This window comes from Necator americanus, chromosome III, assembly GCF_031761385.1.
Source record: "Necator americanus strain Aroian chromosome III, whole genome shotgun sequence".
NCBI classification, from domain to species: Eukaryota; Metazoa; Nematoda; class Chromadorea; order Rhabditida; family Ancylostomatidae; genus Necator; species Necator americanus.
Window position 1 is genome coordinate 27,528,374 of NC_087373.1, and position 120,736 is coordinate 27,649,109.

Below are 120,736 nucleotides of genomic sequence, written 5' to 3' on the forward strand. Positions count from 1 at the left end.
GCGTTTTATTGCAATTCCTAATCGTTGCGGTTTTGGAACGCGTGTTGGCCTACACAATGACTTGCGGGGGTCAGCCGATGATCAAGTCAGTGCAGAAATAGGGTGGCAACGCTTTTGGAATGCGTTCTGCATCGGTATTAGTTACATCTTCCATTCTGTAAAATTGAAAAGATCCTGGCGAGATTCGAACATCCGATTGTTCGTTTTCATTATGAATGAGTAAAATTGTGCGTAGATAGTGGGAAATGAAGTGGAAATGGAATCAAAAATCAAATCCTCAATCGCTTGTTATCACCGTCGAAAGAACTGTTGTGTCGTCGGATACACGTTGAGGACTTCTTCATCTTTTCAACTTATATGTGCACATATGTGCTTACAGTGAACTTGCAGCAAAATATCTGTGGCAGTTATATCACATTATGTTCTTGTTTCACTTGCAGCACTATCTATTAATACCCATTATAGTACAGTTTATTATTATTTACCATATTATACGATATTATTTTATGTTAATTTATTACTGTGTGCAGTTTTGTTTTTTCACTCTATTTATTTTAATATAATTTTTATTGCTACATGAGCAGCTATACTAGAAAAAATAAGATGAGGGCTCCGTTTTCAGGATGGCTTTCAATGGAAAAGAGATCTTTCTCAGTTTTTCCTAACGTGTTTAGCTCAAAACAACAAGACGTCGCACATTGAGCCGCTTATTTTCTGCTTGATCCACGATCGACATTGCTTAGGTGGAGTGAGGGAATTAGCACTGGGCAGGCGATTCGTCTGGAGTTCGCAGACCAACCGAAAGAGATCACAACTGAGTACAAATATAAAGAACAAAGTAATAAGGAATTTATTGAAGGAAACTACGCACAAGAGAACTTCAAAAACTACCAAAGATGGTGAAGCTTAAGTATGCAGTCGCTAGCGATAGCGAAAGGAAAAGCAACATTTGTTCTTGGGAACTGATACAGAAAATTGTTATAAGTATTCAACAGCAACTTAATTCAAATTTGCGACACACTTGATATTTCTAGGCTAATGAGCAAAAAATGCAATGTATTGTAAAAATAATACAAGGAGGTAAATAGTTAAGGTTTGGAGTAGAGAAGATACATATTCTGTGAGGTGGCACTCATGAGCAGCAAAGCGCTGTTTTTTCGTTTCCCTTCACAGAGGAAAAACTTTGTGCGAGGTGAGACTTAATTGTAGAAGTGGTTCATTTAAACCATGCATTCGGGCTCTCCCTCATCCCCTTTCAGTGCTGCGTATCGTGGAGTTATAAACCATGTTCTCGTTATCTAAGCATCTTTATTTCTTTTGTGCTTTTATGAATGAATCACTGTTACGCTATTTTCCCAAATATTCGTCGATTGCAGTTACTATTGGATTCACATACTTGTTAAATAGATATCCAGCGCCCATGGTCTGCGGCAGATGTAAATAAATGAAAAAAACTGCCTGTAATGACAAAACATCATTTGGACTTGGAAGTTGGAAACAATCAATCTGTCATCTTTGCTCACCTTCAGCAACCAGTAAAGTGGGAAATATTGCATAATTGAGCCTGCGAAGAAGTCAAAGACGCAGAAGACCGCGAAAACGCACCAATAGATCAGCCACTGCGTATCGTCTTTTGTGTCTTTAGTTCGTACTGCCTGAATAGTCGACACTTTAGTCCTTCTTCCGCAACACACATTACTGGGGCAAGCCCAAATTACCTTAACACTAACATAAGCAGGATAAGCAAATCCAATGAAATTGCATACTAGCTGAGCTCCCGTACCAACAATAAGATACAATGCTACAGCACCTATTAATATGTAAGCAATCTGGAAACTCGGATTGTTAAGCTGTGTCGTAGCTGAAAATCTTAGGTCATGAAAATTTTGAATTATATACGCTTATTTTTCTTTGAAATCATATTCTTCACGTTGCCCATCTTTGAACTAATGTGTTCTCGTGTTTACCAACCCATTCATGTGTGGTTGTGAGGAAGCAATTCTTTGCTCATTGGAAACTACAAACTTCCATTTAGAATTTTTTAACAGCTGATACTTCGGAGAAGGTTAAAACGAGTTGTGTTGCTGGCAACTGTTACATAACATAACCATTCCTAGCAAAAAAGAGTACCGGTGGCTTTGTTGCCCGCAGACGTGGTTCATGAGAACACTTTACTCCTAAGAAGTCGAATAAAAATTACCAACTCCTCAAAGAACGAAGCGATGAGGTAACGATGCGTTAATTACGTAATCCTACCTCCTGTCAAACGGAAATACATATTTACTATATATTGTTAACCTAAATGGCTCTTATGGGACATCATTTCACTATCCGTGGGGATTATCCTCACAAAAACAGTAGAGAAAGTATCCACCTCATTGAGGAGAAGAATCTTACACATTAGTATAAGCAAAAAAGAAAATATTGTGCTTATGCAGACTGTCAGGAGGGAAGGAACTATGATGACGACATGTGCATACAGTATAATGGTATCAGAGGTTTCTTTTGGAAACCTAGTGATGTTTAATACCTCAAGAACATTGGCTTGGTCGTTTTCGCTTGAATCTTTTGGGAAGATATCGCTACTAACGCTAAGGTATCGATGAAGAATGAAGACACTTACTTCATTCTTCACCGATACCTTAGCGGACATTTTCACGATTCTACGAGAAGAGAGGAGAGTTTGTTGTTGCGTTGGTGCAGTGTGTTAAAGTTTCGTTGTAGCCACCCGGTCGAGGGTTCGAAACCGTCCTGGTGCAAACCAAGCCCTACATCACTCCGAACTGACGTAATCATTGGGTGGCCCCCCGTAAATCATTGTATAGGCCAACACGCGTTCCAAAACCCCAACGATTACCAAATGCACTAGAACGCGTTGGCGCATCCCAAGTGGATTGATACCCCAGTGATATTATCCTTTTATCCTTAATACTTTCTCGAGAAGGGTTTGGAGCAACCGTTGTAGCAGCCGTTTGGAGCTAAAAATATTAGTTGAGTTTTACCTAAGTTTAATCTAATTTAATTTAATAACTTAATTTTATCTAAGTTAATCTCCTAGTGTACTAATTTAACAAGGAGTTTCCATGCAAAAAAATTTTAAAGTGGTTCATTCATATTTCTCCAAACTCCATTTTGACAACTATTTTGGCACTAATACATACGACCATTCATGATTTCAGTCGAGGCCAACTAAGTCACTTCAAAAAAGGAAATTCTTTCAGAAATAAGCAGTACCAATTCTCTTGACAAGGCGACAATAGACTCTGCCTTGCCCACACATTCGTCGTAAGATTTCCCATGGCTAGCGTATAAAAATGAGATAAAATCGGCCTTAAAAAAGCTACTAATTTTGACATCCTCAGCGTACTCTCTTTAAAAGAAACAGTGACTCATTAAGACTATTACAGCTTACGTGAGCTCTTTTTATGCCGCTTGCAGCATCCCCATCCGCATTGGGAGCATTTCCTCTCGTTGAGCTCGAACTGCGTGATCTGCGTCCGGACATGTGTACAAATGAATCCTACTGCTTAGTTGGGCTTATCCCAGCTTATCCGGCCATCAAAATCAATTCCCAAAAAGCTGAGGAGATTCCTTTGATCACTAATAACAGGATTAAATAGCACATGTGAGAAAAGTTTGATTTTGTCTGAAATGCGTCCGTTTGTTTCCATTTCAAGATGCTGTTGACATATTGCATTGAGCATCACTTAGTTGCCACCAGTTCTTCAGCAACACAACAAAGGAATTCAGTTTGTCTTATTATTATCCATTTTTTGGATCCAGTTCATTATTTCACCTGTAGAAGGGTTTCTGAATCTGGATTCTGAATGCTCATCTGATATATTTAATATAACTTTTATCACCGTTAGGGTTCTTCTTAATCTGAAAGCTGCTAATGGGACCGTTTCCTTTGTCTGAACGGGCGGGAACTGGTTCCGGCTTTTCTTGGTTGCGGAATTAATCTACTTCGTAATTCACTGGTTTTCCGTTGCTGCAGAAGAGCTACAGAGGAGTAAGACAAGTTTCACAGCACGGCACTGGTGCAACGAAATTTTTGGGATTAGGTGGTTATTGGTGCACCAGTACTGCGCGCAATAATTCCAAACTTTTTTTGTTAAAAATGTATGAGACGTATGACCCGTTCTTTGACCGCAAATTGCATCCGTAGTGCTTCGCAATAATAATTGTTAGCGTAAGTCTACACCCATGTACATTACTATCATTGTAATTTCCAGATCTTTTGTTCAGAAATTACAAATACGCATGCGGAGAGCTGCTTAAAGGCAGCATACCACGAATCTGGGGTGGTACGGATTTCAGGTGGAGCATCCGCGTACGGGGTCGTAGATTATGGAGACCGGGATGGTCCCGCTCATCTCTCCCTGAATCACTGAAAGCAGCCGGCCCCTGAATGCTGTTTTGAGAAGGAAAAAAGAAGGAAGGACTTTGTCTGACGGTATTTTGTTATGTTTATAAATTGTAGCTGTGTTAAGGGAATATAAATATGAAATCACGTTCGAATATTTTTCAAGTGTAATAGTTAGACTTTTGTCCAAATGCTACACTTAAAAAATAGATGGTAAAGATTTTAAAAAATAAAAATAATATAAAAATAGATAGTGATGGCTGATAGGTGCAACATCTTCCATAATCTTTTGTACCTCTAGAAAAAGAAAAAAAGCTATAATTTGCAACAAATACAGCTTGTGACAGAAATTTAGAGCAAGTGGTGAAGGAATGACCAGTTAACGAATACAGCACTAATATCACATTTGAAATTACCTGTTCTATTAACTTCTCAACTGTTCCTCTTTGAGGACGCTTTATTTTCCGTAGTAGCTAGATCCAGCTAATCCTTGCTCTGACGTCCCCTAATTTTTACTGCAAGGCTCATTTACACCGTGTTGAAAGTGATGAACATTGCCTAAGATCTATGTTCAGTAACGGTCGATCGATAGATATATTACACCTTAAATTATAGCCGGGACCGCGTGCACAAGTCTGATTGCTACCAATTCGTGGTGGCTTTCTTTTTACTAGACGCAATCAGTCACCTGACTACATGCCTTGAGACCGTATGAGCTAAATAACTCGCACTGTTGTATGACGAAAGTTTCCCAAACATTGCAAGAAGGTTTTGTCCGTCAACACACTAGCAGAGCTCATAGGTCAAATGCTTGAAGTGGAATCATTCACAATAAACATCCGTTTCGGAATGTTGAACTGCCGGACACTGTCAAGTGATCTCCAACAAGTTACCCTCTCCAGACTACTGTGATATCTGCGTGTGTAGTTTGCTGCATAGCAGGAAACAAGCATCGAGAGCTCCACCGCATGCTGCGGTGTCGCGGATGAGAACAAAGCGGGAGGCTGTGAAGTAGTTGTGAGAAACCACTACAGTAATGTTGTGGAGGATTTTGGCTCTATGCAGTCAAGGAGCGCCCTGATACGATTCCAGGATCGCCGAGGATTCAAACCTTGTATCGTTAGCGCTCACGCACCGATCGGAACCACTAAAGACTGTCACGAGGACGCTTTTTATGAGGAATTCGACATGTTACCGTCCTAGGTACCTGGCCAGCAAGAGGTTGTCGGAATTGACGCGAACGCAACGGATCATGAACAAGAATCCGATGTGCTTGGAAATTTGTATTATATTGCGAAGCATATGTCCAACAAAGAAATCCTCTGGTGGATTTCTGTGAGCAAGCGAATCATTGGTTCCGCATTTGAGAGGAATCATCGATGCCATGAGCCTACGTGTCAAATGATAACCCGTTTAGAGTCAGAAGAGCGGCGCTACGAAGATGATAACCTTTAAACTACAGCTCGACTGCGTCATGACAAAGATCTTCCGTTGACAGATATATGAAAATGTAGAGCCGAGCCGAACGCCGCATGTGATCCCGACCACGACTAAATTATTCTCAGCTTGATGTCATGGTCCCCGAAAAGAAGTGGAGGAGCTCAACCTCAGTCGAAGATCGGCATCGCAGGTATAAACGATGAGGTACGTGTGAGCAAATTCTGCCAACGGGTGTTGATAAATGTTAACAAACAAGAAGAAGCCTAATAACTTCATCTCTCTTATTTATTGTATTCAGAACACCTCAAACATTCCGGTTTTGATCCCGAGTTCGTTGTTCAAGAAAAAAGTTCGCCTTCGAGTCTGTAGAGACAACATCTGCGTACACTTCTACATGTTTCGCCTGTACCACTGGACACAAGAGCGAAGGACCTTATTGGAGGACATAGACACGAGAAAAGCCTGCTTTCTACTGATAGTGCAAAAGCAAAAGGAAGAAGTGCTCGCCTGCCCTCGACGCTGCCAATAAAGTTGTTGTTGGGAGGCAACCCTATCCATCTGAAAGGGCCATTTCAACACTTTGCTGAACCGGCAAGCCATCTGCCCTGAACTCGAACATATATCCGAGGATCGATGTCCACCGTTGTCCATGAGGATCCACTGTCCAGGAGGTTTGTATTCAAAAAAAAATGAAGGATGGGAAGTCTTGCGGATGGAACTAGCGCAGAAATGCACAAATCTCTTCTCCTTTTAAGATTCGGACATGACTGAGATCATCTGTTCAATATGGATTGACAAAAGAATATCTTATTGATGGAGAAACGCCATCATAATTCTCTTCCACGAGAAGTAATCCGTCGCGGAACTCAAGAACTACTGAATAAAACCTCTTCCGCGTGTAATGTATGAGGATCTAGAACCTCGGGGCCGGTCCTGAATCAGCTATCAAACATCGCGAAGAAACCACACTTGATAAACAAGTTGGCTTTCCCTGATGTAAAGTTCCTCATGCGTTCTTCTGAGGGCCAGTCTTGGTGTTGAAATTACCAACAATGACTTTGTATAATAGAAGGTATGTTCTTCTCTGTTGAACTTCTCCGGATCCACCTAGAAAGCTTCGATATGTTCTTTTTCTTAGCTTGATTTTAGAGAGTAAACGACGGAGATAGTCAAAGCTGGTGTTGGATCACATCTCCTCATCCGGAGACGTCCGATTCGGGTCATAAGTTGTTCGAAAGAGTCGGTGTTCTTTGCCATACTCGTGTTGACGAGGACGCCAACTCCACCAACACCTCTACTGTCGCATGTTTCTAAGAACAGTTCTTCTCCAGTGTCATACACCGCGTTCCAAGGGTGTCTCTTCTCGGTCAGTCCGATGACGTCGTGCTTAATCTTCCTTGCCTGCATCGTCAGATCTTCGATGACCGTTTCCGTTGCAAGCGTAGGTGTGTTTTAAGTACAGATCGTCATCCTAGTCTTTTTCCGTTTCGATAGCCTATATGACCTCGTCATTCGGGGCGCTACCTTACCAGGCTTTCCTCCAGAATCAAGAGACTCTTTTCTATTATTGTAACATGTTGCTTCTAGTGCCACGGGTTTGTGGAGAATGTTTGTCCTCCCAGATTGGACGAATGGAGCTCAAACCATCGTCTTGCACCTCCTATTCACTTGATTGCAGGATCCACGCGGGGGATACAAGGATGTCGTGAGTCAGCCCTGGCACAGCAGAAACAGGGATATCCCTGAATCCCATTCGCGTTTCAGAGATGTCGCTTCTGGTCAGCGATTAGCCCCTATCCGCGCCACGTAGAATCGCGACTAACAGGCTGTGATCTCTCTAGTGAGGGAGATCTGAGGACACTAAATCATAATTATTATAAATATACGAGAAATAAAACCAAATTTATGCATGAGTCAACCTACAATGAGCAACAATTTAGTTCGAAAAGAAAGTAGCGCTATCTGCAATGCTATGGGGGCGGAATTTCACAGTTTCGCAAACGATGTGTTAGAACTTTTCGCAGGTCCAGCTGCTGATAGCAATCAGACTTATGCGGTCCCTTAATCCTTCGATAAAGGTTCGATATAGGTATGACTTTATTTCTTTGCAAAATGATGTATTTTGCGTTTGTGATCACTTTTTGATGTCAGAATCTAAGAATATCTTCTCCCGCTGTGTGAGTAACAATGCTAGATTTTTGAGACTTGGGAAAACGAATGTCTCGGTAGAAGTTTCCCTTCTTGTATTATAATGAATCAGAGGTGTTATCAAAGTTAACTTCAAAATAACGACGTATCGCATATTGAGCCGTTTATTTTCTGTTTAATCCTAGGGTTGACATTGCCTGGGTGGATTAAGCTAATTAGCACTGGGCAAGCGACCTTTCTGGACTTTTCAGGCCCATCGAAGCAGACCACACGTGAGTACAAATATAAGGGAAAGTAATGTAGAATGTGCTGAAGGAAATTGCGCGCAAAGAAGCCTCAAAAAATGTGTATAAATTCTTAATTTTCTGCTTCCAGCCGTCGACTTGTTACAATTCCATCTCAGATCTAATGCTCAATGCAAGTTGAATGTGAGAGTATTCAAATGAGTAGATATTTCTTTTCGTGCGCATCAGCCCACGTCTCGCACAAAAACGCATTTCTCCATCCTGTTCGGTTCCTTCTGTAAGCTGGCACTCATGCAAAGCGCTGTTTTGTTTCCCTTCACAGAGAAAAAACTTTGTGCGACGTGAGACTTAATTGTAGTTCTTTTAAATCATGCATTGTTCTTTTAAACCATGCATGCGTGCTCATCCTCATCCCTTTTCAGAGCTGAGGATCGTGGAGTTATAGACCAAGTTCTCGTTATCTAAGCATCTTTATTTCTTTTGTGCTTTTATGACTGAATCACTAATACACTCTTTCGTCCACGTATTTGTCGATTGCAGTTACCATTGGACTGACATATTTATGGAATAGAAATTCAGCGCCCATCGTCTGGGGCAGATACAAGTATACGAGGAACGCTGCCTGGAACGATCATTGACGTCATTTGGAGTTAGGAAACATTCAATGTGTAATATTTGTTTACCTTCAGCAACCAGTAAAATGGGAAATATTGCATGATCGAGGCTGCGAAGTAGTCAGTTAGACAGAAGACCGCAAAAACGCACCAATAGATCAGCCACTGCGTATCGTCTTTTGTGTCTTTAGTTCGTACCGCCTAAGAAGTCAGCACTTCAGTCCTCCAATAATACAATAATGCAATACTAATTACCAGTACGAGCCCAGATTACCTTAACACTTGCATAAGCAGGATAAGCAAATCCGATGAGATTGCATACTAGCTGAGCTGCCGCTCCAACAATAAGATACAACGCCACAGCAATTATTAGTACGTAAGCAATCTGGAAACTCGGATTGTTAAGCTGTGCTGTAGTTGACAATCTTAGGTAATAGAAATTTTGAATTATATACGCTCATTTCTTTTTTTTGGAAGTCATATCATATTCCTCACGTTGCCCATTTTTGAACTAATGTGTTCCCGTGTTTACTAACCCATTTATGTGTGGTTGTAAGGAAGCAATTCTCTGCTCACTGGATTCCATTACAAACTTCCTTTTGGAATTTTTAAACAGCTGATACTTCGGAGAAGGTTAAAACGAGTTGTGTTGCTGGCTACTGTTACATAACAACCATTCCTAGCAAAAAAGATACCGGTGGCTTTGTTGCCCGCGGACGTGGTTCATGAGAACACTTAAGTCCTAAGAAGTCGAGTGAGAACTACCAACTCCTCAAAGAAGGAATCGATGGGGTAACGATGCGTTGATCACGTAATCCTACCTCTTGTCAAATGGATATATTTGAAATATATTATTAACCTAAGTGGCCATCATCGTACATTATTTCACTGTCTGTGGATATTATCCTCACAAATTAATAATGAAATTATTTATCTGGTTAGGGAGAGGCATCTCACCGAAACGAGGGTGTTGGGCCTATACAGACCGTCGTGTTTCGAAGATGAACAACGTGTTGACAGTGTGAGAGTGGGACCACGAAGGTTCGACACCCCGAGAGCCAAGTTTGCAGAAAAGGTGAAAACATAAAGTACTACTAAAGTTCCTCAACTATGTAGATTTTACATTTTATGGCTTTCAGCACTTTAAGCACAGATTTAGTAGAATAGAGTGGCTAAAAAAGCTCAGATTCTGTGCAGATTGCTAGCTCTGGAAGATCGCAAATAACATTGTGTTAAGAGCACCTGAACAGGGCAGGAAATACTTTGGTAGTGTTCCATAAAAGAAAATTTGTCTTGCAAAATAGTCATATCACTATTTTGGGACCTCCTAGTTCTTTTGGAAATTATATGGAGGAAATTTAAAGTTCTTAGACGTTTTTTGGATTTTTCCTCTCTAAACTTTGTGAGAACCAGACTTCCAAAAAGGAGTAATTCTGCATGTGGGGGTTTCCTTAAACACTCTATACAAATGTATAGGTATTTTTCTAAAACGCCGTTCCTTTTTTAGAGTGGGAAAACATTTTAAATTCACGATTTTTGCTCCTCTGGCGAAAAATGTATGATCTCGATGAAGCCTGGTAACTAAGAAAGTAAGGAAGTAAGATTGTTCTCATGTTGAGCAAATCGCTTTGCAGAATGACGTAGCTGCTGTATCCTACGATTTCCATGGTTTCGCCGTTTTTCCAAGTTTTAGATGGGACAAAGACAGGAAGAATCCCGTCCCATTTACCGTCTAAATTCCAAAAAAAAAACGAAGAGGTTGCAAAAAACGGCGATATGACTACTTGGTAGAAATACTTTGGGTGAAATTCCATAGAAGAAGCTTTGTAACGCAAACATTGAGAAATACGTTAGGTAGCATTTTAAGGAATGCTACCCAAAGTATATCTTGTGGTGCTCTTATGAAGAAGTTCTCCTGCGATCTTCCGATACCTAACAAATGCAAAGAATCGGAGTTTTTTGACAATTAAATTCTACTAAATCCACGTCTAAACTGCTGAAAACTATGTAACATCAGAATTTTCGTGTTTGGGAATAGTTTCAGGCTCCTATCTTTTTTGCAAAAATTTGCCTTGGCGGTGTGTTGAACCTTGACGGTCCCATTAATACATTGTGAGAACAAAATGTTGATTTCTTTCAATTTTCTTTGTCGTTCCTCTGTAAGTTGACCTATGCACCTCATTCTTCCCTTCGTTGTCAGTATTTAAATATATTTCATAGCTTTTAGAATGTGAAAATACTCGAACACCAATATTACATCAATGTTCCGGCAAATTTGCTTTTTTTATTGCTTGATGTCTCTTCCCTTCGGACTGAATTTCACATTTGCAACTCGTTTCTCAGCTATTTTTCGATGTTATGCTTTCGAAATACAGGAAATTTCCAATTCAAATTAACCGTGACGGGGAACTGTCGCAGCAACGTTGGAGAGGGTTGTTTACATTGGAATAATGTCCCATCACCACGGTTAACCCAGAACGGGACCAATGCAATGCTGTTGAAAGTGGTGGATAGTTCTGGACGTAGGAGAAAGAAGATGACAACACCTCTCGGTACAACAACTGGAATTCCGTTAATGAGCTTGAGCAGTTGAGAAGATCTACTCGTACTAAGCCATGCCGGGAAGTTATTAGAGATCTTGTTTTTGCTCACATCCCAGTAGAAGGCAAGCAGGTTGTTATGTTCGCTTCGGCTGCTTCAGTGGTTCCAACCTACTGTCATCGTTGTAATCTATTGAAGCTGCTAAACCAATTGTGAGTCGTGAAAAACCAACTCCTTGAAGTCTGCGGACTGTTCAAAGAGCTGCTCTCCAAAAGTGATTTTAGAAGTTCTGCTAGAATTCATTTGATTCAGTTTTTCTATAAAATGCAAAGAAGAGTATCCAGACAATTAGGAGAAACACTTTTTTCTTAAGAGATAGAAAAACCTGAGAATAGTAGCAGCCTTACAAGAAACAGCAGATGAAGCAGAAATTTCAGGAGTAGGACGTCTAGACAGGTAAGTCGGCGGCGAGGCTAGAAAAATGAAAAAACTTAGGAGAGCGAAACACGCAGTGTCAAGCTGAAACAGCCGTAAAAATAAGGAACTCTTCCTATGCACCAACCTCAAACACTGAACAGAATTAGTTTACACGGCCGCGTATTCGATTTTTTTTGTGCGCCCCTATAGGTTTTTTTTGTAATTAGAAGAGGTGTATTCTGTGTCAACCAGAAATCGCTTTTTTCGCGCTGTTTTCAAACTCACTGTTTTCATCCCACAAAGAATAGCTAGGCACAAAGTTGTTTTAATAGATATATGACTTTCATGTGTGAAAAGTTTGATCAGGACAGTGAAAAAACAATTGCATATTCTGGATCGTCGCTCAAAACAGATTCCTTGAGCCGGAAAAGAAGGCATCATTAAAGGCAGCATACCACGAATTGTGATTCCGTCCATTTCTTCCTAATTGCCGTAAAAAATGGCCCGGAAGATGCGCGCGTGCACAAGGCTGGCGCGCTACAATCGAACTCTTTGTGGAAAATAGTGCGCCGGAACGCTCGAAGCCGTATCTTCCGGGCCGTTTTCTACGGCAATTAGGAAGAAATGGACAGAATCACCCTTCTCTCAATAATCTATGATCCCGTGTACGAATACTCCATCGGAAATCCGTACCATTCCAGATTCGTGGGGTGATGCCTTTAAGGAACAATTCGCAGACACATCCATTCTTCTATGAGCGCAGACTCATCGCCAACCATACCAATAAAATGCTGAGGCCCTTTTCATAAATTCGTTCAAAATTTTCCGCAGATGATAAAAAATAAAACGGCGCCAAGCTGATGTCCAGCGGCCTGTTGGTGCTTGCACACTTTTTCCCGACAACGAATACCCAGCATCATTCGTTACCAACCACGTCAAATCGGATAACTGTGGGTTATAACTGCTCTGTGGGCTTTGGCGGTGTGCTGGACTACAGCACCTTTTTGCAATGTATGGGAAGCTTTCGCCTGAAAGGTCAACTGCCTGAAAGGAGCATGGAATCTTTGGCAACAACCATTCGTTTCGTCACGCTGAACTGCCGAACATTATCGAGTGAACTCCAACAAGCCGCTCTATCCGGATTTCTGCGATATCTCTGTGTGCCTTTTGCTGCACTGCAGGAAACATCAGCATCGAAAATTGCACCATATATTGCGGCGATGCTGATGAGAACAAAGTAGGTGGCTGCGCGATAACTGTGAGGAACGATTACAAGAACCTGGTGAAGGAATTTGGCCCAACGTCGTCTAGATGCGCCTTTCTACGACAGCGGGATCGCAGAGGATGTAAAGTCTGGATCGTAAGTGCTCACGCATAGTGCTAAAATATGATGAGACCCATCTGTTTGCACGCATCAAAACAACAGGTGGTCAATGTCGGAATCGACGCAAATGCGAAGATGGGACTCGAACAGCAATCCAATGTGCTAGAAAAATGGTATTATCCAGCGGAGTGCACGTCGGACAACGGTGACCGTCTGGTCGACTTGTGCGAACAGACGGGCCTCACCATCGCTTACACGTTTAAGAGGAATCATCGACGCTATCAGCTCACGTGGCAGGGGTCAACCCTTTTAACGCCTGAAGAGCAGCGCAAGCGGAAGATGAGGACTCTTAAGCTTCAGCTCGACTACGTTCTAGCGAGGAACATTCCTCAGTCAGATATCCGAAAATCTATAGCTGTTTGGGACGTCGCGTTCGACTCTGACCACCGTCCAGTTATCCTCAGCTTCAAGATACGGTTTCACAAGAGAAACTAAGGAGTTGCTCTTCAACCGAAAATCGACATGGCAGGTCTGAAAGACGATGAATGCAGAACAAAATTCCGCCAATGTGTCTATTCATGTTGGAGTACGGACCAGGAAGAAGCTTAGCGATGCAGATTCCTTCACAAAGTGCATCCAGGACGCTGCAAGGGAAACGCTCAAGGTTCTATTGCTGCGGAAGAAGTTTGCCTTTGCATCTGCGGAAACAAAATCCACATACAATTCTGTATGTGTCGCGCGCAGCGCTGGTGACTTCAACCAGGAGAAGCGTCTTAGAAGGAAACTGCGTCGTCAACTGCAACAAGATCGCGATAACGAGTGGACGTCAAGAGCGATGAAGCTTGAGAAGGCGTGGGAGGACAGGAACCCGCGGAAAGCCCATGCTCTGCTAAAACAGTATAGCGGCAAAATGAAAAGATGTTCTCCTGTCCTCAACACTGCCAATGGAGTAGCTGTCGGTGAAGCAACCCTTCCAATTTGGAGAGAACACTTCAAGACCTTGCTGAACCGGCTAGCACCGTCAGCTCCTGAACTCGAACACGTTCATAGCCCGACGTATGCGGTTAACGAGGAGCCACCGACAGAGTCGGAGGTTCTAGTCTGTATTCAAAAAATGAAGAATGGAAAATCTGGTGAAGACGACGGGATTAGCGCAGAAATGCTAAAATATCTTCCTCCGTCTGGGATTCGTGAGATGACAAAGATCATCCGTTCAATATTGATAGACGAAAGGATGCCTGATTCGTTGAGGCACGCCATCATAACTCCCCTCCACGAGCAGTTATCCGTCACGGACCTCAGGAATTATCAAGGAATCTCTTCCCTATGTGTTATGTACAAAGTATTGAAGCGCATTATCCTGGACCGACCCATTAAACATCGCGAAGAAACAACGCGCGACGAGCAAGCTGGCTTTCGTCCTGGCCGATCTATGATTGACCAGGTGTTCATCGTCAGGAGAGTGATCGAGATCTGGTAGCGGTATTCGAGGCCAATGCAACTAGCGTTTCTGGACTTTGAAGCTGCGTTCGACTCTCCCCACCGAGGCCGTCTTCTCAACACGCTCCGCGCCGATGGAGTACCAAGAAAGTTTGTTCGCTTGCTTGATGACATGAATCAACGAACAACTGCTGCAGTTCAAACACCAGCCGGATTTGCAACACCGTTTGAAGTGGTAACTGGAGTAAGACAAGGGGCAGTGGCAGGACCTTTCCTGTTCAATTTTGCCATCGACGACATTATGCGAAAAACAGTCGGCCAGGGTCCTGCCGACATTGTCTTAGCACCATCAGGGTGCCCCTTGACTGACCTCGAGTACGCCGACGATGTTGTTATATCCGCGGAAAGCAGTACGAAACTTCAACATGTTGTCAACCTTGTATCGAAGCTGGCTGCAGCCTATAGACTACGTCTACGCCCTGATAAATGCAAGCAGATGTGGATCTCTTCGAGACCTCGAGCGGGAATCAAGGTGGACATACAACCGATAGAACTCGTCGATGAGTTATGTTACCCAGGCTGTACGCTGAAGAAGAATGGCAGCTACGAGAGAGATGTTCAGCAAAGATGCGCTAAGGCCACTTCTGCATTTAACTCCTCAACGAAATGCCTGTGGTCGACCCCCATCACCAACGAAGTCAAGCTGCGAGTCTACCTATCCGCGATTCGCCCCATCATGATGTACGTATCGGAGACTTGGGCAGCACCATCAACGGTTTTTGGAGAGGCTTGACTGCACGGAACGAAAGCTGCTTGGACGGCTACTTGGCTACTTTTGGCCTAGGGTATGCCACAATGAAGATCTTTACGCAGAAATTGATGTGGTATACCGGCGGATGACACGTGGAAGACATCAACATCTTGCACCAGCACCGAAAGTGGCTAAAGTAAATCGTCTTCGCTTCTTTGGCCATATATTAAAGAGACCGGCAGATCGGCTTGTTCAACGAGTTCTGAGGAATTTGTCGGGTTCGAGCTGGAAGAAGCCACCTGGCCGAAAACGGAAGTTCTGGATTGAGGTGGTGAAAGAGAACCTGAGGACACTCGGCGTGGATAGGCAGTTCATTCGAGACGTAAGGTTTCGCAGAATACTGAATAGCGACGAGTGGACTGATTCTGTGCAAGCTCTCGCAGAAGATCGAGAAGGTTGGGCAGAGCTGTGTTCAAGGACGGCACACCTCGGCGAAGATGCGGGTAATCGCGTCAGGCGATGACATCAGCCCGCCGATTAAGTCAAGTAAGTCAACTGTTCTGTGAAGGGGTTTTACACTTTCACTTTAGTGGCGATGATATCATTCCCGTGCATCTCCAAAGATTATAACACGCTGCAACCAATTGATATACATAGTTCGAGGAAATCGCAAAGTATTGTTACGAGCACCTCCATCTATGTCAAATATAAAAACTGGTTTCTCCTTTTTTTCCTATAACAACTGTTCCATTGAACGTATGATTCACAAAAAAAAATGGTTCGAAAAATATAAATAAACGACTTTGACATTTTTTTTGAAGTCATTAATCACAGCAAAGATAATTTATGAGTCATCTGTATCGAAGACCTGCTGCTAACAAGCAGCATGCCTCCGCGGTAGAATCCGGGGACTTTAGACCAAAGAAAAGTTAAACCGCAATTTTGTGGTTGACCTCGTCAATAAAGTGATAAACCAGTGAGCGCAATGAATCGGAAGGAACGAGGTCGGTTTTATTTTGTCCGTTTGAGACCTTTGAGGGGATAGTTGGAAAGGAGCGTGCAGACCAGATCACCAGTTAAAAGGTAGTCGGGCCAGTTTCTGCTGTGGTGTGGGTGAGAAAATGTAGTAGATGTACGAACTTTTCTGTAAGTTGCGAATGAAGCATTCAGACTGCACAATACTAGAAGTGTCGAAGACAAGGCTTCTGTGGAGTACGTGAAAATATTCTCATCAGGAGCAGATTGTATGGACGGGTGCATTTCATCTCTTGGCGGCAACACATATTGGTTGAGTTCAGATGACCTAAGTTAATCGCCTAGGGCACTAATCAAACTAGAAGTTTTTATGCAAAAAAAAATTACAAAATTGGTTCATTCATATTCTTACTATTTAGATATTAATTCATACGGCTATTCATGACTTCAATTTACATCAAATGTAACCTTTTCATATCATATCAAATACATATCCTTTTTTTGCCTTTTCTAAATAAAAACTCTCTTATAAAGATAAATAAGCACCTTTTCTCTTGGCAGGGTGACAGTAGACTCTGCCGTCCCCACATATTCGTCGTACGATTCTCCATGGCTAGCGTACAAAAATGAGATGAAATCGGCCTTTAAAAAAACGTTTCTCGTTTTGGCGATCTATTCTTCATCTTGTAAAAACAGTGTCTCAATATCATTATTAAAGCTTACGTGCGCTTTTTGTATGCCGCTTAGGGTTTCCCTATCCGAAGACAGACTTGGAGTTTTTCTTGCAATTAGACTCGAACCGCGTGATTTGCGTTTAAACATTACTAAAAATGAGTCGTACTGCTTAGCTGTGCTCATCTGAGCTTATCCTGCTATCAAAATCAATTCCCAAAAAGCTGAAGAGATTCGTTTGATCACTGATAACAGTTGTAGTAGATCAAATACCGAAACACAGGACGTGTGAGAAAAGTTCGAGTTTGTCTGAAATGCGTTCGCTTATTTCCGCTCCAAGGTGAAGTTGACATAATGCGCTGAGCATCGCTTAGCTGTCACCAATTCTCCAGCAACACAACAATTGAATTCATTTCGTTTTATTATTATCCATTTTTTGGGTCCAGTTCATTATTTCACCTGTAGAAGAGTTTCTGGGTTTGGATTCTGAATGCTCATTTGATATATTTAATATTACTTTTAACACCGTTAGGTTTCGGCTTGACTTGAGAGCTACTAATGAAACCGTTTCCTTTGTCTAAACGGCTGGGAATCCGGCGAACTCTTTTTTTTTGGTTCCGGAATTAGTTTATTTCGTGAAGAGCGACACTGCTGGACTCGAAAAAATGAAGGGAACGGATATCCGACAGCTTTAAATTGCTGCACCAGCACTAGGGAGGAGTAAGGCAAGTTTCACAGCACGGCTTTCACAGCTGGTGCGACGGAATTTTGGGATTAGCGTGGTTATTGGTGCGCTAGTACTGCGCAATAATTCTAAACTTTTATTTTGTTAAAAAATAATGTATAAGACTTATGACCCATTCCATGGCCCCAGATTGCATCAGTAGCCTTTCGCAATAGTAAACGTTAGCGTAAGTTGTGCGCAATCCCACGCGCGACCCTTATCTTTATCAGCGTGACGATCGTCATTTCAGGTTAGCTCATCATTTATGTTAATCGAGAAAAAGGAAGAAAGGACTTTGTCGGACGGTATTTTTCAATGTTTATAAATTGCAGCTACGTCGATGGAATATAAATGTGATATCACGTTTGAATATTTTTCAACTGTAGTAGTTGAACTTTTGGCGAGATGGGTGCAACATCTTCGATAATCTGTTGTACCTCACTTTTAAACCATCAACCGTGCATTCACAGCGGACCTCTTGCTGACTGCGCTACACCGGCCCCCATATCGAAACTGGTTGGTAATTTTAAAGGGAGTGTATCAGGAAATTGACTATGCTGGGATCTTTCCACATATAGATAGTGATAGGTGCGTAGTCCACGAGTATGATCTTGGGCACGCTCACTTTTTTTCTGCTAGTAATCCAGAAAAGGAAGTTTGAAAGAGCATAGTGTAGTCCGTCTCCTCAGCGATGAACTTACTTCTGGTAACAGGAGTGGAATCCGCAATGCATCCACGATCACGTTCGTGTAGGGCAGCTTCTGCTGTCAATTTCAGTTAACTCAGTTGGACTGCGAAAGTTTGGCGATGAAAGATTCCTAGAAGGAGCTGTCAATTTCTTGATACGCTCCCTTTAGATCGACAACCTGTGGAGTAAACAAGTGTTTTTTTTTATGATTTGCACGATATCGAAAGCAACACAGTCCCACAAGAAGCATGTGCCGCTGGCACGATTCGTTCCCCACCTACGCTTATACGACAATTTTGGTTTTCAAGAAGAAAAAAGGTTTTAAGAATTCCAAGAAGTTCATTTCAAGAAAAAAGATATCGCACCACTTCGATACCTAGAGATTAGAACCCAGAAGGAATAACTATCAGCCCAGATAACCAGCTTCATGCGGTGTGATAGTGTAGTTCGTCTCCCCAGCGATTCAATTTACTGCGGCTAACAGGAGGGGGCAAAAAACAGAAGGAGTGGTGAAAATTCTCTTTTTTTTGAATTAGGAAAACAGTTTACCTCGACTGCTCCACTGTCAACGCAACAGATGCGTATTAATTGATAAACAACACAGCATAAGCAACACAAAATTTATTTGCATCCACAATAGAAATTGATAAGATCCACTTGAACATCAAATGTCTCATCATCATAAAGAAAGAAGTTTCTTCGAGAAAACATCCGGCAAAAACACAAATGTAAAGCCCGTTGAGGTTAAACAATAAGTTAAGATGAATTTGACCTACACAGTGAACAAATGACCAGTCGATGAACACAATGACCGTACCTTACTCGAAATTACCTGCTCTATTATTTCCGTCTACAGCAAAACATCATTATCGATCGTGAATTCCAATCGTGCGTCTTTCACGAGTATAAGCGGATTCGCATGCGTGGGCTCATTTTCTGGAAACACTTCGCCGGTTCCAATATTTCTAACCGTACTTTTCTCATCATTGGATGGGCAAAATATTCGGAGCACATGTGCACGGTATTCATTATGGAAAACACAGTTCACAATGGTTGTCCCGATCGATATCATCCTGAACAGATCCAGTTAGCAGCACATCTTTTAGCATTGATTGTTAATTAGGTGTATTCTTACCCCGGAGGCACTATTGATATTCCAAGGACAATATCGCTGCTTTCGACAAAGTTCCATCGGATTAGAATACTTGTCAATGCCGGGATGGACATAAACACCACACACATCAATGACGTCATCATGAGCACTCGAAGATTCGATTCCTTTTTGAACACTTGCCAACGTCGAAGTGATGATGAATTCACCCTGTTGTAACCCTGAAATAAATTAATTAATGAAAGAATTTATTAAAGTTTTGTTATAGTCAGGTCAGAACGACATGAAGCTAGGTGCAGTTGTGTAACGGTTGCGCTCGAAGTGGTGCGGTGGAGCTAGCGGCTACGCTCCTCCGTACTTCAGATTTTTTCCACCTTTAGCTATTGCTTGAGTTCTCAGCATTTTTCGCATTCTTACTTGCGTATCATAGTATCAAAGAGCGCTAATTTCTCTAAAATGTGCATTTATAACAGGTTTCATGATTGTTCACCTATAATAGGGTCAGAACGACATGAAGCACGTACGCAATTGCAAACGCGGCTTCTCTCGAGGCGCTTCGGTGGAACGTGGTGAAATCCTTGCTGGCACCACCCATCGCTGCAGTGTGCGACGGTCCCAACTCGGTTCCAACTGCTGCCTCCACCGCGACGTTTCGAGCGCGTACGCAAATGCACCGCAACTACACTCGTGATTTATGTCGTTTTGACCCGACTATAACTTTTTTATGATCGAGTCAAAACGACCTGAAGCTTGATGCAATTGCGTTAGTGCCGTAAAATCGTAGTGTGACGATCGCTAGCTGTGCAGTCCGAGTAGATCCTGCTGGTACTTGACCGAGAGTGCAATTGCTAGCTCCACTACACTCGTGATTTATGTCGTTTTAACCCGACTATAAAAGAGGCATTCTTCACTAGAATGGGTTCACATTCGTAGCAAAGTTGTGGCTGGGGGCCTGAGACATAAAAGCTCGATTAAATGCAGTTCTTACGCTTCTTTTTTAAGTAACTGGAAGGTTGTATTTACTGTTTTTACTCATGAACCCTCACCGAAATCTCTTCGCTTAGACCTCATTATGAAGCTTTAGCCCTCGAACCCAATGTGGCGGTTAATACTGTTAAAAGGTCATTCAGATTGATGGAAATTGCAGGCTAATGAATGCGATCCTTTCCATATCTAATTTTAGCAGAAAACGAACCTTTTTGCTCCGAAAGATTGACAGCAACGTCACGAAGCTGATCGCGTATGCAAGTACCACGAACAAGAAATGAGTAGTACAGTAGGCGATGTGAGTAGACATGATAATTGTGCAATGCTGCGAGGGATTCACCGAGTGCAGCCCAAACGACGAGCTGGCGGCGACAAAAATTGACACCTTAAAAACCGTTTCTAAGCTCAAACTTGTCCAACGAAACCCCGGAAATATGAACTCTTACCATCTGAACGACGATGACCAAAAAGAGTCGCTTCAGCTTGTATCGATAGTTCCAGGTTCGATAGTAGCGACTAGGTTGATGTACGGCGATCGTGCGTTCAATTGAGGCGAAGATGACAATCAGTGCTGGGAGTTGCGTGCCCACGAGCAAAATAACTGGCCATGGTTTCTAAAATATTTGAACTTTAAGCGAATAAACACAGGCAAGAAAAAATAACAATGGGTATGACCAAAGCCTCCTTTCGGATATATTCGGGTATAGTTAGTAATGGATTGGCCCATATAAGCAGGCGTTGTTTGAGTGAAACGTTCGCGTGAAAAATAATATATTCTGACAATGCTCCAATGTTCCAGTTTATTCGAATAAGAATTATGTGTTCTACAAAAGAGTGTGTTCAGGTCTTCTTACCCTGACGTACTTTCTGTTCTTTTCAACTCAGCTTAGGACGGAGTGTCAAGTCGACAAAAACCAGCATTTTCGACTCCTTCTGCTTTTTGCTTTTAATCGAGGTGCCAGAGCTGAGGAACCTGCTCGAGAGGTTTTTGAAGTGTCCGGTGAAGAAACGATGGCTCTTAGTTTCTTAGTTTGACTCGAAATTCGTTTAAAGGCATCACTCCACGAATCTGAGGCGGTACGGATTTCAGGTGGAGTATTCGTATACGGGATCGTAGATTATGGAGAAAAGTTTGATTCTGCCGTGTGCAGCCAGCCGTGTGCAAACGCCGCATCTTCCGGGCCGTTTTTTACGGCAATTAGCAAGAAATGGACGGAACCACCCACCTCTCCATAATCTACTATGCCGTACACGAATACTCAACCTGAAATCCTTACCACATCAGATTCGTGCGGTGATCCCTTTAAGCGACCAGGTTCTTCGAGTAAACACCTTGAACATTGGGAAGAAATTGTGAACAGCAACGGAACCAAGGATGCATTACTGATGAATCGCAAGGAGGAATGCCTCTGCATTACGCGGGAACTCGCGCCCTATTTAAGCCTGATATTTGATTGCGCTAGTCACGACACAATAGGTATCTAGCAGTGGCAGGATAGTCAGCTGATCCTAAGGTACGATTTTATCTTCTACTGGTAGCTATGAGGCCCAACGGTTAGCGTAGAACTTTCTTTGTTGGGTGGACAGACCGTTTGACCAATAAAGGATTAATCACATTCGATTTCACCCTTTCAGGCTCTAAAGAAGGCGATATTGCCGAAACGTTAGCCAGGAATGAAGGATTATAACAACCTTGTGTCCGGCTCTATTAAAGAAAACAATTATTGAAGCATTACTGATTGTTTTGTTGTTCACTTCTTGTTTGTTTTTGTGGAAACCGAAACATTGAAGAAAACGGCAGGATTTATGGGACAAACCAATGAGAGACCATAAAAAGATAAAAGGTTCAGGAGACCATAAGAAAGGAAGGCAGGAACGCTGGATGAATATCAGTTTTCAGCACTATTCCAGGGTTATTGCCATTACTATGCAATGGATTCAAGCGATTGAGTGCAATACGCCTTCAACTGAGCTGGGGAACAAAAGGAAAGAGGATTGAGTGTCCGTCGCAAAACAAGTGCTATACGCAACGTTTGACCGGTGGGACACATCCCACACCTCTTTATACCCTCAGAGAAAGTGATCATGCAACAACAATGTGACTACTGAACTGTTCCTCTTAGACGCCCCCCACGGCTAACACCCGAGTACATCAGAAACCCGAACACATCCTGCTAACTTTCTATGTCTTCGTATAAATCTTTCACATGTTTTCTATAAGGCACTCGGAATAGTTCAGGATTTATCAAGAATGCAGGTGGAAAGCAAAAATCGTTGTACCTACCGTGAAAAAGCACTCTTCAACGGTGATTTGGCTTCGCAAGTGACCGTTTGCTGTTGAAACAAGTCGTCCAGCACCTGGAAATTTGCTTCGACTAAAATTCATTCATTTTTGATAAAAACAAATTTTGCAGAATGCTTTAAGAAAAAGTATATGTCCTCTTTTAAAGGGTACAAAATTGGTTTAGGTTTACTTTGGAATTAAAATGTTTTTCAATTCATTAAGTAGGACATAGGTTGTTAAAAAATGTGAGAGAACTGGTGAAATATTCCCTTCCCATTGTGTTCTCCTCATTTCTTCTGGCTCAGGCCTAATTTAGCCTAGGAAGACCTAAGAAAAACTTCTGTCGTGGGAAGGTTACTCTGACTGCAAGATAATCTTTCTGGCAATAAAGCTAATGGGATCTCCAAGCGTGTTCTGGAAAAGAGAGTGCTGGCGTATTCTTTTCGAAGAGCAACGCATTAATGATATTTTATTCTCTCATTCAAATGGAGTTTCCATAATCGAATGCGTGAAAAAACCTTACCGGTAACGATGTACGCAAAGCCGTTAACAATCTCTGCAGCTTCTAGAAATAAGAACACGACGTGTTTCCTTCGAAGTGATTTCTTCCGACCAAAGACATAGATATTGAAAATATTGGAGAGTATTGACGTTGTGCCTGAAAATTCTCCAGGAATATTCGCGAAGCAAAGCCCGGCCGGGAATGCACGAAGTCAAAGCCACCAACCTATTAGTAGATATACTACACAAATTACGACTGTGTAATTCTCGCGGACACCGACAAAAGATGTGCTCTGACGTTCGACGTCGATATCAGAGGGCATTGCCTGAAAATTAGCAGTAAAGGAAGAAGGAAATGTGTCCAATATACAATTTTTTTACCACGCAGCCTGCAAAGTGCGAAATTATGGACGGAAAACTCGTGTAGGCCTGTGCAGAGCAAAATTGACGTGATCACTTCTATTTTTAAAATGTACATGGCATTATGTTATTTCTTATTTTGACTTTGGTATTGGATATAGAGGATTTTGTAGCAATAACAAATACAAATTGTGCACTGCAGAGACGATGACGAATGCAATAAATCGACGCTATTCCGAGTAAAATAAGCCTAGAAATATTACGCTAATCAAAAACTGTTTCCATACCTCATAAAAAGATTAGATTAGTTTGTATTCTACACAAACACAATTAATCAACATGACAATCAGCATTGTCGTCAGCAACACTGAGCCACTTATTGGGGAAAACTACTGCTCTGGAAAGAAAGAGAATGGTCATCAGAAAACCTTTACAAAGTACTTTTGAGATGAATAATAATAATAAATAATAATAAATAAATAAATAAAGTATAAATAAATAAATAAATAATAATTTAAAGCGAAGACATCCAGACTATAAGAATTTCGACCTCGTCATATGCGGCTTTTGTAGAATTTTTTGAGGAGTTTTACGATCACTTCTCATGGCTAATAATTCTTTCTTGGCGCCGTCAGGCTGGGGCTCCTTCAGGACACTAAGCCAGCAAAAATGGAAAAATAACTTCCTCATCTATTTACTGGGAGAAAATTTGATATTTATTTCCACCTTAAGATGATAGAAAAATTCGAAAACATCGATACGAGCACCTCAAAAGTGATTTCTAAAAGGTTTTTGATGAGCGCCCTCGGTATTTCATGAATTTTGAGCTGACAAAAAGGCTCCTTTCCAGGTTTTTCCAGTTCTTTTATTATTATATTATTTTCCATAGAAAAAATCATTTGAATATTATACAGTCGTGTATGTGAACTCATAACTGGAAGAGACGGAAAAGGAGTTGATAAACTTTTTATGAGTGCCATCAAGAATTGAAACAGGGCACAGCACGGGAGTACTGTAGTGATAGGGAAAAAGAGAAAATGTGAGGGGGAAACAGAGAATAGGTGAGCGATTTGGTAGATCCACCATCTGTTCACTGGCAGAATGTTTGATATTTATTTTCATCCTTAGATAATAGGAAAAGACGAGAGAATTTATGAAGTGCCTCCGATATTTGGCGCATGTACCGGAAATACAGCAGTGTAGGTCAAATATCAGGCTCATGAATTTCATGTTTCTAAAAAAAGCCACATGTTGGAAGCCGCCTACGTCTAATTAACGACGTCAGCGTACGATTTTGATGTATGTTGTATGCTTTCAAAAAGAAAGCGTATATTTTTCAATCTGCGGACTTAGCTGGGACTAATCTCCGCTATGCAGATATAAACACTCCGTAATTACGTGTCCGGAAAATTTCGGGCAAAATAGTTTCTTTCCTATGGGAGTTCGTGGTAAAACCAGTAATGGAGAAGGAAGAGAGCGAACCGATAGTCCTAAGAGACTCCCGGTATTGCTTCGATGAGCTCAGCCGGCTTACTCATAGTAGCTTATAATAGACCTGGGAAGGAACTTCTATCGGATCTGTACACGCACGTGCTGAACAACTGCTAAAACCTTCAGATCCGAATTAATTCACTGGTAAGCTTCCTTGACGACTGTGTCGTCACAGACACAATCAAATCTTATCAATGGGTTAAAGGGAAACGGCTAAGAATTCTCTGTTACGTCTCCGAATGCAGAAATAGTCTGAATGAATCCTGCTGCTGAGATTTTAAAGATATCGGGCAAATTTTTGCTGATTCCTGAACGAGAAATATCTGATTTTAATTAGGAATAGGCTCTTAACTTTTTAGAATGAAATTATAAGTAGTGACAAGGTAAACAGTCTAACCTTCCACCTCCACTGGCATCTTTAATGTTTCAATTTTGTTTTGGTTAATGTAAAGAGTTTGTAGTTGTATACTATAAGTTACCGTTTCTTTTCTCACATAAAATCTCAATTTTGGTCCTTCTTTAGGAAAAAACAAGTGCCATACAGACATTAACTCATTTTTGTGTATGAAAATGGTCGTTTAAACTGATTAAAAGATTTTAACTGTTTGGAAATGGAAATTGAAAGGGTAAAGAAAAAGAGAAGTGCCATTAAAGAAAATGTATTGTTGCTAAATAATAGATGATGGAATCCCTGAAAAAGTTATCTAAATTACTGTCATAGACATAAATTTAAGAAAGCATGATTTCCGCCCTTATCTCACCTCTTTCTTCTCTCTTTTCTCAAGAATTTAGCGATTACACCCGAAAAACGCATAAATATATTGTGTGCATACCTTTCCAATTTCGTGCATGTAAGGGGAACACAGATCAGAACGGGAAATCACCCAAACTCTTTCCAACAGTGGGGGAAGGTAACTTTATGAAGCAATCTTCTGTATCAAGGGAATCTTTGAGCATAATCACAGAGGAAACCGCTCTTGTGAGATCTTGCTTATAAATTTTCCTTCAAAATCAACTTCTAAATGCAAAATCCATTTTTAATCATAGTGTTGAATTTATGCTATGTGAATAAAAGTGAGTCAGTCGAGATTATGTAAGCTTCAGCTTGTTTTCCGTAATGTTAACAGTGAAATCCATGAAAGCGCCAACATTAGCAGCGCGTTTCATAGACACAACTTTCCTAACAAAACATGTGCAGCAGAAGTCGAACGCACCATGTGGGACCGGACACGGTTTCGTCTTCGGCGGAGGTGGGTGGCCAGGTTATCTGTTTTCCAATCGATGGTAATTTACCCTAACAGCTTCATTTCCTCGTCTTTCAATAGTCCTTCGTTCTCTTTTTGGCGTAATTGTGCATGATTTTCATTGAATCATGGTTTTAATAGTAACAGAAACCTTTTTTAGCGCCATCGCCCTCGCAGTTTATACCTTCACCGTCTACAGGAGCTCATCAAGGCAAAATTCAAGCACATTCGCGTAAAGGGCACTTTTTATGAGACGTGACTCTTGAAATATTGTTGAAAATCAACTTTCGAATACAAAATACCAAAGTTGCTCTTAAATTGTAAAGGATAAGAACGACAAAGTGGCAGGCGTTAATCAATCCGCTTAGGATGCGCCAACGCCTTCCACTTCAATTCGTATCGTCAATTACCAATTTATCGTCCCCGGTGGGATGGAAGGCTTGGTTGGCTTTAGGGTGGTTTCGAACCTCTTAGCAACTGCGCTACATCCTCACATCTCCTAAATTGTAGTGCTGAATTGTTGTTCTGTGGATGAAATTGGGTGTGATTTACAGTACATTCGACAGTACTGTAGCGTCCGTTGTTATGAATGAACGGGTCTGAAACGGTGTTGTAGAAGCTTTCATGGACAACAACTGGTTCAGCTTCGGCTGCAACGTCTTCTTCATCACCATTCCATTGAGATGTGAAATGAATAAAGGCGTACTGAGATCCTGACTACAGTATTCATAAATGCTTCGAACGAGAGCCACCAACACGCGTTTTCTTCAAACAGCCACGGCATTTGACAGGTTTCTGCACTCAAGTCAAAGGAATCACCGTTTTTGTGCCGTTAATTTAGGCGACTTAGGTGACTAGACTTCTTCGATTCAAATGAAAGGGAATTTAATGAGAAATGCAACGAATAGAGCATAGGAACGAATGTAAGAAACATTCGAATATGATGAATGAAGGAAAATGAAGAAAAACTTTGCTTTTTCTTTTTATTCTGACCTTCTGACGCAAAATGATGTTAGTGGCAAAATAGCTGAGTTATACAAAGATTCTATGAAACACTCTTCAACTCGCTGCTAACTAATTTCAAGCATCAAAAAAGATGAAACGATTCGGTTAGGGGCCGACTGTAGGATGTACATTCGCTTTTTATTAAAGATGGGCGGAGCGATGGGAACGTCTGAAATAGAACGCACCTATACTTAGCTAACATTATATTTATTGAACCACAAATTTCATCAGACGAAAAAAAATCGCCTAGACATCAACAAACAAATGTTCGATTATTTCGTTTTCTTTTTAACTGTGAAGTAAAAAAGTAAAAAAGTAATAAAACAAATGATCGAAGAAGCTGATAAAACTGCCTTCTTAATGAATATGCTACGGAATTATCGTTTAAAAAATCCAATAATTTTTTCTTTGGCTCAAAAAAAAACATCAACTTCAGAACACTGAACATTTCCCAATTACAAAGAGAAAATCAGTTTCTATTGCTTAAAAATTGAAAGCAGAAATCTTCTCTGAGTTTGCGAACATACAACACACATCTTTTTTGATGTACATGAATAAACAAATACATAAATAAGGTTTTGCTGTCAGAGTTATCGAAAGCTATCCATGTGGGACACAATAAAAGCAGTGTACTAAAGGGATTCGAATTCGCTGCGGAAAAGGGGGTAGGGGGCGTTCTCGTTAGGTTATTTAACCGCAAATCTCCAGTGGCCAATAATCTGTGAAAACTATTTTATTCTAATCTTTTCCCAGGCCTCAACACATCTTTCGCTACACTGACAAAGCCAATTTCTCATTCTCTCAGAGCAGACGTGTTACTTAGAATTTGAAGTTCTTCGAGGATGTTTCGGACGCTTCTTTCTTCTCATTCCAGGACTGGCTTGGAACATTACCCTCCGGGAAGAGGCAGCGAAAACTTGAAACAACCCCTATAAATCAAGTCAGCTCATAGAGTAATTCTTTACAACCGCTTTGAGTAACGAAATCCTCTCTGCACATTTTAATTCCTTCGATCCTCGTTTTGTTCGTGAAGCACACCTTGAAGTGTGATTTATTGTGGCGATGTGTGCATCAAAAAGAAAAACGCCTCGGGACTATTCATATCGCACATGGTTTCCCTTATACTGTCTTCACATGAAGGGAAGAAGTACTAATAATGAATTTTATAAATTGTATACAAAATGACTGCAGTTCCGACGAACTTATGGATGTAAAGTGTTCAGACGTTGGGTAAACTGTGGCCTTTGGTTCTGGAGCTTCCTCGCGAGTTGTAAGCTGCACCACGGACTACTTTTATCACAGTAAGGAACTCGTCACGTCAAAATTGCTCCAAATACTTCAACTACAACCACCAGTCCGATTTTCACAGCACTCACAGAAATGCGGTAACACTCAGGCTTCTGGATGCTGCAGGAAATCCAGAATTTGATGACAAAGACCGCTCGAAGAGCATCAGAATAGAACTGGTGACGAAAGTCTAGTGATTTGTTGAGACTTTCAAAAACGTGATAAATTTGGTTCCAGGTTAAAATTATCTAATGGAATGTAAATAGCCGCAAATTACCGAAGAATGAAGTAAATTAGCGGTAATTAGGTGCCTTCGATATGAATGCATTCAACTAGAGCATTTGTCTCAACGAGTGCTTGGGGATCTGTATATTTTGATCAAGGATGCCCCACTTTTCCCAAGATGTACGGCTACTCACATTTCGTCGTTAAGTCCTTACTGCTGCAAGTCAGCCAAGAGGTCAATTGTCCATTGAAAGTCAAACTACTTACAACTATAACTTGATCTAAATGATTGTAATCGAATGTCCCTCAGATCTTCCTATTTCCAGCGTAGCTGCACGAGTGTACTCTTGTACGTATCAATAGAAGACTATATTCAGCTATTTTCGGAAGTAAAAAAGCGACGGGAAGTGATTTCAACGAGATGACAGCCATCCGCAGTTACAACTGGGAGAAAGTTGGTCGTTGATCTGGAGCAGTTGAACCAGGCTACAGTTGCAAAGGGGATATAAGGAACCATCGGCGAAATGTAGTGCACGGAGCAGATAAGCTTGGGTCCCCTCCATACGACAGGATCCTACTAGAGCCTTTGTGTCAGCCTTTTTGGGATGTCACGCAACATTTTGTAGCATCACAAAATCTTCTTTTCTTTTTCTTTTTTCTGTGTATACGCTTGATGATCTTAGGATGAAAAATCCCCGTGTTTCCTTGATATAAGCCTGTTTACGTGTCATCAACGCGTCGCCAATAATCTCTTGACGTAGCACGTTCTACGACAAAATGCTAAATCAGCTTATATGGTCAAAAATATCCGTATCCGTCACAATTTACCTTTCAAGATGTGGCTTACAGTACATCCTATTACAGTTTAGTCATGTTCGGAACTGTATCCGAGTACCAGACAACCAGACATTCTGAACAGGCATGTCCTTCTTTCTTCAAGATGTGGGGGGATTCTTGATCACTGCGCAGCTTATCTGCTCCGTGCACTACATTTCGACGTTGATTCCTCATTGTGGCAGAACAGCCAAGAACTCAACTGCCCCTCCGCAACTGCAGCCCGGTTCAACTGCCCCAGATCAACGGTGACCGACCAACTTGCTCCCAGTTGTAACTGTGGGATGGCTTTCATCTTGTTGAAATCGCTTTCCATCGCTTTTTTACTTCGGAAAATTGCTGAATATAATCTTCTATTGATAAGTACAGGAGAACATTCGTGAAGCTACGCTGGATGTAGGAACTAAGGAAGGGGCATTCGATTACAATCATTTAGATCGGGTTATAGTTGCAAGGAGCGTGACTTTCATTGGGCAATTGACGTCTTTGTTACCTTGGTGGTGGCAGATAGTTTAGAACATAATTTGAATAAAAATAGAAGGTGCGCCAAATCAAACACACCCGCAAAATTTGAAGGATACGGATATTTTTATTGTAAGAAAAGTCCAAGTGTCATTCATGTCTGCTGCCGCTTGTCTTCATTCAGGAATTCTGGAATTACTGTCTCCACATGTGCAAACACCAAGGGAATATTACTATGATGGAAATAGTCAAATATTAGTGAGAGTGACAAATTTACTGAACGTATTCGTATCGAGTGGTATCGATTTACCAAACGAATGATCGAATAACACGGGACCTTCTTCAATCGAGTGATCGAACTGCTCGAAAACGCACACGTTCAATAGTTTGAACGTAAATCGAAAATTTGAACGATTTGCATAAAATTTTGAGTAAATGGAATGGAAAATACAAACATATAAGTGATATATTTAGATTATTTTTATAATAGCGTTTAAACACAAAATCAGCTCCAATAGCGAAAGAAAGATCATATGAGCTGGGGCAAGTGACGGCATATACTGCGTTCCCTGCTCAGCACGAGAACTACGGCCCACGGATTTTCCCGCCCTCAACGTCACCTTCCAGCAGAAACGGTGGTTATCCTGCAAAATTTTTAGAAAACGAAGGCATGCCTCGTTTGACTCGCGCTAATGCAATTCCTGCATCGGTACAAATGCGAACATTTTCCTGAGAATTAACGCTATGATCACATCAGCCTACAGGTGAATCTCTGACCAAATGGTTATTTACGTGTTACAAATATTAGTTTATTTACAATTCGGTTCGCGAAGGTGTTTGTTTCTCGTTGCATATCCCGGTCTAGGATCCTTCCTCATTGAAGGATTTGAGGAGTCAAAAAAATTGTGGTTCGTGTTAAGGCAACGGTTAAAGAATTGCGGAGATTGTAATTCCTCCACAAGTTGTGAGCTGGCGGTGAATGCGGGCGACCTCGCCCACAAATACAGAAATAGAACATTCAGAGACATCACTCTAGAAGACGTGTGCCAAAATATCTCCGACGAAACGACTTAGGCGGTGTTCACGTTGAGGACGGCGGGGAACTCGCGCAAGGCAAAATTTGGTGGACGGTAATGAGACTCTCGTAGATTTTTCCGTGAATACCTCCGAGACATTACGTATCCAGTGGATACGTTCGATGAGACGCAATCGTGCGTCGACGAAGCCACGTTCCAGGTTTGGTTCATGGAGGCAGAGACAACCATAAATAGGTCCTATCACGGCTATAGAAACGCGGAGGGGAAAATGTAGTTGAGGGACACTCAGTGGCGCCCTTATTTCTGAAAACTCTATCTTACTTCTTTCTCCCAATAACTTTAGCTCACATGCCATAGATCCTCTAAGACTAATACTTATAGGCATCACCCCACGAATCTGAGGTGGTGCGGATTTCAGGTGAAGTATTCGTATACGGGATCGTAGATTATGGAGAGGAGAGTGATTTCGTCCATTTCTTCCTAATTGTCGTAAAAAAACGGCCCGGATAATGCGGCGCGTGCACAAAGCTGGCGCGCTCCAATCGAACTCGGTGTAGAAAATAGCGCACCGGAACGCTCGAAGCCGCATCTTCCGAGCCGTTTTTTACGGCAATTAGGAATAAATGGACGGAATCACCCCCTCTCCTTAACCTACGATCCGGTATACGAATACTCCACCAGAAATCCGTACCACCTCAGATTCGTGGGGTGATGCCTTTAAGTCTTAGCGCCCGATTCATTTAGTTATTTACTTCCAGAAATAAGGGCGCAACTCAGTGCCTCACAGCCCCTCGAACTGCATTTTACCCGAACCGGAGAACGGTTATGAGGAAATATGAAAAGGAGAAATCAGCGACAGCAACAGCTACAGCTAGCGACAGATGTCGAAATTATGCACTGAATCAAACAGATAAGTAAGAAAAATAACTACGAATTGCGAGTATATTACAATGGGCTCGTAATATGTACAGAAACCTGCGCACGACATTTAAAAACAATTGTCTAATACTACACGTCATATTAGGTAGTGCGGCGGTCCACTAGGAGAGAGGAGCGGATTTTGTCCACATTCCATTATATTATCCTCAGAGAGTTAGAAATTGGTTTAAATGAACTCTTACATGCATCTTTTCCTCATATTTCACGCGAGAATTTCCCTTACTTCTGGTGCGATTACAAATCTGAGGTCACCTTACATCATAATATTTCTCTTCAAGTTTCCCTGATCCCTGGTGCGATTTTCCAAAACATTATTTACTTCGTGATGAACTATATCTTGGTGCATCTAAAAAAGTTCCAGAATTATTGCTGGACAACAAGATCCTTTTCAACGCGTCGTCAAGTGGCAAACCCTACAAGGCAGCAACAACGGTGTATCTCCCTTAGGATACGGTAAACCGCTATTTGCTCAGGCGATACATGAGCGGAGGCGTGTTCGAGCGTATAACGGAGCTTTTTTACCCGTTTCCCAAAATGTGGGCGAGGACCTTTTCGCGTCGTTCACCTCGAAGAACTCGCACCGCAGTTCCGCGTTTCTACTTCCTTCTCTATATCTTTTTATTTCTTATGATATAGAATTGCGCAGAAGAACTATGAGAACGCCTTCACGCGAGCCCACACTATAATTCCTCTAGGATTTCATCCATAATTCCTATGCTCACAGTCAAGTCAAAACAACTTGACCACAGTGCAATATTGCAGGGCGACAGCGATCGGACGACGCGATTTTCAATCGCCCGCCGATGACGTCTAGACTGTCGTCGCAACGATCGCGAGCTTTTGACCAGGTTGTAGTTTCTTGTTGCATTACATGTGTATCTATCGGAAGTATCGAAACATACGGAACATTGCTCTTTGGTTCTTCCAAAGGGCAAAAGGGATTAAAATCTCGCGAAATTATACAAATTGCATAAGAGCTCGCTCTCGAAGTCCGATGCTCAGTTAAAGGCATCACCCCACGAATCTGAGGTGGTACGGATTTGAGGTGGAGTATTCGTATACGGAATCGTAGGTTAAGGAGAGGGGTGAATCCGTCCATTTCTTCCTAATTGCCGTAAAAAAACGGCCCGGAAGATACGGCTTCGAGCGTTCCGGCTCGCTATTTTCCACAACGAGCTCGATTGGAGCGCGCCAGCTGTGTGCACACGCCGCATCTTCCGGGCCGTTTCTTACGGCAATTAGGAAGAAATGGACGGAGTCACCCTTCTCTCCATAAACTACGATCCCGTGTACGAATACTCCACCTGAAATCCATACCACCTCAGATTCGTGGGGAATACGAAATAAATACGAAAATAGAAACTGCAGCATAGAAAGCGCGCTCCTTCGATTGATACTGTATCTAAATCTTACTTTCATGAAATTTGCCTTTGAATGGTACTGTAGATGCTGCTTTAACTATACTCACATGGTTTGACAATTTACGGTATCCGAGGTGCCGTAAGCTTTTTTAGTGGATCATATGAAGAAGTCACTAACAAAATTAATTCGAACTCCTGAATATTTACCTGTAGGGAAGTGTAGGGAAAACCAAACGCTTACGGCCACTCCACGTTAAAAACAAGCCGTCCCGTCCGATCTGACCAGTTAGACGCGCTAAGTTGGGATCTCACCTAGCCTCAATCGGGCTGGAGAGGCGTATGAGGGTCCCACAGCGCAATTTCGCGCGTTACAGCCTACGCAAGTGCATCGAGCTTCACATCATTTTGACACGACCATGTTATGTCAGTAAGATGGAAAGCCTAGTAGAACTATCACATTTATCTGGGATGAGCGAGCACTTATCGGCTTTTGGTTAGCTTTTGCTTCATGACTTAGTATCCACTGAGCTACTTTGACTCGCTCTCGTGCTAATAACCTTACACTGACGACCTAATCTCACGACGAAAAATCCTCATCCGAGCGTAAGTAGATTGATAATTACAAAACACCGAACAAATGTTGTTAACTAACCCTACTTTTTATAGAAACACAAAGAGCAAGGATTTTCCGCAAATTTGCTTTGTTTTCTTCCAAATCGTCTGCAATCGTAAGACAGAACAGACAGTCTCCACGTTGTCAGTGCCGCACATCGTCTGAATTCCGTGCTCCAATGTCGTCGTGTAGTCTGTTTCAGAAGAAAGCGCGCGAGTTCGAATTTTTCAAAATGAAGAATTCATGAAATTGGAGCCAAGTTTGTATAGAATATTCCTAATTTTTTGGTGTTTATTCCTCATACAGAATTGTGTGAAGTACCGCTCTTGCCCCGATAATCTTGTCGATCATTCATCTACATCTTCCCTTTTTTCTTGTCCCCTATTGTGTTTTATTTGAATTAGTTAAGGATATGTTTGCTTCAAATTTCATTGTTTTTCTACTTGCAGTTATTTGTATGAAATATGGAGGCCATAATCCAAGGGACCATCAGTGCCCTGGGTTACTTGGAAGATGGTGTTTACTATCAAGAGCCAGACTGTTACGGTACGTTAGCCCTCAGAATCTTGAAACACTACTGTTTCATCCACAACAACACGACATATGAATTCAAAAAGACGATGAAGTGCGCGAGGACTTCTTGCGCTGTTCGGTGAATAGTGAGTGACTGTCGGTGGCGGAAGGCTTCCAGCCATCAGTGGATGCCTATGCTACACCAATTGCGTTCCGTAGATATGCTATAACTTCCAACCAGAAAATTCTCTACAGCGTCAGTAGAATTCCGAGCTTTTTTTTACGATTTTCCTCTTTCTGTAACTGTCACGGACACGGAAGTTATGGTAGTTTTTAGAATCTTCTATGAGGAAACTGAGAAATGAGGAACACTCGAATAGTGTTTGTCCCTTTTAGTTGTCCTTCTGATTGAGTATGGGTTGGAAGCCTATTTGAGCATGATAAGAAGTTGGAATTTAGGTGGGGGTTAAAGGGTTAGAGGGTGAAGCTTAAAACAACATTTTCCTTTCAAAAATAGCTCCGGAGGTTCAACATAGGCATGCATCTATGTTAGAGAATTAATGAGGTTTCTAGAGTTCTTTCGGAAATATTCAAGTCTCTTCGAAGAAGCGTTGGAGCGGAAAATAGATTCAATAACATGGACCTTTAGCTCATTGGCAAAAATAATGCAAATTCTCCCTGAAACAGTTACCCGAAATTCTATATTCACCTACCTAAGATGGTAGACAGCCGCGGAGCTTATTCAGCCATACTTTGAAGAGTAGATAGGTTCGGTTTCTGCGCCTTAAGAACAGTGGTGGAAGTACGACCGTGCGAGAAGTGGTAGAAGGAATCACGTTCGGTATAGTACAATGCGAAAGAAGATAATAGTATCTGTTTTTCAACTAGGACTATTTCTTGACCGGGTTCGATATGAAGCGCATACATCGTGAAAGTAGTTCACGAAGAGAAAACTGGGCAGTTCAAACTACACTACTACTAGATTTGGTTTTGCTAATTTCATCGCTCTACATAGAACTCTTATTTCAAAGTAAGTTCCTTCAACACTCCCACTTCGTCAAATAGTGTCTTCGAGACCTTCAGAGAAAACTTCACTGACTGAACCAGAGATGAGCTACATTGCCTCAGGATCTCACAAAACGGCGTGCAGCAATGAACTTTGACAGCCCTTTCGTAGTCGATTTTGCGTATTTGGTTATAGGAAAGTGTTGAGATTTCTTTGAGAAAATTGGCAATATGCGAGTTCCGAGTTACCTGATAGGTAGTGATTCATGTTGATTTTTCAATACACGACAACTTTGTTGCTTGGTCACTTTTTTTTCTCGACTGCAACCATTAAGACCCCATTACAGAAACTATTCGTGATCTGATTCGGTTCCTTCGCAATGACAGCAATACTCTGCTTGCTCGCAAGATATGTGGAGAGCGAAATATCATCGCCAACGATCTGATTCCAATCATCAAGTCGGAAAATCTTAAAGAAAAGATGTTCGATATAACTCTGAGGTTCGGGTTATCTTTTATGAATTTTTGCTTTTTGCTTCTGCTTTTGCTTTCTGTTAATCCTGCATGACTAATAAATGTTTAGGCTATTGGCGAACCTTATCCAACCTGCTATTGTAAGTTTACAAGGGAAGCAACCAGAAGACCGCGAAGAATGGCAAACTTATTGGTTACTGGAGGGGAATCTCAGAAGAGCGAAACTAGCATTTGCTGATGTTAAATTCTTTCAAGTCCTAAAAGGGAAACTGGAGAAGTATTTCCTTGAAACGGTAAGTTTCAAGGATCACGAAAGTCAGTGGAATTATTACCACTTTGCCGATTTACCTCTTCAATGAATATCGGGCTTTACAATAATTTTATTTCTTTTGTCTTTACTTTCGTTTTGGAGGATTGGGAAGACCGCCTTGAAGAAGATCGACTCGTTATGGAGCGAATAATAGTACTCCTGCGATATATTTTCGCTATTCCTCCTACTGATAGAGATGGGAAGGTTAGTTGCATTTTGATTCCCAGACCTTTTCATATGTGCTTATTAAGAGGTGTACAGTGGATTCAAGCAGTCACGACAGAGTTATTTCAGCATTTCTGGAATCCGGCGTAGAACAAGTATGTCGTTCCCTTTTTGAAATTTCTGAATCTATAGTATCTCTTGAGTTTCATCTTCAGGTACTAATTCATATAGCATCACAGTCAGTGGAGCGCGATTTCCATCTTTCAGTTCTGGTCATCTTTGCACTCATTGTGAAGGAACATGTAAGTTTTGTTAACTGTAGACGTATCCGCGTCAGTCCTTCCACAATTATTTCCAGAATGCTGAAGATATAGTTGCTGCTGGTCGAGATAAAACAGCAGCTGAAAGAGAAAAAGCTGAGGAAGAGTTGCGTCGAGTTGTTGAGGTCGAGCAGATGAGGTTAAATGCGCAGAGGAGGAAGGTCTTAGCCAGTAGACATTCTCGGTAGGAATTCTTGACTGCCGCTCACTTCTATCACATATACTCGAAAAATCTTTCCATACATTAGGTATAATGTATTAGTATGTGGATATATATTATTGCTGAGCACCGTTAGAAATGTCGTAAGCAAGTTTTCGAAAGGATTTCTTGCTTTGATTTGGGGCTGTGAATTTAGTGCGGTAAGGTACAATCAGCACCGAATATGTCCACCTAGCTGTGCGCGATGGCCCTTCGATCAGGGCATCGCAGATGGATAAGAGAGTGCGTATCGATAGGAGAAAAAGCGTATGTTGCGGAAGATGCTTTGTGCTCACGTGGTTGAACATTTGAACGTGTTGGTTGAACACACGCCATACGCCATACTTCACCGAAGTCGGAAACAGTAGTCTTGTATGATTATTGTGGTATTGATCTTTCCCCTATTTAAAAAGCCGTGAAAAGTGCAGGCATCGTACAAAAGAGGTCAACGTATTTGTATTTCACACCATTGGAAATAAGTGGGCTTATCTTTCGTATCGCATAAGCGAACAAAATAACTAATGTAATTTCTTTCTTCCTAGGTTTTCCGGGTCGTATATCGTAAAAGGCGTCTCTGCAGTGAACAAAGAAAAAGATCTAGTTGTAGTCAAGTAAGTTTTGTTTTGTTTCTTTTCTTCGTTTTGCTCTTTTCTGCTTTAGTTCTAAAAACTATCATGTTTCTTCTTCTAGATAATATTCTAAATGTTTAAAGAGCTAGAATTCCCATCTCTCAATCATTAGCACTCCATAGGAATAATAGTTTGGTCAATTGTGCTGTTTCTTTTCGAACCCTGTTGGTTTGCACCCTGGCTTGCAAGTTTCTCCTTTCATAAATCCATTTTTCTGTACCCTGTATATGGGAACTCTTCTGAAAGGCTCTTGGATGACAGACAGTAAGTAGCTATAGTGCATTTGTCATAAACTACTATTCATATTGAAACATCAGTTTTTTTTTCTAAAATCGACTCCAGTTATTGTACTTGTCCTCTTTTTTTCTCATTTTTGTTTTTAAAATAAAAACTTAGGTAACGGAGTAGGTACTTGTTGAATTCGCCAGTTTCAAAAAACCACCTCATTTCCTTCATTTTTCGGGATCTTAGAGTTCCGAGTTCAATTGTTACTGTAAACACAAATCAAATTGCAGAGTTATTGCTAGTTTTTTTTTTTTCAAGGCAACACTCATATCTATTTATTACTTTAATTCTTCAGACCCATTAAGGATGTAAACGATCTTAATTTCTTGGATGAAAGGAAGGTTAAGAAGAGAGTAGCGAAAAATCGGAGGTAAAAAGATATATCTCTGTAATCTTCAAGGTCTGAATTTTGTTGCGCTGGAGGTTTCTAGGCCCTTTGATGCACAGGAAAGGACGCATTTATCTTCGATGGAACTTCGAGTGAAACTAAAAAAATTTGTCGAGGAAGTCTTATCGAGATGTTTTAATCGCTTGATAAAGAGCACGAAGGAAGTGGTAGGAACTGGTCTTATGCTCCGAGTTTTGCCTTCAATTTTTTTGGCAGTTGCAGGCGTTCGACACAAGGCTTTCTGCCGGCCAACGAAATGCCGACATTCATTTTTTTCTTTTCATGGCTTTCATGTTGAAATATGCTCGTATGGCCAAGAGTGCTGTCTCTGATGTAAGCACAAGCTCGCTGGCTGTTCGTTTTTGTGAAGTTTCCGTATATCTTAAGGTCTCTGGTTGTTTGAATGTCGAGGCTTTTCATCATATTCAAGTTCATCTTGACAGCTATCTGGAAAGCGCAGCAACTATGCGAAAAGAGGCAAAGCATTATGGGATTAGGGCTCAGCATGCCTTGACTGCTTACAAAGAGCTAATTTTGTTGTAGGTTATTATGGAAGTTTTCTTTTTTTTAAAGTATAATCAGGTATCTGATGATTCGTGAAGTTAACCTAATTTACTGTTCAGCCACCAACATCTTCTTAGCAACGGTTCGACTGAGGAAAAAGAGCTTTCTCAAAGAATATGTGATCATATTTTAGTTGTTGAAGAATATCGCGAGATGGGACTAATGTTGATGCGGAAATTCATGGTGAGTTGGTTCTTGCTGTTAGCTGTAATTGATGTGAACTTAGGGGGAAATTGTGCTCTGCATCTAGGTACTTTCCTCGACTGCACATAAGTCATTTGAGCATTTAATATTTGTTTTCGTCTTTTACCATAATCAAAGGATTGCATTCTGCACTCATGGAGCACTCTTTGCACTCATGGAGTGATGATCTGCTTCAGTGATCTGGTAGAAGAGCCGTACCATTAGAGTACGACTTTTAAGATAAACGTTGTATTATCTCTTCCGGACACTTACAATTATAATGACTTTATTCTCAAATTTCGTTGTTTGCAACCTTCCCCTTTGTCGCTATCGAAATTACCTTTTAGCCTGGAGTATTTTCAAAAAGTTTTCTCCGCGATCTGGTATTATCAATGCACTACTACTTCCGTTTGCTTGAGAAGAGAGTTAAGTCTGGAGAACTCACTACTGTGAAGAAACGGAGTAAAGTCAGGCGAAGACCAACGAAGAACAGTAAGCATGCAGGTAGGTTTTTGTATTTTGTCGTCAACTTAGAATATCACATTTTATTATTACCATTCCAAGTCCCTCAAAAGTAAATATGATGCATGATTACACGCAATTGTGTTCATAAACGAATATTTGCGTGAATCATTGTAATCCCTGTTATCATCGAAAAAATCTTTGAAACAACAATGCAGTTACGTTTATTTGCAGAATTGTTTGGACCCGAGCCACTCCCTGCTGTTGTGGATAGTTTAAATGGGGAAGAACTTGAGAAGAAGTGGTCGCACATCAGCGAGGAGTTGAACGAAATTGTTTTTGGCCATAAAGAAGCATCATCTGATCAAATTCCTATAAATTCGTTGTTGGACGTAGATGAGGAACTGCACCAGTAAGCTTGTACGAAACCCTAGTTCTCAACAAGTCAGGAAATTAGCAACTTCCAGAAAATTTGCTATGCTTAAAGTTCAACGCGCCATGCGTGAAGGACGCCCGAGTGACGCCGTAGGACTCTACAAAGCATCGAGAGCCATGTGGTTATCTGATGGCAAGCGTTTGGAAAAACTACTTGTTCCCAGTTTTCTTCCTTACATCAATTTTGTTTTCTTGCAGGAATTTTCGGCGATGTGGATATGGATGGGGAGAAAATGGTAGCAGAGTTCCGTGAAATATTCTTTACTGATCTCAAACAGGTACTTGCAGTAGTCTGAGTGTAACTCTGTTAATAATATTACATCAAGTCTTAGGTTGCTGACCAGCTACTCACTGCGGAATTAGAAGCACAAAAAAGGTTTACGGCGAACTCATTGATCGATGGAGGAGATGTAGAGGATATGTACAGTGACGAAGATGAGGAGGACGAGCCCAAATACGAAACAAAAGAGGTTTCTGTGTACTCGATTAACTGATGCGCTTGAAATTGTTTATATTTCTTATTTGTTCCAAAGTGCTATTTAAAAAAGTCACAAGAATTTGTATGAACGATGGTGAGGAAATTTTTAATTGAGTTTAAGCTCTACGTTACCTCTGGTAGCGACTTGTCTCTAAATTTCCATCCATAATATGTGATATTTGTTCGGAAAGTACTCAAAAAAACATTTTCATATTTACTATACATCGTTGATAGTTTACTTTGGAGTTGCTTGGCAATATGAAGAAAGTTAACTATGACAATTTACGCGTTATCTGCAACGTTTGTTAACTTCAGTCGCAATGTTTAGGTAAATTTCGACTTTGAAGAGTATGTTGGGAAATACACAAAAATGGAAGTTTTGCGATGGTAAGTTGCACTTTTCTAGGTTTCAAAAGTTTATCTGAAATACTTCTTAACCTAGTAAGCTTACTTTTTCTTAACTACACAAAAGGATACCAACTTATTCAACCAGGAGAGGAGCGCTGCCGATCTTTTATCTTAGGTTTGTAGTACTAATCAGGGAGAGAATTTCATCAGAAAGGTATAGAAAAAACATTTGAAATAAGACGCATTAACTATCGATGGTCGTTTCTCTCAAAAACATCGCCATGTTTAGTGCTTCTGTAATAATGTTCCTGAGTACCCAGAGTAGCTTTTGCCAGCGCTTCATCTTTGTTTGTTTTCATCACTACTCGATTAGAATTAGTTGAAATCAGTGTTGTACTTAATTGTTACTTTTTAAGGTATGTCTTTCTTCTCAAAGACTTTGCTACAAATTCAGATGAACTAAATAAAGCTTTAGTAAAGCTTCTTCATCGAGTTGCGTTTGATCTGAAAATGCCGAGCAAGCTGTTCCAGGTAAGTATTATTCTAATAGGTTCATGGTTGAAGCATGTGGATTCTAGAACCATGGACCCCTTAGGCATAATTATTTGGAAAACTACATATGTTTATCATGGATGGGGTTTGCATTTTGAATTTTTTCTAAAGGCATGTTTTACAGTTGTCGTTGTTCCGAATTTTTGCTGAAGTACGGGTACATTTTGAAGGCATGACGAAGGAGAATATGAAGAAAAGTCGATTTTTTGAATTGTACACTTTTGGCTACCATTTATTGAAAAAGTCAGTGGTAGGCGTTGCCATAGTTTTGTTTTTTTTAACGGTTCGAGGTCAATGAAGTGAAATCTTTTAAGATTCTTCTCTTGCTTCGAAACTCTTGGGGATAAAATGGCACCTGAAATTCTCTTCTGGAAAGGCGCCAAGGAATGTTTCGAAATCGAAAATGGTTATGGCTCTTATGAGTAAGCCCTCTTCATTCTTACGATTTCATTCTATTCTTCTAATTATCGTTAAAGCGATAGAAAGAACACAAAACAAGACAACGCTTGGACTTGGTCTGATGACTTAGAAGATGAGTTGCGTTCGCTCTACAATGAGTATCGGGATATGGATGAGAGGCCAGAAGGTATGCATGTTAAGGAGTACCATTACTTGATCCAACGAAAATATGTTGAAACTTAACCGTTGCTCATTTGCTTGATAACCCTAGATCTGTTAAGGAATGGATGTTCTCGATTTCATTGAGCCCAATCTCAGTCGACCGCGAACACGCAAACAAATTCTGCAAAAGCTCAAGGAGTTCAATTTGGATCCTCTTGGAGCAAGAGCAAACAAAGGGTAAACATCTTATAATGGTTATGTCAAGGAAAAGCTGAGAGAAGGTGTTTAGTCTATAGTTCCGATAGAGGATAAAGTGTCTGGCGGTAATAAATCCGCTTGGGATGCGTCACCACGCACACCTCAATTCAGAATCGTTTGACATTCACGAACGTGTAACTGGCCTCTACAATGACTTGCGGTGGCTAGCCGATGTGTCAAGTCAGTGTTTTTATCCTCCCAGGCAGGTCTGGTACCAATTTGTCGACCTCGGAGGGAAGAAAGGCTTGGTGAGCACTAGGGCGGATTCGAATCTCCATTTGATCGTGCAGACACAGCGGAATCTCTTACCGACTGAGTTACACCCGACCTTATAGTTTCCTTTACCTCAAACGATAGTTTAGGTAGAATTAAGAAAAAAAACATTATATTGAGTGTTTAGGTTTAATGTAAAATCATGAGATTGACGATATTTGCATCTCACCACAAATAGAGAAGGATAGCCATCCCAGAAAAAAGGAATGTGATTGTGCAGGTGGGATGTGCATACTGGTTATTTGAGCTATAGTACTTGGATCTAAAATGGGTGTTGTCTGTATTCCATCGCGTAATGAGTTAAACTCAGACTGGAAAGGGTCACATAAAATTGATAAATACTACTTTTTCTGGAATACCAGAGGAATATGAGTGTGACGACGCTCATATCCGCAAGCTACACTCGTATCCTCCCTATATATCTTCATGGGAAGATTCCAATATTGTCGGCTCCGTGATGCATTGTGTAAAAATCCGTGAGGTGCTCATCTTACATTTCCCGAAGCCATGCACCAAACCCAAGGTGATTGCTATGAAAGAAGCATGGTATCTCGGAATTGAATAATCGAGAAAGTTTTTGAAATTTGCAAGCTTTTGCGCATACAATGATTCGAAATTTGAAGATCAATCATGGATCGCAACTTCCCAATTGTTCCAATGAAGCAAATCATAGAGGAATATAACGCCAAGGAACAGAACGAAGGTTCGGAATTAACTTGCGATGCCACATGCTTGCCTACCGATTAAAAAGTTTTTCAGAAGATCTTGTGAACTTCATCCGCACTCGCTTATCTGAGACTCATGGCGAGTTTTCAAGACAGAAAATAATTAAGCAAATGAATTATCTTGGAATCGGCTATGAAAAGAAGACAATGTAGGTTCCATATAGCAATCGTTGTTGATAAGTACTTATTCTGTAGATAGCTTGTAGTTCAAAAAAGCATAAGGAGTGGTCTGAAGGGTTACGAACAGAGCTTGCGGCCCTAAAGCAACAATACGATGAAATGGATGCGGAGGATCACGAACTAAGTGAGTGAAAACGACTAAATAACTTCCTTGATTAACAGTTAATGACCGAAATAGAAAAAAGGAAACAGAAAAAATCAGATAACACTTTTAGACCTCCTACCTATTTGACTGACTTTTCTTTTGTCAACATTTCATTTTATGTTGTTGTAATTGAAATACTATGCTAGGTCAAACCCCTCAGCAACGTATATCTTCAGTGAACACAACTTTACACTATTAGCATATCTCGGATTTGTTTTTACGGTAGCAGGCAGGAGCGCTACGACGTGAGATTAGCGAAAAAGAAAATTGGAGCTCTTGTATCTTTGTAATATTGAGAAAATATTGAGATGATATAGGTGAAATTAAAACTTTTTATCTGAAATTGCGAAATATGTGCTGATTAACATTGTCAATCACCAGGAGCCTCTTGGGGTTGAAGAAGGCAGAATCTGAAAAGATAATTCTCTTCGGTGTTCAGTAGGTGTGGTTGATTACGTAATGCGGCGTCTAAGTGAGAAGAAACGAAGACGAGAAGTAGAACGAGAGCTCGAGGCACTCGGAGTCATCATTAAACCGCGCGACAAACCAAAAATTACCAAGTAGGTTACATTCTGGTCCTCTGTTTGGAGTTGTGTACTTAGTATGCTAAGTTATGTTTATATACTACAGGAAAAAACAAAAAGAAATCACCGACGTTAGTGACGATGATGGCGATCATCCTGGCAGTAGCCATCGCAGCGACGACAGCGATGCTGAACTAGATCTTGAAAGTGTTTCGGTATTACGATGCTTATTTACTTCATTTGTGATTTCACGAAACCTTTGCTGTCGTTGATGATGATATTTTCTCTCACGTTGATTTTCATCTGTAACGACAGTGGGGTACTGGAAAAAACTACGATGTTAACAGACAGTTTTAGAATGACCATCGCAGCGAAGATTTGAGAAGGTTGGAGGAATTGGACGTTGAGAATATCGATCCAACCGCCGGCACTGATGGGGTGCTACACATAGAAGATAAGCAGGGAAGCAGTATAACACCTACGTTGGAAATCGAGAAAGTCAAGAGTGTTCCTGAAGATTCACCTGTTAAAGTTAGTTCATATTTACAAGAATTCTCGTCTAAAAAATTATTTTCCCCTACAATATTGTGCAAATGTGGTTGACTTATTCCCTTACAGCCATTGGCCAAAAGGAAACGAGTTCTGGAGAGCTCAGATGAAGAGGACAATGCAACAGTGAGGAAACGAGTGCTAGAGAGTTCAGATGAGGAGGACAATGCAAACGTGGATTTCAGTAAAGAGAAAACCCCAGAAAATGACTTCCCAGTTGCTGCTAGAGCGAAGAAACATCGAGTAGTTCTTAGCGACTCGGATGAAGACTGACTGTGATTTTAGCTTTGTTTTCAACGGAAATTTGCTTATGTATAAATGCTTACTTTACTTTATCTGTCTTATTGTCTTGTGATCTCAGCAGTGACTGAAAGATATGTGTATTTTTAAATGCAAATTTTCGGCTGTGAGAGTCCTATCATGAATCGGGTTGATTGCCATTTTTAGTCGATCATACAAACTTCCTACAGAAGTGTAGTGTAGTGTGGTGGGTTATTAAAGCAGATGCATTATTCCATGGCATCAGTTCATAACTTCCAGTGTTATTCGCGTTCACAAGAGATTTCTCATTACCGAAGGCAATATGAATGGAAAGGTGGGCTCGGGTCCAATTTCTTTCTGATTAGCGACTTTTATCTCGTTTTTCAACGTACGTTCTCTATTTTCGTAACTGACTTGTAGGAGACTTTGCTACTGTTCAAGTAGAACCTGAGCCGCGATCTTTATTGAATATTGCATATGTCGTTCCTCAGAACTCTGTGATGGTGCAATTTCTATACCTAAAATTCCAAAATTTTCCTAAAACTAAAGTAATACTAGGTGTTTTAACGTTTTCAAAGCCTGATGAAAGTCATCAATCAGAAGGAAGATCAGGAATCGGCGGGAACGAGAAACGAAGCATAAGGAGAGGGTCGGATGCTTTATCGTTGTTCTTCTTCTTTAAAGGCAGCGTACCACGAATCTGACGTGGTGTGGGTTCCTCGGGCGAAAGTTAGAGATGGGTTTGCTGATTGGAGGGTCCGGAGTGGTTTCGCTCATCTCTCCCTAATCGTCGCAGAAACAGGCGTAGGAGTCACTTTAGTTCCTACAAGCTACAACAGAGCGCTTTTCTATGTGCACATTACGGTCCCTCCCAGAAGCCTATTCATTGGTTTTACTTGAATAAACTAGTGAGTGGACCTCATTGATCTTCGATCGCTGTGCAGTTGGATGCGGTGCGCGCACAACGATGGTGAGTTACAACTGAAATCGTAAAAAAATGCCGATAGGGGAAAGATGAGCAGAACCACCCTGGGTCCCGCAATCTACGACTCCACCTCCAGCTTTTCCCGCGTGTTTCCTCACAATGTCAGTTTCATGGTGTGGCGCCTTTAAAGGGTTGGAACTTCTGTGCTAGCTCGCAAACATGCACTCAACCCATATGAGTGGTTACCTGACCGTTAGGAAAACTCAATCGATTGTGATTCATTCGCCAACCCGTGCAGTTAGAAATTACTCTCATTATGTTCAAGAAGGCCTATCTCTAGAGGGATTCGTCCATTCCTATGCACTTACCAACAGATTACATCACACGTGTAATGAATTCCAAACTATCTTTGATAGCATGACAGTTTCCGACCCTCCACCCATTCCTACGTGAAACAATGCGGATCGGGAAATAGTTATGCAGTGCAATCACGGGACTTGCAATGCACTCACCGTACCTCAGTGTATTTTATCGAACACATCGTTTTGTGCTTTCCTTATTTGCGAAATATAATTCTAATGATCATGATCCCGTCGTCTGATATAGCAGGAATTGCAGTCTTATCGTTTAAATGAATGTTTATTACATGCACACTTTCTTCCATATTTCTGTGGTTGGGGAAAAATTCTCTTTGTTCAAGCAGCGTTATAAACAACTTTCTTCTTGCAAAATATCTGGTGTTGCCTCCAGACTGAAGTGCATAACTGGTTCATGTTTCAGAATGGAGGAATTGTTCGATTGTCCTCCATCTTGCTTCTCTACAGGTGATAACAACAGTGTTGTCATAGGCTTTATGGATGGATTAGTTCAAATGGTCAAATATGATATGGCTAAAAAGAAGCTACAGGTTCATCTTTCTTTTGTGATTGTAGAAAGTTCGGCTAATTTCGACCTGCATCCATATTCCTATCTTCTCTCACGAATACAGTAGTTCAATCAGAACTCTAGGAAATATGTAATATGGCAGCGAAAAAGATCGAAATTACCGTAATTGTTCCGATTATAAAGTTGTACATCGCGTGGGCTTAATAGGAGAACATGTTGGGTAAGGTGTCTTTGAGAGGGGAAGGGAGGGGGGGGGGGGGGGGGGGGCAATGGCTCAATGGCGCCCTTATTTCTCGAGGTAAATAATCAAATCAATCGGGGCCTTAAGGCCTATTCGTATTAGTCTGGCAGTCTAGTATTAGTCTAGTATGACATGTAAACTTAAGTTACTAAGAGAAAGCAATTTAGAACTTCGGGAAATAAGGGCGCCACTGAGTGCCCCGCCCCCTCTTTACCCACATGTTGACCCTTTGATGCATGTTCTTGACAGAGCTTCTTAGTAAAAAAAAAATCAAAGATGAATTCTGTAGCCGATGAAATAGCCCCTCAGGTTCACATAGAAAGTTTCAAAACATGCAGGAACTGGGCGGAGTTATATTAGAGGCATTAGACATATTCATGGCTATCGACCTTTTTCGACTTCATCGCAAGAGACCTGCTTGAATACTAGATCATACTCGTACTGCTTACTATAAGGTAGACGAAAGCTAATTTTGTGATTATCTAGACCCAATGGAAATTCAAAACGAAAGCAGCTGTGCGTGGAATGGTGTACAGCGGAGATCATTCGGAAATTTTCGCCATCACCAGTAACAAAGGAATATCCTGCTTCGATGTCGAAACAGGAAAGAGGTAGGAACGTTCTGCAAAATCTTCAATTCGGATTTGACGAGGGGCTGTTCACCACAGGAAACGATGCATAATGCGTGGACATGATGATAAGCCGACTTCAATTTGCCTTTTACAGCCTGTCAGCAAACAACAGCAGTTTGCCACCGGAGATGAATCTGGCGAGGTTCGTTTTTTTTTTTTCTCAAAGATCTGTATTTTGAAGGTTTTCACTTCGCTTGGGAGTGGATCCACAAAGGATGGGTGAAACTGTATATATGTCCACATGAATATACATGATTACATTACCTTTTCCTGACATTTGATTACGATTTTCCTTTTTTTTTCTTTTTTTTTTTTTAACTAATTTATAAATCTCAAAAACAAATTAAAGACATTGACTAAAATTTAATTTTCTATTTTTCCCAATTTATATCTTGGATTTAAACTCAATGATTTCACCTCTTGCCTCTGTCAAAATTTCATTCTCATTTTATTGTTTTCATTTTATTGTTGGGGAATAAGTGAAGAGCAATTATAGAGATTAAGTGAGAATATGATGCAGAAATGTGATTGCTGTGCTGTGTAAGATTTATAGGTGCGCACATGGGATTTTCGTGCTGTTAATCCGAAGATATGCTCGTGGAAAGAGCAGGATGGAGTGGGTTTTTTCTTTTCCCCGTTTCTTTTTCTTCTCTTTCTTTTTTTCGTCCACATATTGTAGACACGATTAGGAATTACGCTTCATCACAGTTATACCAAAGAACGTAGAATGTCAAATCCGCATGGATATGAATGACAGATCTGTTAGTATGAATCCATTGAGTTTGTTTTTATTCCAAAGAAGTAAGTCATTGCCAAATTGGGTGTTCTTCTCCTATGAATCGACCGTCATGTTGAAGTGGCAATCTTCATTGGTCTTGTCTAAGCACGAGGCGTTCATCTTATCACGGAACTAATACGACGTAAAAGGCAATATCTTTGTATATAATTGTTACTTGGTAATCAATAAATTGTGCTGGAACAATTGTTGCATGTTTTATCAAAGAAGAACAGAAATATTGCCTTCGTCTCTATCATCTTACGAAAATAGTGAAATACATAGAAACGTACCGATGTAGAATAGTATATTGTAACGACGCTTTTTTGGTGATGGAACTTTACATAAGTCATTATTTTTGTTTAGGATGTTAATGCGCTTGAGGTGGATAGTCGTCACAATTTGCTTTCCGCATCGTCGGATGGTACACTTGCTGCGTACGAGGTGCGGAAGCGAAAACTTCGAATGAAGAGTGAGACCATGCATTCAGAGCTGGTCTGTTTATGTGTCACTGAAAAGTACGTTCCAATGTCGTTGTTCTTTCTTGGTAATTGAAATTCTTAGTTGTGTATTGGACCGTAACGGTAGAAGGATACAGATCTGTTGTTTACTTGCTTCCCATTCACTGACCCAAGTGGATGTGGTGAACAGGTATCTGAATTCCAATTTTTGGAGAAGGGAAATGCTAATAACCCAATTTGGACGTTTTTCTTACCCTAAACATTATCCTTCTCTTGTAAAATAAAGGTTCCTAAATTAATTCGCTGTCATATAGCTAGCCGCTCAACTCTTCTAGGTACGTGTACGCTGGCGGTCGTGACGGTCATCTAGAAGTTTTCGTTCATGGTGACTATGGCAACATTTTGGAACGAATAGAAACAGGCTTCGAAATGGTTGGTATGCCGCCTTTGCTCCTTATGCAATGTGTGCCTTTCTCCGAAGTGTTCCTCGTAAGCATGCACGTAGATAATATCACTTTAGGGTGTAGATGACGTAGTTGAACTGAGAAAGGGGCTTCTTCTCACTTGTAGTGGCTGTTCGGATAAATTAAAGTATGTTATTGTTGTACACTGACCTGTCTTTCTTATAATACGTTTGTCTTCCAGACTGATCAATGTTATGCCTACAAAAAAACTTGGTTCAGCTGGTACCCACGGAGATGAAGACGGAATAGATCAGTTAATGGTGAGAAAAACGAGTGATTTCGGTTTCTTATTGATATTAATGTTTGCCTTATGCAGGTTACCCCGGATAGATCGACCCTCGTTTCGATGTCCACATTTGCCAATTCGATTAAATTCTGGCCACTTGATGGGATACTGAAACAGATACCTGTGCTCCGTGTAGTGGATATAAAGAAACGAAAATCTATTGTAAAAGAAGGGTATTTTTTGTATTCCTATTTTTCCTTTTTTGCTGTTTCTTTTTTCTTGTGCTCTTCATTCATTCTGTGAACACTGTTGAAGAGACTCGGCAAATGAAGTTAATAGGTTGCGGATAGCATTTGCAACATTTCTGCGGTGCCCCTAAAGTGATTCTTTAATGGCTCAGTCCCCAATCATAGTGAATTTGAGATATTTAGAGAAAGAGTTTGTGCTATAGGCAGTTGTCATGGCAAAACACTGATTTCTTTTAGTTACTCAGTATTTCGTTCCCTTTCGCTAAAGATTTGGGTTGCTATCTATAGAGGTTCTCGCAAGGTTTACTGTAAGTTGGGTGGATTTTTATTACGTAATACAGTTTGCTACCACGAAATTCTTATCAAAACTGTATGCAGATGGCAAAATACGTTGTTTAGAAATTGCATTTTGTCAATGATTAATTCCCGTCCAAAGATTTTTCGTCTTAAATGAATGATCACACAAAGTTTCTAGTTGAATTTGGATGTGTTTACTCCATAGGTGGAGTGTATTTTGTGAAGAACGTCAAGAACTATTAAAAGACTATTAATTATCCAAACAGTAAAACTTCTGATAAACCCAAAACAAAAAAGAAACAACAATAGCAGAAAAAAAAAGAATCTTGTGAAATTTTTGAGAAAATTTTTGTAGATGTTCATTTGTTATTCGCACTATTTGTACGCGAGCCATTTTGTTCTATTGGGTTTCATAACTGTTCTTGGAGTTCTCACACCATGATACATACGACAAATAACGTCGAAATTTATCGACTAGTGTCATGAAATAACGCATCTCCTTTGTAACACACCTTCTAAGCACGTAATTTTTATCAGTGCGGTAATTTTTCTTTGTACAAGTATTTGGTTGCCCTTTCAATTCTGTTCCTCTTCAATTTCGTCTGTTGTTTTGGAAATTTTATCCAGAAAAAAAACTGTTTAAAAAATTGATATTAGACAGGTGAGCATTCAGGTTCTTCGATGATATTATGGACAAAAAGAAGAAGAGAAGAGCCGATGACACTAGCGGGATGAATGGCTTTAAGGAAGACGATGATGAGGACGACGAGGAAGAAGATAATGAGGATGAGGAGGACGATGACGAGGATGAAGAAGAGGATGATGAGGAAGAAGAAGATGATGATGATGATTAGTTGATTTCCATTTCTTGTTCTTTTTTTTCATTCTTGGTTTTCTTACTTTGTGATGTTACTGTGTTTGTTCCCCTGAAGTTTTCCTTTTCTTGATTTTTTGGATTAAAACTTTTCATACTATCATCTTCGTGTTAACGAAATCTGGTATTCCTGGAAACGTATTTGTTTACTTTGCACTTCCATGAGTCTTCTAATTTTGTATGCTTTTTTATCTTGTTTCTTTGATGCTGTGTTATAGTTAGGCGACAGTGAATCCAGTCTTCTTCGTAATCTGCCTTGTTTTTTTTTTCGCGACAAATTTCAGTTTGACAGGTTAAATGATCAGATGCGACTTCTGTTCAACCGAAAAGCGAGAACAATACAAATGCCCGCGATGTAACGCTAACTACTGTTCACTGAGGTAAATTCTTCACTTCTTTATCAGATGACTCTGCTACTCTCCAACGAAATAGTTTTTAGATGTTACCGGAATGAGAAACATTCTAGTTGCTCTGAATCTTTTTACAAGGAATGCGTGAAAGAACATCTACAAGGGCAGCAGTTTGAAGGAACCAATGAGAGCCGGAAGCAGGATACATTTGAAGAACGAATGCATAAATATTTGAACGGAGAAATTGATGAAATGCCAGGTATGTATTCTTCTGTTTTCCACACTTTTTTTAAGGCTTTAACATTATTTATGTACTTCTGTGCTTGCCCGAAAAAAAAAGACCTATTGCGGTAGCTTTGTTGACTACATTAGTTTCGTTTCTTCGTGTTCTATATTCTTATTTTTCAAATTTTGAGTACAACGTATATGTGCAACGGAGGGTTAGATGTTTATTACATCTTGTAATTAGACTCAAGTATGAACAAATTGAAATCCTCAGGACTTTCCTTGACTTTGTTTTTTGGTCAGTAGAACAGTGCATTGTCGTGAACCATTGAAGTTTAAGTTAGATGGCAATTCTCTTAAGAATAAGGAGCGTGGGAATGCTCAAATCTTAGAGAACGTACTCTGACTTCATGGTGATTGGTCCAGTACTCGTTGGCAACTTGAACGATAGAGGAGCGGTCGGTAGTGGTAGTGCTACTCAATGTGAACGAAAAAAAAAACATTGGCCAACAGTACAGTGAAACAAAGTGCAAAGTATAGGTGGGAATGAACAAACTCAATTTGTCTGCATTTTATCGTGTTTGTGGCCTCAACGAAATATCTATTCTACTAGGCATACTATATAGGCATGCAGTAAGTAAGAAATATTCTAATATCTCTTTATGTTTCGCAATGTCACCATTCGAATGTTGTAACTTTCGACTCTGTTGAGATTTTCAACTTTGCCGGGTTTCGCTTGTTTTTTGTTCATTTTGGGAATTTAATGTAGCTTCTAGTATTTACAAAACCGGTTAGAAGATACACTTCTTACCTGCTACTGCTGGAGGTGGATATGAACCCTTTTTGTTGTTTTCTGACCAAAATACGAATCACAAGTTGGTCTTTGGTTGCAGGGAGCATTTTTATTCTAGTAGTCGGTCTCTCTGAAACTGTAACCGACCAAGTGTTTTCTACCTACGGTCCAGTCCAGTGAACAACTATTTTACTAATTACTTTTCATATACTCATTAAAGGAGCAGGTGCGAGTGGAGCTTCTGCCGAAGAAGGGGACCCTCTGGATTCCGATGACGACGAAGTAGGAGTGAGCAATCCTTTTCAAAGTAAGGAGGACCAGTATCTACAAGAGGTTGTGAAGGATACGATTGATGACTACCTTCTGGACGAAGAGGAGATAAATAGGAAACTTTTGGTAAATGGAGACTCTCAGCTTTTACTATGTGTGCTAACCGGGTTTACTTCCAACGTTGGTAAAATTGCAGGTGCTAGGTATTGGTGGAGAAGTGGATCAGTTACTGGGAGCATTAAGCGAAGAAGAACGCGTTACTTTTGCCCGTCTAGCTGAACAGATTCATCTTGACACGAGTGGGGTAGCAGAAAGTTGCTTCAAAAAAGCTTGACTTGTCCGAGTGCATGTTGTGTCTTCCCCAATAAAATTACTTTACTCTGAATTGTTCTATATAAAATACATGGTTGCGTCCTTTGCCTATCTATATATTTGTATCTATACCCGCCACCTTATTCTCTTCAGGACAGCAGATTTATTTTCTCCAGAAATGTTTCGGATACCTCTAACTCGGATTCTCGCACGTCGGCTGGCTACGCGCGCGGAGATTCTTGATGAAAGCGCACAAAAGCAGGTGGGTATTTGAAAGCATGTTCTGGTTACTTCTCTTTAGCATTCGGGGTTTCTTGTTCTTTTTTCATGGATCGCGCATATTTCGTGTTCTACCTTCAAAGCTAGTTCTGAATTGAACGTGGAATTTCTTGAGTATAGTGATCTCGTAATTTCACTGCGCCTCCTTCAAGGGTTCGAGCTTTTATTTGTACGAGCACTCTTCTCACTGCTGACCAAGAATTACAGAGAAGTCATTCCATGCTTTGCAATAAAGTGGTTGAAGACGATCAGCTTGCTTTACTCTGGATTCATGAGTTCCTTTTTAAAGGTTTGTTCGACTATAGCTTCTGAGGTTGCCGATCCAGCAAATCGACTATTTGCCGTGGTGTATGTAAATGGTCGCCAGTGGAAAGTTGGTCAAAATGATCTTATTGCATTGAGAGGAAGTCTACCACTAGTTCTTGGAGAGAGAATCAAACTGGAAAAGGTGGACACTTTCAGAATCATTATGCATCTATTTCTGACTTAAGACACAAATATCTTTGTAACGCTGGATTCATATACTCGTCTTGAAAATGATTGGTTGTGTATCATGTGGAAGAAAGAAAGCTGCTGATGTGCTTCTGGGCAGGCTGCAGAGAAGTATATGCTGACTCAGTCCAGGCAGTGGCTTTTGCTCCTGTGTAGAAGATGCAATATTGAAAGTATATTTTCAAGCGGAGGGGCCATTATTTTGTAGTTGAATACTAAGTCATACATTCCAATGGTTTCGAAAGGTTAACAGGCGGGCGGTTTGTTTTGGAAAAAATATCTCAAAGGCATCATCCCACAAATCTGAAGTGGTACGGATTTCAGGTGGAGTATTCTTATGCGGGATAGTAGATTATGGAGAGGGGAGTGATTCTGTCCATTTCTTCCTAATTGCCCTAAAAAAAGGCCCGGAAGATGCGGCGTGTGCACACGGCTGGCGGGCTCCAATCAAACTCCTTGTAGAAAATAGCGCGCCGGAACGCCCCAAGCCGTATCGCACGGGCCGTTTTTTTACTGCAATTAGGAAGAAATGGACGGGATCACCCCTCTCTCCATAATTTGCGATCCTGTATACGAATACTCCACCTCAAATCCGGACCACCTCAGATTCGTGAGGTGATGGCTTTAAGTTTTTAAGAGTAAGCAGATCTCCTGTTTGTACATCTCAATAGCAACCTAACATTGACGAAAGTGAGATAATTCAGTGAAATAATTTCAAGATGAACCCATTTCTTTCTTTGCATCCATATTTTTCCAGGTTTACAGAAAGTAACTAGTTGGATTTTAAGGTGCTGATGGTTGGAGGCAGCAAGTTTTCCGTTTTCGGACGACCGCTGTTAGACTCAGTCACAGTGGAGGCGACAGTAGTGGAGAAGACAACCACTTATCCGGAATTAAAATATGACCGAAACAACCACAAACACATCAAGGCGATAAACTGTAAGTTTAGGCATGTTGGGAATCTAGATCTGACGGTTCTCCAATCTGTTATCCATTTCAGGGCTAACTGAGGAAATGACTGTGTTGAGGATAAACGAAATCACTGCTACAGATTTAGTAAAGAACCAATCAAGTTAAAAATTTGAGTAGGCTTATTTGGATTTATGTTTTGTTAGGAGAAATAAACTTGTATAGATCTCAACATTTGTTCTGTTTTATTACTACACGACAGTTTTTTTTTCATGCTTACTTTTCCGGAGTGGTCAATTCTAAAGTTTTCTAATTGTCTCCAGTGTTATGTGGAAAGAATCTGTGCAGAAATTCATTGATATGAAGTGTTTTTCATCAAAATACGGATGAAATAGTTATTTAGAAAGCATTAAGATGAGCGTCATTGCTTCGTCGGAAACGAGCGGCAAGTTGCAGGAGACGTTCCTTTGAGACTGAAAAAAAGTTAATTCTATGGTTTTCTACTTATCTGCAGTGTAACGTTTGTTCTGCATTTTGTGAGCCGTGGATATGGATGAGGACCGATTTTTTTTTGGGAAAGAAGGGATACCTATTTGTGAAAAATCGTAATTGATTAATTCACCTTTGCTCACGTTCTTCAGCCTGTCCTTTAGATCTGGCTCGGCATTGATAATGAGCTCATCAACCACTGGACCTTCCGGGACTCGAGGTCCTGAAATGACTGCCGCTAATGTGGTGTGGGAGTTCAGTAGTTGTAGCCCACGGACACAACCTCACCATGATCTTTTCCATGTGAGCTCCGCTTCCTTTGTGGTTTTGTTGTGTGCGAAGAAGACGACATGTAAGCTGTAAATGCCACGTTAGGTCATTGTTAACCGAAAGATTAAGAATTAGAAGAAGAGGCTTCCTGGAAAAATTGGACTTTCGGAGGTACCTACACTTTCGCGATCAAGTGTTCATGTAGGGACTAAGCCCCGTATTTGAGATGCATTTTTAAAAATCAACCATGAAAACTCTGCGGCACAAAATTACACAGAGGAATGACGCATCGATATTTACTGCTGGGTTTGATATTAAGCAATGCTAAATGAGGCCAATATTTTTGTTTTTTTAAACTCCGACACTGTAGGTTTCAAGTACAGTTTACTCTGGCTCTTGGCAAGAATATTCGTCAACCATTCTCTACCAATCATGCGAATCAGCTCAGTAACGCAGCAAACTGCACAACAATCAGATAGTATAACGATCACTGAATTCTGGCTGATCAGGGATGAACCCGAAACGGGTCCGAAGAACAACTCAAATGTCTTCATTGTTGGATTTGTTGGACTATAAATCCCCGATGGGGGCCGAAGGTTTCCGCAAGTCGGTGGTGTGATAATCAATAATGCAGTATGCCATTAGGTTCTCCGAGGTCCTTTTTTTTCTCGTTTTCTTAAAAGTAGGTTTCCATCCTTTTACTGTGCATGACCAGGATTAAATCGTAATTGTAGTCGCACTAAAATAACTCAAGCTGTCTACAGAGGTCCACCAACGCTGGTGAAAACACGCACCCAACTGATCGATATCGAACGGGTGAGGGGTGGGGGAAAGATGAGTGGTGTTAGTAAAGGTCCCCTCTCGATCCTAACCGCTACGCTCCGCTCGCAACGCCTCAAGCCCAGCCGCTTACGCAGCTGAAGCGAGCTTAATGTTGTTTTGACCAGAATAGACTAGATGCACCGCGACGGTAAGCTTACAATCACCTGCGAGAACCTTTCAGAACAGCGACGCTTCGAACACAACTGTTTATGTCACAGGTCAGGTTTTTTTCTGCAGAAACTCCATTTCAGGAGATATTTGGAAGAAAAAGGGCCATTAATAGCGCATTTAAAACAAAATTTGCTACAAAAATTCACATTTTAGATTGAAATTACACTTACGAAACTGTTCCCTTCGTAGCCAACGAATAAATTCCTTGTTTTGCATCAGCAACGCGAGTTGTTCATCCTCGAGCAGTCTGGAATCTGAGAACATCAGGTGAGAACAAAAATTTCCGAGGTCATAGTCTGTCGCTAGGGAGCTAACACTTTGCGGAATCGATTACTGACAAATTTGCATACTGAAACTTGAAAGTTGAGGTAACAAAAGAATTAGGATCGACTTCAAAAAAGTTTGTCATATGGATACTAGACTTTTAACAGCACCTGAAATGGTGATACCTGAGCCGCTGCGTTCCCAACCAATGTTGCTGATCCATCAGAACGGTATGGTAGACCCGTAATGTTAGATGATGACTTTTTCTAGTCTTCTGACGACAGCGCGGCTCACCGTTGAGCCGTACACTTTTCAGCGATTATTTTTCTTTTTTTCTCTAGTTTTTTGAGACGTTTTTTTTGTCAATGGCTTGAAACGTTGTTCCATGCGAAAACCGAACCTAGCTTCCTTCTCATCGCATACGACGTCCAGTCGTCGTTCGTTCTCTCTTTTCATTTTCTCGATACGAGCACGTTCCCTCACCACATCATCTGCGCTGAGTCGAGAAACCCTGAAAAACCCTGGAAGTACTTAAGATGGCGCGAATAAGGGAATCAGTTGTTAAAATCATAGAATGAAGCATGTTAACATACTGATGAGCATACATTTTATTCCCAAGCAATATATCACTCGAATTTCGAAACCCTATAACTTCAAAAATCCTTTTATTCTCATTTTTCCACGTTTTTAATACGGGAATACGGTTGTATTCACACGTGAAAACTGAAGGATGACGGATAAAGCACACGGAGTTCATCAATCTCTCTGGATGCGTCAGCCGTATGATGATCGTTCTGAGAATTGTGTACTATTTCTTGAGCGGAACCAAGATTGTAATTGATCTTTATTCTGGGTAACGTTTCGGAGTCGTCGCTTTCTTCAGAGCCTTGGTAGCCGCAAAATCCTAATGTTAGCGGACCACCAGTTGTTAGAGTTCCGCCGCTAATAGTAGCCCTGAGAATCGTTTGAGGTTTATGTGCGTCTAACCTATACGATTAATTGCCGGAGCGACTCGCCGAGACAAGTCTGCCTACCAATCTATCAACCCGGAGGGAGCACTACGGCGGATTCGAACCATTGACCATGTAGTCACGGCCTAACCTATTACCGACTACGCCACGCCCTCAATCTGTACCAATATGGTTTGATCAATTTTAAAGCATGTCCGCGGTTACTAAACGCTCATCGCTCACCGGATGAGGTACCGGATCTCTTGCCGGAGTCAGAGAGGTACAGGTTTGGTTGCAAGTTTCAAGTTCAAGTAGTTAATAATTAATAATACAAGCCTAAACAAATCAAAATATACAATAACAATAATAAATACAATAATCTAATAATAACAAATCTATCTAAATATTGATGTATTACTTTTAATTTCTATTAATTAATAAAGTTATAAATAAATTGGGCACCAGATTTATGCGTTGGCGCATCCCACGTGGACTGATACGTCAGTGACTTTATGACTTTTACTTTTAGAATTACTCTGACTTAATGAAGAGCTTTACATCTGTAAGTTGTCTTCTTCAAAATAATCAATAATCGATTAATAACCGCCACGAATGTGAACCGACGCGAAATGCACTGATTTTTCCCATGGAAATTGATGAACGTGGAACGTCTTATCCATTATCTCCCACCGCTGGGCGAGCGTAGAGCACCTCTTAAGGCAGCATACCACGAATCTGATGTGGTGCGGGAATCCGCAGCAAAAGTTAGAGATGGGAGTGTAGATTGTAGGATTCGGGGTGGTTCCGCTCATCTCTCCCTGCTCGTCATAAAAAAAAACGGCGTGGGAACCACTTTAGTTCCTAAGAGGTATGCTAGGACGCACATCTACGTGCATGTTCCGGTCCCTTCATTCTCGTCAAAAAAACACGTCGTCTTCCACCACCGTCTTTTACGAAGACTTAAAATGCTGGAGAGCGGAACCACCTCGGACGCCGCAATCGACAACCTCAACAAAACAACCTCATCTCCAGTTTTTCCAGCGGATTCCCTGACCTCGTCCGATTCGCGTTATGCTGCCTTTAATGAATTCGTTCTCCTTCACTAAGACCCTACATTTCCTAACATTTGTTTGTCGCTGACCGCATCTTTGCATATGTCTAGTCACGGGATTCCTAATCCTAGTCGTTCATCATGTTGTGCGATGGCTATGATCATAAAACGAGAAGCCGACATCGCTTTTCACAGAGAAAAAAGTTCTGGCAAGTACATTCGCGCTATGGGACAAACAAAAACATGCTGGTGATGTTCATCCCATCGCCATTTCGAAACTTTGACAACCAACACAAAAAAATCACATACAAATAAAATGTATAAGAAAGTGAGGAGAAAGTTAAATATTGAGCACGTGGAATCAGATCATAACTGAAGGTACTGCGTATAGAGACGGGGCGCAGGTTTCTGAGATCGATTTCTTGGGATCGTAAAACGAGGATGGCCTACCTCAATATTTTCCCAGCCCTCATCGAAGGTGAAGCGTCATCAGCTGATCGTCGAGCAGAAGATGCGAAATGCACTGCCTGAATGAAATAATGAGGTCATCAACAATTGTATTTCTGAATGTTCCATCGATTTTTCGAGGGTGCGAATGTGGATTGCCCTTATCTCTCTCCATTCCCTCTGGCTTCCTCTCCCCTCACAGTAAACTTCCATGTTTTTATATGACTGTGACCTGAACACGAATTTACGCTTGCCACCGAATCTGTTCAACCGGGCTGTCGCCCGCGTAGATGCGGCAAAGAAGATGGGCGTCCCGTGCTTCTCCGACGCCCACGCCAATCCAAAGCGCCATTCTAGACGCTTATAGGATTCGAGGAGAAGTAGCGTTCGCCCTCTTCACCTACGCGTCGCGTCAACTCGGTTGAACATCTCCGGCGTCGAGTGCATGTGTCAGATAGGTTTCTACAAAGACTTTTTGAAATGTTATTTTAACAGCGAAATATATAAATGTAGACATAGAGGTAGTTTATGTTAGATTTTCTTTCCCAGAAAACTTTTTTCCTCCCTTGTAAAAATTTCTAGGTCCTAAGATGCGTATCTCCTCGCCGTATTTAGAAGGATTCAAAAGGAAAGTACAGAGAACATTAAAAGGATCACAAACAGGAGTCACGAATGGGTGACTCATCATGGGACGCATAGAAATTTGCCGGCGAAGCCATATACCAACTCACTTTTGCAGCAGCAGATGGTGCACTTTGGCTTCGGAACGATGTAGAGGCTGTCGTTGAAATCTGCGTCGTCTGAAAAGAGGGATACAGTCTCTGGCGTATCAATCCACCTGGGATGCGCCAGCGCGTTTTTCTGCAATTCATAATTGTTGAGGTTTTTGGAACGCGTTTTGCCCTAAACAATGAATTGCAGGGGTCAACCGATGGTCAGTTTAGTGCTTTTACCCCCCTCCCCCTCCAGACGACTCTGGTACCAGTTATCCGCCCCGTTTCAAATATTGTGGTCAAAAATTAATTCTGAACTGGTTCTCGAGAAAAACGCTTAATGCTGCATGTTATTCTCTTAAGTAGAAATCGATCGAATCGCAACTTCCATCGCGATGAAATCATCCGGAATTCGGAATCAAGAGAGATATCCATCCATTGAAGGAAGTACTTCCGCCTCTTCCCTCACCATCCAATAAAAACAGCATTCGGTGCAATATCGATGTCATGTTTTCTCCACTAGGAGGTTGCACTCGGGACGTGGTCGTCAAGAAAAATAGCGGAAACACAAAATGTCTCCTACAAATCTAGGAATCTGAGGCCTCAGTTCATCCAACGATGCAACTCCTTACACCCATTGGGAAACGGAACGTGGTAACGTGGGTGATGGAATTATTTATCAAAACAGCATATTACATCTGTGTGAGTGATAAAATTAAAAAAAAAATATCATTAAGCAGAATGGAAATGGAATGTATGGTGGAAAGTAGGCAAAACAAAACAATTAGTGATACCTCCAAGGAGATCAGCAATAGATCATCGACCGTTCTGGCCACATCGCCGTCGTTCGACCTCAGCACACGTTCAATTTCGGCATGCGAAATGGACGGGAACATCGTCGAGAAATCCCGCATAGCCTGAAAATTTGAGTTGAATAGAAAAGAAGGCAGAAGAGCAAAATTCCAGAATACCGTCCTCCGATGTTTTTAAAAGTAAATTGTGATATGTGTTTTTAAAAGTAAATTGTGTAAATCAAATTTAGAATTTCATTTACACATTCTACTTTAGAATTAAAAAAAGCTGCAATCCTGCAGTTTTACATCATATAATGTAAAAATTATGCAAGCATAATTATAATTGCAATTTATAGTTTATGATATTGTCCTTTTTCGTACCCATCATTGTCTACTATTATTATTGTTATTTATTTTTGCTATTTCACAGATTTACAATTACAATTATTCAGGCAGAACTCGATGGGTACTTAGTAATTAGAGAAAATAACTCAGGATAATAACTAATTCTAAGGAAAACCTTGTAGAGGAAAATAATTTAGCTTGGTTTTTTGTTACTGTTAAAGAGTTAATTCAATTAGTTAATTTAAATAATTAAAAAGAATCTATTCCAAAAAAAAAGATCCACTTAATAAGACCGCTGCTTCTGCTGATCACTATTTTCTTTCCAAGCCTCAAGTTTCCCACGATCTAGTGTGGAACCGTGGTACGGTTTGTTCGCTTGGGAATTCTTCCGACTTTTTCAAAAAAGCAATTGGTGCATTAAACGGACTGATTTAGAGTCAGCACCAATTGTGTTCAACCAGCGGAGCGCGACGCGTCTGCTGCGAAGCACACACATGTTCTCTCTCTGTTCGATACATGCTCTCTCTTCTCTGAGCACTGTCTGCCTGTCTTTCTAACCCTATTCCAAAAAGTTGCATCCGTTCGACCACATTCAGCCCCACATGTACGTCTATTTCCATTGTTAATAGTTCCCTTGCGAAGCAAATTTCAAGCATGAAGTGAACAAGTCCCACGACAATTTATTGATGAAAAAAGATGTACTTTGATGCGACATGTTTATTTATTGAAATATGTTCGTTCTAGGGATTCTAAGACTTAAATAAAAAGGATTCTTACATTTTGGAACAATCCGAAGATAGGCATTGAACTAAATACATACATAGGATGCGTAAAAACTCCTATCACAAATGTTCTCTATCTTGAGGGAAAAATTTTAGCTGGTTCTTACGTTAATTCAGTAATTTTTTAAACATTTCCTTATTGAACTCTGCGCGTAGTATGCAGTGCCTTTTTTTTTGCAAAACCTAAAAGTTAATTTCTGGGTTCATCACGTAAGAACGTAAAAAATGTGTTGTAGTCATTGAGGTGCGAGAGAGAAGTAAAAACCTTCAAGTTCATTCGATTTCAACCCAATGGAATTCCAGGAATGGTTCATTTTAGAACAAGAGTTCACAAAAACCGATAAAAAATGTTGAAATATTAAAAGAGTCAGAGAAGTGCGCTTGGAGCGCTGAAAGAGGGTACTAACATTATCGGGAACAGCAGAAAAAGGCCTTCGAGCATCCAATAAGGCCATGGAGGGAACCTTTTTTTGAAATTCTTTTATTCCTCATAAAATTTAGTGTCGTTAAAAGGTTAAAATTAGTTGAAATCTTAATTTATTATGGTGAAAATTTTTATTTCTTGAACATCTTTTTTATTTCCTACATCCTCGTGGAGAACTCTTTTTTTATGTTAATTGCATATCTACTGAATACTACTTTTGGGCCATCCTGTCTGTGCTGAATCGTTACAAAATAATGCGATATTCTATACTTCCGTTATTTTCAGAATAAAGTTAATAAAATAAAACATTAAAATTAAAATATTAATAAAATATAAAGTAAGATATTCATAGCCTAAAATGCACTTTCTCCAGTTTTCTTATTTTCAGTTCCATTGTTCTGGTAGCCTTTCAGTTCCCCTTCTTCAAAATCAGCATGTCTGTGGCGAAAAGTATGTACTATTCCGGTGCCCTTTAAAAACATTATTATTCGTGGAATGTCCTTAGAAATTTTTCATCACCTCCCGCAGTATTACTGCAGGAGCCCGGTATAGGTATAGATTAAAATGCTGGCATAGGTTACAACATATTTCAGTGAAGCGCAGCTCAATTCAAGGCCATCCGACCAACCAATGTGACAATTCTGTCGTGATCCGGTCTTTTGCGGGCGTCGAATGACCACCACTAGCGGTTTTTCGACTTTTATTTTACTGCTATTAGGTTGTAGCAGCCGTAAAGTAACGTTTGCCAAAATCCATAGTTAATTACCAAAACCAGTAAATGTGTAGTCAGTGATATTGCATATTTTAATGAGTTTATAAAGAAAATAACCGTTGAAAGTTAGCTACACTCTTGAAGAATTCTGAAGTCTCCTAGAGAATTTGTTTGGCAGGAATAGTTGACTAAAAGGGACCAAATCCAAATTGGGGACCAAAGAATATGTAGATATCTCATGTCTTTGGAATATTTCCAAAACTACAAATATCCAAATATCTCTCTTGGAATCAGTTTGCCTATTCTGGAATTTTGATAATCGAGTCCTGCAAAATTAACATTTCCCTGTAACAAACTGAAACAAGAATCTGGGTTGTATTTTTTTTCCATAACGAAGGAATAGACTGGTCGGTATCCAGCATTGTGCATCATAAACTTGTTTTCTTGGATAAGCCCGGCACAAAAAAAGAGTGAAGAAAAGTCCTTTCTCTATTTGTCGGTTCTCAATAATTTCGCTTCATATTTAACTTCGAACATTAGTTTTCGAAAAGTTATCGTCTGCCGTTTCGTTCCATTCATATTCTATCCCATCTCCGCCACATCTCTTTTGGACTTCCCAAATATTATATTTTTGGATATTGTTAGATGAAATCAGCAATCAACGAGCTGAGTAAAATTAACCACTTAATTATAATTAAATTAAGCAAAAGTAACTTTAACTGTTGAGTAAAATCAGAATACTCGAATAACTCAAACAAAAATAAAATAATAATTAAAAATAAATATCTGAAAATAAAGAAGATTAAAAAATAGGGAACCAAAGACGAATCTAATGCAAAACTTCAATCGAAAATTCTTAAGAATGTCCTTCTCTCATTCCTTTCATTGATCTTTTATTGAGAATATGATAACTCACCATGTTATTTGAAATTTGAAAAAAAAAACTTTTCGTTGGATTTTTAACAGCAAGCAGGTGTTTATGCTTGCTTGCAAACTATAATTAAATTTACAAATCGCTAGTAAGTTCTCTGCAACAGAATCCACTTGAGCACGAGTTGACTACAATCAGTCAGTTTTGTTATTATCAAACTCCTTTGCTGCAATCCATTGAGATACGTTGTTTACAAAGCGGTACGGAAACAATGTTCTAATTGTTTCCCTGGGAAATATCGCAAAAACGACTTGAAAAATATGGAAAGGAGAAAGTGAAAGAAAAGAGAAGGCGACGCAGCATGCACAATCCAAAATCCATATCAATTATATGTGACAATTATATGTTTCGACCACGGAAGCCGCATCGTATGGAAGTTTTTTTTTCCATCATGTATTGCTTCTGATTTAAGTAGATTTTCAGCCGTAAGTTAATTGCGAACTTTGAAGTGTGTTCAGTGCACGAAAATAGTCAGATGAATACTTTTTCCTGACTTTTCACAATTCCCAAATAATTATCGCCATTGAATGAAGTAAACAAATAAATGAAAAAAAGCATGCGATATGTAATTTTTACAAAGATATTGAATTAATAAAAGAATGAATGAGCCATAGAGTGGAAGGAAAAACAAATATCGAGAAATTTGTGAAGGCAGAAACAACCAGAGAATACTGAAGATTTTATTCGACTTCCTTTTTAGTTTGTTTTCGTCTAGATTATTTTGTCATGCATAATTGAAGCGAACCGTATGGTTTTTAGTTGAATCTATAAAAGTGTTCGTACAATCATGGCATTTGAAAAGTGTAGACATGACTGCTCTAGACTTTTCAGAACTGAGAATTCGGGTAAAATCGACACTAAATACATGCGTAAGATTGGAAAATGTCTATTTTTTCTCAGAATTTGAGGAAGTTAAGAAATATCCAAAAAGTATCATGCAGACAAAACCAATAAACCTAAGTTCCCTGCTAATATATCCATCTAATTTTATCCAACTAAAATTCTAATTGCACCACATAATGAATAAAACGAGCAATTGTTGAAATAGCCACACTATTATTTTAAAAAAAAGTAAGATAATTCAATAATAATATTTCTATGATGTTCGTGCTATGTAATGACTGAATATAATGCTAATAATGACCGTATATCACTTTAAACAAACCGTTTCGAACTCGAGGAACTCTTCTTTCGCCTCCTCGGCCATTCGTGGGCACTCTACAATGAATTCTGCTCTGACCTAAAAACGAAGACACGTAATGGACAGTGTTCCCAGCATAAAAATGGCATTATCGACGGAGATAATTGCTGATGCTGTGGAGTTGGCGAAGCGTGAAATGAGGCGAACAAAAATGCGATGGAAGAGGGCGTGGTGCCGGAGAGAAACCGGTACGTTTTCGTGTTAGAATCTTCACTTTCAGGATGATACGGATGTACGGAGCAAAGGACAACAGAGCATTTAATTGAAAGAAAATGAGCGAACTCCTCAGCGTCCTACCATTTTTATTGCGGAGCGAAGATTTGTCGAAAACGCACTTACTCGAGATGAGGGCAAGAGAGGAAATTAACAATGGCGAAGCGCGAGGCAACGAGCACCCGCCGGGCGGCGGTGACCTTCATCCGAACGTCTCTCAAGCGGATGAAGCTGGCCGCCACGGCCATGCCGTGCAGCTGAACAAACTCATTCCGAATCCTTTCGCTGCACTGTGACGCGCCTTAGGCGGATGTTTTTCGGTGCGCAAGGAAACTCGATGGAAAATATTGCGGAGCGAAGATTTGTTCACAGCAGAACTTTGGCTACTCTTTTCATTTAATTTTTGGCACAAATTGTTTGAAACTGCAAAGTTTCGACATTTTTACTTTTTCCCAAAGGGGGTACATTAATACAGTTATATTATATTACATTATCACACATATTATGTTATATATTATAAATATGCTATAAGTATACACTACATATTATAGTATATTATTAGACAATCGATTATATTATTTTCTTACGTCATGTCCGATCATTTTTACTAAATATAATCACAAGGAAAAAATACATACATAGGGGAAAAGTTGAGAAAAAGAACAAAGAATAAGGGAGAAGGAGAAAAAGGATAAAATCGCTTAACTTTTTTATATGAGAAAAGTTGGGAAAATTCTGTCCTCTACCGTAGGTCAAAAAATGACTAAGCTTTTCTCTAGTCACCCGAATTTTAGTCGTTCGGGTTTCTACTAACTTCTCAAAAAAAACTCCACCACCAGCCACTAATCTTCCGCAACATTTTTCATCTCATCGAATTTTGTCGTCCTCGAAAAATATCCTATTTTAAAGAGAATGAGCGCTCGATGAAAATTTATGAAAAATGTACTTTTCTTCAATTAGGCAAGGAACAACGAAATCAGTTCCAAATTCTTAATGGGTCTTTTGCTGAGAAGTAATAAACCGAAGAGAGGATAGCGTTATCCACTAGCTGATCTTCTAATTTTTAGGTGCAGTTCACTGAAAGTTACAAGATGCTCCTATGTTGTAAAAGACGATGGATCGACGAGAGTTGCAATAGAGTGCCAACGAGAACCTCCTCACCACGCATTTTATGGCCATGATCTCAAAAATCAATTATAACAAATCAGTCTTGATTTTTCGTGAGTTCTTTCGAGTGGATCCACACATGGACCACCAAGGAAACAACTCTGAAGTGAAATACTGGCGAGTATACCACTTTTTAAGCAGAACCAAGATTGTTTGTCGATGCCAAGATTCAAAGAAGGTCGAATTGAATTTAAGGCAAGAATTTCTCGGATCCCAATCAGATCCACCTCAAAACCGGTGAAAGCCTCTAACAAAAAATCAAAACCTCTTTGAAACTGTGAAAAATTGAATGAATACTCTTTTCCGTTGCTTCTCCCATATGCCTAGGCCAGAACTAATTTATGTCGAGGTTGGATGCAATGGAGGTGCCAGAAGAAGCAAAGCCGAACATAGGTTCCAAGTAATCTATACGCTAAATAGGTTTTTTCTTCTCAGGGGAAACAACAGGATGACATCCAGGAAAAGGGATCAGATTTCGCGTCAACTTGCGATTAGAACCGTCAAAACAATGTGCGTGTGTGACGTTCAGCGAAAACCTTTACAACTAGCTATTTGGGCCGGCGCGGCCAGTGCCGCCGCCGCTGACATGTGACGCTCTCTTATTGTTTCGATCGTTTTGAGTGGATTCGATGGATGAACTTCCAGGCGATTTGCTCAAAGATCCGTTGTAAGCAAGGAAGCAGCTGACTTGAACATGAACTGCTCAGAGCTCTTTCCTCTATTTATTTATTTATTTATTTATTCATTTATTTATTCATTTCCTGTGGGCTTGGACGGGATAAACAATGAAATGTATGCATATAGAAATGAGCGCGTATAGTGCGGGAATATAGTGAAGTCAAAACGATCTGAAGGTTGCGGCACTTGTATAAACTCGGCGCAGTTGCGTAAGCAGCTGCGCTCGAAGCGGCGGAGCGGAGCAGCTAGGATTGAGTGAGCACCCTTCCTAGCATCACTCGTCACTGCAGTTCGCAAAGGTCCCACCTCGATCGCAACCGTTAACTTCACTGCGTTAGTTCGAGCAGAGCCAATTACGCATTCCCAGCCCGTCCTGAACGGAGTGTAGGAGATGTGAGGTTATGTCGACTAGCCGTCGGTTTTAGAAAATTTCGTGAATCCCAAATCTGGTCTGAATAAGGGAAAACCTCAGACACTGAACTAGCAGTCCGTCAGCTTTCAGTAATATCAGTATCCACTAATTTATCTCTGGGTTTTTAGGTAGTGCTTTCATCCAGTTCCGCACTTGATGATCCCCGAATCGCCACCGAGGTCGACTAAATTATTAGGTGAATTAGCAAGTGGTAGAAATTTTTAACCACATTCAGTTATTTCGGAGATAGAGGAACAACCAATGTTTTTTAAATTCACGTTTTGTAATAACAGAGCGAGCTGACGAGCAATTGAAAGCCTCGGAAACATTGTTACAGCGGTGGAAATCCTGGATTTTAGCGAAGAAGGTTGACTTCGAACGAATTTATGGAGCAATGTAGTTTTTGACTAGGTGGGTAGGTAGGTGTTAGTGGTGTGGGTGTTCTATATTTATAGGTGTTCTATGTTTTCTAATTATCCGTAAAGTTGAATCTTATGAAACAATTATAACCACTATCCAAGCAAAACCAGTGATGCTGGCAATTGCAAATTTTATGAATTGTCAACAAGGCTTCTATTTGAGATGTGGTGACCATTAAAGGAATTACCCTACGAATCTGAGGTGGTACGGATTTCAGGTGAAGTATTCTTATAGGGGATAGTAGATTATGGAGATGAGGGTGATTCCGTCCATTTCTTCCTAATTGCCGTAAAAAACGGCCCGGAAGATGCGGCGCGTGCACAAGGCTGGCGCGGTCCAATCGAACTCCTTGTGGAAAATAGCGCGACGGAACTCCCGAAGCCGTATCTTCCGGGCCGTATTTTACGGCAATTAGGAAGAAATGGACGGGATCACCCCCCTCTCCATGATCTACTATGCCGTATACGAATACTCCACCTGAAATCCGTACCACCTCAGATTCGTGGGATGATGCCTTCAAGCATTCAATCCATCGATTTGATTTTTTTCCTGGGTTAGTCGACGGATAGGGAAGTTCTCGATGATTTGCTTTAGTTTCTTTTTCATTACATGTATTTCCACTGTTCTTATTTGGCTTCGTGGAAGGAACGGGAGAACGAACGAAGCAATCGGGTGAATGAGTGAATGAGCGAATGAACGAAAAAATGAATGAATAAATAGGTAAGCAGATGAACAGATGAATAAAAGGGTGAATGAAGTTGCCCAGAGCGGGAATCCAGACGTATGACGGGAATGAAAAGATAATCATTTTCCCTTTTTCAAGATTTTTCTTTTCTCCGATAATCTATCAAAGAAGCTTAGAAAAAAAACAGAAAAGAGATAAAAGAGATTATCTACACAAACACTAATAGAGAAAGAAGAGAATTTTACCACCTACAATATGTTTCCTTGTAGCATTGGCGGGCAGAAAGAGAGAAGGACAACTCCTATTTTCAAGGGGTGTTTCCGCTTTACGTCTGGATGTGGTTCATCTCGCTGTTGGATTGGCAGTGCGCATTTTGGCAATTTGCTGCAGCATTTATAGGTCCGCATGGAACACAAGTAATTACAACAAAACCAGCGGTAGCAACAAGATGGATTAGTTGAAAAAAGCGCGTAAATAGTTTCTCGACAGCTGAGGAAAAAGTGAAAAGTGAAGCCAAAAAAGCTTTATTGAACCTAAAAATAGGGAGAGGGTTAAATTCAGAATAGGCAGCAAAAACATAAGATTAAAATGAGGACTTTTTTTCAATATATGGATATTCTAGTAGTACCATAGCACTATGTTATTATTATTTTCGAATTTTACTTCTACTGACTATTTTATTTAATTTACTATTAGTTATTGTTTAATTTTATTTTGTTCGCACAGGTCAATACTTCTTCATTTGGCTGAACACACGAATATAGCATATATAAATTAAAGGTGGAAAGGAGTGGTAAAGTAATAAACTAAAGTTAAAGCAAGCTAAAGAAGTAAACCTATAGAAGTAACGCAAAGCTCTTTGTTAGTTCTTTGTTTGACTATTTTGTTGATATTTCATTTTTAAAATTTTTTTCAAGTGTCGCTCTCTTAGTGACTTGATGGAGTTATTATTTTTCTACAACGAAAAAGTAATGAGAACTGTATACCAACGTCAGTATACTTATATGTTACAGTACACCTACATATAATACTGGAACTCCCCGCATAATTTTAACGACCAATTTCGAACAAATAAAGCGGGCACTGCCAACGGAAGTCTCGAGAAAACCACTGCGGGAATCATCTGAGGTGCGGCCCATCGCGCTATAAATAACGCGGCAAACCGACTTACATAAAGTGCACATGAACTCAGTGCTGTTTTGAAGTTATAAGCGAAAAAATAGAGTCATTGAATCATTAGAAATGAGTATACACGCACTTTTGTTGCCTCAAGTGAATAATAGGGAGGAATCAGGTCAGTGTAAAAGAAGTAGTGCTGCTCGAGAAAAAAAGAGCCGGTGATTTCTCCGATGGTCGCCAATTTGCTGGGCGCACCTTCGAAGGACAAGTGAACGGCGCGCACAACGTGAGGGCAGTGCAGCCGAAATGTCATCTGAGGGATGATTCACTCAGTGGCTTTTGTGAAACGAGGAGGTCGGAGCGAGAAGAGAATAGAAGTCGCATTGCAGCGTCTGCTAAGGTGTAGTTTGTGGCCGGGCGAACCGTTTCTCGGGCAATGAGTCAAAGTGAGGCGGCTGAGGGCGCAGTTCTCTTCTCACACTTCTGATTTTCTTTTCAACTTTCATTTCTCTCATTTCCTCTTCTTCGCTTTTTCTTAGTCGCCATAACCACCATCACATTGGACTTAGCACTACCACCAATCCATCTGTGATTAAATTTAATTTATGCAAGGCTTGAAACTGGGATGATTAGAAGAATTTTTCTCTAGTAGGGAATTGCTCTGTGTACAGAAGAATTCCGTCGGCAATAAAGGTCCCTAAAATATTTTTCGAAACTAGATCATTGAAAAATCCAGTAAATGAAGTTACAGAACAGTCCAGAGAGCTTTTCTGAGGAATTCGACGGTGAAAATCGAGGTACACTCCACTCTTGTTATATCTACACGTTCTATTGCGTCTCTTTGAAAAGGTTTCCAGAAAAACTCCTGCAGACGATATTTTTAAGAATTTAAATGGTAGTTGAAACTATAATTCGATACGACTGAAATTTTAAAACGGTTAATTTACTTATGGTAACTTATAATAATGGAGTTCGTGTATAGCTAGAAAAGAAGCAAAGAAGGTAAATACAGAGTAGGTAATTATATACTATGCAATTAAACAGAATACCTAAACTTTCATGTTTCAGAGACTAGAATATTTTTCACAAAGACAAACACAGGGTTGATCCTTTAGTTTTCCCCGTTTTTATTCTTTTTTTTAGCAACTACCCAGAATTCCTATTTATTTATTCACTATTTTAAAATTTCTATAACTCCTTATATCCGGTTAACTGTCCTTTATTCTTTCCTAGTAATGGTGAGGTGCTCAAGGTTACTAAAACTTGCTAAGCTCTCCCCATGAGATCCCCATAGCCCCGAGTGCTGACAGACGCGTTCGTTCTGCTTTACGTTGGTCGCTCAAACCTTGTTCAAGCCCTGGTAACCGTTGTTGAACTATAGCGTTCTAGGATTGTTGGAAAGAATCCGCCTGGGGATTTGTAAGCTTTTGTAGCAGGAGAATGACCAAACTAAACACCACATGAATGTGCAAAAAAGGTCAACTTTCCCCATAAATCTGCAAAATTCTAGCGAAATTCTATTGAGCACTGTTCTTCCTTGTTCTTGTGTCTGGCACTACTGTGAGTGCTCTCGAATAAGTAAATAAAAAATAGAAACAAATCAACTAGAACATCCAGCGGAATGCCCTTGATTTTTTCTTTCAAAAGTTCCACGAAATCACTGAAAACAGTTGAAATGGTTTCGGATTGCAGGAATCCTAAGCGGACATCTTTCCAAGAAACATTTTGAGGCAATTTTTCCTTTTTCAGAAAATTGAAGTTTTGAATTTCTTCCCTCACAAGTAATTAACCGAACAGGAAACTTTTGGCGTGTGCATGGAATTCTTACGGAGAATACAGCAAAGGTGAAAAAAAACACAAGCTGCCTACAACCGATCCATGTCAGGCTACACGCGTTTCTGTTCAGGACTCTAGTTACTTCACGGAACCGTTCACTTCGTTCCTTCCTGAAACAAAAACAGAACACGGGGGAGATTTGTGATCGGTTAATAAAAAGAAGTGTTGTTACTTCTATCTCTTGGGATTTGCTGTCATGAAACTAGTGTGAGATGGTGGGTAGAGGGATGTGAAGTGCATGTGACACCGGAAGAAATTTCTTAGAATACTTAAAGCGTCAGCGTAATTTTGTTGAAGGATGTGCTAGCTGACCGTGATAATAGTGTTTGTACTATGTAATTTTCGATTCTGGCCATACTTCCACCATAAGATAGGATTCGAGCCGCAGACCGCTTGTAAGAATGGCAGCATGGGGCAGATCCCTTACAAAAATCGAGCAATCAGTGGTCTCAGCAACACCAGATATCTCAATGTTTGTTTCATCTGACAGTCAACTCTTCACACCCGTCGAAATGATAAAACGAAAGCAGAAAGTGTATTTCATGACTTTTAACGGTGTAAAGAGTCACCTCGTCGGGTGAAATGTGGCATCAAATCCTTTGACTGCAGTTTTTCGCGTTTTTACTGCAATTTATGACAATTACAACACTACTGATTATTTGTTAGCTGCTATTACTAAATACCAATATTATGATGTATTAATATTAAACGTGCTACCACTAAAAAGAATCCAGTATTAAAAATTTTCTGCCTTCCCTTTCCTCCCCTCTCAGGGATAGAGGAGAGCTCCAACTTGATGCTTAGCCAGCGGTGCCAGCCGTCCCATGCATCAGCCAGCTATTTTCACCTCCGCTCACGACCTGCCACTTATTTGGTGATTCCGTGGGGATTTATTCGCCAGATTAAGAGATCTTTGGACTATAAAGTAAAGTGTCGATCCATATCGAGGGAAAGGGCAAGGATTTTAGGAGTGGAAATAGTGGGGATGAAACTTAGGCTATTTAGTGCTGCCAGCCACATGTGCTGCCACAATATTATCTCAACAAAATGTGGAAACGCGGGGAAAATCCGTTTTACGAAATTTTGAATGTAGTCGAGCGGAAACAGTATAAAGAAAGCTGAAAATGGAGAAACTGTAAAGCATAGCTTTTGGGACCTACGGGGACCTTTGCTAGCACCATTCATCGCTGCAATTCACGATAGTCCCACTTCGATCTCACCTTCAGGACGTTTCGCCTGGCCATCCCTAGTTTTGTATTGTACGTAATTCTTCGCATAGTTCATATCATACAAAAGAAGAGGAACTGGCTGCAGGACTGCTAAATTTGCGGAGTTTCACACATCTCTTTCACAAAGTAAACAAATAAAACAGATCTAACGAATGGCCAACGGAGAGAGCCTGTAGAGATCACCTAGAAATCAGAACACACAGATATCCTCGCGAATCAACGACTTCATTGTGTCGTTGATGTGTGCTATACGGATAGTGCAATTTCGCCGACGTTACAGTCTTTTGACCGATGTTTACTTGCAGAAATCAATAGTGGGATTGAAATCAAAGATTTGCCATGTTCATCTTTTTTCATGCTCATTTTTATTTCTGACACTTTGCTTTTGGAAGTGTTCAAATACTTGGGATATCTCTAGTGTTAAAGGTGGGTATAGCACAGTCGGTAAGAAGTTCCGCTGTGTCTACACCTTCGGTCGGTCGATGGTTCGAGTCTGCTCTAGTGCCAACCAAGCCCTCCATCTCTCAGGAGTCGGTAATTGGTACGAGGTCTGGGAGGATAAAACACTGACTTGACACATCGGCTACCCACCGGAAGTCATTGTATAGGCCAGTTACACGTTCGTAAACCTCAAACGATTCTGAATTGACGTGAACGTGGGGGCGCGTCCCAAGTGGATTGATTAACGCCAGACACTTTTTCCTTATCCTTTAACTTTAGTATTTGTGCACTACTAAAAATGTTCCAAGACTTCATCTTGGATTTTCTAAAAAGGTACGTGTCAGATTCCTGAACGGATGTGAACATGAGAATAAGGATATTGTATCACGAGGGTAGGAATGCTTGAAGGCTGATTTTGGGAGTAGTTTCATGGCCATCCCGAATGCTCCAGCTTCCTACACCACTCGATCGGTCCCGATAGGAAATCCTTACTAGCCAGTGTGGAGTTTGTTATGCGAACAAGATGTACAGTAGGGTGAAAACGACTACAAGCACGGAGTAGTTGCGTAAGCGGTTGCGTGGCGGTTGAGATCGAGGAAGGACCGCTGCCAGCACCAGCCATCGCTGTAGTTCGCGATAGCCCGACGTTGATTCCAACCGCTGTCTCCAAAGCGCTGCTTCGAGCGCAACCGCTTACGCAGCTGCACCGTGCTTCACGTCTTTTTGACCTTTCCGTATACTTTTCAGGAACTTATTTTGGAGGGTGCTAAGTCATTTCGAAGTACACAAAATGAAAAACTGTAAAAACTTACTGTTCAGTGATAGAGACTGACTGGATTGATGAAAAAAGAAGACTCTTATGGTGTACAAAAGAGTTCGTCACTGTGCAACACGCATCACGCAAATGAATTAAGGAGAAACAGTTCTCGGGTTCACCGAGCATTCTGAACGCTGGTTTTGATGGTGTTGTTGAAGCTACTTGTGTTTTCCCTGATAACCTCGTTAAAACTCCCCTACGAAATCAATGGGTTGAACCTAATTGCGAGCTGGACTATCATGGAATCCCTTCATTACTGCTTTTCCTAGAGAGGGTCAGTTTGAATATCACCATCATATCCGCCTCATCAATTCAGTTGTCTTCCACCATCGTTCACTTGTTCGTGTCTATTTTCTACGCTCTCAATAAACAAGTAAATATCCATCTAAGGGCACCGAATGTGAGCCAATTTATCATCAATTTGCAGAAAACGACGACGACAATGATGACAACCAGTTATAGGCATTCCACGTGAGAACAGATGAGAATAAAAGACCGACGACGGACGATAATTATCATCCGAGGAAATGCCAAGAACAACAGACATCAATGCCATGAAAAAGTGCGCTCCATGACATCTTCAATGCGAAATTATGTGAATTATCCTCCGATGCGGAGGCTGAAAAAGCGAATAATTGCAGAGCACATCGCAGAAAAAAAGCCGCTATCCGAATGGTCAGTGTAATTGAATCAGATGAGGAACGAAAGAAGCGCTTAGCAGTCCGCAATTACGGATGCACAACAACATTCATTGCTAGAATGCATATGGAAACAAAGTACTGGAATACTGCTTCTATTTTATAGAAGAAACATTTGATGAACGACTACGACTACTCTGGAAAGGTTGCTAAAATTGAAGCATCAGTGATTCCGCGTCTATCTTTCTTTTTTCTCTTAGTAGCTTTAGATTACCTGTGATGGATCCTCTAGGATTAATCCTTAGATTTTAGGGTCCCTACTGACTTAGTAATTTACTTCCAGTAAGCTTGGTTGGAGAGATTGCTAAGGAAAGTATTATCCATCTATCTATCCCTTTCTTTTTTCTTAGGAGTAAAAAAAGAAACAAAAACAAGAACAAAAAACAAAAAAAAACAAAAAAAGCGAATATAAACGTGTGAGCGAGAAGAAAGTTGCGAGTATTTGTGTGGAGTCGAAATTCATTGGGAAGCATCTCCACAATATCAGAGCGTTCGACAGGAGAAGAGTCTTATTATCCGAAATCTGGACGATCCATTTGACAGTTAGGATCAACTTTTGTGCTCTAAGAACGATATCCGCGCTCTAAGTGCAGTTCGATTTGAGGTGTCTTGTAATCCCGTCCACTCGACGTTTTTCGCCGACATGGAATAAAGTTCCGCAGTCCAAAAAGCTACAACAAAGTTCAGTTAGAATTCAAATGTCCTCCGTGTAGCGCTCCCTAATGATTCTAGCGGATTTATAGAAAGAGTCGTCGCGGCGACACCGTTGTCTAACTCCGCCTTCGGGATGGAAGCTAACCACCTGGTGCGCTACAATAATGCGGTCCTCTGAAAATGATTGAAACCGCGCTGGTCTCGTATCAAGCATAGTCGGGTCAAAGCGGCGCGAAGCACGGCGCAGTTGCGTAGGCGGTTGCGCTCGTAGCGACGCGGTGGAGACAGTGGTTGGGACCCAGATGGGACCGTGGCGAACACCAGAGATGGGTGACGGTAGTGGGGATCCTCACACGATCCCAGTAGCTCCGCTTCCCCACTTCGAGAGCAGCCGCTTACGCAACTGTCCGTGCCTCATGTCATTTTGACTCTACTTTAAGTCTCGAATCTTACGGAAGATTGCACCATTAATGAGGATATGTAAGTTAGAAATGCGAGCGCCAGTGACGAAACACTCGGACCGATGGAAGGAACGTGAAACGCAGGGCTAATGGAGCCAGGCTCTACTGCAAATCCTATTTCCTTTCTCGTCAGAGGCCTTTTTATGTCCATTAAATCTGGAAGAACAAAGAATGGGTAAGATCCCGGTAATTTGCACTTACAGACATATTCATGCTAAAAGTGTGACAGTTTTGTTTATGATCACAATAAAATCAAACAAGAGCTGAGGTGAGCGGAATTCATTCTCGATTCTCGATTCCAAGACTCCGGAAGTTTCGGTGTTTTGAGCTTCCGAACATCTGACTTCAAAGATTTCTAAGACAACTTATCATAGACCGAGAAAAATCCTCCATATTAGAACAGCTTCTTCTCGCCTATGGGAACAATTTGAAGTTTGAGTTGAAGCAAGCATACTGCGGAATCGACCTATGTCTGGACCTCTACAGGATAAGATGGGGTTAAGGATATAGAACATGGTCGGTAGAGTGATCACGCTCAGTTCCCCTTAATCTCCCTAGAAAACAGAGTGAAATACGGCCTTGATGCGCAAATTTTCCTTCAAAGCACCTTACAACATCACCTTTGCATGCGCGGGTTCGCACTCTCTCAGCAGTTTTTCCATTTGTTTCACTTGGACAGGCAACTGAAAAAAGCTCATCGATTACTGTCGTTCCCCGACGTGGTGCGTGCATCGGGGTGGCGTTGTAAGTTGCGTCGTCAGAAAATTCGTACGAGAAGGTCGTTTCCCACGACATTTTTCAGGTCCATTAGGGGAAACAGAGCGTGAACACGATCATAATCATAACATACTCCCCTAAACCTATCTTTTTCTGTAGAGATTCCAACATAGTCATTTTCGTGATATGCTTCCTTTAAGCAAATACACGTTACGTTTGGTATTTTTGGTATTATCTGAAGCAAATATCAAAGCGTAGTGTCGTAACGATAAAAAACAGTTTGTACATATTTCTCTTTTAAAAAAGAGTTTTCTTCATTTCTGTACGTTTACAGTGAATAGTAAAGTTGCTTCAAGCAGACTTGTTGCTTGTTTGGGGATATTCAATAGCGGATATTTTGTACGGATACATTTTATGCCGATCGTGTTCAACCGGTCTACCGCGACGCGCTTTCGATCCATACGTGACAAAAGAGAGTGTGTGTTTAAAGCAGAAAAGGAGGTCCGCTGTCGCGACAGACGCGCTGCGCTCATTCGGCTGAATATAGTTGGCGGCGACTATCCATATAGTTCTAGTATATTCTAGATTGTTACGTCGATGAAATCGGTAACGGAACACACCGACTAAGGAACTGTACAGTACACGCAATTCACTATTACCATAAACGATTCACTATTACCATAAACGCCTGACCACGAACAAATCTTATGAGATCGGAGCTCTCCTTTAAAAGATTTTCATAACAAATTTCAAATTTTGAGAACATTTCTAACAACTTATATTTCACTCATTTTACTCACATCAGAGGAGTGGCCAACGCTACCGCAACTGAAACGCTTTCCGTAACATAAGGAGGCAAAGAACAGCCAGAAAACGCACTGTTACATGAACGAATTCTTCGGTAAGTTGCTGAGAAATTTCCGATTTATTTCCAACTTAAACTTTGTTCAACCACCATTCTGATAATAAAATAGTGGTATTTAAATGAGCAAACCAAAAAATAGGAAAGGTAGAATTAGGAAAACGAACCAAACTAGAGGATAGGAAAAATAAGATTAATCCAATTCGTTTACTGTCTTATCTGATCTCTGTTCACGGAAAACCATTATTCTTGTAGCTCAGTAAAAATGTAAGATAATAAGAACTTTTTCTTTTCGTATGTTTAGAGGGAGATTAAAAGACAAAGTGTCTTCTGTTGCAAAAAATTCCTTTGTGATTCTTTTGTGAAAAAGTGAGTTTTAAGCGCAGGCGACGTCAGAAGCAGAAAAAAAGAGGGAAACTAAGAAATTTTCCCTTTACTTCATATAGATTTATTTTAAAAAATATATGACTAAGAAGAATTTCAAAAATTAATGCTAAGTATTCTATGATGTCAAAAGTGAATGAGGACAAAAGAGAAACTATAAGAAAATTGTTGGAAAATGAAAAGAATTTTATTTAGGACCTGAAATCTACCTTTTACAAAATAACAGGCGGAGAAAAGAGCATAATTATGATTTTATCAGTTTCAGAAGAAAAGTCTGATATTCTATAAACAACTTTCTATATTCACAAGAACAACTTGGTATATAATAATAAACAAACAAGGATATCAATAGAAAGAAGAAAACTACCCCGATGTCTTCGTGTAAATTTGAACGATATTCCGGAAATTAGCGAAGGCGATCAGGTTTCTAGCAGGGAAATTGGCTCATAAGAACAATGAAATATTTCCTCCAGGACGCAGGGGAAATTTCTCCTATTCGTCTTCATTATTCATCTAATTAAGCGCTGATTGTAAACACAAAAGTAGGAAGTGTCGATCGAGCGATGATAAAGTGAAGGCCGTCTGGCGAACCATACATTGGTGAATGTGGCAGTGTAAACAGTGAAAGTGACGTGCTAAAGGATCAACAAACAACGCACAGATGAAAACATCGCCGAGTGCAGGCCCTCAGGTCTGCAGGTTTTGTGTCATGGACAGCGAATCCAGGAAAATATTGAATTCCAACCGTCCGGGCTGCAGCTGGTAATGGATTCCCGGAAAGGAGTGGTTGTTCTTTATCGGCGCCCAGGATGCAATGAATCAGCTGACCAACGACAAGTCGCAAAAGAGTGCAAGAGCACAGCGGCGGCACGTGAACGACGCACAACTGGTTCCGGCAACTATTTACACCCGAAAAATGACATCTAGCAAAAGTTGGAAGTCACAGGAGCAAATAATGAAGGTCGGTGCGTACGGATAGAGTCCCATTTCCCCTAGAAACAGGCGCAATCAGCCCTAAATGCTATACTGGAGCGAGAGAAACGTTTAATGGCTCCAGCAGCTGCTTCCAAGACAAGAAAAAGAAAGCATTTTAGGATCCATAGCACTAATGAGTTGCTGAGAAGCAGTGCCTGGAAGCCCGGAAGCGGATCCATTCGCTGATTGCAACCACAGAAAGTTTTCTTTTCCCATTGCTATTCCAGTGAATAAACGTTCATCGCAAACTCTGACTAAGACCTCTTGTTTTATGGTGCAAAACTGTGTGAACGTTTGCTTTCGAAGCGATCTTCAAACCGTTCGCAGGTGACTGTTTTTCAGGACAGAGGGCAGAGTTGGACGAGGGTCCCACAGTGCATACGTGTGATGTAAACCCTTCGGAAGGACAAACAGACCTAGCACGGTGGAACTTTGAATGGATTTTTGACGCACATCTGGACTTTACTGAGGTATGCAATTGCAGAAAAACGAAAGTAACAAAAAACAGATGAAGTAACCGATGATCACAAGGATTTCGACAATTTGACAAGAGTAGTAGTATCTCCAAAAGTTTCCAAAAGGATTTCCTGGATTATGTAACTGTATGGATCTCCTTTTGGATGGCGGATCTCCTATAGTCGGCGGCAACTGTGCTCAACCGGTTGACCGCGCTGCGCCTGCGAATAGGTCAGTGCATGATGAAGACGGCGCGTGCGTTGCGGTTGAGACGCGTCGCTCACACCTGGTTGAATCTAGTCGACCATTTATTTATTTATTTATTCGAAAATACTCATAGATGCGTCATATTTCAGCAGTGACAAATCCTAGACCTTTAGATGCAGGAGAGTAACAGTCCCTTTCCGAATCACGCAGGAATTTTCGCATCACTAAATTTTGTTCCATACGTCTAGAAAGGATTATGGACATATTCGCCGCTTCCGAAAACATCAATCCGTAGAAGGAAGCTTTTAACGACTGCGCACTTTTGAAGTGCAACCTTCTGTTCTTTTACAGCTGACGTAATCCGCCAAAATGCAACGACAACGCGGAAATCCGTGATTATATCCATACAATTCCAAGTGAGCAGCAATTTCTGAAAGAAAAGTGCTCTTCCAGGAAGCTTCTGGCAGGCGATCAATGACAATTAAAGGACGGAATCACCCCACGAATCTGAGGTGGTGCAGATTTCAGGTGGAGTATTCGTATACGAGTTGGGAGACTACGGAGAGGGGGGTGATTCCGTCCATCTCTTCTTAATTGCCGTAAAAAACGGCCCGGAAGATACGGCTTCATTCGTTTTGGCGCACCATTTTGTACAAGAGGTTCGATTGGAGCGCGCCAGTCTTGTGCGGCGCCGCATCTTCCGGGCCGTTTTTTTACGGTAATTAGCAAGAAATGGACGGAATCACCTCCTCTCCGTAGTCTCCCATCTCGTATACGAATACTCCACCTGAAATCTGCACCACCTCAGATTCGTGGGGTGATGCCTTTAAGTGAAAAGGGAATTTGCCTCCGGAACTAAGAGCTAGAAAGATCAAAAGGTGAGGGAATGGTGGATTTTTCTGAACATTTGGGATGACAATGCAATAAAGTGTAGTGGATTTGTCGATTTTAACAGAGAATTCGAAGGATAAGAAAAAAGGAAAAAATTGAAGAAAATCGAGTCGGAATTAGAGGAAAAGAAGATCTAAGAACACGAAACAAAGGAATTCTCACCTTTCACAAATATTTTGCCCAATCACCGTTGATTGGAGCAAATAAACATTAAATTGTCACCTTACTACGAGGAATATGTTAAAATCACCTGCCATATATATTGTCGTCGTAGGTAGAGACGGTGATTTTAATATTTTCCACATAGTATAGAAGAGATAAAAGGCACGAAGCGCGGTGCGGTTGCGTAAGCAGTTGCGACCGAAGCGGTGCAGTGGAGCGCAGCGGTTCGTGTTATGGGGGACCCTTGCTAACACCACTCATCGCTGCAGTTCGCCATGGTCCCACCACGACTCCAACCGCTTTCTCCACCGTGCCGCTTCGAACGCAACCGCTTCCGCAACAGAACCGTGCTGCATGTCGTTTCGACCCGTCTACACATAGTTCACGCGTCAATAGAGATACGGTAGTTTCAGTTACGTGTGAAAAGTGCATTTATGTTAAGCCTAAGCCTCATTGGAGATTTAATTTATTATCTAAGTAAGACAATCCACACTACCAATTATTGATTGAAAAAATGCCCCCGATGACGTTGTCCACAATACACTCAATTTCGGAAAATCCGAACCATTTCTACCTCGATCAAGATCAAAGTTTATGTTTAAGTTCGGAATTTGTTTCGCCATCGAAGATGGGGACCAAAATTTCTGGAATTTAACTAAGCTATCGTGTCATCATTTGGGACTTTGTATTATTATTTTACCAGTCTGAAGGTCCGGCTAAAGCCGGACTTCAGACTTTTTCTAGTGTTCACTTCGCTCGCCTTCACCGATCAGTAGGAAATAACAGTAGCGACTTTCTTTTGCGAAATTACTACTGTTTTTTTTTATCAACCCTTTCTTCAATTTTTTCTTCAAAAATTTAGGCATAGATGGGAGATTTCATGATTTTCTTCCTAATCGCGGTAGTACTATATTTGGAGAACAATCGAACTTGATTTTACATCTATGTTTCTGTGAAATCTCCAGAAATTGGAAACATTAGTCGAAGTATGAGTTACCTCCGCTCTCAAAAATTAGCACAGAATGATGTGCTAACATGAAATGCGGTGAATATCATCATCATAGTGATGAAGATAAAACTCTACGTCAGACCACGTGAACGTGTGTTGGCTTGTATTGTATCTAAGCAGCCGTTTGAAAAAGTGTTTCCACTTTGGGAAGAAAAGATGTCAGCAGCATCAGGGAAATATGCTTGGAAATAAATACGCGAATGAGTCATAGAAACCCATTCTGCCGTTGGGGCTCCCGCGCACCAATCCGAGGCAGCGGGAGCCGTCTCACCCCACCCCAGGTTTTCTGGGTCAGGGGCACGAATTCGACGTCGTAGGACCCGTCCCACCCAATTTTACCTCGCTGGGGCTCCAGCTCACCAAACCGACGCCATGATAACCCTCTCCCTCTCTTTTTGGAATTTCGTGACTGAGACACACGCATACACAGACGCACGCACGTGACAAAATAAGTCAGTTATCATATAGCATGATGGTTTGCAAATTCAGTATATTCACATAAAAGTTTTTTTACCCTCACTAACGTATGACGGAAACTAACTTGGCCTATCAAACCAAAGAAACCAAAATACACCTCTGTATAGTGGTGGAAAGGTAGAGTTGTCCCCTATCAGGTGTACGGACATGGTTCGGCACCCCATCGGTGCTAAGTTTTGCATCATTATGGAGTATTTTCGTGACACACACACACAAAAAAACACACACACACAAAAAAAAAAAAAAAAAAACACACACACACACACACACACACACACACACACACACACTTAGATTTGAGACTTATATTACTGAAGTATTGGAGGAATAGAATTCGTCTTCAATTTTCAGGATTTATTCATGAAAAATCGAAGAGTGGGACGTTCTTTGTGTCGGAAACGTACCAGAAATTCGGTATTCTTTCATGGTTTGGGAACTTCAATGAGAAAAACGCTCTAGTGAAGGCCTACGCTGTTGCTCATTTTTATGATAATACCTTTTTTTTCTATGTGAGGAAAATGGATAAATTTTTTACACGGTAAAGCTTTTTGAAATTTCGTCTCGGAGAGAGTTCAGGATCTAGAAGGTTCACTAGTATTTCGTACATTTTCTCTTATGAAATGTATTTAGCGACTGTAAAAGGAAAATCAAATAAGGCTTAATATCTTCTCAACAAATAAAGTGTTTTAGTAATTAAATAAATTAACAGGCGAGTACTACCCCAACTCTAACAGTTGATATGAGAAACAATCATATAAAGATGCACCACAGACGTTTTTAAATCTAACTTTCCTAAAACTTTATTCCAGACGCATAGAAATTCGGGAGCAAAAGGAGAGGACTAAGAAAGACTGCACAGCTAAGAGAAATCGAAGCAAACTGCGTTCCACGAGACTCAGGAAGAGCTATGTCAGCGCTTTGAGAAATGCGGATAGTCACGTACGAGTAGTCCTGGAAACCGTTGAAAAATACTCGATTGACTTCAAAAAAAGTAGAACATATTCTTTTCAGTTCCAACTCTCTTTGAATCTTGGCAGGTGTAAGGTTGAATCGCGTACCACTTTTTTTTCACACAACCGAAATTTTTATCGATTTAAAATTCTGGCTAACGTTTCGACGTCGTTACCTTCTTCAGAGCTCGGAAAACCTTCTGAAGAGTATTTTTTTAGATCCAAAAGCTGCTCTAGCAATGTGAAAATAAGAATTCTGTATGTTTCATGATGAAAATACCTTAAGATCGAAATTGTATTAGACGCAAAACGGATGACTACAGAAAATATAGGAACATGTGCAAATAAACGATAGGAAGAAGTGAAAAATTCGACTTTCAGTAAACTTCAGCAAAGTAAGACATCGTATTCAATTTTCAATGGGAATTTTTCAGAAAATTTCAAGTTGAGGATTTTCAATGAGAATTTAAAAAAAAACTGTAGAAGTAAAAAGAAAGACTGTAGAATTAGTTCTAAATAGGAATGCAGCGCATACTGATGAAGAGATAAATTTTACAACTCGGCATTCGGCCGTTACTGCCACTGGAACTTAAAAAAATGCACACAGCGGATGTATTGCGATCGAAGAATTCGTCACGTCCGATCGTTTAGTAACGAAAACATCGCGACGCAGCTGCTATCAGCCATTGTTTTTATGATATCACTTTATAATTCAAGCTGAATTCAGACGACTGGCATAAATACATCGATACTTTCAATTTATATGTTTTTGAAGTCATCGCGGATTCTTTTTCGCTTGGTTCCTTTCTTTGACTGGAAGAGAATTTCCCTGAAAACTCCTGGAAAGTTTGATTCTGTACCCGACACAGACACACGTAACCTATGTATAAGAAGGTAGGTGTGGGAATTTTTCTTCTGAGAAGATGTTTGAGTGTGGAGGTAGCAAACATCTATTTTGAATAACGGATCCGAATAATGAATAATGGAATGAATTTTTTTGAACTTTGTGTTCTCCAGAGATGGTAGCAGTTTTGAGAATCAACTTAGGGAATACTGAGAAATTATTTTTTTTCTCAATTTTTTTTCTAAATGAAGGATGAATTATCTGTAAAAAGTAATGCTCGGGAAAATGAAAAGATTCCCATGTCCGAAACGAACGATACTAAACCAGTCTTAATCTGGAATTCCACGATTAAGTATTCCGTGGCCTCAATTTTCGCTATAGAAAGAATGTTGACGTGTGGAGGAATAATACAGATTCATGGGAGTATTGGAGTTTTGGAAAACATAAAGCCCGACGCCAAGGTCCCACGATTCGTTGGTTTTCTTCAGAGGGAAAAAGTTACACAACTCATTCATGCGACATCAGGATTTGTTCACAAAGTCATTGAGGGATTACTGCTCTGAAATGCATGGCAGTAGCAGGACAATCACGTAAACACGAAATATGTATGGATAATTTTAGTTTGATTTGAATCGAAATGAACGTACCCATACATATTTCGTGGTGCTCGATCCGAATTTGAAGCACCTTACTGGATATAATTTTAGCATAACATCTGACCTATGTAAATATTATAAACTATTTTTTCTCAGAAATTCCGCAGAGAAAGGGCTAAGCGCTTCAGGTCAAATAGACATGGACTCCGCCTTCAAAAGGTTAAAGATTGTATGCAGAGTGCATTCCGGACAATCCCTAAAAGAAAACTCAAACCTGCGGGCAAGAGATCCCGCGCGTTAGTCGGGCGCATGTCGCGACAGGCAGACCGAAAGATTCGCCAGTCTTGTTGTTGTGGTTGTCATCTATACATATACAAAGATTGGTAGCGTTCCAGCAGTCTGCGCACGATGACTGGTGTGTCCCGGTCCACTTGCAAAGCGTGCAACTATTCCACGAAGCTTTTCCTGGCAAATCCATGCGACTACAAGCTCTGAGTCATTAAAAATTATTTATGAGCTTTTCTGGATCAGTTCTTCTTGGTGCAAAGAAAAACGCGGTTGAAATGGGCAATTTCGTGGCCTCAACGACCTTATCCGATTGTACATTTCATGGACGTTCATAAATCCCCCTAATTCACCAAAAATGTCCAACTTCGGTGAAATCTACCAATCGATGCGGATGCGTGAAGGATTCCGGGGCTGTTATAACCAACATATAGCCATATGTATATGTAACAGTGAACATTCAAAAACTCCTGTGGCGAAAACAGCTTTGTAAAGTAACAAACGAGTCGGTCCCACCATTACTTACGTTATCATTATCCGTTTGACGTCCATTGAAAACATTTGAAAACCTTTGAAGAAGGGCTAGTGTGCAAAAAAGTATTTCTGATGAAGTAAGTTTATCAAACGTTGTTTCTGATAAACCACCCGTTATGGTTAATAGACTAATGTGTAAATTTCTCCATACTGGTACGATACAATTATCCTGATAATTTTCCTAATCAGCGCTTGAAAATTCTGATGTTTACTGTTAGTCCTATTTTAACCATTTGTTGATTATCTTGATTTTTTTATTGTTTTATTCCATTCGTTGATTTGAAGTTTCAAAAAATCCGTGGAAGAGTCAAGGGATTATTCATCGCACTTGAAAGATGTTCTCAGAATAAAATACTGTTTGACATTAGAACGACATTGACATAGAAAGTAGTTCTTCGTAAATTACTAGTTGAAACTTTCAATCTCTGTAAGACTATTTTCTGGAGATTTAGTTATAAATAAGAAAGCCTCTCAAAGCTGCCGCAGAAGTTATTATCAGTACGGCCAGAATAAATAGCGCACAATTGTCGTCACTGTCCTGACTCGGAATGGAGATTAGAATTTCAGAGCACCTATTTCGTTAACCACGTGAAGACAGAATCACAGGGTGTCTTACTTGACCCAGTCGGCCGGCAGTTGTTACGGCCTAACGCAACTATACGCATCTTCACTGGACTGTGTCGCCCTTAAACATATCCGAGTCCATCCTGTTCGATCCTCAGCTAGACTTCACACAGAATCCATCCATTCGTAGCTATTCGAATAATCGGCGAGACTTTACGTCTCGACTGAACTGCCTGTCAGCGCCAATTGTTCCTCTTCCTTCGCCACCTTCGTCAAAAACTTCCTCTTACACCCAGTAGACCTCTTCCAGCCTCGCTCTGTGAGGATTTCAGGAAAACCTGAATAGGATAATCAGGCAATCTCCTCATAATCTCATATCAAAGAACTATCTAAGAACGCCGAGCAAGATATTGATGTTTCTCACATGTCATCCCTAGGTACACTATATCCAGTCCCGGGAAAAGCTCTTCGTTATGGAGCACAGTCAATCGGTCAAAAGAAGCCTAACAGTCATCCACACAGCTTTCTCTTCATGTGGTTAAGCTTCTCCGCCAACGTCGACGACGCTGCCCAAGTTTCCGATCTGTACATTATGATAGGGCGAACTACGGATAGATAGACTCTCAAGAATTACGGATAGACCTTGACTTCGTTGGCGATGGGGGTCGATCATAGGCACCTGGTCAATTAGTTGAATGCCGGATTGGCTTTAGCGCACCATTCATTTTGAATTTTGAATCGCATTTTGAATATCTCTCTTAGCTGCCATCCTTTTTCAGCATAGCTCAAAATAACAGAACCCATCCACTAGTTCAGTAAATTGTCTGTCCACAACGATTCCAGCTGAGAGTCTCGACAAGACCTACATCTGCTTGCGGTTGTTAGGGCAGTGAGTTGCAGTGCGTAGGTTGCAGCTAATTTCGATACAAGGTTAACAACATGTTGTAACTTCGCTCTTCTAGAAGCGAATATTACTACATCGTCGCCATAGTCGAGATCCACCAAGGGATACACACGGCGCCAAAACCACATCGCCGAGGCACTGCTCAACTGTTCTTCGCATGATGTCATCGACGGCAACGTTGAACATAAAAGATCCCGGGACGGCCCCTTGTCTCACTCCATTTTGCACTTTGAACGGAGTAATACATTAATGCAGCTATAATTCTGGGTGCATAATATCTATCGGATCGCCCATTACTGGAAATAGATCTTAGGCAATGTTCACCGCCTTCAACACGTCGTTAATTAGCCTTGCAGTAAAAATCAGGGAATCTAAGGGCAAAGATTAGCTGAATCTAGCCACTTCGGGAAGTAAGAGCACCCTCAAAGAGGAACAGTCGAGAAGAAAACAACGACAAGAATAGGTTCAAGGACGACTTTTCGCAGAAATAAATATGAGTAAATAAGGAAGAAGAGATCCAGCTCGTTAGTTGTGCGGATATTTGAGGACTGTGGTCAAGTCGAAGAAGCCCCATAAGATGTTTTCGGAGATTCGTGAGCACAAATAATCCTAAGCTCAGATGTAAAAAAAAATTAAATTCAATCTCCATTGTAAAAACGGTTCAAGGTGAAAGACTTTGTGAACTTAGATTTTAATATTACTTTTTAGTCTCGAAATGGAGTGCTTTCAAAACGATACGATTCCTTGCGGACATTCAGGTGTTAAAGAAGATCTATTTATTCATTCTGGGCAGAAGTGAATAGGTCTTCTTTAACGCTTGAATCTGTTCCTCTGCGCTTGGTTTGCAGAAAACCAACTGTTCGAAAGTATCGATCGAAATCATCGAAAGTATAACTATAATACTAACACATTATGGGAATCAATGTGTTGTAGTCCCGCTCGGAACTAAGAACTTCCTCCTGAAAATCTCGGGAAAAAATGTGCTTTGCCGCTGCATTAGTGTCCCTCATAAATTTTTCAGAGCTGTCGACGACAAGTGCTTCAGTTTAAAATATGCTCATTGCATACCTGCTGCGGGTATCGGTTTCATACGTTTATCTATGAGATCCATTCTATGAAACAACACGAAATGATACACACTAGCGAAGAGTCCAGGGATTTAATCTTATTTAAATAATAAATGATAAACAACTTCAGCTGAATTCTGCTTGACTGCTCAGATTGTAATTATTTTGACTTTTTTTCTTTTTTTCGGGAATTTGCTGCTGAGTCCATCTTAAACTAATTAAATCTTGAACTTTTTGATGTGAATGTCTTCAAACGTTCGGGAAATAAAAGCTACGCTAAAAATTTGAGAAAAACACAAATTCGTGTTCACGTACGTATGCTTAACATTTACGTGTTAAACTAAATAAAGTACAGAAATTACATGAATTTTAAGTCTATTTATTAACTTGAAATTAAAATTTATTCATCACTCAACTATTAAAATTCTACGAAGATATGAGAAGATCTATTAATTTTTGTTTCGTGCAAAGACCTAACAAAAAACTAAGAAGCAATTTTTCAGGAGGGTAGAGGAATCTCCTTGAAAGTGTCAAAATGTGGAATAATTAGAACGATGATAAGTTTATAGTCAATCAATATGCATCTTATGTAGACAATACATAGCACAACGACTGCGGGATAAGATACATTTGTTGTAACTTAATAGTATACTGAAGAATACGCACCGGCGATGTGAAATGAACGAGAAGTAAGAGATGAAGGATGTGAGCGGTTGTAAACAATAAGTGAGTATAATCAAATGTGAGTAGAAGCAGCTGTTTATGATGAGAAGGCAAAAAATGATCATGATGAAGGAAACGATCAGGCAGTTTCGAGGGCAAAGCATGATTTTCTGAATTTCTCCGGGGCAGCTCCTCTCCTCTGCTGCTAAAGGGACTATTTATGTACAGCGACACAGCTGCGCTGCCGTGGTCCTCGCACGCACGTGCAGCAGCAAAAAGACCGACATGGAGCACCCAGACGACCGTAGTCATCAACTGCGAAAAAGCGAAACTAAATCCGAGGAGCGGCAGCTGGATTACAAAGCAGAGGAATTGTGTGGAAGAAGGCGAAATTGTCCGGAGCGGAGCAACGAGCGAAAAGAGGTGAGAACGTCGAAGTCATCTCGTCGGCTCCTGCGCACGCCCACAGGAACGTCCCCTACCTCACGTGACTCAGTTCATGTTCAAACATTGAAACCAGCCTATAAACATCTCCGAGAGCTTATGGACTGAGGAGTGCCCTTTCCACTCTCTCCGAAAAAAATGACGGACAGAAAAGTGCAAGGCGCGATTGCCTGAGGTTCTTTATGAGGTTGGCACGTTACAGAGGAAGATGAGGTAAAATTAAGGGGATCAGTTGGGGTTCTGCCGATTAAAGAGTGTTTATGTATCTAACCTTTAGGACAAAGGATTGGCTAAGGATTTCTGGATGATTATCCAGAAGACTACGAGGACCAGCACGTGCTAAAGTTGAGCTACTGGGTTAATCACCAACTAGGTGCAGAAGATTGTTTGCTGACCATCGTATGTTTGCATATAACCCACAGCACACACCTTAAGTATCCATAAGTGAACTCATCATAACAAGATAAGAAATTTTGTGGGGAAGAGGCGGGGGAGGGGGGGGGGGTATTAATTCTAGGATTTCAAGGAAAAAACGATTACTTCCTTGAGATTTCACCTATTTTCTAGAGTTCGCCACTATCAGTTCATTTCCTGTTCATGTCTCAGTTAAAAGTCTACTATCGAAGTTATAAAGTCATTCAGAGCATTTTGCGGCAAAATTTGACCTGAAAAAAAAACAAGCGATGGTATGCCCTACATAAAATGTCTTTCTATTGTTTCGAGTTATTATAATTAGTTTTTTTTATTGTACAGATACGTGACGCAGGATCTTTAAAAATCAGTCCATTCAAATATTTTACAAAACAGAGTTTAGTAATTTTTCTCCAACATTTCAAAAGGAGTCCCTGAAATCCAGAGGCTACCTTGGTGCACGGCAAAGTCATCGCAGATTGTCGTTCCATAACCTCAGCTGGTTTTTTCTATCGAACAGCTGAGATTATGGAAAAACACGGGACCTGCAATCTAAAACCATCGCGAAATCTCACGTATACATTCATGGATATTCGTTACCAGTGAACTGTTCCAGTGAATGGAAGGCGAACTCATCCTGACAGCACTTTCTTCAGAATTTTTTTTTGTTACCTGAATAAAAAGAAGACCAGCGCACCGATCAAACTCAAACTGAAATCTGGGTCCGGTTCCGAATAAAGTGATTTTTCTCACAACTCGAGGACAGCCAAATAAGTCGCAGGCTGACATGAAGAGCTGTGGAAAACTGATTGATGTGGTTATGAATGGTGATTATGGAAGTTAGCTGATTTCAAAATAGAACGCCTTGAAAGTTTTTCTAACGAATTCTCCTAGAACAACATATAAACATATCTTCCGACTTCCTAAAAGATACTATAACCTTCCACGTTTTTATTTTTGCTCCCATTTCTGACGATAGAAAGCAGGTCACACGCCATTCACGTTTCCGTTTTTACTCTTTCCAAAAGTACCTTTTTTTAAACTTATAACGGTATTTCAAAAATCTGCAGTATCTTTTGATATGGATATTTTCTAAGTGACTGCCTCTTTATAGATTCGCCTAAATATAGGCTAATCCTTAATCTCTTGCGATCACATCGTAAACAATAACAATTCTAATCGTAGAAGAGTAATATCGTACAATTCAGCAAATTCTTCACGCAGCTGCAGGTTTCAGTTGAAGTGGCAAATGCATGTTTACTTCATAGAAAAATTTCAGCAACTTTACAAGAGCAGAGAAAGGACAAAAGCATCACTAAATCTTTTTTCTGGATTACTGAAGCGGAAACGGTCCCACTCAAACCAGAAGTATCGGAAAATAACGTCTTTTTTCAGTTTTCCAAACTTCAATATCTTTCTTAAAAATTAAAATCATCCTTATTTCACAGATTGAATATGAGTTTGCCCGTAACATTTAATTTATAATTAAATAATTTCCTTGGCCGATGGCAGAACGTCTTCGATGATGAGGACGATTACACTGAAAAAGTTGAAAACGTTGCCATCCAAAAAAGTTAATATTAAACAAGAATATGTAAAAATCATCTTTTTCCGATAAGTAAGACATAACTTTGAGCTGCTGCAAACATTTCTTTTTCGGTCAATAATTCGAGTTGCATTGGGTTGCTGGATTCCTTGAGTGACATTGTACGCAAACAATCATTGTTGAGAAACGAACTGCACAAATCCTAGCACAACACGTGTATTCCATTCACGTGACGACACTTTTCTTGTAAACATTTAACTACTCCATCGCTCCTTCCCACACGTCAGTACAAATTTTACATAAAAAGATATTTTCGAGCTATTGCGCGGAAACGATTTTCTGTAGAAAGAAGACCTTGTTTTTTTTTTTTGTTCAAAAGCTTTTGTGGCTTATAGCTGTAGCTATATGCTTGTAGCTGGGTAATAGTTACCTCGACGATTGTTCTGGTTTCCAGTTCCCTGTGCACATTATGTCCCAAGAAAAAAAGAACAACGAAAGGGAACTTACCCTGGGAGAATGTCTGCGCATACTACCTATGCTCATCGCTTAGCATCTCCCAAGAAAGACAGAAAAAACAGGACGCATAGTTCCGCAATTTCCAGGAGAAAGGTGGAAGTGGGGAATCGTTCGAAACCCTTATTGGTGTAGCTTGAATTGAACTTGTCAAGCCAATGGGAAAACGATAGCTTGAGATGTTCACTAATCAAAACAAAAATATATTCGATTCACTACTATGAAATTATTCAGTAAACATTGAAATAAGAGGTTTAGTTGGTCACGATTGATACCTTCTGCTAGTCGGTATTAAAACTTTGGGTGGTTCTGAAGATGAAGCGCTACCTCATGTTCTCTGAGGTTTAAAAGAACGGAAATCAGGAAGTGAACGGATTTGGAGCAGATTCCGAGCAACAAATTACAATGGATGAAGCCTACTTCGTCGCTGCAACTAAGATTACGGTAAATATCTTGTGAATATACGTATATATCAGTATATAATACTTAGTCACGTAAAGTTATATACATACATAAATATAAATATACGAAATGTGCACCCCCAATGTCACTGATAAGCGACGAGTGAGCTGAGGTTTCTGGTTTGCGGTCTGCGCTTCCAGAAAGTAGTGCACTTCTCACGATGCTCATATTGTCTGCACTCCAGTCGATCTCCTGGATGGTAACACTGTCAGAAGCGAGTCCTTAGCGATAGCTCGGGTCCTAACACGGGAACATTAGAAAAAGGACCAAAATATTTTCTCTAACTGTATAGTTGGCCAGATTATTTGCTATCCACCCGCTACGATGATTATTCTCATAATAACATTGAAGCCAGTAATAGAAGGGTGATGGCAAAAGATTTGCATCTGTAAACAATTATGACGTTGTCAATACGTTACAAAAACAACAATACTGCACTAATTGACGGTTGTATTCGATAGAGGTAGGGAAAAAACCCGCTACAGGTTAAAAAAAACTGATCTGGAAACGTACCGTAAGAGCTACATAATTTCAATGTGAGGTAGAAACCCCTCCTACAGTAATCCTCTTAACAAACGCTGCTTCTAGTAATTAAAAGAGATCAAAAACCAGGGCTGTAGATTTGAAAAAATGCAAACCTTCTAAGGTAACATGATTTTGATCACACTTGGATGCTTCATTGATTTCGTCCTGGATGAGGAAGGAAACTTTTTTTTGTTTGTTTTGAAATGACTAGTCACTACCCGCACACCCACAGCTAACCTGACAAAAAAGACCATCTGGAAGCATTCAGACCCTACTCAGGATAAATAAAAGTTTTCTTGTGTAAAGGTGAAAATTTTAGAGGTTTCATACGTGCTGCTTAATTTCGAGGAGGCACTGAACGAAATTCTTGAGGTAGACCTTCTCCCAACTATTCATTCATACCGGGACGTGCTTAATGATGAAAATAGTAAAAACGAAAATTTCCTGTACAAATTCCGGAGTTTAAGCAATCATTTTCTTCAGAACTCCTCTCACAAGCTCAGAAGTATGTAATAAGATGGGCAAAGGGGAACAACATTTGTAATCAACGTCTGGGACCCCAGGTGTATCAGTTGTCGAGGTATATCAGGTGTTCATCAGTGCAAAGTCAGGAAAAACTTGCAACATTTTTGATTGCCACACCCGTGGCAAAAGCGGGTGTAGCGCAGTGGGAGGAGGTTCCGCTGCGACTGCACGATTGTCGATGGTTCGAAAGCGTTCTAGTGCCAACCAAGCCTTTCATGAACCTGTGTCCATAAATCGGTGCCAGACTTGTCTGGGAAGATAAGAACACTGATTTAATACATATGGTAGTCCTGGCAAATCGTTGTGTAGGCTAGACACGCGTTCGTAAATCTCAAACGGTTTTGAATTAAAGTGAACGTGGTGGTCACCCCAAACGGATTCATTAATTGGATTCACTAATGCTTGAAACCTTATCTTTCATCCTTTGCACACTGGTTGCACATTGCTGATATCACAGGAGAAATAGCTGCACCTAACTGAAACCTCTGACTACAGGATTTGTAGAGCATGGCCTTCCATTTCTCCTTTCTTGGCAGTTCTTGGCATAAAATTCATGCAAACCTCCTTCTGCTTCAACTGCTGCCTTCAAGAGATTTTCTTTTTTGAAAATTTCTTTTTTTTTTCTTTAGGAACGAAATTACGCATGCAGAACTCAGGAATGCGTTTATAATTCCAACAGTAGAGAAACTTCAAGAAAAGGTCGGGTTCTCGTAATATGTACGAAAGGTGTGGAAATGAGGGCGTTCGTGGTGAAGACACGCTTGGAGTAGACAAAAGCAACGCAGATAACGAAATTCTGCCGAAAAATGTTCAAGGATGACGAAGGAAAAACATCATTTCACAGGGAAATCCACTTTGAATTCGTAAGTGACTGCGATTTTGGTCGTTGGAGCCGAAGAATTCCTCACGTTCTCGCCTTTTCCTCTAACGCCGTCACACTATGACTTAGCTGTAAGAGTGAGGTGACGGAGTGAGGTGGTTCCTACGATTGTGGTGCACAGATGGGCCCTTATAATGTACTATGGAAACACTATAGAAAAGAAATAAAAAATGAAAGCTAGTAGTGCAAAGATAATTCCACAATGCATTGGTGGAATTGATGTTAAAAATAGAATAAAATAGAAAAATAGGAACGAAATGTGTATGTGGAGGTAAAGAGGAGCATTCGATTTTTTTGTGAGGTTATTCTTCATTTGTATCCTATGCCATTTTGAACTGTACCGGAAGAAACTGTGAGACTACCGAACTGAGTGAAAGTTCTCGACGCAATCCCTCTGAACTGGCGATTTTGACGAGAACGTCTAGGAACCCTTCGATTTCACTTCTTATTCTTCCGTCCTTATTTTCGCCCTCTGATTTGCGCCATCGGCAATTAGGACACTCCTGGCTTCTTCATTTCTTTTTTTTTCATAGTGATTTTTCGTCTCGTTCTCATTTCCCCACACTTACACAGACAGCATCCCCTCCCTGTTGACCATTTATTCGCGCAACTGGTGGAAGCCGTCCGAAGTAGTCAAAAGGTGATTGAAAAATGATGATTTCCTACCTCCTCAACACTCAAAGGTCCCAGCATGATTTAGAAATGCCAAGCCACCAACATTAGAAGAATTCGTTCCACATCATTATGTACTGAGAAAAAAAGAAGAAGAAAAGAAGAAAAGGGTTAGGAAACACCTTTCTTTTCGGCCTCCTTTTAAATATTTAGGTATTTAATAACATAACATTTAATGAAATATTTAGTTTAATATTTATTATTCAACAGGGGATGTAGCGTCGTTCTGAGTACACGATCGATGAACAGTTCGAATCCGTCCTAGTGCAAACTAAGCCTTTTATCTCGATCATCCCATCTCTGTAGATTACAAAAACACTGGCTTGACACATCGACGAGCCCCCAGAAGTCATTGTACAGGCTAGCCACCGTAAACCTCGTTCGTCAACCTCAAACGATTCCTGATTGAAGTGAACGTTGTGGCGCATCCTACACGGACTGATTAACGCAAAACACCTTTCTTTTCCTCTAACCACTTGGTTATCTAAGCTTCCTTTCTAAGTCTGGGTAGGTTTGAGCACTAAATTACCTAGGGCGGAATCGTATGCAGAACTCTTGCTCGTTGGATTCTTATTATTACTTTTATTGTTATTTTATTATTACTATACGATTAAGTAAACTTGGTTTGCACTAGGACGGTTTCGAACCCTTGGCCGTGTGGCTACAACGGACTTGTAGCCGACTGCGCCACACCCGCCCCGCAAGTCATTGTATAAGCCAACACGCGTTCCAAAACCTCATCGATTACGAATTCCAGTAAAACGCGTTGGCGCATCCCAAGTGGATTGATACGCCACTGACTTTATCCTTTATCCTTTTTTATACGATTAAGGGCGGGTGTAGTGTAGCGGCTAGAGGTTCCGCTTCCTGCACGATGGATAAGATGTTCGAATCCGCCCTAGTGCTCACCAAGCCTTTCTTCCCGTAGGGGTCGATAAATTGGCACCAAACTTATCTGGGAGGACAAAAACACTGACTTGACACATCGGCTAGCCACCGCAAGTCATTGTAGAGGCCAGTTACACGTTCGTGAACCTCAAACGATTCTGAATTGAAAAGAACGTGGGGGCGCATCCCAAGCGGATTGATTAACGCCAGAAACTTTAAACTTTAACTTATTACTGTACGATTATTTACTGCATTTTTTTTGTGTCTGTTCATTTCTTCTTAGCAATTTTGCAAAAGGCAAAAAGCAAAAAATAAATGAATAGATTACAACACCTGAAATTTGAGCAACTACTCTGACCATCTTCCCTATCCCTTTATTGGAATTCAGGTTGTACGAGCAGAAATGGTAGCTCTACAACGATTCTTATCATTATCAAAGAATAACTGACAGGTCTGCTCATAAACTGTGAGTTTACAGCCGAGCTTTTGTTAGAAATGGAATTCCGAGTATTTGAAAATACAGTTGATAAGCCAAATACATGCGAATGGGGGGAGGGGGACTTTTACGGTATTTTCTTTTCTGACAACATATGCCGAAATGCTCGAAGCACTTACATTTAGGAAGGGGAATACAACGTAAAATTTCACGGCTTTCATTACAACGTTGCACAATATGGCAGAACGAGGCCGCGTATACAAGTCTGATTGCTACCTGCACGTGGTGGCCCTGCTTTAACTAAACGCAATCAGGCGTTCGAGTGTACGCATTGGGAACGTACGAGCTGTATAACCTGCACTGTTATATGGCGAAAGCTTCCCATACATTGCAAAAAGGCGCTGTCGTCCAGCACATCGCCAAAGCCCATAACCTGAAAGGACAACTGCCCGAAGGGAGCACGGAATCTTTGGCAACAGCCATGGCAGAACGGACACCTGCTACTTTGGAGCCAGGACAAAGAAAAAATTGAAAGAAACCACTGAGAAAAACAAACGAACTGTTCCAACCAATCAAATAACACTTTCCATGTAAATTATTGTTGACTCAAAATCTGTTAACTGATGTCTAACACTTTTTTTTTTACTCTTCGGGCTGGTATTACTTTCTGACGAGGAGTGTCGTTATGGAATATAGTTCTGCCCGTTTCTCAATCCTCGACTCTATGCACTGTCGTCAGTGTCCTGTATCTTGCTAGACTTACTGTCTTGCGTGAACTGTTTTTCGACATCGAGTTAACCGAGTATCTCAGGTCGACCGCGCGTCCAGCAGTTCAACGAAACGAACAGTTCTTATCGAGGAGCAGATGCTTCTTTTAAGTACTTGACTTGTTTCGTTTGGGTTTCGGAAGTGTGCTGTACCTCTTGCGGTATCTGGCGGACGTCTGCCGTATAACTGTGCGAGTTGTATAGCTCTTGTTTCCCCGGAGCGTGTTCTTTTAGTATAAGAAAGGCCACCGCGAGAAAGTGGCAATTAGAGTAGCACACGTACCACCTCGGTACCTATTATAGAATATTGACCAAAAGTGGTATTTATCGGTTTAGGGGTTAAAACACACCCTAGAAACATAGATTTACAGGATATATTTGGACGGAATAATTTTGATACTAGAAATTATCTCCCAGCTACAGGTGATAACGTTCATATCTTTGATCAATCTTTTTTGAGAAGCACCCACGTCGAGAGAGACAAAGTATAAATCATAAATATAAATAAGACGCGCGTGTGTTGAAAAAGGAAAATCGGTCTTCTAGAAGGGCACCTAGGTAAGGAATATTGGACTTGAAATCGGAACCCGCTGAGTTTTGTGAACGTATGTGCAGCCTAAATAATGACCTGCGGGATCACCCCATGTGTCAAGTGAATGTTTTAATCCTTCCGGATATTTACTTGGTATCAACTTATGGATCCTAAAGGGGTGAAGGACTTCACTGTCGTGGGCGGTTTTGAACCGTCAACAGTGCAGTCGCAGCTGATTCTCTTACCAACTGCGCTACAACCGTTCCGTTCCTCAGATGTAGAAAGTAGAGCATATATAAAAAGCAGAGGTGAGCGTGATTGCGACGTATGCTCTCTAAACAGATTTTGAGTAAAATTGTGAAGAAGAAGGTGCAAGTGTAAATAATCTACATGTCACACTTTCCTACTAATACTATCCTATGCTCGTATGTACTTATTTCCGGGTTTCCATGTCTTATTATACCCAAGAACGAGGTATGAAAATACAAAAAAGAGATAAAGAAAAAGAGTAGGGATGAATAAATTGTTTCTGTGTTAAAGAACCTGTAGTGTCTCCTAGGGACCACACCCATTGAGGATTGTCAATCAACTGTTCTTGTTAACATTCTTATGATAAGGAATAAAAAAACTATTTGCAGTCACGTTAGTACGTACGTCACGTATAGCGTGCTCTTCTTACCCTCCTTCGAGGATTAGTGATCAGATAAAACCTCTAGAAAAAAAGAGTGACATACTAAGAACGATATGAAAAAAACCCCCGCCCAACCCCCCCCGACCCCCCAGCCGTGACCCCCAATACCTCATCAAACCTCAAAAAAAGGATTGGGTTTTTTTTTTTTTTTCCCCATAACAAGTTCTTAAAATTTCAATTACAGTAACTTTTTTTTTATTACTCGGTGTCGGTTACATCTTCACCAATCCCCACCAGATCGGCCCGTGCACATACCAAGTAACCGTAATCCATCTAGTTACCACGATCCGCCCGGACATCTGTTCACCCACGGCGTCCAAACATGTTTTAACCACAGATTTCTTAGTTTCCAGGGGTGCAAAACAATACACAAAGATCATAACAAGTTTGGCAAGATGCATTTCGGTGTCGGCTAATCCTCAGCAAGATTACGGTATGGGAAGGTGTTGTGTCGAGATTCTCAGTTTTCCTTACGCACAATTGCAAAAGAACCACGTAGGATATTCATTTAAGTGTTACGTACCTCACTACCATAGAGATGAACATCTTGAAGGCATTACGCACGAATTTGACGTGGTATGGATTTCCGATGAATCAACCGAAATACGGGATCGCGGATTGCGAGATCAGAGGTGGTTCCTCTCCTCTCTCCCTAATCGTAGTAAGAAAAAACAGCCTGAAAGGCTCCGTTCTTGAGACGATTTCAGTTGCAACGCTCCACATTTTTACACGTGCCGCATCCAGTTGCGCAGCGGTCGAAAAGCAGTAAGTTCTCCTTGACTGAAGTGAAACTAATGAATAGGTTGCTGAGGGGACGAGAACGTATACACAGAGAAGCGTTCAAACGTTCCTCGCAGGAACTCTCCATGCCGTTTTTTAAGATGATTAGGGAGAGGTGAGAGGAACCGCCTCTGATACCACAATCCACAACTCGATCTCTAGCAGTTCCCGTGGATTCCCTCTCCACGTCAGATTCGTGATATGCTACCTTCAAAGTGGAGAATGGATAATGATGATGATAAGCTGGATTTTTGCAGACTACATATGCGATCCAAGGAAGTTCACTAAAACCCTGCATGTGGGCCGCAAAACAGCCTATACCGGTTTCTAAATTTTTAAATTTTTTCGAGTTTAGGATGTGACCGCAAGATGGTAGACATAAAAATTCCCATGATACACATAGATAAACGTCCTAACGAGTGTCGAGAACGAATCAAAAAATCACGAGGGAGAAAGATCAATATGATATTGCTATGATTTATTCATTAAAATGCTGCAATCCTTGCTCAGTGGCAACTGATCCTCCTTTTTTCGCGTTGAATTTCATTGAATGTACAAACTCACAAAATGTGACTAAAATGCGGGTATTTTTTTTGTATTTGCGGAAATGGAAACAAAATGTAACAAACAACAAAGATAGAGAGAAGGCAACGAGTGAGATTTTTCAAAGTTGGCGTTTTTTCGCTCTGCAAATAGGAAAGAATGCATGTGATTGCAGCAAATAAGACGTGATAAACGTCCAGAAAATGTCACCATAAAAATCGACTTTCGATCATAACGGGAATACACAGCCCTTAGGGTCTTTCATCGTGAAACAAATTATTAAGATTTCTTTCCCTCGTTGAAATCTATCTAATCGATAATTGTTTTTTTTCGATTATCATCACTTTCGCTAGTGTCAATGCGTGATATGTTTGATTATTCAAATTTGAGTTTTGATATGAATAATTTGGTTTCAAACCAATCTCTGTGTGTTTATGTTTTTGGAATGAAAGTATTTGCTCCGAACAGTCAAGAGAATCTCTTTTTTTTTCACTGTAAGTGCTCGGATTTGTCAAGATAGTGCGTGGCGCGGGATGGAGGCGCTTCAACTAACCAATCACTACAGCTCTGCCACGCCCACTCCTACGCAGCGTCCCACTTCCAGACATATTAAATGTATTTGTTGAACGTAAAATATCTCATAACGAAGTGACATAACTTAACTTGCGTGAGCACGGTAAGCTCCTGCAGAATCCGAGACCAGGGCAGTACGATGAAAATAATTCACTGTCTACTGTCACGCCTATTTTCTAAAACTGTGGCTACCTTCCTTTCGATGAGATTTCTACTACTAGCAAGTCAAATTATCACAATCCATGCAAATCTGAGGAAGAATGGCCAGCATGGGTGTACTCATATTCCAAGCTGAGCACACTACGCCGAGAAGTGTCATGTGAATGTAAGTCGAACGAATTTGGCTACCAACTGATGCACTTGGTGCGAACAGGGAACAAACGTGAACGGAAAATGTCGTTTGCTCGCGCTCTGTGCGAAACGACTGCAACAACTGATGGTAATCAAATGGCAAGTGAGAAAAGTTCGAGTGCTGATCGATAGGGCACGTTCTAATCATGAATGACATTGCAAATCAAAGGAGCTGACTCAACGAACGGCAACGTTGACGAGCAAAAAACAATGTAAGCCGAGAATGACTGTGCTGAAGCGCTATTCTGCCTGGATTTTGTTTGTAGAGGATGTGAAGGTCGATGTGTCGAACATGTGGCATGGCGTGTTGTTGCATGAAGTTTTCGAGCGGTGTTCCAAGCCCATCATCAACCGGTTAGCGCCCGTTTTTTTTTTCGGGTCGAAAATGAATGCAGGCAGTTTCGAGAGTGTTCGACCCTACAGCAGAGAACCAAGTACTTGAGCGGACGTACAGTAGATTTGTGTTTAGACTGTTCATGTAGCACTACAGCTTCGGCACAATTGCTGATTGTGGCGAAGTGAACGAGGTTCGTATCGTCTCGTACGGTATTGGACTCAGCTGTTAATAAGTGAGAGGAAACTAGCGGTCGGGCCGCGACGAACCTCCAATCATGTCCATCACAGAAAAAAGTGATGAAATGTTTCGCTTCAACCAACTCGCTTGGGATGCGTTCACTTCAATTCAGAATCGTTTGAGGTTTACGAACTTATTATGCACAATAGCAGCGGAAACTAGCCGACGTATCAAGTCAGTGTTTTCATCCTCCCAGACAAGTTTGGTACCAATTTATAGACCCAAGAAGTATGAAGATCTTGGTTGACACTGGTGCGGATTCGAACCATTGATCGATCGTGCAGTCGTGAGATCGTGAGTCCCTCTGGTAAGGAAAATCTTAATCGAAATTTAGTTTTTCCCCTATCATAGTTCAGTGCCGACTGATATTTAGATTATGACTCAACGGTGTTTGCTGATTATACTCTCCTGCTCCCTCACCTGATACAATCATGAATAACAGTACAATGATGAGAAAACACGATACACGCATATAGGACAATTTTGGTTTGGCTCAGCGATGGTTTTTAAGTTTGAAATGAATGATCAAAAAACTCGTCAGGTTTTTTTTGTAGAAAATTCTGGAACAACAAATTTTCCACTGAGGATCCTGCCCGTATTTATCTCCGAAATCAGAAAAGAAACGTAGAAATTCAGTGACAGTTTATTTTAGTATATTTTTGTGCAGCAAATGTCATTTCACACTGGAAAAAGTCCGTGAAACCTTTCTTTATAAAGGAACTAAAAATTTCTAGAAGGAAAAATATCGAGGGCTTTTAATCCTAGAAGATTTTTTGTTAAGTTAGGATTGAATGTATTAACTACAAGCATGAAACGCTACATTCAAAAAAGACTGAAGGAAATAACTTTTCCAACTACAAAGAATTCATCCGGATGCATGGATTTTGAGCTGTATCCGAATCTCATTCTTCTCTATATTAATTCGTTTTCCAGATGTTCAACTGAGAAGAACTAATAAACGAAACCCTCGGTTTTCCTGGTGGAATCCAACTGACGTGGATCACATCTACCCCCGAGGACGACTGATGCGTTTAAATGAGGATTCGCTTGTTGAGAGACTTGATCTAAGGTCAGCCAAGCGTAAGAGGGACAAACAACGAGGACTGGTCGAGGTGGAGTCCTCCCCATGTTATCTACATATGTACCATGCAGTATGATTCACAATTCATGAAGGAATCCTAGAAAAAAGAGGGGTTATTATAGCTGCGAAGTGTTTCCTTCTTTACTGACCTGATAATGCAAACAAATGGAATAATCAAGACGAATCGATAATTTTTGAAGAGAACACGTTTCTCAGATGAGGCTCTCTTGAGATCCAAAAACATAAAATTGTCGCAGATGGTGCTTGAGCTGAAAAATGAATAGGACTTTGAATTGGAGGGAATGTTGTCGAACATCTGAGCTCTTCAAGGTTTTTTCTTCCATTCACAGATTCTCAGTAACCGCTTTATTTATTTTTCTTCTTCGTTGCATCTAGAAAAGGCAAAGTAGTCGGGATTGAGGGTTGAGATTTCCTATTAAGTACTAAGTCAAAATAATATATTCAGTTCTTAAGATCATTTTACATTTAAGATCACTCCAAAAGATCATCAATCATCATTTTAACGTGGATCATATTCGCCGGAGACACACGCTGGAGAGTGTGTGTCGAAAAAGGATCTTTTCATAATAGGCATAAATTGAGAAGAAGGCTATACAAGTAGCACAAAGCACAGATATTATTTAGATATTTATTTGGGAGATATTTTTCTCTTGCAAGTTTTTGACGTTGATTTTCATCTGCGATAAAAAATTGATACCGAAAACAATGAGAGAAAAGAACTCCATGCTCAATAATGCTAGGAAAAATCATTGCGATAAATGATTTTGCTTCGCATAGATGCACCGTTTCGGCTAACATTAGCGAACAAGAGGTTCTCATCTTCAATGAGTGGATCTAGATCACTAAAGATGGAAAAAGAAGCAGAAACATAGATTAATATTCAAGAAAGGCAGCTCATTTTCACTGCGGACCACGGACGAAGTGCAGGACGTCGAAATGACGAGGATTCTCTCTTTCAAACATCGTCTTTGTATAACAGGATAAGAAAGTGAGGGAGCTGGGCGAAATTGCTGAATTGTGGCATGGTGATTGACTGGCCTGCACTCTCCATACGTTGCACATTTCTCGCTATTCTCTGCCAAGCCTCGAGTGAAGAATTATTTCCGACCGACGAGGTATGACCACATCCAGCTTCGCTTCCGTTTGAATGAATACAAAGTAGAAGTGCAAGTTATGCACACTGGATTGACCATACATATATATCTCCTACTATGGTGAATCATATTAAAGCTGAAGCAGTTAGGAACCAGAGACTCCTAAAGGTTATGCAGACTTATCTTCGACTTTCTAGCAATAAATTGTCAAGTATTTCCCTTTTAGTATTGTTTGGTTGGTAAATAACACACTTTCACTTTACTCAAAGGATATGTAACATTAAACCAAATGGCTTCATATCGATATTAATATGTTATCATAAAGCTTGTACTTAGTTCTTTAAAATGACTCTCCGTTCTGTGGCGCTTTAAAAACGCGAACAAAATTTAGGCAATAACACTTGGAGTTGAACAAAAAACAACAAATGTTCTTCTCTATCTGCATGGTGGGGACATTAGCTGGACTAACGCAGCAAGAAACCAGAGTCAGAGTGCAGAGTCTATGGAGCACCACTTATTGAACCGTAAACACTAGATCCAAAAATAATCTAAATCTTTACACACTATTTCTACATATTACAGGTATATAAAGTGTTGTGCTTTGAGGCTAAATTGTCTTTGAGAAGAAAGAACACGGAAGAACCAATTTACCAACCTAATATTTCCATATTTGTGTTCTGCAAAGGTAGATCAAGAAAACTAGGCGAAGAAAGGCTCATCAGTTAAGTGACCCGCTGTGCGTTTGTTTTCAATCGATACAGGACCAGTGCACGGGAGCCGTACACATTGGATTCTGCTAATACAGCAAATCCTAGATCGTCAGTCAACTCCACTGTACTCGTTAATCATTCGTTGTTTGGCGATGAAATTCATGAAAACTCATTAAATCATTCATATACAACATGGAATAGTGCTTCAAGCGAGCGAAACCTGCGGTTTCGCAGGAGATGGTATGGTAAGAATGTCGTGATTTAGCTAAACGCAATCAGGTGTTCGAGTGCACGCATTGGGAAGGTACGAGCTATATAACATGTACTGTTGTATGGCAAATCCTTCCCATACATTGCAAAAAGGTGCTGTTGTCCAGAAGATCGCCAATCCAATAACTTGAAAGGTCAACTGACTGAAAGGAGCATGAAGTCTTTGACAGCAACCATTCGTTCCGTCACGCTTAGCTGTCGGACGCTGTCGAGTGAACTCCAACAGACCGCCCTATTCAGGAAATTACACCATACTGCGGCGATGCTGATGAGAAGAAAGTAGGTGGGCGATAGCTCTGAGGAATGATTACAACGAACTGGCCCAACGTCGTCAAGATGCGCCTTTCTACGACTCCGGGATCGCAGAGGACGTAAACTCTGAATCGTAAGTGCCCACGCACCCACGTAAAACCCTCTGAGGAAGCAATAAGCAAGCCTTCTATGATGAACTCATTGCGTTGATGTCTAACATACCCAGCTAGCAGGTGGTCGTTATCGAAATCGACGCCAAAGCGATGATGGTACTTGAGCAACAATCCGATGTGCTAGGAAAATGGTGTTATCCAGCGGTGCGCACGTCGGATAACGGTAACCGTCTGATCAACTTATGTAAACAGACGGGATTCATCATCGCTCCCACGTTTGAGAGAATCATCGACGCCCTCAGCTCACGTGGCAGGGGTCAACTCTTTTGACACCTAAAGAGCAGAGCTAAAGATGAGAACCATTAAACTTCAGCTAAACCACGTACTAACGAAGAATATTCCTCAGTCAGATATCCGAAAATGTAGAGAATCCAGAGTTGTTTGGGACGTCGTCCAGTTCTTCTCAGCTTCAGAATACGCTTCCACAGAAAAAAGGGAGGAGTTCTTTTCCAACCGAAAATTGATATGGCAAGTCTGAAAGACGAAGAATGCAGATCGAAATTTCGCCAACGTGTATCTATTCATGTTGGAGTACGGACCTGGAAGAAGCTTTGCGATGCAGAGTCCTTCACAAAGTGTATCCAGGATGCGGAGAAGAAAACGCTAGCCCAAAAAATTGATGCTCCCACTCGTTTCCGTTCCATTCTCGACGTCGTTCTTTCTTCCGGATCTAGTATCAGTGATATCGAAATTCTGACTCCCTTTGACAAGTCCGATCATATTGTTGTTTCTTTCAAGTTCGACTTTAATACCGACCAAATCTATCTGCCCATGCCAGATTTCAGTTGTGTAAACTATTCCGAGTTACGTAAATTTCTCGCTCGCGTGGACTGGCTGGAAGTTTTCGACAACTGTCAGTCGGTTGTAGAAATGTATCGACATTTTAGCCTAGTGATGTACGGTAGTTTAGCCACGTTTGTACCGCTGAAGTTTAACAAGAATTGTGTACCTACGTATCCTTTGCATTTACGAATCATGCATTTGCAAATATGATCTATTCAATTAAAAGAATCGACTCTTCTACCAACTTGATAACCTTTTGAACAACGCTCTCTATAGGAAAATTTGTGCTGATCTTGACTATCCCATGAAAAAATACCGTGCATATCGTGAGCGGCGTTGGTCAAAAACATGTATGAAAAAGTTTCATAACTTTCTCGCTAAAAGAATTAAACAAGCACAAAAACTGCCTGTGTTGAGTACCGGGAGTCTCTGTCTCGAAAACGCTAACGCACTTGCTGAATTCTTCGCTTCTAACCAATCATTAAAACTGGATGGAAGCTGACATAATTTTCCATTGCCAACTACTGATTCCTCTGCCATTCAGGTTCCTCAAGGGTGCTTCGACTTTGTCATCCATCCAAATGAAGTCCTTATAGTTCTGAAAAATTTTAAATCCTTCGTTTTCGTGTCTCTACGATCCCCAGATAGTTCACCAAAAATGTGCAGGTGCTTTGTATCTTCCTCTTGCTCATACTTTTAATGCGTCGCTTATTTCCAGTAAAGTTCCTAACATTTGGAAAAAGGCACTTATTACCACAGTATCCAAAAAAGCAATTCTAATGCTCTCTCGAACTTTCGCCCCATCAGTACTCTATCCTCCGCAAGCAAATTTTTGGAAAAGATACTCAAAGAAAAACTAAACGAGTGGCTATCATCAAGAGATGTCATTCCTTTCGAACAACACGGCTTCCAATCTGGATCCTCCACTACTTCGCTATTGTCTGATTCGGTCTATGATTGGATGACCGAAGTAACCAAAGGGAAATTCATCTAATATTATTCGACCTATCTAAAGCGTTCGACATGGTAAACTACAAAAAGCTTCTCTTCAAACTCGAAAACTATGGAGTTCGCGGACAGTTGCTCAGTTGGTTGGAATCGTATCCTCAAGAACGACATATGACTGTAAAGGTCCATAATAGTTACTCCAAGCGTTATGCATTGCAAACCGGCGTTCCGCAAGGCAGTACACTCTCGCCGCTCCTTCTCCTTCCGTACACTGCTGACCTCCCCAACTACGTGAAAACCCATTCTGACATGAAAGTTCAAATGTTCGCAGACGACACGACATCAAAATATATTTTTGTATCGACCTAATGAGCAAACTTTCGCCCACAACACATTTTCCCTAGCAATCCAGAGAATTGTATCATGGTCAAGAAAATGGGATCTACCTTTAAATCTTTCCAAAACAGTAGCGTTGCATTTCGGAGAGGCTCCTCAGATTTCCTACTTTTGCAATTTAACAACTATTCAATATCAAAAGCAAGTTCGAGACCCTGGGGTAACAACTAATAAATCGTTCGACTTCTCCACTCATTTTGAGTTTGTCACCAAAAAAGCGCTGTCGTCTATTTTTATAAAAATGAGGAGCGTTCACGTCAAAGACCCTGATTTACTAATATTTCTTTACAAAACTCACGTTTTGCCAAATCTAGAATACGCAACGCCAGTCTGGAGTCCATTCTTGAAAAAGGATATCAAAAAGTTAGTGAAAGTACAACAAATTTTCACTAGGCTGGTTTATTATAGATGCTTTCCTGATCCGAGTTACCCTGACACACTTCCTTCCTATGAAATTCCATTTAACGCGCTGAAATTAAAGACGATTTAGTTTTGGGTTTTCGAATTTTACGAATGGAAGTTAAGCTAAAGGCAAGTAAGTATTGGATTTTCCGACCAACAAGCGGGAGTACAGGAAGCTTCAATTTGCACTACTCTGAATTCAGACGAAAACTCTTCTCAACTATATTTAACTCCTTTTTCTGCAGAGTTGCGCGTTGGATTAATCTACTTCTAGCTAAAGTTATGTTTCGTCCAAACTCGAAGATATTCAAAAGCAGGCTATCCAAATTAAAGGCATCACTCCACGAATCTAAGGTGGTACGGATTTCAGGTGGAATATTCGTATACGGGATAGTAGAATATGGAGAGGGGGTGATTCCGTCCATTTCTTCCTAATTGCCGTAAAAAACGGCCCGGAAGATACGGTTTTGGGCGTTCTGGCGCACTATTTTCTACAAGGAGTACGACTGGAGCGCGCCAGCCTTGTGCGGCTCCGAATCTTCCAAACCGTTTTTTACGGCAATTAGGAAGAAATGGACAAAATCACCCTCCTCTCCATAATTTACTATCCCATAATCTACCTACCTATTCTAGGTATGAGGGAGGCCTAAAATCTCATTGTTTCAGAGACGTGGAGCAAGTCCCTCCTCTAACAAGCGACCACAATAAGCATTGGGTTGATATGTGTTTTAGCTTACAGTTTTGGTTCCTCTTTTTCTGTTGTTCATTATGACACTAGCTAGCTGGAATTCTGCCTTGATATGCTCCTTTCAAATTCGTCCCTACAATTGGCCCTTATTCTCTCCTAAAGCCGTTCAAGGATAGCAAAGTTGGTGAGTCCTTGCGCTTGAGGTCCCCCCACCCGTTCGCCCAGGGTCCCTGACGGAGTCCTCCGTTCGAGGTTAAGTTGGTCACCCAAACCCTGGTATCCGTTTATCTACCGTAGCGTTCTAGGCGTTCTGGGTGGGAAAAGGATCTCGCGTGAGGATTTCTCACCTTCTGTAGCAGGAGAATGACCTGCAAACCTATCACTCCTTATGCTTCAAAGGGCCAGTCTTGTTGACCTTTATGCGGAAATCGATGTGGTACGGTGGCGGATGACACGTGGAAAGTATCAACATCCGACACCGCCGTCTAAAGTGGCTACGCAAAGTCGCTTCTTCGGTTCATTACAAAGAATCCAGCAGACCGCCTTGCTCAACATGCTCTGAGCATTCTTTTGGATTCAAGCTGGAAGAGGCCTCCTGACCGCAACTGGAGGTTCTGTTTTGAGGTGTTGAAAGAGGACCTGAGGACGCACGGCGTGGAAAGGTAGTTCTGATGAGACGTAAGGTTCTGCAGGAGATGGAGTAGCGACAATTTAATTGGTTCTGTGTATGCTCTTGCTGAAGATCGGGTATGTTGGACAAAACTATGCTCAAGGGACACACATTTCAGCGAAGATCCAGGAATTCGCATCAGACGACAACACCAACCTACCGATTAAGTCAACTAAATTATTTTTCTTTAACTCGTTAAGTAGTTGGTCTATGTTACATGGATATTCTGAACACAAATTCATTGCACGACCGCTCAGGTATCCTCTACTGTACTGTCGGAGACTCCTGAGAATGTCTGCATTCATTTTGGACCCGAAAAAAGGGCGCTATCCCTGGAGAAACAGTGAGAATGGACACGATCTCAGTAGAGCGAAAAGTCGATAGTTTGACGAAACCGTCTACATAAGCAGAGTTCTTTGATCTCATTTCTTTCTCGCGCTGTGGTTCGCGTTATTGGCGCTTAGGATATTCGCGCCTTAATGAGCTTGTTTCATTTGTTACTTTTTGTCTAGTTGTAGTTTTCTTTTTGTTACACCGCGCATCGGTATGCACTATTTCTTCAAACAACTGGTAGAATCCGTCCGAGGTACTAGGATAAGGATAAAGGATAAAGTTTCTGGCGTTAATCAATCCGCTTGGGATGCGCCCCCACGTTCACTTCAATTCATAATCGCTCAAGGTTCACGAATCTGTAACTGGCTTATACAATGACTTGCGGTGGCTAGCCGATGTGTCAAGTCAGTGTTTTTATCCTCCCAGACAAGTGTGGTGCCAATTTACTAACCTCGAGGGGATGAAAGCCTTGGTGAACACAAGGGCGGATTCCAACCTCTGACCGATAGTGCAAGAAGCGGAACTTCTAACCGCTATACTACACCCGCCCTAGGTGAAAGAATCCAGGTGCTAGAATCACTTAAATCACATGGTGAAGGAGAATGATGGATGATCTGCTATCTGTTCAAAACTCAGAGGTCGCAGCGTGACTCTGACATTCTGTGCACAATCATTGAGGGTTTCTTATGTTTGCGAAAAGGATGACAATGGTTAGGTAGCTTTTAATAGGGTGCGAGACAAGAGGTACCCGTGAAAAGCCGCTGACCGCTCCTGTCCTCCCTTCAGCACCGCGCTCCTCCGCGTAATTACGTCTGCCGCTCCACCAGCTTGACATCCTCCAAGACCGCCTGAGATCACCTACACTCCGCTTCCCTATTGCCCTCTGAACAACGCTGCGACGAAGCGGTGGATAGTGCAAATTTTGAAGGGAGGGAGAGTGAAAAACGAATTGCCGCAGCGAATTCTGATGCACGGATATAGTAAACTAAACGAATATTATTGGGAATAAAAGACGACATAACTTTACAAAAGTAAAGATTATCTCAAAAAGATGCTCCAGGGAAAAGAATAACATGAATATATTTTCACACATCTTATAATTCAACACTTTTCATGCCCAGTCTTCTATATAAACTAGCAGTGCATAAGTATGTGTTTGTCACGATGCGATTCAACGAATTCGTGTTCAACTTTCAGCTGCGGCAGCTATGATAACAACAACTTTATGCTCTTATTACTTTGTATACATTCTTTAAACTGCTTTCTACATTTTACCTTTTCAAAATTTTACATAGATATAATGTTTATATAGAGCGCATGTCAAATATTTGAATACTTGCTCGTACGTTTTGTATAGTTTTATATAATAAAACTTTGTATGGTTCTTTAAACTTCTTTAAACAGCGTTTTATCGCTCCATTTCTCTCTACTCTCTGCATAAAATCAATATGACAGTTTAGGTGTATTAGTGGCGAACAGAGGCCTTTGCATCTTCGAGATACCTTACCTACCTACCTTTAGGTACTGTGTACGTCTGCGAGGCATTATTCGCGCCTTGTTAATCGTTGGATGCCAGTTTTACCCAACTGGAAAAGCAAAAAAAATTCTTAGAAAGCAAAGAATAAAGTAAAGAAGATAGCATAACACCGATCAGTTGGACATTTTTTGAAACATCTTTTGCATTCCCAGAGATGGATGAGTGTTTTCCACCTAACAAGTCGAAACAGGATAATTTCATTTTCACCCGCATTTCTAAATGGCATACCACTTATACAAACCTATTCCATTCTTTATTCCTTAACTATTAACTTGCAAGCACACTTTATGTAGACCTTCGAACAACATTTAATATCAGATACTTTCCTTTTCGTTCGATTTTAAAAGCGCATCATAAGAGCTGTAGACGCGGCGAAAAAATTCGTCGTAAGAGCGGTAGACACGGCGAAATGGGAGGGGAGGGTGGCGTGGGCGGCGCGTCTTGAAGACGTAGCACAAGAGGAGCAATCAGGCTACTGTAGCGATTATGACGGTATAAGGAGACGCGCTGTGCAATTAACGACGCTCATTAGCCCCCTGGATACGCGGCGGCACATCATACGGGTACCTCTTGACCGTTCCTCCAGGATACCGCATTGATACCTGTGAGAGAGTTAGAAATACCATCCTTTTTGTTTAGATACATAAAAGTACGACTGCGATTTTCCTGCTACTTTCTTTCCAGCGAGCTCAAAATATTTGTGCTTCCGTCTCTACACACTGGTTGAGCGGGGTGAGTCAGTAGACAAGCAGGCCGAACTGTTGGTTGTTGGTGTTGCACCTGTGATTTCCATGCAGAAGGCCATCTTGTTGGCTGATGTGAATAGATACTACTGATATCTAAAGTCTGTTTATACTCTGATAACTCCACACCTCTCAGATGCCTCGCTTTTCTTCAGTTATTCAACAAGAGCAACGTTTTGAAGCATAAGTGGTTGGTTATCTATCTAATTCTGCTAAGAGTGCCGTATAATGCAGCATCACGACAATTTTTTTATGCAGGAAGAAACATTAGCACAATCCATTTCAATGGAAACGCCGAATATTTGATAATGGAACACATTAAATCATCAATGATCAATGGAGAGGAGGAGCTGGGAGATGGGAACTATTCAACGCCTTGTGAACGCTGCATTTTCAAAGTCAGTAGCCAGTATGAAAGTGATTCTGCTGATTTCACTCCTTTTTGTTATCGATGTATTCTCGCTCAACAAAGCTTGGATTGCCGACAATTCTGGAACCAACGTAATCGGCAAGTTCAAATACTTACAACTATTAGTCGCCTAACGATCAAACTAGAATTAAGAGGAGGTTCTGAAGTAAAATCGTAAACTCCAAAGAAACACTTTCTATCATAGTACTTTCCTCCATATTAATAAAGGAATGATTTCATAGGAGACGAAACAGTTCTGGGAAGTAAGGAAGTAAAGAAGAATGTTGGCATGAAAAAACATAAATTTCCTTTCCTTCCTGTTGTAGGTGAGAAATTTTGGCATTAATTTTCTTTATTCTGTTGACTGCATGGTTTAATGTTACTCAAAATTTCAGTAGCCGCTGCGCTCATTGGTGGTAAGACCTCGATCTCTTGTCAAAATTTGTTTATTAGTGAGTTCGACGTTATTGAATTTTTTCGGTGCTTTTTTAGGGTTTGTAGCGGAAGCCGTGAAAGGTTAAAGTTTGGGTTAAAATGAAACACTGTTGTGTGAGAGGACATGAATAAAGTAATTGGACAATAAAGATTTTCTTATCTACTTTGGTTTACCATCGATTGTTGTCCCGTTTTTGTAAAAACAGGAGTCCGGATAGGCTTGGCTACTAAATTGCTTAAATCGCATAAAAAATTAGTCCTTCATTGCTGTATTCTTTTTTTTTGTGTTTTCACTGTTTTCACTGAGTTTTTGTCTTATGGTTGTCACATTTTTTTACGTGATCAAGCGCAATAGGTAAACAAACAACTAAATGAACAATAACACCACTTGGAATTTGAGGGCAGTTACTCTCACGACCTCCTCCTCTCACTGAATTTCATGTGGCTCGAGTAGAAATAGTAGCTGCACAGTGGCTATCATTATCGATGAATAACTAGCTAAGCATCAAGTTACAGCTTTCCTCTACTCTTGAGAGGAGAGAAAAGAGAAGCCAGAGAGTGTTTCATGGTGGATTCTTGTCTTGTCTTGTAATTCTCATTAAATGCAGCAAAAACGCGGGAAGCTGAAATCAAGGAACAAGAGGAGCAGTCTATTCGACAAACTGACTCGTTACGCAGTTGAGGGTAATGAAATCCACCTTATGTTTTCATTTTATTACTCTGGTGGGTGTGAAAAGTTGCGGTGTCAGGTGAATTGAGACATCATGCTCCCAGAGCCTCATATAGCTATATTTTAAAGGGTATTGTGGGATTTCGCTGCCATCCTTGCAAACTGAGCACCTCTCGAATCCTATCTTCAAGTAAAAAGAAGGGAGGTTTGAGAACTGAGGCGAACACTATCCTAACCATCTAGTGGACTTCAACCTAGTTTTTCTTACTCTTCAATTATTCTGAGAGATTTCCTTCCTGACTCATTTGCACTTCAGATCCTTCTATCCATCATCTCACACTACTTTCACGACAGCAAATTCCAAAAGGTAAAACTAATAGCACTTCTTTTTATTCACCGATCACAAATCCACCATCTCAGGGGAGTGAGAAAAACTGCATAATACCATGCATGCACGAATATGTAGTCTGAGCAAACTTCTATCACTTCAGCAGTCCACTTTTCACTCTTTTTTTCATCTGTCTTTTATTTTTGTTCCAGAAAAGAACGAAAAGGTTTCGTGAAGTTACCTCATAGGACGCTGAACGAAAACACGTGTAGCCTAATATCGATCGGTTTTCGACAGCTTGTGCTTCTTTTCACATTTTCTGCACAGGAATTCCCAGCATACGTCAAATGTTTCCAATTCAGTTGAACACTTCCGAGGAGAAGCTTCAAACATTCATTTTGCTGGGAAAAAATTCCCTCAGCTTTTTTTTTGTTTCTTGGAAATATTTCAAATATGTAACGCAGTAGTCTCCAAGCCGAGACCACTGCGTTACTTATTTGAAACACTATTGTGCCAGACACAAGGACAAGAAAGAAAAGGGGTCACTAGAATTTCGCTAGAACTTTGTAGGTTTATAGGCAAAGTTGACTTTTTTGCACTATCATGTGGTGAGTTAACAGGTCAGTCTCCCGTTACAGAAGCTGAGAAATCGTCAAGCGGATTCTTTTCCTCAACTCCAGAACGCTATAGTTCAACAACGGTTACCAACTTAACGCAGGACAAATAAGCATTTCTGGCGGCGGGGCTACGCGGACTCAAGTTGGACGGCTTAGCAAGTTTTGGTAACACTGAACACCTAACCATCGTTAGGAAAGAACAAAGAGCAGGGAAACTTGAATAAAAAGCATTTTAAAAATGTGGAATTCAGACTAAATTGTTAAAAAAGGATAAAAATGAGGAAAAACTCCGGATCAAAAATAAAACACGGATAAACCCATGCTTAGTGATGTTAATGGGAAAATATCTCGCTCATAGTCTCTGAAACAATGAAAGGCATATCATATCTAGCCTATCTTCATAGTTTCGCCTCACTACGGAGCACCAGTAGCTCTCTAGCTTTTTTCTTTGACACAACTTTTCATAAATAAGAATTACAGTTTTTTGAAGGCAGCATACGATTAACGTGGTATACATTACTTAAAGAAAGCCTCTATACGGTGTCGTAGATTGCGGAAGGCCATGTGCTTGCCGAGATGAGAACTCTCAAACTTCTTTTCGACTACGCTCTGAGGAAGAACATTCCTATGTCAGATATCGAAAACCTAGAACTGTTTGGGAGGTCGCGTTTGACTCTGATCACCGTTCAGTTCTTCTCAGCCTCAAGGTACATTTCCACAAGAGGAACCGTGGAGCTCCTCTTCAACTGAAAATTGACATTGCAAGTTGCGTCACCAGCTGCAGAAAGACGGTGAAGACGAATGGGCATCAAGAGCAAGGGAGTTTGAAAAGCCGTGGGAGGACAAGAACTCGTGGAAAGTCTATGCTTTCTTGATAGTCCAATTTAAGCAACAGCCAAGATTGTTAACAAACTTTATTACGGCTAAAGTTTCGACGTCGTCGCCTTCGTCAGTCTGGAAAGTCAGATCATTTGTGATATCCTCTCAAATGCTTCATCCAGATCAAACCATCATTCCCTAAGATGCTACATCCAAAACCGAAACCAAAAGAGTCGAAATCGTTGTGCTTACCTTAGGTAGCCACGTTTCCGTGATATTAGTGGACCTCCGCGTGATAAAATCGCTCCGCTAATACTAAATAGGATGAGACCCGCATATGACTCCGTAGATCGAAACCCGCAAAGGTCTCGATACAGAGCCAGCGCGTTGGTCACGGCTATGCATTCTTCCTTTCTGTTCATTTTTGGACTTTTAGCGTTTATCCAAAATGCCTTCAAAGTTCTGCTAGCTATAATTTCGGGTTCGTACGTTAGGATAGTGGCAGCTATGCAGAAAGGAGCATTTTCATGACATTTTCTGTGGTGGGTTCCGAGAGTGGTTGCTGCGTTTGAATGTTTCATCCCATCTAGACATCCTTTAATACGGACACAAAGATGTCAGCAAGGAACCACCGACAAAGTCGGATGTTCTGGTCTGTATTCAAAAGATGAAGAATGGAAGATCTGGTGGAGACGATGGAATCAGCGCAGAAATGCTGAAATCTATTCCTCCACCTGGGATTCGTAAACTAGTGAAGATTGTAAGTTCAATATAGATCGGCGATAGAATATCTGACTCGAGGTGAGATGCCATCATAACATTCCGCATGAAGTATTATTCATCACGGACCCCAGAAACTATTGATGAATCTCATTGTTACGTGTTATGTATAAGGTCTCGGAGCGAATCATCCTGGACCGGCCTATCAAACACTGCGAAGAAGCACGCACGATGAGGAAGCTGGCTTTCGTCCTGGTCGATCTACGATGATCAGGTGTTCATCGTTAAGACAGTGATCGAAATCTGGAAGCGGTATTCGAAGCAAATGCAATTAGCCTTCCTAGACTTTGAAGCCGCTTTCGAATCTCCTTATCGAGGCTGTCCTCACAACATGCTTCGCGCAGATGGAGTACCAGGCAAGTTTGTTCGCTTGTTTGATAACATAAAATGTTTGACATAAATCAACGAACAACTGATGCAGTTCGAACATCAATCGGATGTACAACACCGATTGAAGTGGTAACGGGAATAAGACAAGGCGCAGCCCTTCCTGTTCAACTTCGTTATCGACAACATGCGAAGAACAGTCGCTCAGTATCCTGCAGACACCGCTTTAGCACCATTAGGGTGCACTTTAGCCGATCTCGAGTTCGTCTCAACGGTGTTGTTATAGTCGCAGAAAGCTGTGCGAAAATTCAACATGTTGACAACTTTGTATCAAAGCTAGCTGCAGCCTAAGGACTACTTCTACGCCCCAATGAGTGCAAGCAGATGTGGATCGAACTCTTGGATGAGTTCTTTTATTTGGCTTGTATGCTGAAGAACGATTGAGATTCAGCAGAAATTCGCTAAAACCACATCTCCATTAACCTCCTTAACAGAATGCCTGTGATCGACCCCCATCACCAACGAACTGAAGCTCTGAATCTAGCTATCCTCAATTCGTCCCATGATGTCGGGTGAAGCTAGAAGAAGCCATCCGGCCACAACAGGAAGTTCTTGTCAGAGGTGAGAGGATTTGAGGAAACTCGGTGTGGAAAGGCAGCTCTGGCGAGACGTAAGACTTCGCAGGATATGGAATAGCCACGAGTGGTTGTTTCGAAGCTCTCGCAGGAGATCGAGAAAGGTGGGCATTTCAAGGACGACACACCTCGGGGAAGAAACGGGTAATCGCGTCAGGCGATCACATCAACCCGCCAATTAATTCTGGTAAGCCAGGAAACGCGTAGGGAAATAGGAGATACTCAATCAGTGAATAATCTTTAAAATCAAGGGGTTTTCCAGCAGAGAAGTATGCTCGCTGAATGAAGCGACCACAACGAAATTGCCAACTTCGAAGGCATGATGTGGTAGGAAAAAGGAGCAGCCGGGGTAATTCGAAAGGAATTCCAGAGGGGATGGCGAGAAAAATGAAGAAGAACACAAGGAGGATAGTGTTATGAAGATCAAGGATAAGGAGAGGAAAATCGTAGCGATAAGGGAACATGCAAAACTTCAACTAACCTCTCCATCTAAACCAGTAAGAATCAAGTCCTAAAGGTAGGAGTTTTGAACTTTTGTAAGATCACTGATTAAGTTACTTTTCTCTAGTGCATCAATCCTGGACGGAAAACTATCACCACACTCTCAATAAGAAACTTTGGTTAAAAGTTCCTCATTGTGATTTCCAGTAAGACGGAGGAATTGTGATTTCCAGTAAGACGGCGATGCATAAAGACGATTCGATGTGATTATCGAATTCGGTACGAATTCTTGCTGGGCAGCAAGCAAAAACATTTATTAAATATTGAAATACAAGTATATGTTCACGTTTAAAGAGTATGTATCAACTGATGTTTAAACGTGAAACAAAAAAATCAATAAATAATGCTTTGGAGACCGGCCAAAAACTTGCTCCTTCCATATTAGATCCCATCATTCTTCCAGAGCTTCTTCTAGAGCAAGCGTCTGGGCGGTGGGACCCCCGTTCAGCTCCCCAATATAGCTGAAAATCATAATCTGATTGCGCTACAAAGATACTCCGGAAGTGACTTGCAATCGACCGAGATCAATTGAGGACTGATCTGCTTTCGCTAATAACATTTTGTGATTTTGCTGCATGAATCAGCAACTTTAAATTGGGCTGTATCATCTTATCGGGAGTACAAATGCCAGGAAGTTCTTTAGAAAATAGAAAGACGTTCAAAGGCAGTTGGTTAGTGATATATTCTGCTGATAAATGATGTCTGAGTGCTGGTGTAGTCAGGTCAAAACAATATGAAGCGCGGTGCAGTTGCGCAGTTGTCTGTGCTAGAAGCGGTGCCACCGACTGGGATCGTCGTGGGACCATCGCGAACTGCTGCGCAGAGTGGTCCGATATCTCGTTGATCTCAACCGCTTCGCTCCACCTCGCCACCTCGAGGCTAAGTAGCAATGAATGTACTTATGGTCCCGTTGTAATTATCATTGCAATGTTTTCTTCTCTTCAAATGTCTGTGTTATCTTTGCATATGTTGATTTTTGAAAACCTCTGGTTAAACGTATGATTAAACGTATTTATTCTTAATGGTGCTTCGTTAGAAGTGGGTGTATGTGTCTTGATTAATGTCTGCTAAAATTAGCCAAACCTAGCAGGAATGGAGTTGATGTTTTCGGATTTTTTCGCAGAAAATTTGCTTACAGTAATTGCGTGAAGAGGAGATGAGATAACTAAGCCTACCAAAAGGCTTAGAAGTACGGTGACTCTGCTTTTTCTGGAATATTCCAAAACGATTTCTGCACATTTTTTAAACTACGAACCACGTAAGTAGCGTCGATCAACTTAATTCTTTAGGTATTTTTGCTTTGATAAAAGCTCTTTGTTTTTCGCAAAATCGTTTGCGTATAGAGCGATCCCATCTCCTTAGCTGTGGGTGCGAACGTGGAAAAGAGCAAATTCCAAAGCCTCTTGGAGCTTTTCCGACAGGACGCTGGCGATGACCACCATCAGGAACAGAAAATCCGAATTTACTGCTCTGGAGAAGGGATGAGACGATTTCTTTCATTTGAACTTCTTCTGAACCAGCGCCGCTTGCTTCCTCTGAAGGGAAAGGGGCGTGTCATCTTAGAGCGCTTTCTTAAGGGGTCTGATATTCCATTACGGAATTGAGTTATTCCATTATGGAATCCAATGGAGAGTTTTCGGAATTGGTTGTGAAAAAACTGAATCCACATCTAAGGAACTCATGGACGCTCCGTAGCAGGACGCTTCGCGCATTCTCTACCAAAGTGTTTTTTTAACCTCAGACAACCAGCGATATCCCATTCGAACCAAGTTGGAGGCTTCCGATTCCAATGACAATGAAGGAGAGCTTGCAGAACTGAGGCAATAGTGCTCAATAATATGATCCTTTGAATGTTGTAGTGCAAATTTGGGAACAAAATCCTGTAGTAAGATCAGTGGCGCTCATGGCTTACCGTTAAGTTAATAACAACGACGGAGAATCAAATAATAGCTGAGCAATAATTGTTACTCATCGGAGTACTCGGGGCTAAAAATGAAATTTACGATGACAGTTCGCCGTATTGATACTGGATGATCTCATTATCAGCTATCTCTGATCCCAGTGGATAAGCACATCGCAATCAAAATGCATAAAATCGGGTTTATTTATTGCATCCAACCAACCACCATATTATAAAGTATCAAGGTAATACTTTTTGTGTTCGTAAATACGGTAGCGGAAGTAGAGTGAGTCGCTCAGAGGATCAGAAATAATTTCGAGCAGTGGGAGTCAAATAAATTATCGGGTGCAGCTAAAGAAAGAACAGCCTAGCAGCGACAGATTTGTAGCAGATACCCAGCGCTGTTCGGCAAAGTAATGCCCCCGCTCTTGCTGGAGTGACTTGCGTTCCATAGACTATTAATAGCGCCCTAATACGGTTTGAAATCACTCGGGAAATTTCATCCAGAAAACATGACGTTCTTAGCGAGTGACGAGTTATTAGAAGATATTTCTCTCGCTAGCACGCTATCTGAATAAGGCCCATAAATTTTCCTCTCGTACTTTTTCGGACAGGCGTAAAACTTTGGAAGTATTTGGATATTACGATGTGTCTTAGGCGAGAATAAAGATTGAGGAAAGGAAATAGAAAAATCATTCTCCTCTGAAGCAACTGGATTTCGATAATCAAATTTCAATTTTTGTCTTTCTATCATATGTTGCATATGGTAACTGTTAAAATCTATTGATTGTGTTCGACACCAATTTGGAATTGTTTGAAATAATTTGAGCCAGCCGATATACTAAGGTGGTGCCTCAGTTCCCCTAGGTGAATCCTAAAAGAACTCCAAAATCCAAAATTTTTTGGTAGGATGAAAAGCTTTGTTGGGCCTGAGCGATTTCAAACCATCGACCCCAAAAATGTATTAATGACTTTCTACCACTGAGCTTCACTCTTCTAGCAGAGTTTTCTGAGGTCTTAAATTGTCGGTAGTAACCCGCTGAAGGAGAGAAGAGGTGCAGTCTCTACCTCGTCCAGAACTAGAGGATAACATTGGTAAAGCTTGTCAAACATAATCACATACGCTTTGAATTAATCAATTCCAGACTGGCTATAAATAATACTCTGCACCTCAACTGGTCTCAGGTATTTATTGAAGACTACTGTATTTGGCATTTTACTCCCATTTTCGTCTGCTTAAGGACTCATTAAGAATCATGGATAAAAAGCTGTGGGAAAGGAAATATTTTGATGCAGTAATTGTGTTGTTCAGCTGAGGTTAGAAAATCAGCATGAGAGCTGTAACTGGGTTGAAGTAGACAATAGCGCGGTAGCTCTCCGATTCTGCATGCAACAAATTCCAAATACTTTTTCGCCACCAATATGCTTTCAAGATCCTCCGATGAAATAAGCAGATGGAGTGTAGGCAGTGAGACCGCAAATTCATGCATTGCTTCGGGAAGATTAGAAATTTTAATTTGTACCAATTCTTAACAACGGATCCAAACTTCTTAATTAATCCATCAGGAATACCCATAGCTCTCTTTGTAAGCAATACAATGCTTTAAAAAATGAAGTAAAAAGCAAGAAGTATCGGTGTTCGCATCTGCGCGGTAAAAGTTATCCAAGTGAGTCAACAGCTTCTCTGTAGGTCAAGCTTGATTTTTTCAATGATTCCCTTGGAAAGGAATATAATGGAGCTCTCAACTAATTATCTAATATTGATTGTATTTCCGATCAGCTATCATGACCGATCGATGTTCAACGCTGCTCCTGCTCGAGTTCATTCCTGAAATAAAATGGACAACAAAATTGTTCCGCTGTGACATTAAAACATACTATTTTATATGAAAGCTCCCGATCAAACAATTCCAAATTGGTGTCGAACACAATCAATAGATTTTAACAGTTACCATATGCAACATATGATAGAAAGACAAAAATTGAAATTTGATTATCGAAATCCAGTTGCTTCAGAGGAGAATGATTTTTCTATTTCCTTTCCTCAATCTTTATTCTCGCCTAAGACACATCGTAATATCCAAATACTTCCAAAGTTTTACGCCTGTCCGAAAAAGTACGAGAGGAAAATTTATGGGCCTTATTCAGATAGCGTGCTAGCGAGAGAAATATCTTCTAATAACTCGTCACTCGCTAAGAACGTCATGTTTTCTGGATGAAATTTCCCGAGTGATTTCAAACCGTATTAGGGCGCTATTAATAGTCTATGGAACGCAAGTCACTCCAGCAAGAGCGGGGGCATTACTTTGCCGAACAGCGCTGGGTATCTGCTACAAATCTGTCGCTGCTAGGCTGTTCTTTCTTTAGCTGCACCCGATAATTTATTTGACTCCCACTGCTCGAAATTATTTCTGATCCTCTGAGCGACTCACTCTACTTCCGCTACCGTATTTACGAACACAAAAAGTATTACCTTGATACTTTATAATATGGTGGTTGGTTGGATGCAATAAATGAACCCGATTTTATGCATTTTGATTGCGATGTGCTTATCCACTGGGATCAGAGATAGCTGATAATGAGATCATCGAGTATCAATGCGGCGAACTGTCATCGTAAATTTCATTTTTAGCTCCGAGTACTCCGATGAGTAACAATTATTGCTCAGCTATAATTTGATTCTCCGCCGTTGTTATTAACTTACCGGTAAGCCATGAGCGCCACTGATCTTACTACAGGATTTTGTTCCCAAATTTGTACTACAACATTCAAAGGATCATATTATTGAGCACTATTGCCTCAGTTCTGCAAGCTCTCCTTCATTGTCA

General features: G+C 40.8%; 21 protein-coding genes across 33 annotated transcripts; 14 read left to right on the top strand and 7 right to left on the bottom strand.

Moving 5' to 3' along the window:
• Positions 1-1,294: 1,294 nt before the first annotated feature.
• On the bottom strand, positions 1,295-3,505 carry RB195_011117 (uncharacterized protein; the record flags this gene model as incomplete). Of its 3 annotated transcripts, XM_064192404.1 has the most annotated exons (7): positions 1,295-1,298; positions 1,397-1,458; positions 1,524-1,655; positions 1,719-1,861; positions 2,858-2,978; positions 3,235-3,330; positions 3,413-3,505. In XM_064192404.1, 7 exons carry the CDS (start codon positions 3,503-3,505, stop codon positions 1,295-1,297), a joined length of 651 nt encoding a protein of 216 aa, XP_064049989.1. The 3 variants fall into 3 exon arrangements, with proteins under 3 accessions (XP_064049989.1, XP_064049987.1, XP_064049988.1); XM_064192405.1 differs by lacking the exon at positions 2,858-2,978 and having other exon boundaries at positions 1,731-1,829; XM_064192406.1 differs by lacking the exon at positions 2,858-2,978 and having other exon boundaries at positions 1,719-1,829.
• A 3,435-nt stretch (positions 3,506-6,940) lies between these two features.
• Positions 6,941-7,213, bottom strand: RB195_011118 (uncharacterized protein; the record flags this gene model as incomplete). Its single annotated transcript, XM_064192407.1, has 1 exon — positions 6,941-7,213. One exon carries the CDS (start codon positions 7,211-7,213, stop codon positions 6,941-6,943), a length of 273 nt encoding a protein of 90 aa, XP_064049990.1.
• A 1,488-nt stretch (positions 7,214-8,701) lies between these two features.
• RB195_011119 (uncharacterized protein) lies at positions 8,702-9,694 on the bottom strand (the record flags this gene model as incomplete). Of its 2 annotated transcripts, none has more annotated exons than XM_064192408.1 (4): positions 8,702-8,821; positions 8,883-9,014; positions 9,088-9,224; positions 9,673-9,694. In XM_064192408.1, 4 exons carry the CDS (start codon positions 9,692-9,694, stop codon positions 8,702-8,704), a joined length of 411 nt encoding a protein of 136 aa, XP_064049991.1. The 2 variants fall into 2 exon arrangements, with proteins under 2 accessions (XP_064049991.1, XP_064049992.1); XM_064192409.1 differs by lacking the exon at positions 9,673-9,694 and adding an exon at positions 9,350-9,399 and having other exon boundaries at positions 9,088-9,238.
• A 2,937-nt stretch (positions 9,695-12,631) lies between these two features.
• On the top strand, positions 12,632-13,012 carry RB195_011120 (uncharacterized protein; the record flags this gene model as incomplete). The annotated part of the gene is made up of 1 exon (XM_064192410.1): positions 12,632-13,012. The coding sequence occupies one exon, from the start codon at positions 12,632-12,634 to the stop codon at positions 13,010-13,012; it is 381 nt and encodes a 126-aa protein (XP_064049993.1).
• Positions 13,013-13,158: 146 nt separating this feature from the next.
• RB195_011121 (uncharacterized protein) lies at positions 13,159-13,590 on the top strand (the record flags this gene model as incomplete). Its single annotated transcript, XM_064192411.1, has 1 exon — positions 13,159-13,590. The coding sequence occupies one exon, from the start codon at positions 13,159-13,161 to the stop codon at positions 13,588-13,590; it is 432 nt and encodes a 143-aa protein (XP_064049994.1).
• A 46-nt stretch (positions 13,591-13,636) lies between these two features.
• Positions 13,637-14,575, top strand: RB195_011122 (uncharacterized protein; the record flags this gene model as incomplete). Its single annotated transcript, XM_064192412.1, has 1 exon — positions 13,637-14,575. The coding sequence occupies one exon, from the start codon at positions 13,637-13,639 to the stop codon at positions 14,573-14,575; it is 939 nt and encodes a 312-aa protein (XP_064049995.1).
• Positions 14,576-14,590: 15 nt separating this feature from the next.
• Positions 14,591-15,328, top strand: RB195_011123 (uncharacterized protein; the record flags this gene model as incomplete). 2 transcript variants are annotated; one of them, XM_064192414.1, is made up of 1 exon in its annotated part: positions 14,591-15,328. In XM_064192414.1, one exon carries the CDS (start codon positions 14,591-14,593, stop codon positions 15,326-15,328), a length of 738 nt encoding a protein of 245 aa, XP_064049996.1. The 2 variants fall into 2 exon arrangements, with proteins under 2 accessions (XP_064049996.1, XP_064049997.1); XM_064192413.1 differs by having other exon boundaries at positions 14,708-15,328.
• A 103-nt stretch (positions 15,329-15,431) lies between these two features.
• RB195_011124 (uncharacterized protein) lies at positions 15,432-15,809 on the top strand (the record flags this gene model as incomplete). The annotated part of the gene is made up of 1 exon (XM_064192415.1): positions 15,432-15,809. The coding sequence occupies one exon, from the start codon at positions 15,432-15,434 to the stop codon at positions 15,807-15,809; it is 378 nt and encodes a 125-aa protein (XP_064049998.1).
• Positions 15,810-16,771: 962 nt separating this feature from the next.
• On the bottom strand, positions 16,772-17,083 carry RB195_011125 (uncharacterized protein; the record flags this gene model as incomplete). The annotated part of the gene is made up of 2 exons (XM_064192416.1): positions 16,772-16,903; positions 16,985-17,083. 2 exons carry the CDS (start codon positions 17,081-17,083, stop codon positions 16,772-16,774), a joined length of 231 nt encoding a protein of 76 aa, XP_064049999.1.
• Positions 17,084-19,195: 2,112 nt separating this feature from the next.
• On the bottom strand, positions 19,196-23,551 carry RB195_011126 (uncharacterized protein; the record flags this gene model as incomplete). 2 transcript variants are annotated; one of them, XM_064192417.1, is made up of 7 exons in its annotated part: positions 19,196-19,418; positions 19,481-19,677; positions 20,652-20,828; positions 20,890-21,057; positions 22,728-22,801; positions 23,251-23,385; positions 23,455-23,551. In XM_064192417.1, the coding sequence occupies 7 exons, from the start codon at positions 23,549-23,551 to the stop codon at positions 19,196-19,198; spliced, it is 1,071 nt and encodes a 356-aa protein (XP_064050001.1). The 2 variants fall into 2 exon arrangements, with proteins under 2 accessions (XP_064050001.1, XP_064050000.1); XM_064192418.1 differs by lacking the exon at positions 20,652-20,828.
• A 10,999-nt stretch (positions 23,552-34,550) lies between these two features.
• Positions 34,551-44,884, top strand: RB195_011127 (uncharacterized protein; the record flags this gene model as incomplete). Of its 2 annotated transcripts, none has more annotated exons than XM_064192419.1 (31): positions 34,551-34,632; positions 35,952-36,105; positions 36,188-36,371; positions 36,491-36,592; positions 36,640-36,708; positions 36,769-36,855; positions 36,912-37,057; positions 37,615-37,683; positions 38,282-38,356; positions 38,418-38,541; positions 38,597-38,707; positions 38,762-38,913; positions 38,998-39,121; positions 39,469-39,625; positions 39,818-39,995; positions 40,051-40,151; positions 40,217-40,296; positions 40,351-40,488; positions 40,825-40,883; positions 41,261-41,375; positions 41,521-41,639; positions 41,711-41,818; positions 41,873-41,982; positions 42,077-42,194; positions 43,112-43,191; positions 43,248-43,362; positions 43,420-43,517; positions 43,978-44,098; positions 44,169-44,277; positions 44,420-44,593; positions 44,681-44,884. In XM_064192419.1, 31 exons carry the CDS (start codon positions 34,551-34,553, stop codon positions 44,882-44,884), a joined length of 3,663 nt encoding a protein of 1,220 aa, XP_064050002.1. The 2 variants fall into 2 exon arrangements, with proteins under 2 accessions (XP_064050002.1, XP_064050003.1); XM_064192420.1 differs by having other exon boundaries at positions 41,879-41,982.
• Positions 44,885-45,198: 314 nt separating this feature from the next.
• On the top strand, positions 45,199-50,880 carry RB195_011128 (uncharacterized protein; the record flags this gene model as incomplete). 2 transcript variants are annotated; one of them, XM_064192421.1, is made up of 11 exons in its annotated part: positions 45,199-45,206; positions 46,578-46,704; positions 47,410-47,534; positions 47,592-47,697; positions 48,109-48,171; positions 48,697-48,848; positions 49,127-49,223; positions 49,312-49,382; positions 49,437-49,515; positions 49,572-49,714; positions 50,700-50,880. In XM_064192421.1, 11 exons carry the CDS (start codon positions 45,199-45,201, stop codon positions 50,878-50,880), a joined length of 1,152 nt encoding a protein of 383 aa, XP_064050004.1. The 2 variants fall into 2 exon arrangements, with proteins under 2 accessions (XP_064050004.1, XP_013299585.2); XM_013444131.2 differs by lacking the exon at positions 45,199-45,206 and having other exon boundaries at positions 46,579-46,704.
• Positions 50,881-51,197: 317 nt separating this feature from the next.
• Positions 51,198-54,698, top strand: RB195_011129 (uncharacterized protein; the record flags this gene model as incomplete). Of its 3 annotated transcripts, XM_064192423.1 has the most annotated exons (8): positions 51,198-51,280; positions 51,340-51,509; positions 52,489-52,664; positions 52,735-52,852; positions 53,027-53,112; positions 53,419-53,577; positions 54,410-54,560; positions 54,622-54,698. In XM_064192423.1, 8 exons carry the CDS (start codon positions 51,198-51,200, stop codon positions 54,696-54,698), a joined length of 1,020 nt encoding a protein of 339 aa, XP_064050005.1. The 3 variants fall into 3 exon arrangements, with proteins under 3 accessions (XP_064050005.1, XP_064050006.1, XP_013299584.2); XM_064192422.1 differs by lacking the exons at positions 53,027-53,112; positions 53,419-53,577; positions 54,410-54,560; positions 54,622-54,698 and having other exon boundaries at positions 52,735-52,872; XM_013444130.2 differs by lacking the exons at positions 51,198-51,280; positions 51,340-51,509; positions 52,489-52,664; positions 52,735-52,852 and having other exon boundaries at positions 53,029-53,112.
• Positions 54,699-54,929: 231 nt separating this feature from the next.
• On the bottom strand, positions 54,930-73,176 carry RB195_011130 (uncharacterized protein; the record flags this gene model as incomplete). Of its 2 annotated transcripts, XM_064192424.1 has the most annotated exons (11): positions 54,930-55,003; positions 55,153-55,242; positions 55,308-55,376; positions 56,453-56,529; positions 56,947-57,057; positions 58,998-59,074; positions 59,726-59,794; positions 60,502-60,624; positions 64,861-64,935; positions 72,636-72,745; positions 73,059-73,176. In XM_064192424.1, the coding sequence occupies 11 exons, from the start codon at positions 73,174-73,176 to the stop codon at positions 54,930-54,932; spliced, it is 993 nt and encodes a 330-aa protein (XP_064050007.1). The 2 variants fall into 2 exon arrangements, with proteins under 2 accessions (XP_064050007.1, XP_064050008.1); XM_064192425.1 differs by lacking the exons at positions 72,636-72,745; positions 73,059-73,176 and adding an exon at positions 65,292-65,357.
• A 10,415-nt stretch (positions 73,177-83,591) lies between these two features.
• On the bottom strand, positions 83,592-84,734 carry RB195_011131 (uncharacterized protein; the record flags this gene model as incomplete). The annotated part of the gene is made up of 2 exons (XM_064192426.1): positions 83,592-83,645; positions 84,531-84,734. The coding sequence occupies 2 exons, from the start codon at positions 84,732-84,734 to the stop codon at positions 83,592-83,594; spliced, it is 258 nt and encodes an 85-aa protein (XP_064050009.1).
• Positions 84,735-88,558: 3,824 nt separating this feature from the next.
• On the top strand, positions 88,559-88,825 carry RB195_011132 (uncharacterized protein; the record flags this gene model as incomplete). Its single annotated transcript, XM_064192427.1, has 1 exon — positions 88,559-88,825. One exon carries the CDS (start codon positions 88,559-88,561, stop codon positions 88,823-88,825), a length of 267 nt encoding a protein of 88 aa, XP_064050010.1.
• An 11,210-nt stretch (positions 88,826-100,035) lies between these two features.
• On the top strand, positions 100,036-100,821 carry RB195_011133 (uncharacterized protein; the record flags this gene model as incomplete). Its single annotated transcript, XM_064192428.1, has 4 exons — positions 100,036-100,166; positions 100,606-100,614; positions 100,671-100,693; positions 100,760-100,821. The coding sequence occupies 4 exons, from the start codon at positions 100,036-100,038 to the stop codon at positions 100,819-100,821; spliced, it is 225 nt and encodes a 74-aa protein (XP_064050011.1).
• A 1,689-nt stretch (positions 100,822-102,510) lies between these two features.
• On the top strand, positions 102,511-103,117 carry RB195_011134 (uncharacterized protein; the record flags this gene model as incomplete). The annotated part of the gene is made up of 2 exons (XM_064192429.1): positions 102,511-102,603; positions 102,974-103,117. 2 exons carry the CDS (start codon positions 102,511-102,513, stop codon positions 103,115-103,117), a joined length of 237 nt encoding a protein of 78 aa, XP_064050012.1.
• Positions 103,118-104,452: 1,335 nt separating this feature from the next.
• On the top strand, positions 104,453-110,758 carry RB195_011135 (uncharacterized protein; the record flags this gene model as incomplete). Of its 2 annotated transcripts, XM_064192431.1 has the most annotated exons (5): positions 104,453-104,848; positions 110,384-110,476; positions 110,542-110,562; positions 110,643-110,677; positions 110,746-110,758. In XM_064192431.1, 5 exons carry the CDS (start codon positions 104,453-104,455, stop codon positions 110,756-110,758), a joined length of 558 nt encoding a protein of 185 aa, XP_064050013.1. The 2 variants fall into 2 exon arrangements, with proteins under 2 accessions (XP_064050013.1, XP_064050014.1); XM_064192430.1 differs by lacking the exons at positions 110,384-110,476; positions 110,542-110,562; positions 110,643-110,677; positions 110,746-110,758 and having other exon boundaries at positions 104,453-104,980.
• Positions 110,759-110,844: 86 nt separating this feature from the next.
• Positions 110,845-113,056, top strand: RB195_011136 (uncharacterized protein; the record flags this gene model as incomplete). 2 transcript variants are annotated; one of them, XM_064192433.1, is made up of 6 exons in its annotated part: positions 110,845-110,995; positions 111,139-111,222; positions 111,292-111,312; positions 111,389-111,412; positions 112,318-112,368; positions 112,968-113,056. In XM_064192433.1, 6 exons carry the CDS (start codon positions 110,845-110,847, stop codon positions 113,054-113,056), a joined length of 420 nt encoding a protein of 139 aa, XP_064050015.1. The 2 variants fall into 2 exon arrangements, with proteins under 2 accessions (XP_064050015.1, XP_064050016.1); XM_064192432.1 differs by lacking the exons at positions 112,318-112,368; positions 112,968-113,056 and having other exon boundaries at positions 110,899-110,995; positions 111,389-111,417.
• A 1,376-nt stretch (positions 113,057-114,432) lies between these two features.
• On the top strand, positions 114,433-116,022 carry RB195_011137 (uncharacterized protein; the record flags this gene model as incomplete). Its single annotated transcript, XM_064192434.1, has 3 exons — positions 114,433-114,525; positions 114,775-114,905; positions 115,878-116,022. 3 exons carry the CDS (start codon positions 114,433-114,435, stop codon positions 116,020-116,022), a joined length of 369 nt encoding a protein of 122 aa, XP_064050017.1.
• Positions 116,023-120,736: the final 4,714 nt, after the last annotated feature.